This window comes from Cervus elaphus, chromosome 19, assembly GCF_910594005.1.
Source record: "Cervus elaphus chromosome 19, mCerEla1.1, whole genome shotgun sequence".
Lineage (NCBI taxonomy): Eukaryota > Metazoa > Chordata > Mammalia > Artiodactyla > Cervidae > Cervus > Cervus elaphus.
The window spans coordinates 65,744,876-65,853,955 of record NC_057833.1 but is presented as its reverse complement, the minus strand read 5'-3'; the positions used below and the strand labels follow the sequence as shown (position 1 = coordinate 65,853,955).

The following is a 109,080-nucleotide window of genomic DNA, read 5'->3' as shown; positions in this document are numbered from 1 at the left end:
CGTCCCCGGGGTCACAAAGACTCATACACGACTGAGCCACTGCACAACAGAAAGGAGAAGGAAATGGCAGCCCACTCCAGGATTCTTGCCTGGAGAATTCCGTGGACAGAGGAGCCTGGCGGGCTGCTGTCCATGCGGTCACACAGAGTTGGACACGACTGAAGCGACTTTGCATGCATGCATGCATTGGAGAAGGACATGGCAACCCACTCCTGTATTCTTGCCTGGAGAATCCCAGGGACGGCGGAGCCTGGTGGGCTGCTATCCATGGGGTCGCACAGAGTTGGACACGACTGAGCCACTGCACAACAGAAAGAACTGACAAAGGGCAGATGTCTCATGGGCTGGGTGGGTGTCGGACAAAGTAGAGACTGGGCAGGACAGGAAAGTCTTTCCTCGGACTCTGCGGAAGTGCTGAGGGGGCCTGGGGGGCTAGGACTGTGGGTCCAGGGTCAGAGGCCCCTGCCCTCCAGGCTCTTGGAATTTGGCAGGAGGTGGGCCAGAGCCAATGAGGAAGGTACGAGGTGAGATTTGACCCTAGTTCCCAGGGAGGGATTCTGGGGAGACTCTGAGGTCTTTCTGACTTCGGAGGATAAAAATGCCAGTCATCCAACACCTGCTATGCTGGCCCACATGTGATTTCTTGACAGTCTCACCCACAGGAGGGAACGGTCGCTCCCTCTGTGTTACAGATGGAGAAACGAAGGCCAGGGAGGCAGCTGAGGCAACCACGCCAGGGTCACAGAACCAGAACGCAAACCCTGGAGCCTGCATTCTCCACACCTCCAGCCCCAGTGCAGACGCCACCAGGAATGGGGAGGGGGCCCTCCCGGGCACGGGTGGGCATGGACATGGCCCGCTGGGGGCCGGCGGCAGGGCCTCATGGCCAGAGGGGCCTCGGAGGAGAGACAACGGGCCAAGGTGCTGGAGGAAGGCAGGGCCTGGGGGCCTGAGATACAGAAGCCTCTTCTCAGTGTGAAAGATGGGCCCTGGGGGAGGATCCCACCCCACCCATCCACGGGGCACTGCAGTTCCCACCATGAGCCACCAGCAGGGAACAGCAGCCTGGCCTTTCCCTCCTATCTTCGCCCGGCCCAGAATCCCGGCTCTCTCCTCCCGGCACAGCCTCCCCTCCCTTCACGTCCAAGTCCTCCCGGTTCTCCACGTTTCAATGTTCCCTCCTCTGTGAAGACTCCGCCAGGAACTTGCCCAGCATGTTTCTGATCTTCATTCTTGCACGTGGCAGCAATAGCACTGTGGTGTCAAGACCAGTGGTAACTGGTGGGAATCCCAGCTCGGCCATGCACCAGCTGAGGTAACCATTGAGTCCTGCCCCAGGCCACGGAAGCGGAGCCCATAACCAAGGCCACCTCTGAAGCTGACTGAACCCCTCTGTAACCGTTGCCTGAAGCCCCTGATGATCACTAACAAGCTTCCTGACTCCCAGCTAGGCAAACACACCCACTCCAGTAAACACCCTATAGCGCCCCAGCCAACAGTCACTAATGCCAACCTTTGTTTTCTTTGTCTTGAGGCTATAAAAATTGACTACTAACCCATAAAGCTGTCGGTTTTCCCTGGTCTGTCAGGAGGTCAGCCCACTGCACTTGCAGTGCCCACATTATCTCTGCTTTGTGCCTTTAATAAACTCACTCCCTTCTGAAATGCTCTGTGTCTGGAAATTCTTTTCCAACTGCTCTCAGAGCGCCTCAACAAAAACTCCCTGCAGTTCCATAGAGATAATGTCCCTTATGGGCTCTAAGGGTGTGTCAGCCGTGAGCCCTGAGGTTCCCTGCACTAGGGACAGCTGACCTCTGGACTCACCTCTCCCCACCCTCTATACCTGACCAGGGGGTTGCGTGCAAGTCTCAGCACCCACGTGGGAACCAGGAGCACTTTATTAATTGTGATAAGAAAAAAACAAGACAGATTCTGGTGAAGGCTGAGCTGGGGAATATGGGTCAGACCTGGAAGCCACAGAAGGTTGCTGCTTCCTCCTCAAGGAATTGAGATCACCAGGCCTTCTCCCACCTTCTGCTTACCTCCCCTCCAGAGATAAGGATGAGGCCAGAGGGCTGGAGGCCAGACCTGGTTGGTGAGCCGCCCCTGGGATTCTCAGGAAGCCACAGAGCTGATCTTTAAGGCAGAGTAAGCCCATCCATGAGCTACATGGCCCTGTGAAGGTCCTAGGTTCTGACCCATGAGACTGATAACTCATTTTTTTGAGAGAGCGTGGACATATGGCCTTAGACAGGGCAGCCCAGGGTGTAAGTGTGAGAAGAGGGATCTCCTCTTCCACACTATGGATTCAATGTACTACTTCTAAATGCCTTAGACAAGGCCTTGCCATGCTGTAGGAGGCCATTTAAGCTATTCAAAAAGAAAATGCTTATGTATATGTATGTGTGCTAAGGTAAATGGAACTCTAGTCTGTGCTTTTGATCTTGCGATACAGGTACATGTCTTATTTCTCTGAGTAGATTATTAATTCCTGGAGGACAAGGCTCTTGACTGGCCCATCTCTTTATCCTCCCAAGTGTCAAATATGATACTAGACCTTCATAAGTGTTACATGAATTAATGAATGGATTTCCATGGTTTATGTGAGACAGATAAACCACATGGCAATATACCCAAATCCCTAAGAGTAATTCAACCTGGGTCAAGATTCCCCTTGCAACGTCTCAGAGCAGACTTGACTCTTGCCAAGAGAAACATATGTTTGCAGCTGCAGAGGCCTCAGAGGCCTTAGCTCTAAACAAAATGACACATGGAAGGTACCTTTCACACAGTCTGGCCTATAAATGTGAGGTTCCAGGTTCCCTGTGTAAAGTGGGGGGTTGGTGAGTGCCTTTCCCCCTACCTCCCCCAGGCTCTCTCCACCATGTCTGGACACCTCCCATAATAGGCATGCACCTGGCCTGGAACAAGACAACCAGTTCTGCCCCGCTCTGGCCTCTGTGCCTTAATGCCACGTCAACAACTCCTGAAAAATAGTCTTCAGAGGAAAAGATGCTCACATATCCTCAATTACAGTCTGTGATTCTCCACAAAGTGTCTGGAAAGTGCATTAGTGGAATACATTCATTTGCTAGGGCTGCCATAGCCAAGAGACCACAGATTAGGTGACTTAAACAACAAATGTATTTCCTCACAGTTCTGGAGGCGAGAAGTCCAAAATCAAGGTGTCTGCAGGTTTGGTTTCCTCTGAGGCCTCTCTCCTTGGCTTGCAGGTGGCTGCATTCTAGCTGGGTCCTCACATGGCCTTTCTCTGTGCATGGACATCCCTGAGGTCTGTGTTCAAATTTCCTCTTCTTTTAAGGAGACCAGTCAGATTGCATTCAGTCAGTCATCCATTCAGTCACTCAGTCATGTCTGATTCTTTGCGACCCCATGGACTGCAGACACCAGGCCTCCCTGTCCATTGCCAATTCTTGGAGGTTACTCACTCATGTCCATCGAGTCAGTGATGCCATCCAACAATCTCATCCTCTGTCGTCCCCTTCTCCTCCTGCCTTCAATCTTTCCCAGCATTGGGATCTTTTCAAATGAATCATTTCTTTGCATCAGGTGGCCAAAGTATTGGAGTTTCAGCTTCAGTAGCAGTCCTTCCAATTAATATTCAGGACTGATTTCCTTTAGGATGGATTGGTTTGAACTCCTTGCAGTCCAAGGGACTCTCAAGAGTCTTCTCCAAGTCTTCACCACAGTTCAAAAGCATCAATTCTTCAGTACTCAGCTTTCTTTATAGTCCAACTCTGACATCCATACATGACTTCTGGAAAAACCATAGCTTTGACTAGACGGACCTCTGTCGGCAAAATAACGTCTCTGCTTTTTAATATGCTGTCTAGGTTGGCCATAACTTTTCTTCCAAGGAGCAATCGTCTTTTAATTTCATGGCTGCAGTCACCATCTACAGTGATTTTAGAGCCCCCAAAAATAAAGTCTGTCACTGTTTCCACCATTTCCCCATCTATTTGCCGTGAAGCGATGGGACCGGATGAAATGATCTTAGTTTTCTGAATGTGGAGTTTTAAGCCAAATTTTTCACTCTCCCCTTTCACTTTCATCAAGAGGTTCTTTAGTCCTTCTTCACTTTCTGCCATAAGGGTGGTGTCATCTGCATATCTGAGGTTATTCATATTTCTCCTGGCAATCTTGATTCCAGCTTGTGATTCCTCCAGCCCAGCATTTCTCATGATGTACTCTGCATATAAGTTAAATAAGCAGGGTGACAATATACAGCCTTGACATACTCCTTTTCCTATTTGAAACCAGTCTGTTTGTCCATGTCCAGTTTAACTGTTGCTTCCTGACCTGCATACAGATTTCTCAGCAAGCAGGTCAGGTGGAATGGTATTCCCATCTCTTGAAGAATTTTCCAGTTTGCTGTGATCCACACAGTCAAAGGCTGTGGCATAGTCAATAAAGCAGAAGTAGATGTTTTTCTGGAACTCTCTTGCTTTTTTGATGATGCAATGGATGTTGGCAATTTGATCTCTGGTTCCTCTGCCTTTTCTTAATCCAGCTTGAGCATCTGGGAATTCATGGTTCATGTACTGTTGAAGCCTGGCATTTAGAGTTTTGAGCATTACTTTGCTAGTGTGTGAGATGAGTGCAATTGTGCAGTAATTTGAGCATTCTTTGGCATTGCCTTTCTTTGAGATTGGAATGAAAACTGACCTTTTCCAGTCCTGTGGCCACTGCTGAGTTTTCCAAATTTGCTGGCATATTGAGTGGAGCACTTTCACAGCATCATCTTTCAGGATTTGAAATAGCTCAACTGGAATTCCATCACTTACACTAGTTTTGTTTGTAGTGATGCTTCCTAAGGCCCATTTGACTTCACATTCCAGGATGTCTGGCTCTAGATGAGTGATCACACCATCGTGGTTATCTGGGTCATGAAGATCTTTTTTGTTTCCCCCCTCAGTCAGTCTCTCCCAGTCTTGTTTTTACTGACTGTATAGAGCTTCTCCATCTTTGGCTGTAAAGAATATAATCAATCCGATTTCAGTATTGACCATCCGGTGAAGCTTATGGAAGCTTCCATAAGCCTCTTATACGTCTCCATCAGAGGGCAGACAGAATGAAAACCACAATCACAGAAAAATAACCAATCTGATCAGACGAAGCACAGCCTTGTCTAACTCAATGAAACTATGATCCATGCCGTGTAGGGCCACCCAAGATGGACGGGTCATGGTGGAGAGTTCTGACAAAACATGGTCCACTGGAGAAGGGAATGGCAAACCACATCAGTATTCTTGCCTTGAGAAACCCATGAACAGTATGAAAAGGCAAAATGATAGGATACTGAAAGAGGAACTCCCCAGGTGGGTAGGTACCCAATATGCTCCTGGAGATCAGTGGAGAAATAACTCCAGAAAGAATGAAGGGATAGAGCCAAAGCAAAAACAGCACCCAGTTGTGGTGGTGACTGGTGATGGAAGTAAAGTTTGATGCTGTAAAGAGCAATATTGCATAGGAACCTGGAATGTTAGGTCCATGAATCAAGGTAAATTGGAAGTGGTCAAACAGGAGATGGCAAGAGTGAACATTGACAGTTTAAGAATCAGCAAACTAAAATGGACTAGAATGGGTGAATTTAACTCAGATGACCATTATATCTACTACTGTGGGCAAGAATCCCTTAGAAGAAATGGGGTAGCCATCATAATCAACAAAAGAGTCCAAAACGCAGTACTTTGGTGCAATCTCAAAAACGACAGAATGATCTCTGTTTGTTTCCAAGGCAAACCATTCACTATCACAGTAACCCATGTCTATGCCCTAACCACTAATGCCAAAGAACCTGAAGTTTGAATGGAGGTATGAAGAGCTACAAGACCTTCTAGAATTAATACCCAAAAAAGATGTCCTTTTCATTATAGGGGACTGGAATGCAAAAGTAGGAAGTCAAGAAATACCTGGAATAACAGGCAAGTTTGGCCTTGGAGTACAGAATGAAGCAGGACAAAGTCTAATAGAGTTTTGCCAAAAGAATGCATTGGTCATAGCAAACACCCTCTTCCAACAACACAAGAGAAGGCTCTACACATGAACATCACTGGATAGTCAATATCGAAATCAGATTGATTATATTCTTTGCAGCCAAAGATGGAGAAGCTCTATACAGTCAGTAAAAACAAGACTGGGAGCTGACTGTGGCTCAGATCATGAATTCCTTATTGCCAAATTCTGACTTAAATTGAGGAAAGTAGGGGAATCCACTAGACCATTCAGGTATGACCTAAATCAAATCCTTTATAATTATACAGTGGAAGTGACAAGTAGATTCAAAGGATTTGATCTTATAGACAGAGTGCCTGAAGAACTCGGAAGTTTGTGACTTGTACAGGAGGCAGGGATCAAGACCATCCCTAAGAAAAAGAAATCCAAAAAAGCAAAATATCTGTGTGAGGAGGCCTTACAAATAGCTGTGAAAAGAAGAAAAGCTAAAGGCAAAGGAGAAAAGGAAAGATATATTCATCTGAATGCAGAGTTCCAAAGAATAGCAAAGAGAGATAAGAAAGCCTTCCTCTGTGATCAGTGCAAAGAAATATAGGGAAAAAATAGAATGGGAAAGACTAGAGATCTCTTCAAGAAAATTAGAGATACCAAGGGAACATTTCATGCAAAGATGGTCACAATAAAGGACAGAAATGGTATGGACCTAAGAGAAGCAGAAGATATTAAGAAGACGTGGCAAGAATACACAGAAGAATTATACAAAAAAAAAAAAAAAAAGGATTGTATGAGAGCCCCTCTTTAAAGGCCCTAACTTCAAATAGCTTTACAATTTGAAGTACTGGGGTTAGAGCTTCAGGATACAAATTTGGGAGTGGATACAATTCAGAACTGGATTCACTTCTGTTTCCTGGCTGTGTGGTTTTAGGCAAGTTGCTAAGCCTGTCGGAGCTTCTGCTTCCTCATTTGCAAACTGGGCTCCTGGGTTTTGTGATAACAAAAGGAATTACCATGTGGTGGGGGCCTGGCACACAGTGAGTGCTCAAGGGATGCTGGTTTCCCTCTCAGCCTATATGTGGGAATGCCTAGAGTCTTATATATACAAGATACGTTGCTTATGGGCCTGGTGGGGTGTGAGGAAAGGACTGCTCATGGCTTCTTTTAGCCCTGCCCTACCCCAGGAAGAAAGAGGGCTGCTACAGAGCAGATGCATGAAAGATGTTTCTCTGACCACAGTGTGGTGCAGGACACAGAAAACAGATCAGGTGTCAAGCATATAAAAGATTGAGCTGGACTTTCTAAAGCCTGAAATGAGAGTTGGTTTATAGCTGAAACTGACAGCAAAAGCTATGATTCCTGTTTGAACTATTGTCTGAGATTTGTGAAAAAGCAATGTGATAGAGCTTGTTTAAGAACCTAAAACTTGCAATAAACTGGTTATTAGTACTTATTATTTCTTGTGTCTTTGTTGTCTTATATCCCTTAATACCCCTCAAAGCACTCCAAAATTCAGATCTTTTAATTTTTCCTGCTATACAAGGGTCAATTCAAAGCATTCTCTTAGTTGAGTTTTCCCCTTTGAATAAAATCTTACATCTCACTTGATTTTACCAATTTTCCACAGACAATTTCAAACATTTTACAAAGAACATTTTTTTGAAAAGCATGTTTAAAAAAAAAAAAAGACCATATATGACAAGCCTACAGCTAACATTATATTAAATGGTGAAAAGCTAAAAATTTCACTCTGCTATCTGGAACAAGACAAGCGTTCCCACTCTTATCATTTATATTCAGTATAGTACTAGAAGTCCTAGCCAGAGGAATTAGGCAAGAAAAAGAAAACACATCTAAACTGGAAAAGAAGAAACAAATTTGTCTCTGCAGATGATATGATATTGCAAAGAGAACACCTTGAAGATTCCACAAACAAGCAATTAGAGTTAATAAACACATTCAGTAAAACTGCAAGATATAATATCAAAGAGAAAAATCAGTTGCCTTTTTATATGCTAACAATGAACTATGTAAAAAAGAAATTAAGAAAACAATTCAATTTTCAATAACATGAAATAAAATAAAATGCTTAGGAATAAATTTAACCAAGGAAATGAGAGATTTGTACACTAAAAATTATAAAACATTGATGAAAGAAACTGAAGAAGACATAAAAATGGAAAGAGATTCTGTGTTGATTGATTGGAAGAATTAATATTGTTAAAATTTCCATACAACCCAAGACCATCTAAAGATTCAATGCAATCCCTATCAAGATTCCAATGGCAGTTTTAAGAGGAGAAAAAACAATCCTGAAATTTATATGAAACCACAAAAGACCCCAATAACCAAAGCTATCTTGAGCAAGAAAAACAAAGCTGGAGGTATTTCATTTCTTGATTTCAAAATATATCACAAAGTTATATTAATCAAAATAGTAAGATACTGGTGTAAAAACAGACATATAGACCAATAAAATAGAATAGAGAACCTAGAAATAAGTCCATACACTTATGGTCAATTGATCTTCAACAAAAGCGCTAATAACAACAATGGGAAAAGGATGGTCTCATCAATAAATGTTTTTGGGAAAACTGGATAACCACATGCAGAAAAATAAAACTGAATCCTTATTGCACACTATATACACAACTCAACTCATGAATTAAAGTCTAAAACAGGATCTGAAACCAGAAAAATACTGGAAGGAAACATAAGGGGAAAGCTTCTTGACACTGGTATGTGCAAAGCTTTTTTGGATATGGCTGGAAAAAGCACAGGCAACAGAAACAAAGATAGTTGAACGACACTGTATTACACTAAGAAGCTTCAGTACAGCAAAGGAAATAAGAAACAGTGAAGAAACAACCTATAGAATGTGGAAAATATCTGTCAACCGTACACCTCATAGGGGATTAATATCCAAAATATACAAGAAATTCAAACAATCAAGCAAGAATACAAATGACCTGATTTTAAAAGGGCAAGAGGGACTTCCCTAGTGGTCCAGGGGTTAAGAATCTGCTTTTCAATGCAGGGGACATGGGTTCAACCTCTGGTTGGGGAACTAAGATCCCACATGTTGCAGGACAGTAGCCGGCACACTGCAACTCGGGGGAGAGCCTGCATGCCACAACCCATGCAACTCTGGAGCCCTCACGGCGTAACTAGAGAAGTCCTTGGACCATGACAAGAAAGCTTCGCCCTGCAACAAGATAAACCCACACACCACAACAAAGAATCAGGGCAGACAAAATTTTTTAAAAACTTTAAAAATAAAAATAAAGAGTAAGAACCTGAAAAGACATTCTTCCAAAGACACCCAAATGGTCGACAAGTATGAGGAAAAAGATGTTCAACATCATCATCATCAGAGAAATGAAATCAAATCGCAACGAGATTATCATACCACACCTGTCAGAATGACTGTTATGAAATTAATAAGAGAAACATTGGCAAGAAAAGAGAAACGCTGTGCACTGTTGGTGGGAATATAAATTGGTACAGTCATTATGGAAAAGAAAAACATTCAAATCACATCAGTATAAGAACCTGGAGGACATTATACTAAATGAAATAAAATAAGCCAGACCCAGAAAGACAAATGCTACAGGACCTCACTTACACACAGGATCTAGAAAAGTCAACTGCACAGAGACAGAGGTAGAATGCTGGTTGCCAGGGGCTGGAGGGAAGGGGTGAGGGACGTGGGGAGATGTTGGCCAAAGGGAAGGAAGCTGCAGTTACACAGGATGAGTGCGTTCTGGAGACCGAATGTACAGCATGGTGACTAATATGAAAAATACCATATTTACATCATTTGAAATTTGCTAGGAGAGTAGATATGAAGTGTTCTCACTCCCCTCGTATGGTAACTGTATAAAGAGGTGGATATGTTAGGTAATTTGTAGTTATCACTTCACAGTGTATACATGTATCAAAACGTCATATTGTAGATCTTAAATTCGTATCATTTTTATTTGTCAATTATGCCTCAATAAGGCGAAGGAGGAAAGCATGTTAAAGGCACCACAACGCAAGGGCAGCCCATGCCTTTGTAACACCGGTTTCCCCAGCCTCGGGGTGTGACGTGCTCATAGTGAGTTCGGCGCTTCTGTGGGGAGTTCAGGCGCTCAGTGCCCGCCCAGACTCCCCGTGCAGAAAGTACTATTCAAACAGCCCTAACCTGTTCGTCCACGGGGACTGCCCTCACACGGGGCCCTCCTGCTCTCCACGGCTCTCCCAGCTCCAGGCACAGGCTTTTTCAGTGCCGCGGTCCAGGCAGAGGCCCCGTTGTGTTCACTCATCGGTCTACGCCCACTGCTCCTCCGGCCGCCCCCGTGGGGTGGGCTGTGGGCTAAAGAGGGGGAAGCACACGGGGAGCCCCGTGTTTCAAGATCCTGCTCTCCCGAGGGCCTGGCGGCGAGTGTGCGTGATGGGAGGGGTAGAGGGCGGGAGCCAGGCTTCCCATGCTGGGGAGGAGGGTTGCGGGGGTCTGGTCTCCGCCATCATCCGAAGGTCTGGCTGGGCGAGGAGGCTCTTTGGAGACCTCACTTGCTGGCCGCATAGACTTCTTCACAGGGGTTCGTGTCTTCATGACGCACCAGCAGGCTTCCCCAAGAATGAGCATCCAAGAGTGAGAATACGGATAAGGCCCCAAGCCCTGGGAGCGCCGCACAGCCACTGGAGCCAAGTCGCTGAGTCCAGGCCACACTCCGAAGCTTGCCCTCCTTGAAGGCAGGAGCCCCCGAGAAACTGCGGCCCTTCCCACAGTTTCCGTCGGCTCTTCCTGAGTCCAGCCTGTGGTTTCCAGCCTGCTCTTTCCTCCTCCCAAGGCGTCTTGGTTCCTCACGCATCCTTGCCAGCTCTCCATCCTGAATCTGCAGGGCGCACACAGCCGGTCCTTCTCTTGAACTCAGCACTCTTTCTCCACTGGTGTGACATCATAGCCCAGAAGCAATTCACACCCAACACTGTCTTCCCTCTCCTGACATCCTGTGCTTTGGAAATGAGACACACCTCAACAGGACAGAAATGGGCCCAGTTTTCTCCCTTGGATGCCCAGAACGTGGGGCTTCCCTGGTGGCCCAGTGGTTAAGGCTTTGCCTTCAAAGCAGGGGGTGTGGATTCACTTCCTGGTCTGGGAGATAGATCCCTCATGCCTCAGGACCAAAAAAACAGAAAACAGAAGCAATATAGTAACAACTTCAATAAAGACTCTAAAAAAAACCCAACAAAACACACAAACAAAAACATTTCTTGAATTAGGAACTATACAAACTCAATGCAACTGATAAGTGGTAGCATCCAATATTCAAATGACTTGCTAAAGTAATTTTCCATTTTTATTCCTGCCCTATTTCAGTCAGTCTGGGAGATTCCTGGAAAGAGCATGTGCTAAATGCATTTCCATTTCCATTAGTAGCAGGCTCCATAAATAGCCAATCTGTTTCATTTTTCTATGGATCATTCTCAATTCCATTTACCCAAGCTGAGTCACACTGTCAAAGAAAGCTGAAATGGTTTATATTCAAATAGCTAAAACTTGTTTGTCCTGGTATGCAATTATATACACATTTAGAGAAAGATGAAAGAAAGCAATACCAATATATACTATTTTTCTGTCAGTGACCTCTCTCTCTCCAGTCTCTAAGTCTCTCCAGGCTTAAAATGGAGCCTGGTGTTTAAAAATTAATGAGTGTGAAGTGTTTATTACATAATGATTTATAGGCTGCGTCAATATATATTTAAAGACCTGAAAAGTAAAAGTGAGTAAAAGTCACTCAGTCCTTCCGACTCTTTGTGATCCCATGGACTGTAGCCTGTCAGGCTCCTCTGTCCATGGGATTCTCAAGGCAAGAATACTAGAGTGGGTTGCCTTTCCCTTCTCCAGGGGATCTTCCCAAACCAGGGATCGAACCTGGATCTCCTGCATTGCAGGTGGATTCTTTACCATCTGAGCGACCAGGGAAGCCCATTTAGAGACCTACTGGGAAGCTGTTTTCCAAGGTAAGAGCCCAAAGCCAAGGTCTCTGGAGAGCCTGAGCTCTCCTATGTCTGAGGTCTTATGGACACCTCTCGCGTTCTGGCGTGTGTCTGCAGACAGGAGCATGAGGAGCAGCCTCAGGTGCTGACACTCAGATACACTGCCGGTGTGGTTATTGCTGAGGAGCTGGCTCTAGGCTCACGTGGCTGTCTCTCAGGGCCCGGAACCTTTACATCCTTACGCCCCCTCCCTCCTGCTCCCTTTTAGCCCCTTCGCTCTCTGTCTCACGAGTCAAACCTCAGCCCAAAGTCTGGCAGCCCCATCAGCTGGTCCAGGGCACGGGGCGTGTCATGCGTCTTAGAAGAGGAATCCAGAGGCTCATGTCTTCCACACACAGGGTCCGCAAAGTGAGCAGTGGGGATTTGATAAATGTCAAATTAAATAGGAACTATGTGATCTATTTCTTTTTTACTTAATCATGATTATTCTCCATACTTTGCCATTGACATTCTTTAGGAATCCTGAGGTTCCCCCCTACACAATTTTTTTTGGATAATTAATTTTGCAGTATTTTGCAAAATTTTTTTGCAGGATATTTTGCAGGATAATTTTGAAAAAAAGTCTTCATTTAAAATCACAGACCCATTTGTTCTCTTTCAACTCTTTTTTTTTTTTTCTTTTAAAATGGTCCCTTCAGGTTGGATGCATGAGACAATTGCTCGGGGCTGGTGCACTAGGATGACCCAGAGGGATGGGATGGGGAGGGAGGTGGGAGGGGGGTTCAGGATGGGGAACACATGTAAATCCATGGCTGATTCATGTCAATGTATGGCAAAAACCACTACAATATTGTAAAGTAATTAGCCTCCAACTAATAAAAATAAATGAAAAAAAAAGAGGGGAAAAAATTAAATAAAATGGTCCCTTCAAGATAAAACCATTCAATATGTGACCTTGAAAAAGTCCCTTGATTTCCCTGAGCCTGCTTCCTCATCTGTAATATGGGGATTACAGATAATCTGTAATATGGGAATAATGATAACGCCTTTTGAAAGATTGCTGTGAAGATGAAATAAATTATGTGTATGAAAGTTCTTGAGTTGTGTAAACTTGATTATCATTACCTCAAATTCAGACCAAAACGACACAGATAATCAACATTAATAGCTGCCTGGTACTTCCCTGGTGGTCTAGTTGTTAGGACTCTTATGCTTCCACTGCAGGGGCCCAGTTCCTCGTTGGGGAACTACGATCCTGTAAGCTTCAAGATCCAGCCAAAAAATAAAATAAATAAATAAAAAGACATTAATAGCTGTCTAAAACAGAACATTCATATGAATGTGAGAGTTGGACTCTAAGGAAAGCTAAGCACCGAAGAATTGATGCTTTTGAACTGTGATGTTGGAGAAGACTCTGGAGAGCCCCTTGGACTGCAAGGAGATCAAACCAGTCCATCCTAAAAGAAATCAGTCCTGAATATTCACTGGAAGGACTGATGCTGAAGCTGAAACTCCAATATTTTGGCCACCTGATGTGAAGAGCTGAATCATTGAAAAAGATCCTGATGCTGGGAAAGATTGAAGGCAGGAGGAGAAGGGGAGGACAGAGGATGAGATGGTTGGATGGCATCACCGACTCGATGGATATGAGTTTGAGTAACTCCGGGAAATGGTGTTGGACAGGGAGGCCTGGCGTGCTGCAGTCCCTGTGGTCGCAAAGAGTCGGACATGACTGAGCGACTGAACTTGAACTTAAAAACAGAACAGCCATCACTACTGGAGATTTCCTAGAAAAGTTTTACTAAATATTTAGATTTTAACTATCTGCTCTTCCACATCTTTTTCTCGTCTTCCCAAAGCCCCCCATTCCTTCCATCAGTGGCATGCACTACCTCAGAGGATGGGAAGGTTTACCAGGTTTGGGGAGTCCCCAGCACAAGAGGCCTGAAACCCCCCTCCCCCCAGAGTGTGGACCCCAGCGAGAAGCCACAACCAGCGTGGCACCTGGTGGTAGCAGCTGGGCCTGAGAGAAGCCTGGGCATCTTAGCACAGTGTGGGCAACGTGGCCAGATACTCCCCGTGTCCCCAGAGGAAAGCGGAAGGGACTGAGCAGATGATGGCACGCCAGAATGGCTGTGGCTGTTAGCAGAGGGGATGCTATCTGCAGGTTAGCAGGGCCTGAGGTTGAAACCTAAGGCAGATGAAGCCTAAGGAGGGGAATGCCGCGAGGAGAGAGAGGACAGTGGTGGTGGCTGGCCTCCAGAGATGCCCCCGAGAACCACAGCTCCTGACGGTCTCCCGCCTCTGCCATCCGCTCCCACGCTGAATCTGGGTTGGCCTGCAGTTCACAGAAGGCCAGAGAAATAACATGGTAACTGCCCCACGCCCACGTCTTCGGAAAGACTAGCAGCTTTCAGTCTCTGTGGGAGTCAGCCCCCGGGTGAGGAGCCCAGGTCCCCTGTTGGAGGGGCCCATGAGGGTCAGACACCCCTGGTGGACAGAGACCACCTGCAGGATGCCAGGGTGCTCTCCACCTGTCAGCTTATGACTGTCAGGGATGTTGCAGAGAAGGACCACACCCCAGGGGAACCGTGTGGGGGCATCACCAAACAAGAGCAGAGTAGTTAGCAAAAGGTTTGGGGGAAGGATTGGGGCTGGTGGAATACATATGAAGCTGAGTTTTTTGTTTGCTTTTAACTGAGAAACAAGTTTATTCAATTGAGGTCATCAAAGAAACTCAGTGTAGAGTGACGCTGTTGTTGTTTAGATGCTAAGTTGTGGACTACTCTTGGCGATCTCAGGCTCCTCCGTCCATGGGATTCTCCAGGCAGGAATACTGGAGTGGGTTGCCATTTCCTTCTCCAGGGGATCTTCCCGACTCAGGGATCGAACCCCACATCTCCTGCATCGCCAGGTGGGATTCTTTACCACTGACCCACCAGGGAAGCCAAAGTGACATTGTGTGCATGCTAAGTCGCTTCAGTTGTGTCCAACTCTTTGCAATCCTATGGAGTATAGCCCGCCAGGCTCCTCTATCCATGGGATTCTCCAGGCAAGAATACTGGAGTGGGTTGCCGTGCCCTCCTCCAGGGGATCTTCCTGATCCAGTTATTGAACACTTATCTCTTATGTCTCCTGCATTGGCAGGAGGGTTCTTTACCACTGGTGCCACCTGGGAAGCCCCAAAGTGATGTTAAGAGTCAACAGTTTTCTGTGCCAACTACTTGTCTATCGTTGTTTAAAACTAGATGTCATATTTCACAGGCCGTAAATTCACATACCGTAAAATTCACCACATTAGAGTGTACAATTCAGTGATCAGAGTATTTTTAGAAAACTTTGTATTTGGTATTGGGGTACAGCCGAGTAACAACGTAACAATGGTGTGATACTTTCAGGTGAAAAGCAAGGGACTCAGCCATAATATACACGTATCCTTTCTCCTCCAAATGCCCCTCTCATCCCAGTGCTTATAGTACTGAATCAAAGTTTTGGTAGGCTCAGAGCAAAGCGGGCTCTGTGTAGATTCCACAACAGTTCATGACCGAAATGGCTCCCAAGGTTGTGTTTCCTCAGACACTACAGGGTTATGGCAGACGGAAAATGTCATGTCCAGAAACTTGGCACCTGGGGAGTTGCGTCTGAGATTTGCCCAGCAGTAAACTAAGGCTGTTTCTCTGCGTCCAGGTGATTTAGCTCCTCTGGGCAAAATCACAGCGTGTCATTCTTACTGATGAAACTTTCTGATAGTCTATGATTTTAGAAAACAAAGCTACTCAGGAATTTTTTTAAAAGACTGTTTTTAGGCATTTTCACTTGCAGTGAGTCCTTGATTGGACTATTTCCTTCTGTCCCATTTTGCATATTGTTTGATCCATTCTTGTACTCCAGCCTGAAAAAAGAATGAGCAGATGTTGACATTCTTCAGTTCAGTTCAGTTCAGTCGCCCAGTCGTATCCGACTCTTTGAGACCCCATGAACCGCAGCACGCCAGGCCTCCCTATCTATCACCAACTCCTGGAGTTTATGTCAAACTCATGTCCATTGAGTCGGTGATGCCATCCAACCATCTCATCCTCTGTCGTCCCCTTCTCTTCCCTCCTTCAATCTTTCCCAGCATCAGGGTCTTATCCAATGAGTCAATTCTTCCCATCAGGTGGCCAAAGTACTGGAGCTTCAGCTTCAGCATCAGTCCTTCCAATAAATATTCATGGTTGATTTCCTTTCAATTGACTGGTTGGATCTCCTTGCAGTCCAAGGGACTCTCAAAATTCTTCTCCAGCATCACAGTTCAAAAGCATCAATTCTTCAGTGATCAGCCTTCTTTATGGTCCAACTCTCACATCCATACACGACTACTGGAAAAACCATAGCTTTGACTAGATGGACCTTTGTCAGCAAAGTGATGTTTCTGTTTTAATAAGCTGTCTAGGTTTGTCATAGCTTTTCTTCCAAGGAGCAAGTGTCTTTTAATTTCACGGTTGCAGTCACTGTCCATAGTGATTTTGGAAACCAAGAAAATAAAGTCTGTCACTGTTTCCACTTTTCCCCATCTATTTGCCATGAACTGATGGGACTGGATGCCATGATCTTAGTTTTTTGAATGTTGAGTTTGAAGCCAGATTTTACATTCTCCTCTTTTACCTTCATCAAGAAGCTCTTTAGTTCCTCTTCACTTTCTGCCAAAAGGGTGGTGTCATCTGTGTATCTGAGATTATTGATATTTCTCTCAGAAATCTTGATTGCAGCTTGTGCTTCCTCCAGCCCAGCATTTCTCATGATATACTCTGCATATAAGTTAAATAAGCAGGGTTACAATATACAATCTTGATGAACTCCTCTCCCAATTGTGAACCAGACTGTTGTTCCATGTTTGGTACTAGCTGTTGCTCCTTGTCCTGCATACAGGTTTCTCAGGAGGTAGGTAAGATGGTCTGGTATTCCCATCTCTTGAAGAATTTTCCACAGTTTGTTGTGATCCACTCAGTCATTGTAGCACTATTTACAACATCCAAGACATGGAAGCAACTTAAATGTCCATTGACAAATGGAAGGATAAAGATGGAATACCTATACTATAGAATACTATTCAGTCATAAAAAGGAATGAAATAATTCCATTTGTAGCAACATGGACGGACCTAAGTGAAGGAAGTCAGAAAGAGAAAGACAAATATCTTATGATATCACTTTTATATGGAGTCTAAAATATGACACAAATAAACTTATTTATGAGACAGAAACAGACCCAAAGACATAGAAAACAAACATACAGATACCAAAGGGGAAAGGGAGTAGGAGTGGGATAAATTAGGGGTTTGGGATTAGCAGATACAAGCTACCATATATTAAAAAACAACAAGGTCCTACTGTATAGCACAGGGAGTTATAGTCAATATCCTGTAATGAACCATAACAAAAAAAAAAAAAGAAAAAAAATCACTTTGCTAAACATCAGAAAGTAACAGAAAGTATGCAAGGACAGGCATAATAAAGGACAGAAACGGTATGGACCTAAGAGAAGCAGAAGATATTAAGAAGAGGTGGCAAGGGCACACAGAAAAAATATACAAAAAAGATCTTAATGACCTGGATAACCATGATGGTGTGATCACTCACTGAGATCCAGACATCATGGAATGTGAAGTCAAGTGGGCCTTAGGAAGCATCACTATGAACAAAGCTAGTGGAGGTAATGGAATTCCACCTGAGCTATTTCAAATCTTAAAAAGATGATGCTGTCAAAGTGCTGCACTCAACATGCCAGCAAATTTGGAAAACTCAGCAGTGGCCACAGGACTGGAAAAGGCCAGTTTTCATTCCAAACCCAAAGAAGTGCAATGCCTAAGAATGTTCAAACTACCACACAATTGCACTCATCTCACACGCTAGCAAGGTCATGCTCAAAATTCTCCAAGCTAGGCTTCAACAGTATGTGAACCAAGAACTTCCAGATGTTCAAGCTGGATTTAGAAAAAGCAGAGGAACCAGAGATCAAATTGCCAACATCCACTGGGTCATTGAAAAACCAAGAGAGTTACAGAAAAACATATACATCTGCTTCGCTGACTGTGCTAAAGCCTTTGACTGTATGGATCACAACAAACTGTGGAACATTCTTAAAGAGCTGGGAATACCAGACCACATTTTTAACTGCCTCCTGAGCAATCTGTATGCAGGTCAAGAAGCAACAGTTAGAACTGGACATGGAACAACAGGCTGGTTCCAAATTGGGGAAAGATTATGTCAAGGCAGTATATTGTCACTCTGCTTATTTAACTTATACGCAGAGTACATCATGAGAAATGCTGGGCTGGATGAAGCACAAGTTGGACACAAGATAGCCAGGAGAAATATCAATAACCTCAGATATGCAGACAACACCGCCCTTATGGCAGAAAGTGAAGAGAAACTAAAGAGCCTCTTGATGAAAGTGGAAAAGGAGAGTGAAAAAGTTGGCTTAAAACTCAACATTCAAAAAACTAAGATCATGGCATCTGGTCCCATCATTTCACGGCAAATAGATGGGGAAACAGTGGCAACAGTGACAGACTTTATTTTCTTGGGCTCCAAAATCACTGTAGATGGTGACTGCAAGCCATGAAATTAAAAGACGCTTGCTCCTTGGAAGAAAAGTTATGACAAACCTGGGGAGCATATTAAAAAGCAGAGACATTATTTTGCCGACAAAGGTCCATATAGTCAAGGCTACGGTTTTTCCAGTAGTCATGTATGGATGTGAGAGTTGGACCATAAAGAAAGCTGAGTGCTGAAGAATTGATGCTTTTGAACTGTGGTGTTGGAGAAGACTCTTGAGAGTCCCTTGGACTGCAAGGAGATCCAACCAGTCAATCTTAAAGGAAATCAATCCTGAATACTCATTGGAGGGACTGATGCTGAGGCTGAAACTGTAATACTTTGGCCACTTGATGAAAAAAGCCGACTCATTGGAAAAGACCCTGATGCTGGGAAAGATTGAAGGCAGGAGGAGAAGGGGACAACAGAGGATGAGATGGTTGGATGGCATCACTGTCTCAATGGACATGAGTTTGAGTAAACTCCAGGAGTTAGTGAAGGCCAGGGAGGCCTGGCGTGCTGCAGTCCATGGGGTCGCAAAGAGTTGGACACGCCTGAGCGACTGAACAACAACAACGACAGGAAAGTAACACAAAGCTGTAAAATACTTCAATTTAAAAAAAGTTAAGAAAAAATAAAAGCTCCCCAGGTGATGGCAGGATGCTGCAAAGGTTGAGAACTAGGGGTCAGTTTCAACCACTTTCCACAAATGCATACATGGAGGTCAGTGCAAACAAACGGCTGCAACATGTGCATGAATTGGCTGCAGTCGATCTTCTCCGAAGCGCTCTCACAGGATGGAGCTGGGGCATGGATAATGAATAATCTAAAAATAATTTCTGTGTGGTTTGGGAAAGCAGCACGTGACTTCCCAGCCGCCGACTGGCCTGGCTAATTCAGTTTGGCTCAAATGAATGCGCCTTTTCCTAGTTTTGCACGGACAGCCCAGGCCTGTGCTGAGGTGTGGAAGGAAGCAGGCGAGTCAAACGCTGGCTGAGGCCCAGCTTCCCAAGGGGGACAGGCAAGCTGTCAGAGGCACACGAGTCACTGCACGGAGTCGGGGACATTTCTTACCGCAGTGGGGGCAGGGCTCCATGTGGGTCTGGGGGCTGGAGGCAAAAGAGGGGGTGAAGGGAGACGGGCTACTTGTGATCAGAGAGCGCCCTTGAGCGCGGCTTCCTGCGAAGCGTTTCTGTAAACACACGTGCTCCAGGCAACTCTGAGTTAGGTGTTCCATTGCCTCCCCCCATTACAGAGATGTGGAAACGGAGGCTCAGAGGGGTGTAACCGGCAACGCAGAGGAGGATGCAAACTCACACTCTACCCAAGAGGACAGTCCCGGTCCAAAGCTGAAAAAAGAGCTGCTGAGAGACCTAGGTCAGATCCTTAGATTTTTAGGTCTTGCTGAACGAAGCACAGAGTCGGACACGACTGAAGCGACTTAGCAGCAGCAGCAGAACGAACTCTGGCCCCCTTATTATTCAGCTCAAACAGCCTGCAGTAGAGAGACCAACAGAGGCGGCCCGTGGTGGCGGCACAGATGGAGAGTCCCTGGAGGCTCCCCGAAACCTGCACGCAGCATCCGCGCTGCTCCCCTCCCGGGTCTGCGCCCGAAGCTTCCTGGCACTGCGCGGCGGCCAGGGTGCTCCCAGCCAGCCTTGCCGCCTCTCTCCTTCCCTGGGGTCTGGTCTGCATTGCATCTGACGGCCTTCCCAGCCTTCCCAGCCCCTCCTGTTTTCTGTCACACAGACGTTTACCGTAATCAGATACTCGCATGCTTAATGCCATCTCGGCATCTCTCCCCACTGGGGCCCCGACCAGGCACACACGGGAGGAAGGAGGCAACCAAGGAGGTCGCCTCCTGCTGACTCACCTGGGGCCTTTGGCCTGAGATTCTGAAGGCACAGATGACAGAGGCAGGACGTTGCCTGCATCCCTGGCCCTGGTGCCGTGAAGGAGGGAAGTCGAGGTAGCGAGTAACTGACCAGCACTCCCACGAGTCTAAGTCGATTGCCAAGAGGTCAGTTTTTCTCTCCGGCGACCACAAGCACAAAAAAACTGGGATTCTTTCCCCATCTTGTGATGTCCTTTGGGGAAAATATTCGAGCCCTCCAGCCTCAGTAACACCTGGCAGGGAGATTTCTTGCCATCTTTTGTTCCTCCTGAAGGAAGAAAAGAAGAAAGGACATCCTAATTCTAAACATCTAGGAGGAAAGCGGTCTGTGCCAACAGTCACCAGGATCATTTAGCATTGCTCTGGAAGTACTAGCCAGTGCCACCAGATGACAGAAAGGAAGAAGGGGTTTGAGGGAATTCACTAAGGTGTGGAAATGATACGCAAAATTTGCAAACAGCAGCCAAGTATAAATAGAGTGGAAGATAAGAACTTATTTACAATAGTGACAAAACAGATTAACGTCTGTATTCTTAGTCACTCAGTCCTGTCTGACTCTTTGCGACCCCATAGACTATAGCCTGCCAGGCTTCTCCATCCATGGGAATTTCCCAGGCAAGAATACTGGAGTGGGCTGCCATTTCCTTCTCCAGGAAATCTTCCTGACCCAGGAATCAAACCTGGGTCTCCTGCACTGCACACAGACTCTTTACCGATTGAGCTACGAGGACGTCTAGGAACCAGTTTAACAAATGTTGCGTGGTGCCAATACTATGAGAACTTTAAACTCCACTGAGGGACAGAAAAAATAATAAATTCAAAGATACCTCATTCTTGAACAGAAATAATATTTTAAGATTCACTAATCCAAACATTCATTTCAGATTTAATATTTAAAAGAATATTTAATAAGTATCCATGTACTGCCACTCTGTATTGACTTCATTGGCTTATTTTCTGTAATTCTGATGCTTTGACATATGGGTCTTGCTGGCCCCAGCAAGAGGGGCCTGGGAGTCCCTGGGAGGGACTGCCCCTGCCAGGTTAATGAGTTCCCGGGAGCAAACAACTCTTTTACATGCAAATCCATCCTGAGCCCGTCATCCCCACCTCGCTCTATCGCACTCTGCATTGGGCCTCACATTCCAGGCTTCCATCCCCATCCCTACGGGATGGGAATGGGAATCCCAGATGCCCGGGGCACCCTGGAGCCCATGGATATTGTTCAAACTGGCCAAGCCTAACCCTGCTTACTCTGCCTCACCTCTTTCTTCCCAAGGAAGGGACAGGAAAGGCCTCCACCTTGCGCCCCCTCTTTCTCGGAGACCACCCTCACTGCCTCCCCGCCGCCTCTCCAGAACTGTGAGCAAGAACCCAGCTTTACCTGTTGGCCTTGCTGCCATCGGCATTTCTTCTATTAATGCACTGAATTTTAAAATGGACCCCAGTGGAAATACGAGCCTTTTGTGCTACTAGACTTAACACAGAATAATTAAATAGAGGAAAGCCTGTGAACTCCGAAGAAGAATGATGTGGGCAGGGCGGAGGGGAGAGAGGACGCAGCTGGAGTTGGGGGGGTGGGTGTGGCGGCAGGCAAGGGGCTGAGCTGTGCGAGGGAGTCGGAAGTGGGGCAATGGATCAGCCCACAGGACTCACGTGTGAAAGAGGTATGTATTTCCAGGAACTCTACTTTACTTTTGACCTCCATTTTGCCAAGGTAGGAATCTGGCCCAGTTCTGTCCGGGTTCTTGTGGCCCATCCCCACCCCTACACGGCTCTAAGGATGGTTCAGCTCAGTTCAGTTGCTCAGTCGCGTCTGACTCTTTGCAACCCCATGAACTGCAGCTCGCCAGGCCTCCCTATCCATCACCAACTTCTGGAGTTTACTCAAACTCATGTCCATTGAGTTGGTGATGCCATCCAACCATCTCAGCCTCTGTCATCCCCTTCTCCTCCCGCCTTCAATCTTTCCCAGCATCAGGGTCTTTTCCAATGAGTCAGCTCTTATCAGGTGGCCAAAGTACTGGAGTTCAGTTTCAACATCAGTCCTTCCAATGAACACCCAGGACTGGTCTCCTTTACAATGGACAAGTTGGATCTCCTTGCAGTCCAAGGGACTCTCAAGAGTCTTCTCCCACACCACAGTTCAAAAGCATCAATTCTTCAGCACTCAGCTTTCTTTATAGCCCAACTCTCACATCCATACATGACTAGAAAAAACCATAGCTTGGACTAGATGGACCTTTGTCGGCAAAGTAATGTCTCTGCTTTTTAATATGCTGTCTAGGTTGGCCATAACTTTTCTTCCAAGGAGTAAGCGTCTTTTAATTTCATGGCTGCAGTCACCATCTGCAGTGATTTTGGAGCCCCCAAAATAAAGTCTGTTACTGTTTCCACTGTTTCTCCATCTATTTTGCCATGAAGTGATGGGACTGGATGCCATGATCTTAGTTTTTTGAATGTTGAGTTTTAAGCCAACTTTTTCACTCTCCTTTTTCACTTTCATCGAGAGGCTCTTTAGTTCTTCACTTTCTGCCATAAGGGTGGTGTCATCTGCATATCTGAGGTTATTCATATTTCTCTTGGCAATCTTGATTGCAGCTTGTGCTTCTTCCAGCCCAGCATTTCTCATTAGTTACTCTGCATATAAGTTAAATAAGCAGGGTGACAATATACAGCCTTGATGGACTCCTTTCCCTATTTGGAACCAGTCTGTTGTTCCATATCCAATTCTAACTGTTGCTTCCTGACCTGCATACAGGTTTCTCAAGAGGCAGGTCAGGTGGTCTGGTATTCCCATCTCTTTCAGAATTTTCCACAGTTTATTGTGATCCACACAGTCAAAGGCTCTGTATAGTCAATAAAGCAGAAATAGATGTTTTTCTGGAACTCTCTTGCTTTTTTGATGATTCAATGGATGTTCATCTCTGGTTCCTCTGCCTTTCCTAAAACCAGCTTGAACATCTGGAAGTTCACGGTTCATGTACTATTGAAGCCTGGCTTTTAGAATTTTGAGCATTACTTTGCTAGTGTGTGAGATGAGTGCAATTGTGCAATAGTTTGAGCATTCTTTGGCACTGCCTTTCTTTGGGATTGGAATGAAAACTGACCTTTTTCAGTCCTGTGGCCACTGCTGAGTTTTCCCAATTTGCTGGCATATTGAGTGGAGCATTTTCACAGCATCATCTTTCAGGATTTGAAATAGTTCAACTGGAACTCCATCACCTCCACTAGCTTTGTTCGTAGTGATGCTTTCTAACGCCCATTTGACTTCACATTCCAGGATGTCTGGCTCTAGTTGAGTGACCACACCATCGTGATTAACTGGGTCGTGAAGATCTTTTTTGTACAGTTCTTCTGTGTATTCTTGCCACCTCTTCTTAATATCTTCTGCTTCTGTCAGGTCCATACCATTTCTGTCCTTTATTGAGCTCATCTTTGATGAAATATTCCCTTGGTATCTCTAATTTTCTTGAAGAGATGTCTAAGATGGGAAAGAGTCTTTCCCATTCTGTTGTTTTCCTCTATTTCTCTGCACTAATCGCTGAGGAAGGCTTTCTTTTCCTTCCTTGCTAAGGGTGGTGGGGCTTGTCTAACCCAGGCCCCAGGGCTGACCTTTGATCTCCGATGGCTCACCCTATCCACATTGCACCCTCAGAGTTGTCTGCTGCAGCTGTTGTGACATAAACCCCTCCTGGGGCTCCACCCGTGCCAGAAAACACCTGAGCCGTCCGTTATGTATATATCGCTACATGACGCGTGGGACTAGATTCTTCATGGGGCAGCCCTCAGAGGAGCTTGCCAAAGACAGCAAGCGGATGCAGGCCCTGAGAGAGGAGGGTGGGTGGCATCTGGGTGCACAGGGACTCAGTCGAGGTGGGAAGGGAAATGGGGATTCACTTCACCACGAATAACGTGAGCAGCGGAGGTGCTGTAGGAGGGCTGGGAGAGCGGATGGCTTCATAGAAGCGGTGACACCACGTGGCACATGGGGCAGCACACGGAGCCCTGGAGTGGAAATGGCACGGCAGAGCTCAGGCTGCGGCGACGCCGGGTCTGATTTCCTCAGCTCTCCCTGAGCCGTGAAGCATACGCTGGGACCAGAGAGTCAGGCTCAGGACAAACCCGCTAGCTATAGAGTAACCGCAGAGCCAGCTCCAGTGACACCTGGGAAGGAGACGGTGGATGATGCCGTCTCTGGGTATTTCCAGGCCTGAGTCAAAATTTAAAGTGTTCCCTTCAAACTTTGAAACTGGAGATCCAAGTGTTTCTAGCTGGGCCTTTTTTCTCTGCTCCCTAACTGCAGGGGTAACCACACAACTGGTCCACCCCGGGTTCACTGGCCAGCTAGCCAGCCTCGATCGCGAGAGTGCATGTGTGTGTACTCAGCCACTCAGCCTTGTCTGACTCTTGGAGACTCCATGGACAGTAGCCTGAGAGGCTCCTCTGTCCATGGAACTTTTCAGTCAAGAATACTGGAGTGGGTTGCCATCTCCTGCTATGAGGGATCTTTCCCACCCAGGGATCAAACCTGCATCTCTTGCGTCTCCTGCACTGGCAGGCAGATGCCTCACTGAGCAATCTGGGTTGACCCCATTATTCAGATTAGCAGCCAACAAATGCAACTGGGAAACACCAGATGATTCAAACTGCATCTGTATACATTTCACTTTCCACAGCAGTCCACACACTCTGTTTTATTAGGCTTTCTCCGTCATAATTCCCACCTGGAATTTAACTGGGTTCCAACTTTCTTAATACATTCTAGGAAACTTCATCACAGTCCCTCTTAAATCTACGTTTAGCTATGTACCACCTCTTCATGGCAATGCAGTACTTCCCCGTTGCCTAGAGAAATGTCTTAAAAACAGTATAGGAAATTGGCGCAGCCACTATGGAAAACAATATGGAGGTTCCGCAAAAACACTAAAAATGGACTACAATACAATCCAGCAATTCCACTTCTGGGTATTTAGCCAAAGAAAATAAAAGCATTAATTCAAAAAGATACATGCACCCGTATGGTCACCACAGCATTATTTACAATAGCCAAGATACAGAAACAACCGCCATGTCCATTCATAGATGACTGGATAAAGAAGATGTGGTATTAATATAATGCTATTCACCCATTTAAAGAACGAGGTCTTGCCATTTGCAGCAACAAGGACTGACCTGGAGGATGGCATGCTAAGTGAAATAAGCCAAACAGAGAAAGACAAGAACATGATTTCACTTACATATGGAATCTAAAAACCAAAAAACAAATGAACAAACAGACCGGGAAGACCCAGAGGAATCGGGTGGAGAGGGAGGTAGGAGGGGGGATCGGGATGGGGAATACATGTAACTCCATGGCTGATTCATGTCAGTGTATGACAAAACCCACTGCAATGTTGTGAAGTAATTAGCCTCCAACTAATAAAAATAATTGAAAAAAAAATAAAATATTTTTATTCATAGTTAAAAAAAAAAACAACAACAAATGAACAAACAGAATACAACAGATTCACAGGTACAGAGAACCAACTGGTGGTTGCCAGAAGAAAGTGAGGTGAAGGACAGATAAAAGAGGGGACAAAATTTAAATGGTAAAAACTTCCAGCTGTTGGAGAGGGTGTGGAGAAAAGGGAACCCTCTTACACTGTTGGTGGGAATGCAAACTAGTACAGCCACTATGGAGAACAGTGTGGAGATTCCTTAAAAAACTGGAAACAGAACTGCCATACGACTCAGCAATCCCACTGCTGGGCATACACACCGACGAAACCAGAATTGAAAGAGACACGTGTACCCCAGTGTTCATAGCAGCACTGTTTACAATAGCCAGGACATGGAAGCAACCTAGATGTCCATCGGCAGACGAATGGATAAGAAAGTTGTGGTATATATACACAATGGAATATTACTCAGACATTAAAAAGAATGCATGAGCATATAACATACACACAGGCAACATAATATTGGAACAGCTTTGCATGGTGAACGATAGTAATTGATGTTACCATGGTGACCATTTCATCACGTATAAAAATACTGAATCACTATATTATACATTTGAAACTAATACAATATTGTATGGTACTTATAATTAGAGGTAATAAAAGAGCAAATATGTGTCTGGAAGCAATATTATTTTTATTTTCCTTTGAGGTTCAAAGTTCTATTATTTCTTTGTAATAGATTTGAGACTCTTTTCTCTACGGAAAATACACTCCAGTCACATAATAAGCTGAGCTACTCCAAAGGTGCACACGTGAAATAACCATAGAAAATATCCACTGTTTCCAAACATGATGAATTCTCAGTCAACTATCATCCAGTGAGTAGGTGGCTGTTTAAGGAAGTAAAAACACACAGCCCTGTTTTCCAGAAAATGATCCATCTGTTTGGGAAATAAGACCACTTATTTGCAAAGTGAAACCATGCTGCTAAATAGGACACAATTCCAGCCAGTGTTCACCCGTTGTCTAAAGGGGCATCTTCCTAAAACACAATGGCATTTATTGAGAGTCTTCTATATGCCAGGCACTGGGCTTCTGGCTGATTCTTTGAATCCCTAGACAACCCCATGAAACATGAAAGGCTTGGGAAAGAATACTATCAATAGCAAAAGAGTCAGACATGACTTACTGACTGAAACAACAAAATTAGTAGAGGAACCAATCTGATAAGTCATTTCTGAGCCTGAATTCTGAGCTTTCCTAAATCAAGGAAACAACCATGATCTTTCAAAGTTCAGTTTTTATGAGGCACTGGGGTATTCAACATGCTAAGGTCGCCTAAGAATGTTCCTTATGAAACTAGGGGATATGAAAATGTTTTACCAAGTAAACTTGGACTATCGATCAACAGATTCATTTCAGAGGGGCTTGATGAGTAACGCATCCTTCTAAGGAACGATCCCAATGAGGAAACCAATTTCAAGGTCCCATTTATAAAACAGGCAGTCAGTGGACAGTGCTCCTGGACTAATCTGGTCTTTATATGTTCAGACGGACCTCCGCTGATCAGCCTATTAACCTGCCAACTTTTTTCTCTCTTGAGATAATGACTAGAAAACGCACCCCTAAATGACATTGAGTATCGCAATTTATATGGTTCAGCTCACAAATATTCTTCAAGCCCTGCACCTTTTAGGGAAACCTTGTATTGCTCGTGGCCTCCAGAGGCCAGCATCCACGGGGAGCAGGGGACACCTGGTGAGATGAACGGGGCCACCCACTTTCTGCCTGCTTTCTGCAGCCCAGGCTCTGCAGTGTGCATCACAGAACTCCATAAGAGGACATGCCGGGGCGGCGGGGGGTGGGGGGCGCTAATCTTGGGGGCTTGTCAGGTGAAACCACATCTCCCTGCAAGCGTCTCCTCAGCTCATACCTCCAAGCTGGAGGCCACCGCTTGGCGGAGGTCACTTAGGCCCCTAACAAGCCAACAGATGGATACAAGTCCGATGTGCATGACACAGTCAAACTAGCTGAACTGAGATATAAAGTCCTATACCCCAATTCATATATGACTGCAGATAATAAACAAGGACGACTCTGAAAATAAGTGATACTTCCCATTTCTAGTATTTTCTTAAAACAGTATCTGTTTCTGAGAATACAATTATATAATTATTTTCATTTTAAAATCTTATACAAGTAGGAAAAAAAATACGAAAAATAAAAGTTACTTAAATACCATCACCAAGATATACTAAAATTTTGGTTTACTTCATACCCTTTTTTCTCTATGTAGATTATCTGTGAATGAGTAAAGATGTATATATCCTGACCTGAACCCATCCATTTTTGTAGCTGTGATTGTGCTCAGTCACATCTGACTCTTTGGGACCCCATGGACCCCCAACAGGCTCCTCTGTCCATGGGATTTTCCAGGCAAGAATACTGGAGTGGGTTGCCATTTATTTCTCCATTAATAAACATTCTCTTCAACACAATTTTTATTTTATGATGTTGAAAAATCATAACTTATGTAACTGATGTCTTATTATTAAACCTTGGGGTTGTTCCTAAACAAAACCATGCTGAATGGGTTTACAAATAAATATTTGACCAAATATTTTATTATTTCTTTAAAATACATTCTTGAAATATGCCCACTGGGTCAAAAGGTATGGGGTATGAACATTTTATGATTGTGAATACAAACACTGCTGGAATTCCTCAGTGAAATTTGTACCAATTTCGGCACAGCACTCCCCTCTTCCCTTCACCCTCACCAAATGCTGAAAACTATAATTTAAAAAGTACTTTGCCAAGGAGCTGGGGTATCAAAGAGGTTTTTAAGTTTAACTTACATACTCATTTGTATTCATACTCATACTCTGATTGATCATTTGCTTTTTTCTATTAATTATACATTCATGCCCTTTGGCCATTTTTTGACTAGTACATTAACAGTTTTCTTATCTACAAGAGTTCTTTATATATTAAGGCTGTTGATTGTTGCTCTCAATGTGGTACACATACACTAAGGTTGATAATCCAAATATACCCTGAAATTATTAGTTTGGGTGTGATGTGACTTCTCCTTTGGTTTAAGTTCTTTACAGAAAAATAAAACACACACTCAACTTATAGTGTAGAACAAGGCCCATCAAACCCTGGGCAGACTAAGGTACAAAGTGCTCAGTGGACAAACCACAAGGCAGAACTAGTCCAGGTACTCCAACTCACTGAACATGCCTCTTGGTATACAGTTCTTGAAGCTTTTTTTGTCTGAAGAGTTTCTAAAAGATATGTGACACTAAGAATGGATTTATTTAAAAGAATATTTATGTGTAATTCAACAGTTAGGCAGTCACAATACAGTGTAATTAACCCCTTCTTCCATCTGTAAATGGTTATTTCTGTGGTAGGATATACTGCTAACTTTTTATATTTTTAATCAATTCTTACACTATAAAATGTCATTTAGAAATGTTTTATTTAATTTTTACATGACAATTTTAACATTATAGTAATTTTGTTGTGAAAAATAAAGTTCCATCTTATAGGAAAGAGTGACTCTTCAAGTCACTCATTGGCATCTTTATTTACAGATTAGACCGGGTCAGCCAGTGAAAATCCTAGAAAAAGAAAAGACAACAAATATTCAGTCAAAAGAAATAACTATGTCAAACTATATCCTACTTTGCTTGCTCTAAAATCTCAAAGTCCCATTATAACGACACTAGCCACAGTGGGGGTAAATGAAGTTTTATCTCTGATCTAGAGCTTTCCCTAAAAAGGAGCTAACAATCCATTAGTGAATCTTCTGTCTCATCCTACAAAACAACTTAATATCATTTTCTGAATCTTGCCCCATTAATAATAATCAGGGTACACACAAAAAAACTATAGAATATGAAAGAAGCAGAAATACAGGCAAAAGAAGAGAGAAATTTACAAAACAGAAATATGTAGAAAACAAACTTAGGGTTTGTCGTTGTTCAGTTGCTCAGTTGTGTCCAACTTTTCGACCCCATGAACTGCAGCACACCAGGCTTCCCTGTCCATCACCATCTCCCGGAGCTTGCTCACACTCACATCCATCAAGTCAGTGATGCCATCCAACCATCTCATCCTCTGTCGTCCCCTTCTCCTCCCGCCTTCAATCTTTCCCAGCATCAGGGTCTTTTCCAGTGAATGAGCTCTTTGCATCAGGTGGCCAAAGTACTGGAGCTTCAGAATCAGCATCAGTCTTTCCAATGAATATTCAGGGTTGATTTCCTTTAGCATGGACTGGTGTGATCTCCTTGCTGTCCAAGGGACTCTCAAGAGTCTTCTCTAGCACCACAGTTTGAAAGCATCAATTCTTTGGTTCTCAGCTTTCTTTAAGGTCCAACTCTCACATCTGCACATGACTACTGGAAAAACCATAGCTTTGACTAGATGGACCTTTGTCAACAAAGTTAATGTCTCTACTTTTTAATATGCTTTTTCATAGATTTTGTTCCAAGGAGCAAGTCTTTTAACTTAATAGCTGCAATAACTGTCCACAGTGATTTTGGAACCCAAGAAAATAAAGTCTGTCACCGTTTCCATTGTTTCCCATCTATTTGCCATGAAGTGATGGGACTGGATGCCATGATCTTAGTTTTTTGAATGCTGAATTTTAAGCCAGCTTTTTCACTCTCCTCTTCCAACTTCATCAAGAGGCTCTTTAGTTCCTGTTCCCTTTCTGTCATGAGGGTGGTGTCATCTGCATATCTGAGGTTATTGATATTTCTCCCAGCAATCTTGATTCCAGCGTGGTTCATCCAGCCCAGCATTTCGCATGATGTACTCTGCATATAAGTTGAGTAAGCAGGGTGACAGTATACAGCCTCGATGTACTCCTTTCCCAATTTGGAACCAGTATTCTGTTCTTCCATGTCCAATTCTAACTGTTGCTCCTTGACCTGCATACAGGTTTCTCAAGAGGCAGGTAAGCGCGTCTGGTATTCTCATCTCTTTAAGGATGTTTCACAGTTTGTTGTGATCCTATTGCTATGAACTTCTTAGACCTGCTTTTGCTGCACCCCATAAATTTTGATATATTGTATTTCCATTTTCATTTGTCTCAGACATTAAAAAAAATTTTCTTTTTATTTCTTCTTCGACCCCTTTGCTGCTCAGTAGCATGTTGTTTCAGCTCCACATTTTCTAGTTTTCTTTTGTAATTGATTTCAAGTTTTACACTATGGTGGCTGAAAAAGATATTTTGTATGACTTTATTCTTAAATTTATGAAGATTTGTTTTGTATCCTAACATATGCTCTATCCTGGAGAATCTTTCATGTGCACTTGAAAACAATGTATATACTGCTGTTTTTGAAAGGAATGTTCTGAATATATATGTTATTGACTGGGGAGTTTTTGCAGAAACTAACGCCTGTGGCCAATGATTTTTCATGGAAGTGTATACTGAAATGTTTTCAGACAGTAAGTTAAGTCCATGTGTTTGAATGCGTCATTTAAGGTTGATGTTTCCTAACTGATTTTGTGTTTGGATAAGCTATCACTGATGTAAGTGGATGTTAAAGTTCCCGAATATTATTATATTGATGTCTCTTTCTCTTTAGGTCTGTAAATATTTGCTTTATATCCATGTTTATGTGTGTAGTTTCCTATGTTGTATGCATATTTACAAATGTTATGTCTTTTTGTTGGATTGACTCCTTTATCATTAAATAATGCCCTTCTTTTTCTCTTATTACAGTCTTTGTTTTGAAGTCTATTTTATCTGATGTAAGTACAGCTACTCTAGCTTTCATCTGGTTTCTATCTGCATGAATTATTTTTTTCCATCTCTTTATTTTCAGTTTGTGTGTATTCTTATAACTGAGAGTCTCTTATAGGCAGCATATAGATGTGTCTTTTAGCCATTCAGCCACTCTATTTATTTTTACTCAAGAACTTAATACATTAATATTTAAAGCAATTACTGATAGGTATGTACTTATTGCCATTTTGTTCTTTTCTGGCTGTTTTACAGTTCCCCTTTATTCCTTTTACAAAAGTCCTTCATATCAGTTTTATAAAAACAGAATTTCAGTACAATTCTGTATGTTTCATAGACTCCAAATAGTTAATTCACATTTCATTTACTACCAGGTACCCACTTTGCCCATTTGTCCACTGCCTTGTTCAAAACAGAGAAAAATCTAAGAGCAGATTTATAAAGAACCAAGACAAAAACTACTTGAAAAAATATACAAAATATTGAAAACAACAGCTGATATGCAAGGTGTAAGCTTGAAGGCCAGGTATATAAGAGAAAGCAAAAGCAGCTGGACCAGGATCAAAATACAAAGCTAAGTATGACAAGCAACTTATTCTGGAATGGAACAGGAACATACTATAAACTTCATCATTTATTTTACTGCTATAGTCTATACTGCAGTTTTGCTTTAGAGGCCAAAGTAACTAACTTTGAATATAGTTGCCCAAATTACCCTATGATATAATCTCATGTCCTATTGAGCCTATCTCCACTCTCTGCCTTCCAGCCACTGTAGCCTCCTTTCAGCTCCCTGGACTTGCCACGCCCTGTCCTGCTAAAGAGCCTGCACACAGCGTTCTTCTCACTTCTCTGCTGAGCATGTCCTACTTCCCTGCTTATCCTTCAGCTCTCAATTTAAGCATCACTTCTGAGAAGACTTCCTCATGACTCCAGTATAAACTGAATTCCTTTGTGGGTTTTTTTTTGTTTGTTTTCAAATTTATTTTATTGAAATATACTTAGTTGATTTACAGTGCTGTGTTAATTTTTGCTGAATAGCAGAGTGATTCCATTATACCTGTATACAGATAACCTTTTTCATATTCTTTTCCATTATGGCTTATAACAGAGTTTTGAACATAGGTCCCTGTGTTATACAGTAGGACTCTGTTGCCTACCCATTTTATATATAACAGTTTGCACCTGCTGATCCTAAACTCCCAATCCATCCCTTCCCTCTCGCCTTTCCCCGTGGCAACCACAAATCTGCTCTCTGTATCAGTCCGCTTCTGTTTCACAGGTAAGTTCATTTGTGACAAATTTTAGATCCCACCTACAGATGATCCCATACAGCATTTGTCTTTCCCTTTCTGACTGACTTCACTTCATATGATCATCTCTAGGTCCTCCCATGATGCTGCAAATGCATAACTTTGTTCCTTTTCACAGCTGAGTAATATTTCATTGTATACAGGTACTACATTTTTATCTATTCATCTCTTGATGGACATTTAGGTTGCTTCCATGTCTTCATTATTCCAAATAATGCTGCAGTGAACACTGGGGTGCATGTATCTTTTCAAATTATGGTTTTCATCAGATATACGTCCAGGAGCAGGATTGCTGGATCATATGGCAACTCTATTTCTATGTTTCTGAGGAACTTCCATACTGTTTTCCACAGCGGCTGCACCACTTTACACCTCCATCAATAGTGTAGGAAGGTTCCCTTGCCTCCACAACTTCTTGGATTCCTTTGTTTTATGTTTATTCAGAACTGGGTTTCTTTCCTTCAGAGGAATTGCCTCACTCTACTGTGATACATTCTAGTTGAGAGGTGACGGACTGTACTTTCTGACTGGACAATAAACTCCACGAGGTTGAGAACCAAGCCTAGCTTTGCTCACTAAGCTATTCTTAGCACCTGACATACCACATCTAATACCTATCTTAACAAATACTCATTGAACAAACAGATGACAGTAACAAACTCAGAAATGGTTTACACAGAACTCTGTAAATAAGAGGGTGTTCTATTTGGTAAATACTTTTGGGGGTGGGCTGAGAGATTCATTTCTGCTTTCTGCTTAGCAACTGCGTTTACCTGGGCTTTCCGAGTGGCTTGTGGCTCAATCATGATGTTGATGAGGGAGGGATTAGTTGTGTCTGCCAGGCTCTGCCTCAGGGATTTCTGGAGTTCTTCTGGTGTTTGTACAAAATACCCTTTGCCTCCAAATGCAGTCATGACAAGCTCATAATGTGAGTGGGGCAGAAGACACATTGGAGGGGCCCTGAAAAAGAAGGTCATAGTCAACAGAAAAGATTGTCTGAAATAATTTGTGGGAAAATTTCAGCTAAACTGAAAGGCATACTTTTCTGTAAACTGAGATGCCTGTACATTAAACTTTCCATACATTTTTTATTGTCTATGTGACAATGTCTAATGAACTTTCCATGATGATGGAAATTTTTTTATCTGTTCTGTCCAATATAGTAGCTACTAGTGACCTGCTGCTCTGAGCACTTTAAATGTGACTAGTTAAAAAGAGGAACTGAATTTTTAATTTAAACTTAAACAGCCCGTATGTGGCTAGTAGCTACCTTGCTGGACAATGTAAGCTATACCATCAACTATTATGAATCCCTCTTCTCATAAAAAAGAAGAAAAAAGGAATGATTACTACAAAACAGCAAATAACAACATAACAACAAAGTCAGCAAGGCTTAAGACACATACCCATGCCCTGATCCCAGATTCACACCTCTCATATCCCACGGCCAGCCACAGTACTGTCTCAGTGTGACTCTGGCATCAGATGACCAAGATTTAGCTAAGTGGTAAAAGGAAGGAAGACCTCTGTAGCATAAACAACATGTAAACGTCTATATTCCTATATTGTATAGTAGGAATAGTAGGACTAGGAGCATTTTGCAATAAGCTTTTTTGTTAACAAGGCTTAGACATCAAACTCAGTCACCTGAGACTTCAGTGGCTCCCTGACCATAAACTATTCATTGAAGTGCCAATCAAGGATGATTGTGCAAAAAGGAACCATGCAGACAGCTTCTGCCCTGTAGAGCAGCTGACTGTGAAAAGCAGCAATATTTACACCATGCAAGCACATTCCAGTACAGTACACTTTTTAAACAGAGATTAAACTAGATGAGAAAAGTAAATATATGCTGTTCTGGGTTACTTACACTGTAGTAGCATCTCCAAATTTTAACATTTCCTTCCAACTATCTGTATCAAAACCTTGATAAATTCCATTATTATTCACCACCAAAAGTACAATTGGCAAGTTGTACCTAAAATTGAAAGCAAAATATAAAGGAAATCATTTTCCACTCTAATGCAATTTCTTTTCATTGGATTAAAATTTTAACTTGAAAATGGGTAGTTTTCCATAAGTTTTTTTGTAGTATGAGGGTAAGACTAAAAATTAAGCATTTGTTATCCTAGTGAAAGTGCAAGTTGCTCAGTTGTGTCTGACTCTTTGCGACCCCATGGACTGTAGCCTGCCGGGCTCCTCTGTCCATGGGATTCTCCAGGCAAGAATACTGGAGTGGGCTGCCATACCCTTCTCCAGGGATCTTTCCAACCCGGGGATGGAACCCCAGTCTCCTGCACTGCAGGCAGACTCTTTACCCTCTGAGCTATCAGGGAAACCTTAATAAAGATTATCAAATTATTAACAGAAATATCATGTAGCAGTAGAAAGAATGAAAGGTTAGTGGTTGGCAGACTGGTCCTACCACTATGCAGCTGTGAACCTCAGGCAAATCACCGAGTTTTTCTGAACCTTGGTTTTCACAGATTTAGGGGCTAACAAGAATGACACCTTCCATATTTAATCCCCGCTGAAGCACCTAGATTACTTCAACTGTTCCTCACAACTAACTGTCCATTAAGGTAGGAACTAGTATGATTCCTCTTCCTGTTTTAGAGGAGACTGAAGTTTGGTTAAGAGACTTATTTTGGGTCTTGGCGGTACAGCCAGCATTTAAATAATCCAGGCCATCTGACCCAGAGGCTGTGGTCTTAACCACCAAGCTCTGCTATCTCCCCAAAGAAATCAAGATTTTCTCAGACCAGAACTTCCTTTCAGTGACCTAAAAACTACTCCCCTGTTTTGCATTAGGCAAGTGGGTCTTGGGTATAATTTTTCATATTTCAGAGAAAGAAATGCCCGGATTCAGGATGCTTTTTTACCTGCAGATGGTTTCTACTTCCATGCCAGAAAATCCAAATGCACTGTCTCCTTCCACACAGATGACCCGCTGCCCTGGGTTTCTATCTTTAGCCACTATAGCAGCTGCAATGGCAAATCCCAAACCGACTCCTATTGTTCCAAAAGTACCAGCATCAAGTCTGTTGGGGAACAGAGCTAAAATGAAACTCTCTGGGCATATCACAGATGGTGTGGTTGGCACAAATCTAGTCATATCCACATGGCTCATGGAACAATAAAGAACAATAAAAACATTCTCCTTAGTATTAAGACTGTGAGAAACTAATTTGTTACGGATAAGCAGAATGAACAGGAAAAATCACCTATGACTGCTTGGAAGACTACGAATATATCCTCAGAACACAGAGTACACAAATTATCACATGACCTCAGGACACACCAAGCATTGCTGTTCAGTCGCTAAGTCGTGTTTGACCCCATGGACTGCAGAATGCCAGGTTCCTCTGTTCTCTGCTATTTTCTGGAGTTTGCTCAAATTCATGTCCATCGAGTCAGTGATGCCATCCAACCATCTTATTCTCTGCCAGTCCCTTCTCCTTTTGCCTTCAATCTTTCCCAGCAGCAATGTCTTTTCCAGTGAGTTGGTTCTTCACATCAGGGGGCCAAAGTATTGGAGCTTCAGCTTCAGCATCAGTCCTTCCAATGAATATGCAGGGTTGAATTCCCCAAAGATTGACTGGTTTGATCTCCTTGCAGTCCAAGGGACTCTCGGAGTTTTCTCCAGCACCACAATTTGAAAGCATCAATTTTTTAGCACTCAGCCTTCTTTATGGTCCAACTCTCACATCCACACATAACTACTGGAAAATTCATAGCTTTGACCATACACATCTTTGTTGACAAAGTGATGTCTCTGCTTTTAATATGCTATAGGTTTGTCACAGCTTTACTTCTAAGAAGCAAATGTTTTCTAAGTTGCCTCTTTAGTGCAACAGGCAGCTCGTCAGTCTCATGTGCTTGCTCTGATCCAAGCACAGAAATGCTCCAAAATCTCACCTAAAAATACATTTATTAAGTATGTCCTTATGGGCACACAGAATTCTCAAATGTTTTTATTAATTTGTTTTTTGTCGTTTCTAATTTAACACATTATATAATTCATTATAATTCCTTTTTTGGAAGCCTTACCTGTGGCGAGGAAGGTAGTTATGAAGCACAGTGCGTCCAATATCCATAGTATTTGCTCCGTCACTCACCACAAAACAGTCTCTGGGTAGTTGTTCTTGAACATGGTGGAATACTGTGTAATAGTTCATAGGCAGAGATGTTTTGGAAGCTAATTCCTAAAATATTAGAGGGAAATATAATCAAATTAGATTAGGACACAATGAGAAAAAAAAACATCAATAAGCTACTTTTGAACTGATTTACAACAACTATTTAGGTTGGTGCAAAAGTAACTGTGGTTTTTGTACTGCTGAACTTTGCTGTTTGATATTGGAATACATTCTTAAATAAATGTGGTTATGTTATACATCATTTTCATGTGCATTTCGCACTTGATGTGTTTTTGCTTATGACATTACTTGCTGTTTATTTTATATTTATTTTAGACTAGGCAAATGATGTTAAGACAAAAAGCAAATCCAAGTGATTTTCTTATTCGAGTTCAAAATGGGTCATAAAGCAGCAGAGACAACTCACAACATCAACACTTTTGGCCCAGGAGCTGCTAACAAATGTACACTGTGGTGGTGGTGCAGGAAGTTTTGCAAAGGAGACAAGAGCGTCGAAGATGAGAAGTACAGTAGCCAGCCATCAGAAGTTGACAGTGACGAACGGAGAGCAATCATCGAAGCTGACTGTAAGCTGATCTCTTACACGAGAAGTTCAACAGCTCAATGTCGACCACGCTACAGTCGTTCGGCATTTGAAGCAAATTGGAAAGGCGAAAAACCTCAGTAAGTGGTATCTCTTGAGATGACCAAAAACCAAAAAAACTGTCACTTTGAAGTGTTGTCCTTTCTTATTCTATGCAACAACGAACCATTTTTTGATTGGACTGTGATGTGAGACAAAAAGTAGATTTTACATGACAACCGGTGATGACCAGCTCAGTGGTTGGGCCCAGAAGAAGCTCCAAAACTCTTCCCAAAGCCAAACTTGCACCAAAAAAAGGTCATGGTCACTGTCTGGTGGTCTGCTGACCATCTGATCCACTACAGCTCTCTGAATCCCAGTGAAACCATTACATCTGAGAAGTCGGCTCAGCAAACCGATGAGATGCACTGAGAACTGCAGCACCTGCACCTGGTACTGATCAACAGAATGGGCCTAATTCTCCTCCATGACAACGCCCGACACATGTCACATAGCCCGTGTGTCCAAAGGTGAACAAATTGGGCTAGGAAGTGTTGCTTCACCCACCATGTTCACCTGACTTCCTGCCAACCGACTACCACATCTTCAAGCATCTTGACAACTTTTTGCAGGGAAAATGCTTCCATAACCAGCAGAAGGTAGAAAATGCTTCCCAAGAGTTCACTGAATCCCAAAGCATGGAGTTTTATGCTACAGGCAAAAACAAACTTATTTCTTGTTGGCAAAAATGTATTAATTGTAACAGGTCCTATTTTGATTAATAAAGATGTATTCGAGCCTAGTTATAATGATTTAAAATTTATGGTCCGAAACCACAATTACTTTTTCACCAACCTAATGTAAGCTATGAAATTCCCAAATGGTCATCAGATGACCACTCTGAGAAGCTATCTTACTTGTATACAGTCCTAGGGAACAGGCCAAGCAAAACAGGTCCCAGTCCCAATTTGGAACACAATCAAAGAAGCCAGGAAATATCCCTCTTCCTGAAGATCCACTATGCACAGTAGCGTATTAAGGACCAAGACGTGCCATAGTAAAGACAGCTAAAAACACTGGGTTAAGCAAAACTAAACAGTCTTATTTGAGCACTTTCAGGAAAAGACTGCCTTAGAAAAAGTGAAAATTTTATTCTAGAAGATTTTCATCTAAAATATGGCCTTATATTAAAAATAAAAAATGAAGTTGGGGTTTTAGAAAATCTGAAAATCTAGTCCTTCCCTACACACAGCACTGGGAAGGAGCTATGCTTCACCCACTACTCTGGAGGGACTCTAAATGGAGAAGAAGACAGCAAGGTCAAGGTCCTTGTCTGGCCAAATGCCTTTAAGAGTATCAGCAGCAGAGCCCCATCTCGTCCCAGCACTGCTTCTTCACCTGGACCACTTTCATTTGCTGGAGATTGTACCCAAGATGGATGAGGGACCCTCCTATACTCCTGCACCAGAGAAGACAGGCAAGATCCTTCCATCTTAAACCAAGGTGATTCCTATAGAAAAGAAGGAATTAATCACAATCTCATTCAGGAAAAAGAAGTGTGACTGGCTCTTGATAGGAGAAACAGACACTGATTAAAATTCCAAAGAAAGAAAGAATCATGTATAATCAACTCTACTTGTTTGGAAAATGCAAATTTATTCCAAGACAATCGATATATTAGGGAACAATATGGGTATAGCTGGAATTTCATATTTGCTTATGCATGATTCTATCAGTTAGAAACAGTACACAGACAGAAAACTGCACTCAGCTGAACCAAGATGCAGAGGAATACATAGAACAGTGGGGGGAAAAAAATCAGGAACCACCCTTCTCACAATCAAAGAGAGAACGCTGTCCATAAGTAAAGACTTTAAACAGAAACTGAAGAATCCTGCAGAAGTGGTACATTTTGGGGCTAACTTTGGATGGTTTGGTAATTTCATACGTTACTACAATTTCCAAAGCGTTTAGCTACCAGGTAAAGCCATGAGCAAAGATGAGGAAGTTGAGAAAGAATTTCCACCAGTGATACAAAAGTTTCAGTTGGAAAAGAAGGCTACAAATGGTCTCACTGACAGAAAAGAATAGATCACAGCAGCATAACATACCGTAAGGTAACATAAAAGTGAGGGGATGATGTGTTAATTAACTAGATAGGGAGAATTCTTTCACAGTGTGTATGTATACCAAAGTACCATGATATACTTTACTTTATAATTTTATACCTTAATAAAATTGAAATTAAAAAAAAGAAAAAGGTGGCTATACATTAGATCAAATTTTCAATTTTGATGAAACACTTATTTAAATGAATGCCTTAAAGAACTTACACCTTAAAGGCAGAAAAACATGCCCCAACATGCCCCAGGATTTAAGGTTCCAAAAGATCTCCTGTGATTTGGTACCAAGGTCAAACTGAGGATTAGGAGCCACAGCCATCCACATTGACTCTTACCGCTCTGTCCAGTGTCAGATCCCCGCTTTCCACCACTTCGCAGTAACTCACAAGATGTAACCCTTTCAGTGCTCACTTTCACAAGAAACTCAGGTGCTGTATTTATTGTAATACATATACAAATGTGTGTGTATGTATATCTTATGCATGGTGATTTTAGAAATGCATATGTGTGCATGCTATGACAGAACTAACAACCATGGACCTGCAGCATTCTTGAATATCAGTGGGTCCCATATTACCTTGGATAAAGCTTCATTGCTCTTCATTTTTTCTCTCAGAACTTTCCACCACTTGCTCTCAGGAGGATACTGCCATGGTGTTTTATCAAATTCTTCTAAAAGCTAAAAAAAGAAACTTTTTCTTTCCTTTTTGAAAATAAGCTTAAATCATATTAGCATAAAAGTCTCTTCTAAAGAAGACAATACAGCTACACTATCCTACATTTCACATCACTCATATTCTGTTTTTCCTCTTGGCAGTAAACAACTGATAAAAGATAAACAGGTACCACAGAAAAGCCTCTGCTTAGTTCAGTGACAACCTCTGCCAGAAGCTGGGATTCCATAAGACAAAACAGAAGTGATGCCCCAAGCACATATCACAGGCAGGGACGTTCATAAGTCCTCCTCTGCGTTTGACACCAGAAGCAAAATCAAAGAACCTGGGCAAGAAGGTTCAGAGCCCTAATACCTAGGGATTCCCATGACAGAGATCAAATGTTCCAGAGTGTTTCAATATGTGGTTGGGGGTCACAGCCTAATTTTGTGTAATGATGACTATGATACTAATTTAAATCCAAAGCTAAGTGATAAATGTGCTATATTTTATCTCCTATCACAGTGGAATGTATAAATTATATACAAATAAAAGAATCTGGATAAGTCACTGATAACAGCTTGAAGAGTAAAAATATCTTTATTGCCAAAAGAAGCACTAAGCTAGAATTTTTTCCAGTAGGTAAAGCCATTTCTTGGCTCTAAGTTCAGTTCCTCTGGAAGCTGTATTATAATCTTTCATATAGCTGGATCAGTTTGCCAACCAAATGCCTTTAAATTTTCACTCATTTCAAAAATGCTTAACTTACTCACATGATCTATATATAAGGAGTTGGATTTACCAAGTCCTATAGTTATATTTAAGAATAGCTTTCTATCATAAATTTTATTTTAGATATTAAAAGACCTGTTACCAAGTGAAACATTTTCAAGAACTGACTTGTGTTAAGACCAAGCCACATAAACTAGAACCTGGGCAAAAGCTCTCACCTGTTTAGTGACAGCATTTATGTCTCCAAGCAAAGTCACAGCAGGCCTTACATTATTCCCCAATTCTTCTGCACAGATATCAACCTAAAAAAGAGACAAGGCTAAAGAATAAGCCATGTTTATTCTTAAAAATCATTCAAGAATCAAGACTGAATAAATGGACTGTGCATGTTACACATATGCATATGATTTAGATTCGATATTCAAGAAGTTCCTTAACAAAAGTAAAAATCCATAGAACTATATGAGTATTACGGCTAGTATAGAAACCTCACTAACTTCCCTCATTTTAAAATCTACTCTGCAGAACTTCAGTATTATTCCATTATACTCACAGGAATACATTTGAGTTGATCAATTATAGTGTTGAATAATAAGGTTATACTTAATTACACTAGAATTCATATTCAGAGCAGGAGCTCTCAAGTTTGAACACGTATCAGAACAACCTGGCAGGCTTGTTAAACCAGATCTGAAAGAGACACGTGCACCCCAATGTTAATCGCAGCACTGTTTATAATTGCCAGGACATGGAAGCAACCTAGATGTCCATCAGCAGACGAATGGATAAGGAAGCTATGGTACATATACACTATGGAATATTACTCAGCCATTAAAAAGAATTCATTTGAATCAGTTCTAATGAGATGGATGAAACGGGAGCCCATTATACAGGGTAAAGTAAGCCAGAAAGATAAAGAACACTACAGCATACTAACACATATATATGGAATTTAGAAAGATGGTAATGATAACCCTATATGCAGAACAGAAAAAAAGACACAGATGTACAGAGCAGACTTTTGGACTCTGTGGGAGAAGGCGAGGGTTGGATGTATCAAGAGAACAGCATCCAAACATGTATATTATCTATAGTGAAACAGATCACCAGCCCAGGTTGGATGCATGAGACAAGTGCTCGGGCCTGGTGCACTGGGAAGACTCAGAGGGATTGGTAGAGAGGGAGGTGGGAGGGGGGACTGGTATGGGGAATACATGTAAATCCATGGCTGATTCATGTCAATGCATGACAAAACCCGCTACAATATTGTAAAGTAATTAGCCTCCAATAAATGAAAAAAAAAAAAAGAATAGCATTGCAACAAATATACTATCAAAGGTGAAACAGATCACCAGCCCAGGTTGGATGCATGAGACAAGTGCTCAGGGCTGGTGCACTGCGAAGACTCAGAGGGATGGGATGAAGAAGGAGGCAGGAGGTGGGGATCAGGATGGGGAACACATGTAAATCCATGGCTGATTCATGTCAATGTATGCAAAAACCACTACAATACTGTAAAGTAATTAGCCTCCAACTAATAAAAATAAATGAAAAAAATAAATAAATAAAAATAAATCAGAGACTGCAAGAATCCACTTCAGAGTTTCTTCTCTCAAGAGGTCGAGGGTGGGGCCCCAAAATGTGCATTTCTAACAGACTTCCCAGTGGTGCTGAGACTGCTGGTCCGGGAACCACAGTTTGAGAGCCGCTCATTGGGAAAGGCTGGGAGAGACTGAGGGCAGGAGGAGAAGGGGGTGACAGAGGACGAGATGGTTGGGTGGCATCACCGACTCAATGCATATGAGTTTGAGCAGATTCCAGGAGATAGTGAAGGACAGGGAAGCCTGGCGTGCTGCAGTCCAATGGAGTCACAAAGAGTCAGACATGACTGAGCGGCTGAACAACAATCCAGGAAAAGCATGATTGTGCCCTATTTACTCAGAATTCTGCTCCATTTCTGGATGGCCATGGGTCAGTGAAGACAGCTTCCTGAGGAGTAGGAACTCACGATGGACTCTATTCTGTAATAAAGAGGTGGCAGCATCTTCCAGTACAACCCAGGTCTTGTTTGTCTGTGGCTTTAGTTTTCAACGGTCCCCAAGTTGACTTAGGAAGTAAAAGGTAAACAGGGAGAAGACAGCATTGTAGCAAGGTCTTTACTTTACACAATCTATATAGGGCAAATAGGTTTGTACACACACTAGTACTGGTTTTTCTACCAGTAGGGAAACCGGTTTATAAAGAAGGTCATAAAGATACAAAAGCTTATTCCAAACATTGTTTAATGACATAGCTGCACCATTGTTTAGAGGTTTCTAACCAAAGGGTGTTTGATAGTTTGGGAATCTAAAGAAACAACTCAATTCCTAATAGAGCTGAATGTTTTATTCTAATCTACCTCCTACTTGAAACTCTTTTTTGTCTACCTTGAAATATATCGGGACTCTGAAGAAGAGGTAAATTGTGCTTTTCAAACTATTTAAAACTTGATTTTGAAAGGTTTTCTGGTTAGAAGCAAAGTGAAACATTATGTTTCACAGGCTTGAAAAGGCACTTTGAAAGTGCCACTTGAAAAGGTACTTTGGTACCTGCAATTATGGTAGACAATTTAAAAAATTCTACCTAAGTAAAAAGAGAAACAGTTCTTTATAAAAGTCAAGAAGAAAGCAGAGCTGGTAATGCTGAGAGAACAATAAAGGACACATAGCTTTGACTTTACCTGGATAAACTTCACATCTGGCTGATACCTTGGAGGCAGTCCAAAATGCAAAATCCAATTTAATCTGGCACCAAGTAACACAATTACATCAGCAAATTGCAAAGCCCTATTAAAAAGAAAAATCTGATATAACAAAAAGTATATCTACATTCTTATTTGAATTATTCTAAAATTAATTTCAAAATTATTTGGAAAAGTCTAAATAATTTGGAGTTTACCCTGCTCTTCAGAATGGGCTTAAATGGTAAATTTGATCTTTCAAACTGAAATAATTTATGAAGTCATCCTATTTAAATGGTAATCTAAAAGTTGACATAAGCAGAAAATACTACCATACTCTATAGCATTTATTACTTTTTCATCATTAGAAAAATTATACAAGTCTACTGTAGATAATCAAGAAAAAATAGGAAAGTATAAGGAAAAAGTCAAAATTACCCAATATTACTATCAACTTATAAACTATTATTAAGATCCTGGCATATTTTCATTAGTCTTTAATCTGTCTACAATGCGAGAGACCTGGGTTGGGAAGATCCCCTGGAGAAGGGAAAGGCTTCCTACTCCAATGTTCTGGCCTGGAGAATCCCATGGATTGTATAGTCCATGGGGTCACAAAGAGTCGGACATGACTGAGCTACTTTTACTTTCACTTTTTTTTCTACGCATGTATATTTTTATACAGCTGAGCTTATATACTAAATACTGTCTCATGCACTTTTGCTTACATATGCTTTCCTTTCCTATTAAGTTATTCTTAAATACAAATTTTAAAAGCTACACATTTTGTTGGATACAAATTGATTTCTCCTCTTCTCAACTGCTGAACATTTTCTTTGTTATTAATAGTCTGGGTTGCGTATCTTTATTTGACCACTTCGTATTGATTCCTAGAAGCAGGTATTTTTACGATGATTGATTCACTTTCCCAAACTGCTTTCAAAAAATATTACACCAAGTGTATTTGTAATACTTTTATATATTAATATCTTAATATTTTTGTCAATTTATTTTTGCTTTGATAGCCACTCTGATAGTAAACATAGCTATCAATTCTTGCTTTCCTTTTGTTTACCTCATACATCTTTGCTTGTTTTTACATTGTATCATTTTTAGATCTGTCTCTAATGATACATATAACCATCATTATTATTGATCCAATTGAAAGGTCTCTGCCTTTTTGCAGGATAATTTTTATTATCATAATTGCCGTAGGTTTTGTTCTTTCTACTTCTTGACTGTTTCCCTTTTTTCTTATTTCTTTTGCCCAAAGAGGATCTTTTGCTTTTGTCTTCTGTAGTGGTTTATGCCATTTTTCACAGAAATTCAGCAATTATTTTAACTATATGGTCAAAAAAAAACTATTCTTATATACTGCTTTGGTCCTGTGGTCCAATTTAACAAACACATAAAAACTGGAAATGGAGCGATAGATTTGCTTATAGATACTCCAAAACCCTTAAAATTGTTGATACATTTATAGCCCCTTACAATCTTTTTTACATTATTAATGTCATTAATATTACCTTCTTAAAATTCAACAAGAATGAAGATAAACTTCAGTTCAACCCAAGTTAAAGTGTATTTTAAGAAAACAGCGTAAAAAAAAAAAAACAGTGTAATAACTAATTTGGCTACTGTTCAATGTATGAGAGTTAGTCACTCAGTCATGTTGGACTCTTTGTGACCCCATGGACCCACCAGGCTCTGCTATGCATGGAATTTTCCAGGCAAGAATACTGAAATGGATTGCCATTTCCTTCTCTAGGGGATCTTCCCACCCCAGGGATCAAACCCGGGTCTCCTGCATTACAGGCAGATTCTTTACCATCTGAGAGACCAGGGAAGCCCATACAATGTATACTATTATGAAAAAAAAGAAAAGTTACAAGCCTATTAAAATAGCATTAAATGAGTAACATTAAAGGCTGAACAGCAAACATTACATTTTAAAAATCCTCAAAGCTAACTGAGTGTGTGCATGACCACATGAAAATTACCAAGTGTAGCACAACGGTGAATTGTGGAGAGGGAAAAAGAAATGGATGGGATCAGGTAAGACACACAGGGACTACAAACAAATCTGTCATTTTTTGTTTCTCAGAAATAACCTTAAGCAACAACATAATATTAGATGAAGTGGAGTGGTGGTTACATAGTGTTCACTAAATTACTCTCTCAATTGTATATTTATAGTATTTCAAAATAAAGAAATTAAAAGAAAAAAAAAAGAACATGGTTTATCAGAAAGTGTGTTTTGGCCATAAAATCAGGAAAAGGGACCCAGAATGCCTGAAAGCATGGAGGAAAAGCTCTGTGGTCTTCTTTTTCTCTGTGTCTCTCCCCCAGCTGTGCTCTGAGGGCAGCACAGTAGCACTGCAGTAAGTCTCTCTGTTTCCTTTCTTCAGCCACACTGCACAACATGTGTAATCTTCCCTTATCAGGGGTTGAACCCGTGCCTCCTGCTTGGAAGTACAGTCTTAACCACTGGACCACAGTCCTAAGCAGCTAAATTCCCAAGAGAAACTTCGTTTTTCAGGCCAGAGGAACTGGGAAAAGAGGCCCCTGTGCTGTGGAAAGTATGGGGGCATGCCCCTTTTTTTACATCTTTTTTTTTCTGCCACTTTGCCTCAAAGGCAGCACCTGTTGTATGGTACTATAAGGTATCAGCAAGGGGAAGGAACAGTGATTCTGGGAAATGGGAGTAGGGTTTGGGCTGTGTCCTAATAGAGAAAGGAAATCCCTCGTTCTGGATAGGAACCAGCGCGTTCACATCCAGAACAGGGGCTGTGGCTCAGCCCTGGGCTGGGCACGAATGGGCAGAGTCAAAGGAGCACAGTAGAGGCCCTGGAGATTAACTGACCCTGGGACATGCCCACAGTGAGTGAGACAGGACCTGCAGTCTGGACCCAACCGAGCAAACTGCCTGTTAAACACACAAACAAAATCAACCTTCTACAGAGGATTTCTATACGATCTAGAATCTCACAACATAATATTCAAAATTCTAGGGTACAACAAAAAACTACTCAACATGCACACACAAAAGATAACCAATTTCAGAAGAAAATATAAGGAATAGATACCAATTGTACTGATGACACAGATGTTAGAATTAGTAAACGTACTTTGAATCAGCTATTATGACTATGTTCCATAAGGTAAACAAGAATACTTTTCAAATAAGTGGGAAGATAAAAATTCTCTGCAGGGAGGACTTTCCTGGCAGTCCCATGGTTAAGAACCCACCTGCCAATGCAGGAGACACAGGGTCACTCCCTGGTCTGGGAGGATTTCACAGGCCATGGAACTAAGCCGTGCCCCACAGCTAGTGAGCCCAAACACCTCACCTCCTGAAGCCTGCAAGCCACACTGCCTGTGTGCGGGGAGCGGCTTGAAAGAGCTGACTCTGGGAGCTGCCTTGATTGATTGTCGAGGGTCTGTTCGCAGACATAGCTCTCTGTCCCGCCACCCCTCTGAAATTTACTATCCAAGTTAACTCCTAACAGACCATTAGTGAGCCTTGAATGCACACAAGGTGCAGATAGATGGCTTTGCACGACTGCCCTTAAGATAAGTAGGATGCCTTTGGCGCCAGGAGAGAGCTCTGGTGATTGTTATCTTAAAGATGATGTACATGGGGAAGAATTTTCTTTGGGATGCCTCTCTTCTTGGTTTAGTATATATGTAACCCTGAGAAATAAAGAATCATCGTTGACTGCAGCGATCCTCTCGACCCCATCTGTTCTGTCTCCTTTTTTCTTAGCCTAAAGGAACGCGTCGTGTTGCTCGCTGAAATCTTCCGGCTGGCCCGGCAAGTGGCGCCCAACAGCGTGGGGCTCGACGAAAGTTCCTTGCGGCCGCTGCCCGTTGAAACTATTAAGGTAAGTAAGAGTGTGTGTATTTGTATATTGAGGGGCAGGAAGGAATATTGTCGAGAGTATAAACCATGGGACAAGATAATAGTCGTCAGTTGTTTGTGCATATGTTACAGATAATGTTGAAGGATCGGGGAATGCAGGTTACTAAAATGAAATTGCAGACTTTTCTTAGTTTTGTTGAGGAAGTATGTCCCTGGTTTCCACAGGAAGGGACTATGAGTTTAGAGATATGGAAAAAGATAGGGAAACAGATTCAAACATATTATACTCTCCACGGACCTAATAAGGTTCCTGTGGAAACATTTTCATTATGGTCTTTAATAAGAGACTGCCTTGATTTTGAACATGAGGAAGGGAGTAAATTAAAACACATGCTCCCACCCAAAGAACCAATTTATGCTACTCCTAAAGTTTATGCTACTCCTAAAGGGAAAGGACCCACAACCTTTGAATTAGAATCTGCAAAACCTTTGAAGGAAAATGAGGGAACGCTGACTCCAGAGGATGAGGAAAGTTTAGAGAAACAGGCAGCTGCTTATCATAAGGATGATCATTGGGAATTACTTGTAACTGACAATTCGAATGTGCAGGCAGCAGCTGCCCCTCCGACAAAGGGTCTGGAGGCACTCATGCAGAAATTATTAATAACAATAAAGGAAGAAATAAAAAGGGAAGGTAGGGATGAAGGCGCTGGTGCAATCTCTACTGCGCCTCCTGCTTATGCACCCTCAACTATTGCTGGATTAGATCCTCCACCTATTTCCAAACCTGAAAATTTGTTGAATATAACTCGTGAATCACACAGTTTGTCCCCCTTGCAAAAGGCTATGCAACAGGCCCAAAGAGCTAGAAAAACTGTTCAGGGATTCTCCGCTACTTTCCCGGTATTCGAGCATGAAAACCAAAGGTATTATGAAGCTTTACCTTTCAAACAACTAAAGAAATTGAAAATTGCCTGTGCTCAATATGGACCTACGGCTCCTTTTACCCAGACCATGATAGAGAGTCTAGGAGGTCAAAATTTGCCACCTAGTGATTGGAAACAAATTGCAAGAGCTTGCTTATCAGGAGGGGACTATTTATTATGGAAATCAGAATTTACAGAACAATGTGGCCATATAGCTGAACTAAACCAGCGACAAGGGATCAATACTACATATGAAATGTTGGTAGGGGAAGGGGCCTACCAGAATACCAATGCTCAATTGAACTATTTGCCTGGAGCATATGCTCAAATTTCTAATGCTGCTCGGCAGGCTTGGAAAAAGCTCCCTTGCTTTAGTAATAAGACTGAGGATCTTTCAAAAATTCGTCAGGGGCCTGATGAACCATATCAAGATTTTGTGGCTCGTCTTCTTGAAGCAGTAGGTAAGATTATAGCTGATGAGCAGGCTGGAATAGTGCTTACTAAACAATTAGCCTATAAAAATGCAAATTCTGCCTGTCAGGCTGCACTTAGACCGTACAGAAAAAAGGGAGGTCTATCAGATTACATTCGTATATGTGCTGATATCGGACCTTCCTATATGCAGGGTATTACCCTGGCTGCAGCTTTACAAGGTAAAAGTATAAAAGAAGTATTATATCAACAGCAAATGAAAAATAAACGAGGATTACCTAGTAGAGGAAATGCTGGCTGTTTTGTTTGTGGCCAGCCTGGACATCGTGCTGCCTTTTGCCCCCAACGAGCCAATTCAGGGAATATTAAAACTCCTAATTTATGCCCTAGGTGTAAAAAAGGAAGACATTGGGCAAAAGATTGTAAATCTAAAATTGATGTCCAGGGCCACCCACTTCCCTCGCAGTCGGGAAACTGGGTGAGGGGCCAGCCCCTGGCCCCGAAACAATGTTATGGGGCAATGCAGGGAAATCAGATGGTAGAAGGCGAGTTACAGACTTGTTCAGAGCCACCTCAGGGAGCGCAGGCTTGGACCTCTGTTCCTCCTCCTACACAGTACTGACTCCCGAAATGGGAATGCAGGCTCTGCCCACTGGGGTATACGGCCCTTTGCCTGATGGAACCGTTGGACTTTTGCTTGGACGTAGCAGCTCCACCATAAAAGGACTGCTCATAGCTCCTGGAGTAATTGATGCTGATTATACAGGAGAAATCAAAATTATGGACCATTCCCCACAATGCATTACCACCATAGCTAGTGGACAGCGTATAGCTCAATTGATATTGGTCCCTGCAGTGCAAACAGGAAAAGCATTGGCTTCCAGGAGAGGGGAAGGTGCCTTTGGATCCTCTGACGCCTACTGGGTCCAGGCAATAACTAATAATCGTCCTGAGTTCACATTAAGAATAAATGGAAAGTTCTTTACAGGCATTCTGGACACAGGAGCTGATGTTTCTGTTATTGCTGAGAGACACTGGCCCCGAGAGTGGCCTAAACAGATAGCTATATCAACATTGCAAGGAATTGGTCAAACTAATAACCCTGAACAAAGTACAGAGCTGTTACATTGGACTGACCATGAGGGTCACAAAGGAGACATTAGACCTTATGTCCTCCCAAACCTCCCTGTAAATTTGTGGGGACGAGATGTTATGACTCATATGGGAATATATTTATACAGCCCCAGTGATCAGGTTAGCAATCAGCTTTTAGATCAAGGGCTTCTTCCCACCTCGGGACTTAGAAGAAATAATCAGGGAACTGTTGCGCCTGTTCAGACAAAAAGGTTACCAAAAAGAAGTGGACTTGGGTATTTTTAGAAGGGACCTCTGATCCTCCTGTAATTCACGCAGATCCTATTACTTGGAAGTCTGAGGAGCCTGTGTGGGTTGATCAGTGGCCCCTTTCCAAAGAGAAAATTGACGCTGCCCAACAACTGGTGCAGGAACAGTTAGAATTGGGACATATTGAACAGTCTAATTCACCTTGGAATTCGCCCATTTTTGTTATTAAGAAAAAATCTGGGAAATGGAGGCTTTTGCAGGATCTGCGAAAGGTTAATGAAACTATGGAAGTCATGGGAGCATTACAACCAGGATTGCCTTCTCCCATGGCTATTCCTAGGAATGCCCACATAATAATCCTAGATTTAAAAGACTGCTTTTATACTATTCCTCTAGCACCTCAAGATTGCCCTCGATTTGCTTTTAGTGTTCCATCTGTTAATTTTTCCCAGCCAATGCGCAGGTATCATTGGAAAGTTTTGCCACAGGGTATGGCCAATAGCCCCACCTTGTGCCAGAAGTTTGTTGCAGCAGCATTACAGGAAACTCGGGCAAAATACCCCGATGCTTATATTCTGCATTACATGGATGATATACTGCTAGCGCATATTGATAAAGAGTATTTATTAGCAGTTTATGCCTTCATGGAACCTGCCTTAAAAGCAGTAGGGCTAATAATATCCAAAGAAAAGGTGCAAACCTTTCCTCCTTATTCCTATCTTGGCTTTCGTTTAGAAAGAGAAACATTTGGAGTTCAGCCCATTGCATTACGAAGGGATAATCTGAAAACACTTAATGATTTTCAAAAGTTGCTCGGGGACATTAATTGGATTAGACCCTACCTACATCTTGCTACATACGAATTGAAGCCTCTTTTTGATATCTTAAAGGGGGATAAGAATCCTACCTCCCCACGCAGCCTCACAGAAGCTGGAGAGCGAGCTCTTCAGAAAGTAGAAACTGCCTTATCACAGCAGCACTCCAGTTACTGTGACTATGAAAGGCCTTGGGGACTTTATATTCTTGCCTCAGAACATTCACCTACCGGTGTGTTGTTTCAAGATAATCCTCTAAGGTGGATTTATTTATCAGTCTCTCCCCTACGGGTGTTAAGTCCTTACCATGTTCTTGTAGCCAAAGTAATAGCAAAAGGAAGACAGGAATCTGTGACCTATTTGGGAAGAGATCCCCACTTTATCTGTATTCCTTTTTCAACTGAACAGCAACTATGGCTCTCTCAATTTTCTGATGATTGGGCAATTGCGCTTGCACAGTATGCAGGGGAGATTAAACAACATTACCCTGCTAATAAATTGTTACAATTTGCACAGCTGCATCAGTTTATTTTTCCAAAAGTCGTGCAGCGATGCCCTTTGAAAAAGGGGACAACTGTCTTTACTGATGGATCTTCCAATGGCATAGCCAGTTTGGTAATCGAAAATGAATCTTATTATTGTCAAACCTCATATTCATCAGCTCAGGAAGTAGAGCTTTTTGCAGTACTCCAGGCTCTGCAACGTGTTCCTCAAAGTTTTAATTTATACTCTGACAGTCATTATGTTGTCAGAGCTCTCTCAGTCATTGAAACAGTACCCCTCATTGGAGCTGCAAAGGCCTCTATTCAAACCTTGTTTTTGAAAATTCAGAATCTCATTCGAGCCCGAACTCATCCTTGCTTTTTTGGGCACATACGTGCTCACACTGCCCTTCCTGGGCCTTTAGCGGCTGGGAATGCTCTGGCTGATGAAGTCACCCGTATGGTATGTTATTCTTCCTTAACCCTTACCTCTGCAGCACAGGCCTCTCATGCAATACACCATCAGAATAGCAATTCATTACGGCTGCAATTTGGAATTTCTCGGGAAGCCGCTCGTCAAATTGTAAAAGCTTGTCCTACTTGTCCACAATTTTTTGTGCTCCCAACATATGGAGTCAATCCTCGGGGTTTACTCCCCAATGATTTGTGGCAAATGGATGTTACACATATTTCTGATTTTGGAAAATTGAAATATGTGCATGTTACTATTGATACTTTCTCTGGGTTTATCATGGCCACACTTCAATCTGGAGAGGCTAGTAAACATTGTATTCAGCATTGCTTACGGAGTTTTTCTGCTATGGGCCTACCTAAATGCATCAAAACAGACAATGGCCCTGGATATGTTGGCCGCAATTTTCAAACCTTTTGTGCCCAGCTGCGCATCGTACACAAGACTGGAATCCCATATAACCCACAGGGCCAAAGAATTGTTGAGCGGGCACATCAAACCCTTCAGCACCAACTGAAAAAATTAAAAAGGGGGAGTTTGTATGCTATTACGCCTAACAATCTTCTTAGTCATGCTTTGTTTGTTTTAAATTTTCTGAGCCTTGATAAAAATGGAAAATCAGCAGCTCAACGTTTTTGGCACTATGATAATAAAAAGGCACGGCCATTAGTCAGGTGGAAAGACCCGCTAGAAGGCAGATGGCATGGGCCGGATCCAGTTCTAATATGGGGGAGAGGTCATGTTTGTGTTTTCCCGCAGAATGCCGAAGCGCCGCGCTGGCTCCCGGAAAGGTTGGTACGCACGGCAGAGGAGAGCACTGGAGGAGCGAATGAGACAGCTCACAATCCAGGAGACGGTCCCGCTGCCGACAGCTCAGCAGATACAGGCGCTGTTACAGATGGCGTGTGAGAATGCTTCCAACCCTTCCCCTGCCTCTCCTACTAGTATATTAATTTCATTATTACTTCTTTTAAACCAGATAAGTTCCATGGAAGCCAGTATCTTCTGGGCGTATGTTCCTGATCCCCCTCTTTTACAGCCCGTTGGATGGGAAATGAGTTCTGTTCCTGTGTATGTGAATGACACAATACTTTTGGGGGGGTTTTCTGATAAGCATATTTTTCCACAGAATGCCAGTATTTCTTATACAGGGTTTTCTTCACAATTACCAATGTGCTTTTTCCGAAATCATAATGTTTCAGGATGTCTTACTGTTACAGATGCAGAATACTTTGGTTATGATTATGACCATGACCGCCGTAATTGGATAGTGGATATTCCTAGCATTACGAAATCCACAGGATATGCACGACGAGTCAATGGAACCGGACCTAAAGACATTCCATTTTGTGGCCTGGGGGTAAAAGGACGATATATAGCTGTGCCATGGAAACTTTGTAGAGATGAGACTGCTACTGTATATTCTATTACTAATGACACACATTCCCTTTGGGACTGGTCGCCAGACTCCAACAGGAACCCCGGAAAGGAAGGCGGCAGACAACTTGCAGCTAGAATTTGGAATCTTGGTGGCACCACGGTATATCAGACTGAGATATGGAAGCTGTTGGCTGCTTTCGGAACAGATGGGTCCCTTTTACAGACTGGAGGAAAGACCAAAGGAGTACTATCCTAGAGAGCGTATTGGTGGAATGAGACTTGGAGATATCCTCGGGCCTGCGTACCCTATCCCTTTATGATCCTTGTTGGCTCTGTGACTCTTTCTAAAAATGCTAGCCTATATCATGTTCATTGTTTTAATTGTACCCTGACTAATTGTATAAGAGGAATAAGAAATAATTCTGGAGTCTTGATAGTTAAACAACCACCTTTTGTTATGTTGCCTGTAAATCTTACTGAGCCTTGGTATGAAGAGTCAGGGCTTGAGCTGTGGAATAAGGTGCGTACAGCCCTTGCTAGGCCACGAAGGGGGATAGGATTGATAATTCTAGGAGTAGTAACACTTATAACTTTAATTGCTTCTGCTGTTACTGCTTCTGTATCTTTAGCTCAATCTGTGCATACTGCTGGCATTGTAGACGATTTGGCAAAAAACACTTCAAAGGCTTTAGGGATTCAAGAAGATATAGATAGAAAATTAGAGGATAGACTAAATGCGCTTTATGATGCAGTAAGATTTTTGGGAGAAGAAGTGCAAGGGTTAAAGCTAAGAACAAAAATTAGATGTCATGCTAACTATCGTTGGATTTGTGTTACACCAAAAATTTATAATGATACTGAAACTCCTTGGGACAGAGTGAAATCACATTTAGATGGTATTTGGCATAATGAAAACATTTCCTTAGATCTATTACAACTTCATCAGGAAATTCTTGATATAGAAAATGCTCCTCGGGCTAGTATGGATTTGGCAGAAAATGCTGAAGAGTTTGTTAACAGTTTGTTTTCCAATTTTCCTTCGATAACCTCACTTTGGCATCTTTTTTCAGGGGTCGTGGCCATGCTTCTGGTATTAGCGCTTTTTGTGTGCATTACTCCTTGTATCATAAAGAAATTTGTCAAAGAGCTGTGGGACATCAAGGCTGTCCTACACAGTAATTATTTACGCCAAAAGAATCAGGCGTGCCATTTTATTAAATAAAAGAGGGGGAGCTGCGGGGAGCGGCTTGAAAGAGCTGACTCTGGGAGCTGCCTTGATTGATTGTCGAGGGTCTGTTCGCAGACATAGCTCTCTGTCCCGCCACCCCTCTGAAATTTACTATCCAAGTTAACTCCTAACAGACCATTAGTGAGCCTTGAATGCACACAAGGTGCAGATAGATGGCTTTGCACGACTGCCCTTAAGATAAGTAGGATGCCTTTGGCGCCAGGAGAGAGCTCTGGTGATTGTTATCTTAAAGATGATGTACATGGGGAAGAATTTTCTTTGGGATGCCTCTCTTCTTGGTTTAGTATATATGTAACCCTGAGAAATAAAGAATCATCGTTGACTGCAGCGATCCTCTCGACCCCATCTGTTCTGTCTCCTTTTTTCTTAGCCTAAAGGAACGCGTCGTGTTGCTCGCTGAAATCTTCCGGCTGGCCCGGCACCTGTGCTCCACAAGAGAAGCCCACACACCACAACCAGACAGCCCTGGCTGGTTGCAGCTAGAGAAAGCCTGTGTGCAGCAACAAAGACCCAGAACAGCCAAAAACAAATCAGTCAATGAATAAATAATTTTTTAAAGTTCTCAGCAGACAAAAAGGAAATATAAAAAAGAGAAAAGGATTAAAATGAAACAGTTATTCAGGGACCTCTGGGACAATATCAACAATATTTGTGTTACTCTGGAAAAAAAGATGGGTGCAGAAAAACATATTTGAAGAAATAATGGTCAAAACTTTTCAAATTTGGTGAAGACATCAATGTATAGACTTAAGAAGATTAGAAAATCTCAAACAAGATAAATTAAAAAAAAAAAAAACATATCCAAACACATCATAATTAAATTGCTGAGAACCAAAGATGATAAAATATTCTGAACACAGCCACAGAAAAACAAGATAATGTTACATATAGGGGATCAGAGATTCAAATGACTACAAATTTCTCATCTGAAATCATGAGGCTCAGAAGATAGAGAACAGTGTTAAAAGTGCTGAAAAGTCTAAAAAGAAATGGGTATGCTTAAAAATACATGATTCTTTCAGAACTTCTATTAGATTCATTCAAGTCACAAGCTAATTTAAATGAGTCTGAAATCTGCCAAGCTATTGTATTTAAAATCTGGAGTTGTCCCATACCTGGATCTGGCAGCAGCTACACAGTTTGGATGGTTGTCACGGATCACACCCTTTCCCATGGGGGTGGGCAGAAACGGCAACTTACACTGCTCCACCAACTTCCTGATGCTCTCCTCTGCATGGGCATAAGCGGCACCTACAACAAATCCAAATGTATTGGACAAGGCAGTTAAACTCCAGATACTTACAAGAGTTCATGTGAGACTGCTTTTAGAACTTCTCAAAGATTCTTCTGCTCAGGGCTTAAGCTCAAAACAAATGGCGACTTGTGGATTTTTATCTTTGGTATTTTAAAATGTTAAAGAAGGCAATAGTTCTAATTCCTCCCTCCCCCCAGCCAAATAATAGTATCAATTATTCTGAAGTATGTCCACCCACAAACAAAAGTTGCACCTTGCACTCTTGCTGTTCTTAATTGTCGATTCTATGCTATGTTCCTCCTGAATTACTACCACTAACAATTACCTGAACACACACAGACTGGGAGGTACAGGTGGGAAAGCAAAGACTTTGCTCTGACAGGTAAAAGCAACCTCACACATTGCTCCCCACCACCAGCCAACCAGGACTGCACATCGTCTAGTCTACGTATGGCAATTCTAACAAGGGGCCTAAGTTTCTAAAGCTCTGTAGGTCACTTTGTAAGTTCCATAATCCAGTGACTGCAATAGGACCAAACTCGAGGCAGTCACACCCTTTGTTTATTTACAGTTATGTGCCTGCAGGAATAACCATGTCTTATACCCTCAATAGCACTGGAAACAACTCACTGTTTGAATACAGAAATGATTTTGTTTCTCATGTTACCAAGGCCGTCATTTTAGCTATTTAACTTTATGCTCTTTCTCAGAGTTAGTAAATATCACTCCACATTCAGAATTTATAATTCTCTGCTGAATCCAAGCAAATAGTGTAGTACATTCAGATTCAATGTAATATTCACCCCTATAAAAAAAACCTTACAATCTTTTCTCACCCATGCAGGATGAAAAATATTTCCTTTTTATTTTTCAAAACACTTTCTTGTATTCTCCTTCTTGCCTCAATATCTTGGTCCATTCGGTTCCCTTTTCCTGCACTGCCTGGGCTCTCTGTGTTCACTCTGTGACCAGTTACCCATGTCTTTTTTCCACTGAGCAGTTACAGCATCATCTCTTCTGAATTGTTTTTCCACATCACCACACAAGAACGTTGTTGCTACTTCCCCTGAGAACCCACCTCAGTTCTCTACACACACCACACATACTGATGATCAGGTCTGTCTACCAGCTGTTGTTGCTGAGTTGTGTCCGACTCTTGTGACCCCATGGACTGTAACCCACTAGGCTCCTCTGTCATGGGATTCTCCAGGCAAGAATACTGGAGTGGGTTGCCATTTCCTTCTCCAGGGGACCTTCCCAACCCAGGGATCGAACCTGCATTGCAGGCAGATTCTTTACTGTCTGAGACGTCAGGGAAGCAAATGATGGCGACAAGCTCTAAACAGAATCGACATTCTTTTGAAAGCCTAGCAAGATTTAGAGTTCCATTCAGTGCTACCTTTCCCAATGATGACAAGGGGCTGCTTGGCATCCCTAATAACAGATGCTGCCGTGGATACAGCAGAGGTTTCTGCCATGCTAATAGGAGGTGGCATACAGCACTCCACATACCTGGAAATAAAGAGCTCTGTTAATTAAAGCAGGCCAATTTTTAAACTTTTTTATTGTGAAAATATCAAATACAAAAAAAGGTAGGAAAAAAACAGTATAATAAACCGCATACACCCACCCTGTAGATGCCACTACTAATATTTTACCTTTTCTTCATGTGTACACACATAAACACACATACACATTTCTTCCTAAGCCATTTTAAAGTAGATTATATCACCAAGACTTAAGAACTAAAAGATAAAGACTTTTTCCTATATAACCATTATATCTATAAAATCTGGCAAATCAACATTCATTCCCTAAGATGAGCTAATAGCCAAATAAGCAATTCATTTACAGGAAAACAGAGCTAATGACTTTACAATGAAGTAGTAGTTATTGTGGTTGAAATAATTAAAAAATATACTAATTTAATATTTAATACTATGTGCCATGTATTTTCATTTAATTTTCAAAATAATAAGATTAGGTATTATCGTTACATCCACTTCACTACTGTGGGGGGAAAAAACAACTCCTCAGAAAGTAGGTAACTTGCCCAGGGTCCCTGGATGGCATGGGGCAACTAGGCTGAAGTAGGTTGTTCTGCCTCCAAAGTCCATGCTTCCACTTTCCTTACTATATTACTACTCACTAAGTCCACATTTTAGTACCACAATACGCATTAGTAAAAGAAATATTAAAATGGTCATAGTTATTTCTAGACACCAAATCCTCAGTGTTTTATTTCATTTACCCTAATCAATAAACATCATACTGTACAAAACTTGGGCATATAATACCAAAAAAGGGCATTCAAGTCTTTACAAAATTTGTAAACCCAATAATCTTATTTTGATCTTCATGTTCAGGAATTACAAGAAACTGACACCCTTTCTGTCTGACCGTCCCAATGGAAACCAGTACTTGGTATCCTGAGTGAACAGAAATGCCCGCTGTCTCTCAGGAGTCACTGGAGGATCACCTAGTCCCTAACAGCAGAAATGTGCTAAATGGTACTCAGGGTGATGCATTAACCCAAGTACCCAACCTTACCAGGGGCGACTTATTTACCAGTTTGTTGTACTTACTGTTCACTCAGCGTTTATTTACGGAATAAGGGGACTTGGCAAATCATAGTAATATCCGGTGTTGAAATATTTTTATATCACAGAGACAGATTAAAATTTTTTATGCTGAATTATAGTGATTTTTCAATAGTCACTCCATCTCTTGATTTACACCAACCATGAAGACTCTAAATAACCATACTACATGAGGATTAAATTTTTATAGTTACTGGAAGAATAATTTCAAACGAGGAGTTTGGGAAGCTCCAAGTATTTGACTTAGTAATTAAACCCCAAGATAATTCTTAAATAATACAATTTTAAATAAGAGAATTAATCCCTTTGGCCAGGATTCAGTTTAATCACCAAATCTGCAAAAGTTAAGACAAGTGAAAATTGTAACTTATAAGCTGCTAGGCAAATTCTTTTCAAAAGGTAAGCCTTATGGTAACACAATTGAGAAAGAACTCCAATTAACTATTACTCACTTTATAGAATTCACATTCACCTGGAGGTTCACGAAATCTGCAGGTATGTCGACATAGCAAGCACCTGGACGACCATAAAGACTGCTTCTCACTGCCTAAGTTCCATTACAAACGGAAGAAAATATTTTAAAAATCTCAATCCAGTGCTCGCTACGGCAGCACATATACTAAAAATCTCAATCCTCATTATCACATCCTACTCAAAGATAATTTAAAATTGTGAAATAAATACTATTTAAAATTTTCTCGACATCCTTAGTTGATGCGACATCCTTAGAAATAAGCAATTTTAATTAAAATTGAAGTGTACCCTATTGATTGTATATTTTTGTTTCAAAGGAGAGAGATAAGAAAGCACTCACTTAGGGCTTTAAAATTCATTTTTCACTACACTTTAGTCCTAGAAATTGTCTACTAGGTTCTGACTGCCAAGGTTTTGTAACATGTACTTTAACCTGCTTTCTAATCTTAATGATTTGCCAAAGATTTCAGAAATTGTGATGCTGTAACATGTGTCAAATGGTTTCTATAACACATGGCTTTTGAAACAGCTTAAATGTAACACCACACAGTTTATTAATACACTGCTTAATCAACTAAGAGATGGTCTTACATGCATTAGTACTAATTTTCAAAAATAACCTTACAGACGTACAAGAGAAAGGGCAATCAGGGTTTCATTATATCCTTCTTTTTACTTTTCCATAATTAAAAAAATTAAAAACTAAAGTATAGGAAAAAATTCTTCTAAAAAATTTATTTTATCTAGTTCTTTAATTAAGTTAAGGACAGTGAATATTAAAATGTACATAGCTATTTATCAACATCATTGTTAACTGCCTGATATATTCCAAATGTTTACTCTCTCTATTGAGAATAAAAGTAACACAGGTATAAGCAACTGAGAAAAACCAGTGGACCTGGAGAGCTTGTAATTAACTACTGTACCTTTTCGATAATAGACGGAATAGCTTCTATGCTACTTGGCCGGGCAGAGAACTTGCTATATAATCTACAAGCTTCAACCTATAGGTGAAAAGAAAATCACTTAAAACTCAGCGCATGTATCATATTACTCTTCTGAAAGAAGAAGAAATGTTAAGTCACTATTTTCTATTATGTTTAGAGGCAAGATGGAGAAAAATGCATTATCTGGATTGTTTCTTAAAAGCCTATGCAAAGTACAACCAACATCTGCCTTGGTACAATTCAGGAAGAAAATCAAAACAAGGCACCACTTTCATTTCTCAGACTCTGGCAAAGGTGAAAAAGTTAGGGAGTAACTGTCATAAGCTGAGGTTTATGAGAATGTAAATGGGGAGGGAAGTTGACAATGTCTCCTAAAAATGTAAGAAAGAATATCCTTGGACCCAGAAATTCTACATCCAGGGATACACAACTTTATCTGTTATATCTCATTATAATAATAATCTATTTTTACATTTCTGCCAGTTTTCCAGTTATATGTTTTGGTGCCATGCTGTTTCACATAAATTCAGTATTGCTAATTTTTCATTGTTTGGTGTACTTTGAAGCATTATATAGAAACTGTTTCTCTTAATACTTTTTGATATAAAATCTATGGAACAGTTGGTAGTTTTAGCCCTGCAGGTGTGAGCAGGATTTTTCCTTTCAACTTTTCTCTTCCTCAAAGTCTGACAATCCCAAATCATTTTTATTCCTGCATTTTCTTGATTCTTTAAAGAACTTATTTTCAGAGTTTAAATTTCTGTCAAAAGGTTATCTTTCTTGGAAGCTTGCTAAGTAGATTCTAAGCTTTCTTAACACTCACATTGAGAGCTTCCTGTAGTTGAGGAAAATTACCTTTAAGCTATCTCAGGTATTTCTGTGTTTACTTTGCAGATAGTTTTAATTTCTTCTCCATAAATCTTAATAGAGTATAATTATACTACAGAGGGAAGATCTTAGCGATGGGTACCTGAGGAAATTCCTGGAAGGCTCCCATTGTTTCCTGACTTCTTTCAGAGGAACCACCAATCACAATCAAGGGCCTGAAATTTTTTAAAAGAATTACAAGTGCCCAGTGAATAAAAAGCACTCAGTGAATGTTAAAAAAAGAAAAAGAATTACATTTTCTCTTAAAAACTGTCAATTTAAAAAGATTTAGGAAACACCTTGGTCTGAGAAAACACTTCCTCGATTTCAGAAAAATCTGAAATTTATAGTAAATATTTTTCCTCCATACTCCTCTCTCCCTTGCCTCTTCTGGATACTGATGCTAAACTAAACCTCTGGGTGTGATGATGTAAAATGAATTGTATTGCTGTTTCTATTATTCTTGAGATTAAGAGAAGGAAAAAATTTTTTTCACACTTTCCTAACTAAGGCTATTTGGAAATGGTAGAATGATGAGAAAAATTCCTCAGCAATAAAATTCTCAGGGAGAATAAAAGATAGCAAAGCTAAAGTTACTTAAAAACTACCAGACACTGAAGTTGATAAGAAAGTGTAGGAAGAAAGAAAAGAAGGACCTGTAAGAAACACATGGCAAGAAAGAAAATAACTTCCTTAGGAAGGGAATTTAAACAGTGTATCAACTGAACAGAATATAGCCCCCTTGGGCTTCCCTGGTGGCTCAGTGGTAAAGAATCCTCCTGCCAAGGCAGGAGACACAGGTTTGATCCCTGATCTAGGAAGATCCTACATGTCACGGAGCAGCTAAGCCTGTGTGCCACAACCACTGAGCCTGTGCTCTAGAGTCCGGGAGCCCCAACTATTGAGCAGATGTGCTGCAACTACTGAATCTGCGTGCCCTGGAGCTTGTACTCTCCAACAAGAGAAGCCAACACAATAAGAAGCCCACCTGTTACTACTAGAGAGTAGCCCCTGGTCACCACAACTAGAGAGAAGCCCACATAGCAACAAAGACCCAACACAGCCAAAAATAAATAAATATAAATTAAATTATTAGAAAACAAAAAGACACAGCCCCCTTTAACATGATTGTACTGGTAAAGAATCAGAGGTTAAGAACCAGGCTTAAGGGCAAGAACAACTAATCTGTTTATAAAACCAACTCAATAAATATGATTTCAACTGTCCTGCTGGTTATGCAAGACAAGGTGAAAAATTAAATACATTCTTGCATATTGAGCTGGAATCTTTAATAAACAATTCTTCACTTAAAAAGACTTATACATACATTCACACACATATATAGATATGGAATATCCCCATATATTAAGTGTTTTTCTCTAGGTAAAAGAATTATCAATGTTTTTTTATTTTCTTCCTAACACTCTTCTTAATTTTTCACTAAGTCATTTCCTCAAGCACATGACCCCCCATCTTCCCACCACAGATCAGTGGTTCTCCACTGGATAAAATCATGTGTTGTTATTTTCAAGAAAATGTTTTCAGTAATAATAAACTAATTACCAACAGTTCATGTTTGCATTTGCCATACCGCCCAAACCATGGATGAGACCTGGGCCAGAAACAACAAGGCAAACTCCTGGCCTAAAAGCAAAACAGAATTAATTATATTAAAAGCAGGTCAAATGCACTACTTGATTCATACCACTTTAGGGTGAAATGTAATCTTCTTGGACTTCAAAGGAAGGATACATAGGTCTTTACTACAGCTATAAAACAATTATTAGATTATTTTTGAATTAGTTTTTTTAAAAAAGGATCATATCAGTCTTCCTGCAAGACATAAGGTATTTACCATCCTCACACTGTATTTCACTAAACTTTTCATATTTTGCTCCTACTAAATTTGGGCTAAATCAAGGTGATTGCATACAAAAGCAAATTTTTGACTACTGAACATACTGTTGTATGGAAAAAAAGTGTTTTTTTTTTAATTTCTTAACTAATAAATATATAACGTAAATTGGTCTTTGACAGAAAGTAATTCTAAAATGCAGAGTTCTGCCCCAATTTTTTAAGTTGAACTTGAATGCTTTACCCTAGATGACCGTCTAACCTTAAAGCACTGAAGAAAATGATATCTCCATATAATTCAGCTTACCATTTTCAATTCATAAAGTAACTTCTTAGGAACCTCTATTTAAAACAGCCTTTAAATTGGTGCAGCTGCTATGAAAAACAATGTGGAGGCTCCTCAAAAAACTAAAAATAGAACTATCATACAATCCAGCAATTCCACCCTGGGTATTTATCAAAAGAAAACAAAAACACTAATTCCAAAAGATACATGTACCTAGGTTAATGCAGCACTATTTATAATAGTCAATATACAGAAGCAACATCACTGTCCATCCATGGATGAATGGATAAAGAAGATGTGGTGTGTATATATATATATACACACACACACACACACACACACACACACAATGAAATATTAGCAATAAAAAAGAATGAAATCTTTGTGGCAACATGGATAAACTTGGAGGATATTATGCTTAGTGAAATAAGTCAGAGAAAATCAAATACTATTATGATTTCACTTATATGCGGACTCTCAAAAACAAAACAATGAACAAACAAAACAGAAACAGACTCATAGACACAGAGAACAAACTGGTGGCTGCTAGGGGGAAAACGGGTAGAGAAATGGATAAAATAGGTCAAAGGGATTAAGAGGTACAAACTGCCAGCTATAAAATAAGTAAGTCATTGGGATGAAATATACAGCATAGGGAACACAGACAATAACATACATTGTATGTAACAACTTTGTATGCTAACAGATGGGAACTGGTTTTACTGTGGTGACCATTTCATAATGTATAAAAATATAAAACCACTACGTTGGACACCTAAAACTAATTTAATACTATGTGTTAATTACAACTCAAGTTTAAAAAAGAAGCTGAAATAAAACAGACTTGAGCTTACCTGCCTGTCAGATATCCAACTGCAGAGGCAGCATAGCAAGCCTGCAAAGAAAAAAAACTGGGACTTAAGCATTTTGGAACTTTTATAGTATTAAATCATATTAAGTAATAAGTATTATACATGTATAAAGTATGTATGTAATAATTTACTCTCAATAAGGGGAAAATGGAATATTTTTCATTTTAACAAGTAATCTTCTATCTGTACATTTCAGATAATCACTTAATCACTGATATTTAGTTTTTCAAGGAATTTGTCTGTATCACCTAGTTTATTCATAATATCATCTTATAATTGCTTAAACATCTGCAGGATCAATAGGAATACCCTCTTTTTTATTCCTAACACTGATAATTTGTGCTTTTTATGTTTTATTCTTCATCAGTCTTGCTAGAGATTTACCAAATTTATTGATCTTTTCAAAGACACAATTTTTGGATTTGTGGCTTTTTCTCTACTGTTTGTTTTCTCCTCCATTGATTTCCACTCTTGTGTTTATCATTTTACTACTTTCAGTTTGGATTTACTTTGGCTTCCTTTTTCTAGCTTCTTAAAATGCATGCTCGGAGCACTGATTTTTTTATCTTCTTTACTAAGAGATTCATTTAAAACTATTTCCTCTAAGAACTGCTTAGCTGTAGCTCACATGTTTGAGATCTCATTTTCTCATCATTATTCAATTCAAAATTTTTTCCATTTTATATTGGGATTTCTTCTTCACCCCACTGGTTAGTTAGGGTCCATGGTGACATCTCCATTTTCATCCCTGATACTGGTAATTTGTATTTTTTTCTCTTTTATTCTTAATCAATCTGCTGTGAAGTTTATTGATTTTAATTAATCTTTCCAAATATTTACAATGTATTGAATTTTCAAATGTTTGGGGATTTTCCATCTTCCTGTTATTAAATTCCAGTTTATTTCCACAAGGTCCAGTCACACATACTGTATATTTTCAATCCTTGCTTGGAGATTGATTGAAATTTCCTTTATGGCCTTCATATGGTTAGTTTTTATTTTTAAACTGCGCTTCAGCTCATTACAGAAAGAAGGGGAAGGTGCTAAACACAAGATAACCTGGGAAAATGCTAAATGCCCTTTATGAAGAAATGAGACAGGGTTGACAAAATCCTAACTTCCTTTCTTGGACTTCCAAATAAGCCTCTAAGAAGAGTGGCAATGTGAGGAGGTGGAATGAGCACTGGCCTGGGTCTTGGGACACCTCTGGAGTTCAATCACGGCTTTATCATTTGTGAGGCCTGTCACCTTGCAGAGCCACCTACTACACAACCTGAGATGTGACCTTTCCCCATTCATGTTGCAGGTACTATCATGGGCAGGCCCCACGGATAAACTGGGGATACAGATGTGCGAATAAGAAATATGTATTTGTGACCCCCTGGAACTCACAGACTAATAGGGAAGTCAGACGAGGCAAATAATACACAGAAACAGACACATAACAATAGCTAGTTATAGGAATGAAGCACAGGTAAGTATCAGACCAAGTAAGTGTCCCTTCCAATTCTGACATTCTAAAGACTTGGCAGAGTTCCATACTGTGTAGGACTCCAGAGCCAGAGCACCTGGGTTCAAAGCGTGACTCCGCCAGCTGTTTCCTTGAGCAAGTTTCTTCACTTCTCTGTGGGGGGCGGGGGCGTCTCTCTTTTATGAATTTTACTTTACATTTATTTATTTTTAACTGGAGCCTCACTGTTCTCATCTGCAGCGACGATTAACAATCGGTCTTGCCTCCCAGGAGCGTTGTGATTGATAAGCGTAAAGTATTAGAGGAGTGAGCGGTAAGCAGCGACTGTCTGCAATGAATTATCTGTCATCACTGATACTCATCCCCGAGAACGCGCTGGGCTCTGAGTCCATACTTACTGCCTGCTCATTCCTCATCCCGATGTATCTGATGCCCACCTCCTGCGCAGCAAGAGCGATTTCGGTAACCGGGATGCCTACGATGCCGAACATGTAATTCACGTCCTGGGGGGCGGCCAAAAGCAGAGGAATGAGGCCGGCACCCCAGCCCGCCCTTCCGAGGCGGTAAAAAAATAAAACCTCCCGCAAACCTCCCTTCTGCCCACCTCCCCACTCCCGCCGCTTTCCCGTTTCCAAGACAACGCGGCGGCCCCGTTGGCCTCCGTAGGGCTCTCTGCAGCGGGCAGGCCTCACACCTGGGTTTTCAGGGCCTGGGCGATGACTCGCGCCCCGGACACCTGCCCCTCGAGTCCGTCACTGCGCGCCGCCAGGTTACTTTCCGACATCTCCCACCGCAGCGGACAGCAGGCTAGCGCGGAGTCACCCTGTCAAGCCAGCCCCTGAGGACACCAACCGTGAGGCCGCACCTCTGAGGGAGGAGGGGAGCCATAGGCACCTTTAAGGAGGGGAGAGGGGCGGGGCTGCAGCCAGCCCGCTGGCGCTGAGGTGACGGGTTAACACGCTCTCTCCTGTCAGGGCCGGCCCTTCTCTCCGGCCCGCCTCTCACGGAACTCGGGGAGCGTCAGGAGGAGGCGGAGGCGTCCGCAGAGCGCGTGAGAGGTGGGCCGGTGGTGGGGTCTGGGGCCTCAGCCCACGACCTAGAGCCCTTTAGGGACACGGGAGGGGCGAGTGGCGCCTGCGCAGAGCCTGGGCGGAAGCGGGGTCAGGAGCATGGCCGCGGCAGAAGCGGGAGTGGCGCGCGCTCGCGGCCCCGCCCCACAGCCTTTTCTGAACCCGGCAGGGCTAGCGGTGCCTGCGCAGAGCTGGGCGGAAGGTGGGCCGCGGCGGGGCCGTCGCAGAAGGGGGCGTGGCTCCGGGGGCTGCGCGCGGGTTTTGCTGGGACGCGAGCGGTGGGATGGCGCCGGATGTTGGTCGAGGCGGGCCTCGTTTTGTGTTGTGTGGTTTTGTTCCCGCGTCCCGTTGTATTCTAGGCTTTGATGTACACGCTTATTTGATGGTTACGTTCGTAACTTTGCAATCCGTGAAGATAAATGCCAACTAATTAAATCCGTAAGCGGATGTGTACTCTTTACTTTAGACGAGGACGCCGTATCTCCTAGGGAGAGCTGAAGTAACTTGCCCAGAGCCATTGGACCAGAAGTCTTGTGCTCCCTTCACCCTTCCGCCCTTTGGCCACAGGGGATAAGGGCCCCTTGAGCCTAGTTACTTCTGACGGTTTTTTTTTTTCTTTTCTGTAATCCTTGCTAATAACCCTTCACCCTGCCTTTACAGTGAAGTCAGGAAATGGTGGGGAGAGTTGTGAGTCTTCAGAGTCAGCCTCTCATCGAAACCATCTCCTGCAGCTGAGAACCTTTTTGTGGGAAAAAAAAAAAAAAAGTATTGAAGTATTTATTGATTTCTAGTGTTAATTCCTGCTGTACAGCGAAGTGATTCGGTTCTGCCTCTACGTACACACTTCTTTTTCATACTCTTTTCTATCAAAGTTTATCACAAGAAGAGAACTTTTTAAAAGACAGTTTTGAGTGAAAATATCCTTACAGTGTGTGGTTCATGATGCCAGGGCCTCAGGAGCATTAGATCACCTGCTTAGTAGCAAACAGAACTTCTCAGATCATAAGGAAGAGTGGAACTTTAGGTTTTTGAGGATTTGAAGTTTTAAAGCAGTAAAACTAGTAATATGTGGGAAGGAAAGAAACCAGAGAAGCTTCCCAGGTGGCACTAGTGGTAAAGAACCACCTGCCCATGCAGGAGACAGAAGAGAGGGGTTTGACCCCTGGGTGGGGAAGATCCCCTGGAGGAGGGCAGGGCAATATACACTCCAGTACTCTTGCCTGGAGAATCCCCATGGACAGAGGAGCCTGAGGGGCTACAGCCCATGGGGTCGCAAAGAGTCGGACACAACTGAGTGACTTAAAACACGCAAAGAAACCGGAAGCGAGGAGAGTGGGTCCTGGTTAGTGAAATGAAAAACTTTGGAAATGAAAGAATTCCTAAACTCATTGAGCCCTTTGAAAAAGGTTTCTCCTCGCATTTCAAGTCCTAACTCCCACTCTAAGCAAAGGAATGAGAATGGCTGCCTCTTTGGGTATGGGGACCTAGCCTAAGATAGCCCATCTAAGAGGAAGATTTCTTTAAAGTTTTAGAGTTCATCTAAAAGATAAATGCAAATCTTGCGTTGTATTCCAGAATCTATCCATATTTTAATATAAAAGTGATCTTTTCAATTGAGGTAAACATACATTTAAATGTACAGATCTTAAATGAGTTTTGACACTTGTAGCCACCAAAATACAAATGATGTTTTAAAATACCCATGAAAGCTGGCATTCCAGAAGGATGCCGACTTTGAACACAAAATATTGTTTGTCTTTGAATAATCCTTGGCACAATGTTCCCTGCCCCTGTTTGAGAAGCATAGACCCTTCATCTCTCTGTCATGTGGGATTGTTTCTGTCAGTACCTATGTGACAGTTTCTACTCCCAAGCATCAGAATCGCTTGGAGAGCCTTTTATTTTTAATTTTATTTTTAAAAAATGCTTATTTATTTTTGGCTGTGTCAGGTCTTAGTTGCGGCATGAAGTCTCCCTGTGGGCGTGTGGGCTTCTCTCTAGTTACAGCAGGAAGGCTCAGCAATTGTGGCTTGAAGGCTTAGTTGCCCAGCAGCATGTGGGATCTTGGGCTTCCCAGGTGGGGCTAGTGGTAAAGAACCTGACTGCCAATGAGGGAATGTAAGAGATCTGGGTTCGATCCCTGGGTCAGGAAGATCCCCTGGAGGAGGGCATGGCAACTCACTCCAGTATTCTTGCCTGGAGAATCCCATGGACAGAGGAGTCTGGTGGGCTATAGTCCACGGGGTCACAAAGAGTGAAGTGACATAGCACACAGTCAAGCATGTGGGATCTTAGTTGCCCAACCAGGAAGTATTCTTAATCACTGGACCACCAGGGAAGTTCCTACAAAGTTTTTTAAATATACAGTTGCTTGGACCTACCCCACATCTTCTGAATCAGCATCTTAGGACAAATTAGGCACCTGTGTTTTTTTTAAAGCTGCTATCTAAATTTGATTTGCAGGCTGACTTGAGAAGCACCAGCTCTGTACTCATGCTGGATGCATGAGTTAATAATTAAATGTGTGCTTGCCTGTTATCAAATACTTAATTTGGATTTAAGGGTTCAAGGCTAGGTTGACATTAATAGCACAGACTGTGTAGGTCGTGGTCAGTCAGTTCATGAGGACTTGGGTTCACTGATGTCCCAAAAGAATCACTGACAGAATCACTCAGTATATAGTGTGAAAACTGAACTATGAATTGGAACAAATCCCCTGAATTCAGATTAATGCATTGTGCAAAAGGATAAATTCTCAACTCACTAGACTCTGCCCTGCAGCAGGGGGAGAAGTCGATGAGACTGTTGCAACTTGGTTCACCTTTACACCTTTGAGTACAGGGTGTAACGTTCCACGGTGAACTTGGTCTGATGATTCAGCAGAAGTACTGAGAGTCTCCCTCCAAGATTTACAGGCCCTTGGAGCAACTGCCTTCAATCCAATGGCAGTGAGCAGATTCCAGGATTCTTTAGTAACTTATCCAAGGCCTGTATGCAGACACTGTAAGCATTAACCATGTTCTTTATTATTTAAATTGGTGGTAGGCATGGAATTTTATTTGTTGGATATTTCATTGAAATTTTGTTTGTTTTGCCTTGTTTATTGGTGGAAGGAGGCCAAAGGAGGAGTAAGTCTAGTTTGTTTGTTTTTTAAAAGAAAAGGCTGGAGTAATGATAACATGCTCTCCAAAGAGCAGGGTCAGTCATCAGAGTTTTCATACTAGTTACTCTATTTGTGAGTTCTAGACCTGAGATCCTACACTGCAGGTGGCTTCTTTACCACTGAGCCACCGGGGAAGCCCAGTAACTTCTTAGGCCCCAGAATTATGATATTGTGTCTTAATTTCAGTAAACTAACAAGGACACTGAAAATCCATGTGATTATTGGAAAGCATAACACTAACTGAACCTGTAAGAAATATTCTTGTAGGCATATTTTGTCAAAATGTGAAGTGTTTGGTTATTGCATGAAGAAATGAATTGGGATTATTTATGATGCATTATAGAATGGCTGAAAATAAAATAAAATTGACTGAAACAGAGGAGAAACTGAAACTGAGTATCTTAAATACAAACAAAAGCAACAACAACCCAAAAGGAAGTCTATGTAGAACACTATTTTTTAAACCAAACTTGAAAACTGTACAGCAAATGGTTCTTTGAAGAAAGCAGGTTAAATTAATTTTGTTTGCTTCTCATTAAGCTTATGAACTGTACCTAATCTCAAAAATAGGTCTGAAGTGAAGCCAGTGAGAAGCAACTTCATTATTGAACCAGCAGGGCCAGATTTAATGGCTGTTACTGGCAGACAGGGACTGGGAGTTTCTCCCAGTTACTGTGTGACCTAGAGAATGGTTGGATCCCTGCCCTTGGTCTGCAGGCTCTTCACCTTTGCTTTGCTTTTTAATGCCAGTAAGACTCAGCAAGACCCAGAACTGGAGTGGAAGCACTCTGGGGCAGAAACTGAAGGAGCTTTGTTTTCATCCGCTGTGTGCTTTTTTTGTCTTATTTTTAAAGCAAATATGGGGTTTGACATCAGCAATTATTAGATCACTGATAAGGTGTCTATTTTGTGGAAAATGCTCCAGAAATGGTGACAACTATAGGTCATGCTGTGAGGACATAAGTGATTTATTTCAAATGGCTTAGAAGTCATCATATAGAATGTCTCCATATGCTAGAACTCCACAGTTGGGCTAGGGGTTCAGCAGCCATCACCTGTGAAACGTGGTTATCAGTGTTTAAATGTTTTCTGTTTTCATTTGTTTCTTGTTTTACCACCAGCCTTCATTTGAGCCCCTTCCTTTCACTTTTTATATTGTATCATATTTTTTAAAACTTTTATTTCATTTGTTTGTTTGGCTATGCCAGGTCTTAGGTGTGCTACATGGGATCGTTGATCTTCCTGCGGCATGTGGGGTCTGGTTCCCTGACCAGGGATTGAACCCAGACACTCTGCATTGGGAGCACAGAGTCTTAGCCCCTGGATCACCAGGGAAGTCCCTGTATGGTTTTGTTTTGCTTCTAATCTAGTCTGTGTCAGCTCCAGGGTAAACTCTGAATGATTCCCAGGGTTTGGAGTTGAACTGAGGTATAAGCCAGGGTGAGGGACATCTTCATGATGAGGAACGCAAGCCCTTGAACTTTTTTCTGCATCATGACCTATGAGTTTCTGTTTGGAGCTTAGCTGTGATGTATTGTTTTATTCACTTTCTTTTTTATACATTCATAATTTATATTTTTTATTTTATATGTTTTATATATTTATATATACTTAATGTCATTTATGACATCTTTCAGACACTTGAATAAGAACAGAGATTAATAGACACCCAGGTACCCAGCCCTAGTTTAAGAAATGCATTATAAATAGAACGAAGCCCCCTGTGTTCCCTCCCCCATCACATCTCCTGCCCTGTGCCATAGAGGTAACTGCTACTTTGACTTCAGTGTTTATCATTCTCACATGTCCATTCTTTAGGTAATGGCATTTGGGTTGTTTTAAGCTTTTTGGTGTCATAAGCATTTTTCTCTGAATGTTCTTGCATGTCTTCTTGTCCATATGAGTGAACTTTTATGCGTATCTATCTAGCGGTGTTATCAGAAAGTAGGTTCTTGTCTCATTGCAGAATGAATTCAGAGATGAGATAGGGAGGTCATGAAAGCAAAATGAGGATTTATTTAAGGGAAAGGATGCCCTCAAGGCAAGAGCAGGCAGTCTCAGGTGAGTAACTGCACTGAGTTTCTTTGGCAGGCTGGTTCGTAGAGTGTAGAAATGAAGGGGTAGAATATTCATTGGGGAGGCAGGGTTTTGGGGATTGTTGTATTCTCTGATTTTCTTCCTAGCTCCGCCTTCCCTGGGGAGGAGACATTTCTGTCCTTCAGTTCTGCTCAGTTCAGTCGCTCAGTCGTGTCCGACTCTTTGCGACCCCATGAACCGCAGCACACCAGGCCTCCCTGTCCATCACCAACTCCTGGAGTTTACTCAAACTCATGTCCATCGAGTCGGCGATGCCATCCAGCCATCTCATCCTCTGTCATCCCCTTCTCCTCCTGCCCACAGTCCTTCTCAGCATCAGGGTCTTTTCCAATGAGTCAACTCTTTGCATGAGGTGGCCAAAGTATTGGAGTTTCAGCTTCAACATCAGTCCTTCCAATGAACACCCAGGACTGATCTCCTTTAGGGTGGACTGGTTGGGTCTCCTTGCAGTCCAAGGGACTCTCAAGAGTCTTCTCCAACACAGTTCAAAAGCATCAATTCTTCAGTGCTCAGCTTTCTTTATGGTCCAACTCTCACATCCGTACATGACCACTGGAAAAACCATAGCCTTGACTAGATGGACCTTTGTTGGCAAAGTAATGTCTCTGCTCTTTAATATGCTATCTAGGTTGTTCATAACTTTCCTTCCAAGGGTCAGTGTACTAGATTTCCTCAGGAGTGGTCAGAGGATCTTCCAGCAATCCCTGGCAGGGTTTTGTCCAGTGGTCCAAGGTTTCTAGGCAAGAGTGAAAGGGGAGAGAGCCGTTGAGGGTAGGCAGGAGGGTGGCTGGGTTAAGAACCTCACAAGGGAATATAGTGAGGCCTGGATTTTCCATTAGCACTGCTTGATAATCTGAGGATTCTTTGATCAGACATCCGTAAATGGCCTCTCCCATTTAGGAGTTGTTTCACTTGGTGGCTGGTAAAAATAGTTAGTTTGGCCCCAAACTAACTTTTAAAGCATCTTCTATCAGGACTGCAATAGCTGCAAGGTTTCGAAGGCAGGGAGAGATTTCTTCCCAATAAGGGAGGAGGACAGTCAGGGACCACTGGAAACCAATGGGAAAATATTTGTCCATTCCAGCAACAAAGTGCTCAGGTGAATTTTTTTCTAATTGTTTTTCCTGTAGCACCCCAAAATGGTACAGGTTTGGGAGAAGGCTCAGAGTAGGAGGTCAGGACAGAGTAGGTAGCCCCTGTGTCAAGCAAGAAATTCTCAGGCCTACCTGCCACATCCAGTTCCAGCCTTGGCTCCAGCCCCATGATGGTTATCTGTGATGGTTGAGCTGGCTGGGGTGGGCCACTTCAGTCCTGTTGAACCATCAACAGGGAAGGCTTGGCACTTGACCTTGAGGCTCTTGGGTCCTAAGGTCAGAGTGCTGCCCAATGTCCCAGTTGATGGCATTTGTAGCAAGCCGTTTTAGGAGACTTGTCACGGTTTGGACACTCTTTGGCCCAATGCCCCGCCTATCTACAGATTAGGCATTTGCCTCGTGTCTTGTCCTTCAAGGACTCGGGGTTTGCCATAGGGCTTCCCTGGAAGGTGGCCAGCATCTGGGCATGCCTCGTCTCTTTCGTTTTCTCCCTCTCCTGGGCCTTGGCCTCCTTCTCCTGTTCTCTGTTATAAAAGGTATTGGTGGCTGTCTAGACCATCTCATCTAAAGAGGCAGCAGGGTCCTGCTGCTATAGCTGTTGTAACTTTATTCTGATATCTGATGCACATTTGGTCAGGAATTTGTCCTTTAAAATCACCTGTCCTTCATAAGAGTCAAAGTCCAGATTGGTAAACTTTTGGAGGGCCTCTTTTAGCCTTTCCAGCAAGGCAATGGGGTTCTTGTTGGGCTCCTGAGTCATTGCTGAGACTGGGCACTGTCCCACAAATAATAGGCTTCCTTCTATTTCCATGGGTGGACTTCCTTAGGGGTGAAGCTTATCCTACCCAGTACTGTTGCAACCTGAGAGCCAGGCATCCCCAGGCTAGGGTGCAGATCCTCAGGCAGGCTGAGGCGTGACATCCTCCTGGAGATTGAATCCCCAGGCAGGTTGAGGCAGGTCGGCCTCCTGAGAATTGGGTCCCTGGGCAGGTCAAGGCGTGACGATCTCCTGGGACCCCTGGACTGGTGGAGCCCTGAGCAGGTTGAAGTGTGACAACCTTTTGAGGACCAGATCCATAAGCAGGTCAAGGCAGGTTGACCTCCTGGGACCCCCAGATTGGAGTTGGGCATCCCCAAGGTCTATAGCATGACCAGTGTGGGTAGGATTAAGGGGTTGTAATTTTGACTTATTGCCAGTTTGTTCACCACAGATGGGAATAGATAACCTGATGTAAAGCAATCCAAGCCTATGCCCTGAGACTGGGAAACAGTGAAACAGTCATAAGTCTTATCCTCTTACTGCTCTAAGGGATTGTAAGTCACTGATTTCTTCCCTAGTCCTCCATAAGAGCAGGTTAGGGTGTCTCCCGTGGTAAACATTTCGTTGTCATAGACCCACTTTAGATAACAACAGAAGTAATGACAAAGGAGTGGGTTATCTGGTCCTGTTAGGAGCATTAAGTGAAGTGAAGTCACGCAGTCGTGTCCGACTCTTTGCGACCCCGTGGCCTGTAGCCCAACAGGCTCCTCTGTCCATGGGATTCTCCAGGCAAGAATACTGGAGTGGGTTGCCATTTCCTTCTCCAGGGGATCTTCCCAACCCAGGGATCGAACCCAGGTCTCCTGCATTGCAGGCAGACGCTTTAACCTCTGAGCCACCAGGGAAGCCCAGGGGCATTAAGAAAATTGTAATAATAGGCGGTGTGGAGCAATGTTGCCTACAAGGGGGTAGGGTCCTGGTTGTAGGAGTTAGTAAGTGGCTTAAGAACACATTGGTAAGAGGCAACAGAACAGATGTCCCATAAAAGCGGAGTGGAGATTTGATCCAGGGGTATGTTTGTAACTTTAGGAGAAGGGTGGTAAGGGTTTGGGCCCAAACGGCCTGCAGGGCTAACTCCCAAAGTGGCAAGCATTATCCCTGGAAGCCCAATTGCCTCTGAAGGGATGCCCGCTGATGGACTTCTAGCAGGCACTGTGTGCCTGTCTCCCACTCTATCAGGGTCACTGAGAGATGCTGGTGTTGCACATGTTGTAGGAAACGTGGAAGATGAAGGCCTGAGTATCTAGAGGGATTGGATATTATACAGTATTTCCCTCCCTAGAGCCTGCTATTTTCTGGTTGTCCCTCCAGAAGATTGTAGAGGCAACACTGTGGGCCCAGATGGGGCTGAGGAAAAGGAGGGAAGGGGGCACGGCACAACTTTTGAAAGAATGACATAGCCCAAGGGCATAACATAAGCCAATTAAAATCAATTGGGTCCAAGATGACAAGTCAAATTCAAGTAAACTTTAATCCCCTCTGGCATCTTCTTGTATGGCTAGTCTGTCCTGGGGGGCGGGGAGCCCAGAGCTGCAACGGCTGGATCGGTCTGTGTACAGAGCAGGGAAATTCAGGAAGACGGTGTGTCCCCTACAGCAAATATTGATCCTGTTGGTCAGCCAAAGATTTTCCTATCCTTTGCTGCTTAAATTTGTGCCTTAATATTGTATATAATAAATGGATTTTTAAAAAAAGTCCCCAATCTGTAAGCTAAATGACACACCCAGAAGTGGCAGGACAGTTCCAAGGCACTGTCAAAAGAGGGATGATCCTCCCACTCATTAGCATATGAATCCACCCCGCTTGCAAAACCTAGCCAGGCCACATTCCATGGTGGAAACATTTGCCCTCTACCTGACACCCTGAAGAGTACTTCTCTCTGAGTCCTAACACATCCACCTCTTACCTATCACTGTGTCTCTTGCTGAATTTTTGCGATGAGACATCAGAGCCTGAGCTTCATTAGGTCCTGAAGCCAGGCATCATGGGTTTTGGATGGGTTCAAGTCCCGGGAGGGAGCTGAAGGACAGGAGGAAAAAGCAGTGGGGAAAACATGCCAAGGAATCCCCTTCATAGCCTGCCGGAAAATCTGCCAAATACCTGACCTGTGCTCACAGTTTTCATTGGCCTGATTCTTGGCACAAAGAAAATTAAGGACAGAGGAACCCCCACCGGCTTGGGTAACAGCTACTGGGGCCCAGCAGATAGTGGAGCCTTTGGGACATACTAAGGAGTAACCTCTCCAGAGTCCCTCAGTTTCGCCCACTGCCGCCCGCCTGTTTGCGGGGGGTTCGAGGAAACAAGAAACAAGAGATTGTAAAGGAATTAAGATTTTGTTAGGCATATGTCCCTCCAGTCATTGGAGCGAGGACCTCCTGCCTTCACCAGAGGTCTTCTGGAATCTGAGACTGAGCTGCGTGAGCCTTCTGCTGAGTTCGTTTTTCACTGTCCTGGTTTCCAGCACGATGGGCCTCTTTGGACTTCCCCTGCACTGGGTTTTCTTTGCGTTCTGTTTCCACCGTGGGAGCTTTCGCCGAGTTGGGCTCCTGCTGTGTTTGGCCTCCTCCTTGCAGGGACCGCGCCCAGGTTGTTTCAGCCAGGTTACATCTGAGTCACGGCACCATAGATGTCAGGGGAGTGTGTGATTTCCTCGGTTCTGTCTCGTCACAACAAAAATTTGAAGTGACGGACATTAAAGCCCTTGGACAGAACGTGTTACAGCTCTCGGACAGATCAGTGTTACAACTCGTTGTTACAGCTCAGCTTTATTTAGAAAATAAAGGAAAATACATCCTCGAGGTGTGAGGGCATGCTGACCCAAAAGACGTGAAGAGAAGAGCGAGCGAGCGAGAGAGACCCCCGGCCCTTTGGCTCCTCTTTTTTATATGTTTTTTTCGTCCCCCTGGACCTGCCCTATGTAAATTGGGCTAGCCAGGAGTGCTGTTTGTTCTACCTGAGGTCCTCACTCCCGTCCTCGGACCTTCCTTTGTTCTATTTTTGAGGGCTTTTCCCTTCCTTGTCTTTTAGCCACCGCCATTCTGGACTCCTTTTTCCTATTCTAACTACCTAACACAGTTATGTATTTGGATTTATCCTTGGGTTTTCTTTTCTGAATTACCTGTTTATATCTTTTGTCCTGTTCTTTATTGTTTATCTTTTTCTTATTTATTTTATAGATTTTTTTAACATATTCTGGATACTTATTCTTTGTCTTTTAACTTTGTTTATAGTTCCTTGTGGATAAGGATATGGCAGCCCATTCCAGTATTCTTGCCTGGAGTCTCCCATGGACAGAGAAAGCAGGCTACATTCCATGGGTTTGCAAAGAGTCAGACAGGACTGAAGCAGCTTAGCACATAGCACACAGTTACTTTTGAGGTACAGAATTCTGTGGTTTTTTGGTGTGTGGTCACAACTGATAATTCTTCTTTTTTCTTTTTTTGTTTTTGGCTGAGGTGCACTGCTTATGGGGTCTTAGTTCCCTAACGAGGGATTGAACCCACGTCCCCTGCAGTGGAAGTGTGACGTCCTAACCACTGGACCACCAGGGAATTCCCACAACTGACAATTCCTTTCCTTTATGTTTTATACTCTTTGTACCTTGCTTGAGAAAAACTTTCCCTAAACTGAAGTTGTAAGGAATGTTTTTCTGAATTTTCATTAAAAAGTTTAGGTTTTATATATATATAAATGTATATATATATATATATATATATATGTTATAAATATTATATATATATATATAATATATATATGTATTTAAGCTTCATGGCCTACCTGAAATTGATATTTATATATAATGACAAGTACCAATTCAGTATTTTTTCCCCAAATGATATATAATATGTCTATATCAATTAAATTTGGCAGTATCAATAACCATTCTAAAACTCAGTGACTTAAAACAACCACCACTTATTTAATTTGTAATCCTGTGAGGCTGGGCTCAGCTGGGCTGTTTCATTATCTGTGGTCAGTTGCTAGTTAGTGAGGTCACTCCACCCCTGGAGGTTGACTGCATATCCCCAGGGGTGGCAGGCTTATCCTCACTGCACATGTGTCTTTCATCATTCAGGAAGCTTCCCTGGGCTGCTTTGTTTGGCAGCAGTTTGCCAAACAGGACAAATCCCACGGTGAAAGCCTTTGCGTACCTATGTTTGCTAACATCCCATTAGCCAAAGTGCATTATAGGTGGAGCTAAGACTCTGAGTGCTATGGCATTAATGTTTCCTGAAAAGGAACATGAACACAGAAGAATTTCTAGCCATTTTGTAGTCAGTTTACTAAAATACCTGTTGTCCAAGCATCTTTGATAGTGTACTTCATTCTTTTCCCAGTGATCCATAAGGGTATTTATCAAGTTGCTATGTATGTGTGGCCTGTCTCTAGACTCTCTGGTCTTTTCCTACCCCAATGCCAGTGCTATCCTATGTTAATTTCTACATTTTTGAAATAAGCCTTTATGTTGGTAGGATAAGTTCTTCTACCTTGTTGTTTTGAAACCATCTCACCTATTGTAATTTGTTTCCTACCACTGCTGTAACAAACTTAATGGCTTAAAACAACATAAATTTATTATTTTAACAGTTCTGTAGTTAAGAGATCTGACGCGGGGTTCACTGGGATAACATCAAGGCGTTGGCAGGACTGCATTCCCTTCTGGAGTCTCTAGGAGAGAATCCATGCCTTTCTCCTTCCAGCCGTGCGAGGCCTCTCACATTCTTGGCTCCATCTTCGAAGTGAGCAGTATCAGGTCAAGCACTACTCACTCTGGTTCTCCTGCTCCTCTGTTCCTAAGGGCTGTGTGACCATGCTGAGTTTACCTGGACAATCCAGGATGATCTCCCTATCTCAGAGTCAGTTTATCAGCAAGCTTAATTCCCCTTTTCCATAACATATTCACAAGTTCTAGGGAATGGGATGTGAACACCTCTGTGGGGCCATTTTCCTGCCACTAGGTTTATTCTTGGCCTTTTTCTCTTTTTTATAAATTATGAAATCAGTTTATCGAGTTCCATGAAATACTCTGAGATTCTAATTGGAATTACATTGTTCATAAATTAACTTGGATAGAACAGTATCTTTATATTGAGTCTGTTTTCTTTTTTGTTGTTGTTGTTCTTATATCTTTTATATTTTGTATTTTTTAACATTCCTAAATTATTTTTAAGTATTTTGGAAAGGTTCTATTCCATTTATAGTTATTATAAAGTATTAGCTATGTTCCCTCTGCTGTACAATAAATCCTTGTAACTTACTTTGTACATAATAGTTTGTACCACTTAATGCCCCCTCCTTCTTCACTCTCTCCACCAGTAACCACTACTTTGTTCTCTATCTCTGTGAGTCTGCTTCTTTTTTGTTACATTTGCTAGTTTTTTATATTTTTTAGATTGCACATATAAGGTATTTCATTCTTTTATATGGCTGAGTAGTATTCCTTTGTGTGTGTCTTCCCTATCCATTCATCTATTGCCTGATACTTACATTGGTTCCAAATCTTAGCCATTGTAAGTAGTGCTGCTGTAAACATTAGGGTGCACGTGTCCTTGCGAATTAGCACTTTATATATATATATATATATATATATATATACACCCAGGAGTGCAATGGCTGGATCACTTGTTAGTTTTATTTTTATTTTTTGAGGAAGCTCCCTACTGTTTTCCTCAGGGGCTGCACCAATTGACATTCCTGCCAACAGTGTGCAAGGGCTCCTTTTCTCCACATTCTCATCAGCATTTGTTACTTGCATTCTTTTTGATGCTAGCCATTCTGATAGGTATGAGGTGATATCTTATTGTGGTTTTGATTTGCATTTTCCTGATGTTTAGTAATGTTGAACATCTTTTCAGGTGCCTGTTGACCACCTGCATTTTTCCTTTGCGAATACTTCTTCTTTTCCTTATCTTATTGCACTGGCTAAGACCTCCAGTACAGTATAGATAAGAAGCACTGATATGTGACATTTTGATTTCCTTTAATGTATTAATGTGGTAAATTGAGTTGATATGCTTTCTCGTGTTAAACGATTCATCATTCTTGTGATAAATCCTACTTGGTCATGATGATTTTCTTCTCAAACATTGCTTAACTAAGTTTGCTATTATTTTTATTTAGGCTTCCTGCATTTATGTTTAAGAATGAGAGTCAACCATTATTTTCCTTTCTTGAACTATCCTTATCTAGCTTGGGTATCAAAGTTATACTGTCCTTTTAAAAGTTTTAGAATAGTTTGTATACAATATGTATGTTTAAATATGTTTGTATAAAAAAGTTACAGTATGTATCTTTAGTTGGATGTTTGGGAGAATTCCACTGAAAAATATACCAGGATTGGTGCTTTTAGAGAGAGTCTTTGATAATTTAATTTTTTCTAGGGAAATTGGTCTGCTTCATTTTCCTATCCTTTTTGAACTTGGTTTTGGCAAGTTTTATTTTCCTAAAAAAATTTCCATTATTATCCAGATATCCTTTTAACATATATTTCTTCCAGAGCATCCAGTAATCAGTTGTAAAATCTTCGTTGTAATCACAAGTACATTCCCTTTTAGTTTTTTCATGTACATGTGTGTATTTGTTACTTTTCTCCTCAATCAATCTTGGTGGAGTCTTGTTTATTTCATTAATCCTTTCAAAGAATCTGTTTTTATACCCAAGACTTCTTGGAGAAATGGCCAGTTCCAGCTCTGAGCCAGGAAATGTACACAATAAGTTTTAGTGTTAAATTACAAAGAAGGTATCAAAAACTATTAGATTGATGTCAAGAGGAATTGAGAGCTGACTCAAAAAGGCTACTGTGAGTCAAGGATGAGTTTCTATAATGATAATAATTGCAATGGAAAAAAACCATGAAATATGTTTAAATCCTTGAATTCATAATATTTTTAAAAAATTGGTCACCTTCAGATAATAAGTTACTTATCTTAAAAACTGATTTTAAAAAGAATGAGCAAGAGAATCTAGCACTTATCCTGTCTTTGCTGTATGAACTGTACCATTAGATAACCAAATAATAGATAAAATGTCTATTTATAAAAGGCACTACAATTAATGAAGGAAAATGAAATGATAGAATACCAGCATTTTGCAATTCTAAATGAATAGAAAAAAGCTTTAAGGATTAATGGTTTGTTCTAAGATCATAAAAAGAGAGTCAGACACAAGTCTCATGTTGAAAGAACATACTACCATGCATAGTCATCCCAAAAGGATAGAACCTGAGTTCAATCCAGTCTCTGGATCCAGCTGTCATATTAAAGGATTATTGTCAGTTTATTTGCCATATTTTTAAAATCACCTCTTGGTTGGCAGTTTATCCTATATGTATTTTTTCAAGAAAGACTGATAAAAATAATATTCCCTGAGTTCTTGCATTGTCCAGTCTGTTATCTCTTATTTCTATACTTCAAACACAGTTTGGCATAGAAGAAAACTCTGGGTTTATATTTTCTTCTTCAAAAGGACTCTATGTAGGGTTTACTAGCATTGATGTTATTGTGGCGAAGTCTGAGGAGCGCCTGATTTTGTGCCCTTATAAATGCCCTTGATCATTTTATTTGGCTTTCCAAGTGATTCCCACTTTGTCTTTGAAGGTCAGGAATCTTACTAGATGATGTACTTTTATTGACATTCTGTCTCTTTCTTTCTTTCCTGAGTTTTGGTGTGTCCTTTCAATATGTAAGTTCAAATCTGCTTTTCCTTCTGGAAAGTTTTCTTCAATTACATCTTTAAATAATGTTCCTCTTCCATTATCTATTATTGTATCATTATGTATTATCTATGTGTAACAAATTACCACACATTTAGTAACTTAAAACACAGCGTATTTATTATCTCACAGTTTCAGTGGTCCAGGCGTCTGAGCAAGCTTAACTGCAGCCTTTGAGCAGGACCTCCCAAGGCTACAGTGAAGGTGTCAGCTGGGTTCATAGCCTCTTCCAAGGCTGAGTCCTCTTCCGAGCCCAACTGGTATTTAGAAGAATAATTCCCTTGCAGTGATAGAACTCCTGGTAGCTTTCTTCTTCAAGGACAGGAGAAGAGAAAGTGTCTGACTTCAGGGAAGACACCAGTTTCTTTTTTAAAATCTTTTACCTGATTAGATCAGGCCCACTCAGGATAATCTCTTAAATAACTCAGAATTAGCTGATTTGAGATTTTAATTACATGTGAAATCCATTCACCTGTGTCACATTCTATTGACTGGAAGCAAAGCATAGTTTCTACCTGCATTCAAGGGCAGGGCATCTCCACCGCACATTATTTCCCTTTTCTTTTATGGATTTCCCAATTATGTGCATGTTGGCTCTCATTCACCAGCCCTCCCTATCTGTCATTTCCTCTAGACTCCTTTTCAATTCTACATTTCCATTCATGTTGTTCAGTTTCTCATTCCTGACCCCTTGTCACTTATATTATTTACAGCATTATCAGATTCTTCTGTGCTGTTCTGTACTTTCTTTTTTTTTTCCAAAAATTTAAGTTCATTTTTAAAATTGAGATGTAATTGACATGTTAAATTATGTTAGTTTCAGGTGTACAACATCACGACTTGATATTTGTGTACATTACTAACGATCACCACAGTAAGTCTAGTTAACCTTGTCACTGCACGGAGTTAAAAATATTTTTTATCATGAGAACTTTTAAGATTTACTTTCTTAGCAACTTTCAGATATACAATACAGTATTATTAACTATAGTCACCATGCTGTACATTACATCCCCAGACTTATTTTGTAACTGGAAGTGTGCCTTAATTTATTTGATGGTTGTTTTTTCCTGCTTCTCTCTTAAGTTCTCCCAAATAACATTTCATTTCCCCACTCTGCATTTTCCTTCTCCGCCTCCTCTCTCTTCTCCTTTCTCTACCCCTCCACCCCCGCCCCATCTCTCTTTTTTCTTCCTTTTAAAAATGATTTTGTGCTTGGTCTTTTTTTATGTTTTTGTCTTATAAACCAATTGTTTGGGGCTTTTTCACTTATGGCAAGATATTTGATCACAATGTTTTTGTGCTTTGTGGCAGCTTTCTAGTGAATAATCTTAGTTTGCTTTTCTTATAGGATCTTTTTTAAAGAACTTAATTACTTTATTTATTTATTTTGGCTGCATTGCATGACTTGTGGAATCTTAATGCCTCCACGAGGGATCAAACCTGGGCCCCTCAGCAGTGAAAGCGCAAAGTCCTAACCACTGGACCACTACAGAGGTCCCAGAGCCGGGGTTTCAGATCAGATATTTTAAAGCACAAAAGCCCACATTCTTTACTTCCATAGTATGCTGTCATTTCAACTGGCTTTTTTCTTATTTAAATAACTTCCTAAGATAAAATCCCGGAAGTATACTGTTTGTGATTTATAATACAAATTGTCAAACTTTTTTCCCAATAAGAAATTACTATTTATTATCACTTTACTAGTTTGTCCAAATTTAGTATTTTAAAATAGTACAAGTTAATGTTTATTTTGTACTTAAGTTCAAAGTCTTTCAGAGTGTTCATTTATGATTTGTTTTCTTCTTTAAATCTGTTCTTGTTCCTTGCCTATTTGTGTTATCTTGATGTTTAATTTTGCATGTAAACTTTAAGTTATTGATCTGTTTCTTTTATTATTTTAACTATTTCAGATTTTAGACAGTTGTTTCGTCAAATCTCTGATAGCCTAATTATAATTTATTTTAGTTTTCCTAACATTAATATTTAACTCCTGACTTTGAGTTTGTTTTTGTATATGGTGTAAGGTGTTTAAACTTATTTCCAAATTGTTATTTAAACTTATTTCCAAATTGTTATTCATCCCAATATCACTTATTCAGTCAAACTTTTCCTCTTGTTATTCTGAGTGTGGTGGTATAAAAAGAATGTAGGCATTTGGACAGAATTAATTTGAATTAAATTCTGGTTCTAGATACTGGTCCCTCTCAAGTTTAGGAGTAGCCTCTTTCCCACAAAGAGCCAGACTGTTTCCCGCTGCCTTGCCCTGAGGAATGCAGCACCAGCGAGCTTGGGGAACTTGGACCTTCATGCTGGGAAACCTGCAGCAGTCAGTCGGATGTCTGCCCTCTGTCGGTCTGGATGGCCCAGGGCAATGGGACTTGCGTTAGTAGCCAGGATGTAGCCATGGCTGAGCTGGGACCCTTGCCAGAGGGAAAAAGGCACACAAAAAATTCCCAGTCTATCCAAAGCAGAGCATGCTCAGCGCCTCCAGGAGAACAAAAGCGGAGATGGGAACCAGCTCCCTGCCACGCCGTGAGACGGTCACACTCACCCTGGACTGTGTGCTGCCCTCTGCCTGGCGCCGGGTCACCTACATCTCGCCACCACGCTTGTGCCGAGAGCATCCTCCACCAGCACTCAGGACTGAGGGCATCTGGACCCACTCACCTGCTTTCCGCTGTTCCTCTCTCGGGGAGCTTAGCTGTGCCTCTGTGCTTCGTGCACCCTCCACAGAAGACGGCCTTTGGCAGGTTTTGCTCTAGCCTTTGTTTTACTTTAGCTTTTATTGTTGTTTCATTTACTCTTCCTACTGTCATTCATTCCCGGTGTTTCCGGATTATCCTATTAGGGATTGTTCTTTTGACTTGGGGACCGTGGTTTCCTGGCTGTATTACGCAGTCCGTTGTTCTCCACTGTCTGCATCCAGGGCATCCTCACCATCCTGTTGGCCCTGTGATGTGGGTGTCTCCCTCCCCAGCACGGGGGTGACAAGCCTTGATGTCCTGATCTTTGGCCTATCTTGCCCTTAGGGATATTGTGTCCACCATACAGTTAATTCACAAAGAACCGTTCCATTGTGCCCACTTCTGAGCACATCTTCCCTGAATGTTTGACCTGTGGTTCTAGAGCATCGTGCTTTCTGTCCGCTGGTTGTGTTTCTCCAGGTCCGGCCTTCAGGGCCTCATTCTCTACAAGCTGCTTCTTCTGACCACTCTGATTGAAAGAAGTCCAACACAGAAATGGAGGGGGAAACGGTTCTCAAGGGCTTTGAAAGACAGTTCTTTGCTAATACCATAGAGACTTATTTCAGAGACCTTGACGATAGTTCCAGAGGGCTGGGAAGGTGAAGCCCAGCCTGAAGTTATAGATGTCCCAGAAGAGCAGGGTCACTACAAGCGCCCCCACTGTTCCGCTGTCCCAAGACCAGTGGAGAGTGAGGATGCACGGCTGCCCTGAGCTCTCCCTGCTCCCTTGGCTGAAGTCTGTGAACCACAGTTTAAGACTTCTCAGCAATTCATTTTTGGTTCCCAAAGATGACAGATAAGTTTTTGAAAAGAAATCTGGTACATTTTTGCAGAATATAGCTGGAAGGTTTTTCAGATTATCTATTTATTTATGAATGTATACTATTTATAGATTTTTTAAATTAAAAATTAAATTTTATTTAAATTTATAAATATATCATTTATTTTATTGTATTTCTACATATTTCTTTATTCATCTTGTGAAATTACCAAATGGAGTATCTATTACCCCTGTTTTATTCCTTTAAAATCAGGACCTTTATGACATGTGAAAATCAGCAACAATCTGGTTCTACTGTGATGTTCCTGTTGAAGCAAAGACAAGCTCTGAATCCTTTAACTGACCTGGATCAGATTGTTTTAGGGACCTCCCCGCCTCCAATTTGATTGTTTACTTTGCTGCTCATTTTCAGTTATATGGTGGAAGCACTCTGAAATCTGCCCACATTCTCTCAGCCCTGTTGGAGAGGCACCTGAGAAATAAAGGTAATGGTTCTGGCTCACATTTTTCTTTGACATGAGCAGAAGACAGAGACAGAATGGACCTGCCTTTACCCTCCAGCCCAGCGGTTCTCCAGGTGACCCAGGCTAGGCGCGTCAGCACCACCATCACCCAGGAACTTGTTAGAAAAATGCATATTTTTGGGCCGTACCCCAGACCTTCTGAGTTAAAACTCCCAGGAACAGGGCCTTGGGAGCTTCATGTTCAGGCCCTGTTGGTGTCCCAGCATCAGGCCCATATTTGAGAACCCCTGCTCTGGTCTGACTACCTAGATGCTCTCGTGGGAGGGTGCTGTGAATTTCTGTCGAATTCTGCTGCAGATGCATTGAAGACACTGCCGTGGCCTTTGAAGTTCTGTTACATTACGTACGCTTGTCTTGAATGTGCGCTGGGAGGCTGGACCGGGAGCCAGGAGAGCTGCTTTCTCTATTGTCACCATTAACTGGTCCTGGAGGACTCCCTCACCAGGAAAGTGGAATTTTACCATCTGCCTTTCTTGCTTTGTGTGACAGGAAGATAAAATGAAACAGTGGATGTTAAAATGGTTTGAAAATGTTAGCATGCAACGTGAAATGTGAGGCGGCGTCCGTATGAAAGAGTGCCTGTAGAGCTTTGCCTCGACCAGATTTCCCTGTGAACAGTCTTGTGCATCTGCAGGGGGCCGTGTTGCTTTGCACACCCACTCACAGCTGTTAGAAATCACAGCTAACTTGGCACCTGTGAATACAGAAGCGGCAAATAGGTCCTAGGAACATGACAGAGTTAAAAAAAAAAAAATAGCTTTCATGAGACCCCAATCTTGGAAAATCAAATGCTTTCTAGTTTTTTCACTGTAAAGGGGGTAAGTGAAATGTTAGAAATGAAAGGGAGAAGGAAAGGAGGGGGAAGAATACCCGTTTACTTCTTAAGAAGGCCCCAGTCTCGTGGGATTCGCGTCGACGGTGGTACCCAGTTTGCCCACAGGGTGGCAGCCGCCTCACGGCTCCTCACAGCTTAGCCTCACGGACCCTCTTCTCCCTCCGCACAACAGAGTGGGGGGAAAAGAGGCTTCTTCCATTTATTCAGTACCCGCGCATTTCAGCAGGTGGTTTTGTCTTCAGTTATAGAGATAATATCCCATTTGAGAAAAAGAAAGGTGACCCTATTTCAGTTAAAGTGATCTGTGATTGCTCATTGGGTGTTCCATGAGAAATGACTGTAGTGGACAGAAAGGGGTCCCAGTCCAAGGCCTGGCCCGTGGGTCCCTCTCTTGTTTGGTGAGAACAGCTGGACTGTTTTTTAGGAGAAATCATGACCTACCAGTTCAGCCTCAAAGTTTCTGGTAGTTTACTCACTGTCCCATGTGCATTCAGCCTTGAACCCCAGCACCACCCTCAGTGGCCCCCTGAGTCATTGGAGTCTTGGTGGTGGAAGTTTGCGGGAAACTGCTTGAGCTACAACGCTGTGGGGCTTTACACAGCTCCAGGGCCCGTCAGGGGCCAGCTCGAGAAGGGGAGGCTTTCCGGGTCACGGAGTTCTCCTTGGGGTTTCTTTAAATTCAGATTATATAAATTAGATGGAGATGGGCATTCTTTCTTTTTTTTTTTCTAATCGAAGGATAATTGCTTTACAGAATTTTGCTGTTTTCTGTCAAACCTCAACATGAACCAGCCATAGGCATTATTTCTTTAAAAAATTCTTTTTCTTTAATTTTCTATTGGAGTATAGCTGATTAGCAATGTTGTGATGGTTTCAGGAGGACAGCAAAGGGCCTGAGCCATACACATACATGTATCCCTTCTCCCCCAAACTCCCCTCCCAGCCAGGCTGCCACATAACATGGAGCAGAGTTCTCTGTGCTGGTCCGCAGGTCCTTGTCGGTTCTCCATTTAAAATACAGCAGCGTGTCCATGTCCATCCCAAACTCCCTAACTGTTCCTTCCCTCCATCCTCCCACCCCCATTTCCCGCAACCATAAGTTCTCATAGTTTGTATGTTTCTGTTTTGTAAATAAATTCATTTATATCATTTCTTTTTAGATTTTGCTTATAAGGGATGTCCTATTTCTCCTCTGTCTGACTTACGAGATGCTCGTACTTACTTATGTAAATGGACTTAGGGAAATCACAAAATTCATGAGAATGGGTTTAAAACTATTTAGAGCTTCACAGTGTTTTTCTTGGAGTCCTGTCGGATACATGTAGAATTGTGTTCCGCTCGTTCCTAATGACTTAGCTGGTCCTGCTTTGTTCCACAGGATGTAACATTTCCTCTGCCAACTCTTCCCGCCTCTTTCCCAATAAGGGGGCTGTTATTCTCCCCGGCAAGTGGAAAGTGACAAGCTCTTTTATTAAAACAATAAGGACACCTATAAATAAAATTTTAAAGGTATATACCCGGCCTCTGAAATTATCTTATTAAGAATACCTTCATAATAATCCTTTCATTTTATTGCAAAAGACACTACTGTAATAGCAAGGCTAGGAAGGAAACACAGCTAATTATCAAAGTGACTCATGTACCAAGGTGGAAAATCCAAGTTCCTTGTGTGAAAAATATCTCGTGATTGACGTGTTCCCAAATTTCCACAAAATCGATTTCCATGTCATGATTTACGGCTTTGATTGCTTTCCCTCGTAGATCGCAGGAACTTTCCAGAGCAGAATGAGCATCCGGGGAGCATGCTTCCTTATGAAATGAGAAGCAGAGGCTTCTGTAGGCAGTGGTCAGATGAGGATGCTGGCGTGAAGGAGTCCGTCCATCCCAGCAGCCGTTTGCTGTCGGGACTGTGAGCGCCCTGGCTCTCCCTGTGGGGCTGCCGGGGGGTCACCGGGGAATTCTGAGCAGAGAAGCTCCTCTGAGCGGCTCACGCTCTACCTGGATCTCCGTGGAGAAGGGGCCGAAGGAGGCGGGACCACTGGGGGCGCTGTCCATCGCCGCCCTCTGACTTCACTTTCTGCCGCCTCCCAGCCCTCTGCTCTCCTGGCTGTTTCTCGAGCCACCCCCGAAGCCCCCACTTGGCGCTTTTAACCAAGCAGCCCTCTGCCTGGAGCCTTCTCCCCCCGGGAGTCCGCAGCCCTCCTCTCGCACCTTCTTCAGATGCCAGGGTCCCGTTGAGCCCTTCCTGGTCTAAAACCTGCCCCCACCCCCACCCCCGGGCCTTCCTGCCCTCTCCCCTGTCTTTATCTTTCCTTCCTATTTATTGCCAACTGCAGCATGAAGTGCAGTCAGCAGGCATTAGCGACGGGATTAATGTCCCGATAAACTCGTCATCAGTTGCAAAGATCTGAGGGTAGAAAGTACATGTAACACGACCAGCTCACCTGGGCCCAGAGCACTCACGTTAGTCTGCAGGAGGACAGAACCCTCTAACCCCAGGCCTAGTTTATCACGAAGGGTGGAACGTCTCCTGGGGTTTCTGGAACACCGGGCTGGAAGGGAGAAACAGGACAGTGTGGGTGCAGACGGTTGTCGGAGCGCAGGTCGTTCAGCCTCGTGATCTTGCGGCCGAGTCTGCCCTGCGCGGGGTGAGAGGGGGGGTTGCCAGGCAGGCCCCCCTTCTGAATCCCCAGCACAGTGTCCGCTGAAAGCATGCGGCTTTTGCGGCATGTAAAGTCACGAGTGAGGGACCCTCTGTGTAGATTGTGGCAGATACATGGCGGGGGGGGGGGGGGTCCACTCGAAAGGGCTGGCACAGGCAGGCGTGAGGCGGACGTTGAAGGGAGTGCCCGCTGGCCGTGCCATCCCCCCGCCGGCTCGCGGGCACCTGACGCCGTCAGTGACGCCGCCACGCCGGGCCCTTCCCGGAGTCTCGTCTCTCGTCAGATGCCTAGGATGGAAGGAGGCTCGTAGCTCGCTCTTAAGACGGAACACAGGCCTCCAGCCACCTCCGTGTTTAGGGTCTTGGCCCTGCCCAGCTCTGCAGGAGGGTCAGCTGCTGGACGGCCAGACACCTCCAGCCTCCCAGGGCCCAGTTATTCCCAGGGAGCCCCCCGCCCCTCAGCCACGGGCATGGCTCCCGAGCCAACTCCGGGCCACCTCGCATCCTGGCCGCACCCCAGCCCTGCCTTTCAGAGCTCCTGCCGCATGAAGAATTCGGTGAAAATGTCCGCGATGGCACCACTCCACAGCAGGGACACACCATGGTGCCTATTTTTACTCGAATGACTCACTCTCTGCCGCCTCCTTAGGCTTCCTTCCTTTGGAGCGTGACTACCTGGCTGAATCTGCCTAACCGCTCATTCCTGACTGACCTCTCTTCACGCAGAAACGATGGCCACTCACAGCCCCTCTGCCAGGCTCCTTTTGTAAAGAATCTCAATTTATTTTCTCAAAATAGAAAGAAAGGTGATACCGTGCCGGCTCCGCCAGTTCCTGGCTTCGCCGGCTCGCCGTCCCTGAGACGTAAGCAGAGGTTCTGCCTCCCCGCAGCAGGGGTGGGCAGCTCTTAGCTGCGAAAGGAGGGGCCTGCAAACAGCACCCTTGCTCCGGGGCCTCCTGACCGGCCCCCACCCGGCCCCATCACGGCCTTGTTTCCCTCCCTCTTAGGGAGAGACCTGGGTTCGATCCCTGGGTCGTGAAGATCCCCTGGAGAAGGGGACGGCTACCCACTCCAGTGTTCTGGCCTGGAGAATTCCATGGACCCTCTAGTCCATTGGGTCACAAAGAGTCGGACACGACTGAGCGACTTTCACTCACTCACTCAGGGAGCCCATGGCCTTACATTGTGAATATGACTTTGAAGATGAAAGTTCCCCCCCCCCCCCCCCCCCCCCCCGCCCCGCCCAAACAACTCTCCATTATCATCATTCTGAAACTACAGCTGGAATGTTAAACAGATTTTTGAGACTTTAAAAATTATTCCTTGCTGGTCTTCAGAAACAAAACTCAAATAAGAACGCTTATCAATTGCACTTCTGTTTCTGCTGAAAAGCTCCTGACCGCCCGCTCAAAGGCCCCTTGTTCTGATCTCCCGGACGCTGCTCACAGGGGCCCAGACGGCGGCGGTGTGCGCGGGGCCTGGCATTCGGGTGGACCCTTTATTTCCTGGGGAAGAAGGGGCAGTTTGCGAGGGGCCGGGACAGGGCAGGGAAGGCGTGCCGCCTGGCTGGAGAAGTCTCTGAGTTCATGGGGGTTCTGACGGAACACCCGGAGGAGCCCAGGGTCCACCGCTGAAAATAGTTACGGTTGCTTTTGTTTTTGGAACTTTTGCAAGAAAAAGAAATGTGCGGCGCCTGGAGAGTCTGGTTTTGGAATGCAAGCACGGGGGCTCTGAGTCAGACCTGGGCGGGACATCATTTTCTCGTTAAGGAGCAGAATATGGTTTCTCGATCCGTTTCTGCCGTCTTGGTGTTTAGCTGGATTCCTGGGTGGTTGGTCAGCCTGGGCACATCTCCACGGAGCACGGGGCCCAGCCTTGGCCCACCCGGCAAATCTGTGTGCCAGGGGAGGGGCTTTGGCTGCCAGGCCAGGTCGATTTTCAAGGCAGAACTGTGTGTAAAAACGCCCAGTGACACATAACTATTAAAAAGTAAAATTCCTGTTCCTGGGGGGGAAAAGGCACACACAGAAGTGTCGTTGTAAGTGATACGATTTACTTCTGATCTCTTACAGCTGGGGCTAGAAAGCTGAGTTTCCTTTCCAGAAAATTCTCGTTTATTTTCTAGAAAGTTGCATTTTATTACTGCGGAAGGATTTTAATTTCCAAATGAGTATGCTTTTCTTTTTTTTTTTTTTAAACCAGGAGTTTTGGAAATCCCAGAGACAGAGGTAGAAAAAGTCACGGTGTATGATGGCAATTCTCAAGTTGCCATCAAGGCAAGACTCCCTCAAGGGGTGGGGGGCGTCATTCTGTGGTGGCAGGCTTCTTTTAGCCCGTCTGCAAACTGACGTTTAAGTAGAAGTGGGCCGTTTCCCTGCACCAAGTTAAAGACTGTTGTGCTGGCTAAGGTGAGGCTTATATATAAGCCTTTATATAAGTATATAAATATCCACTAGTAACCAAAGAAAGGCAGGGAGAGTTATGATGCATCAGGTTTTATGTCTAGGGTAGCCAAGATGTACTTTGAGCACCACGACCATCACAGCCGGTGTGGACGGTTGACCTGCAGTGTGTGTGTGCGTATGGAGGGCAGGCTGTGGGGTGCGGGGTATGTCACAGAATTATGTAAAACCATTAGAATAGTTGTGATTGCCTGAATCTGAAGCGTGCAGCCAGAAGAGTCCTGCTGGGGAAGCAATTGCAGCGAGCACTGGGTCTGTTTTGGAAATGTTCTGAACCAGAGGGTTAACACAGTGAGCTGTTTTATTAAAGGGCCCTCGCTCCGTGTTTGGGGAGAAACACACACCCTTTTATTAAGAGCGTGAAGCAAACCCTTTGAGCTGCAGCGTCCCAGCGGGCATGTCTAGTTGCTGGGAATAATAAATTGCAGCTATGGAAGTCCCGGTCCTGGCAGGACTCTGGACTCAGCTGTCCTCTCCTCGCCCCTTCCCCTTCTAGACTGACCAGCGGCGCCATGTCCAGAGCCGGCCAGCAGCTGGCCCTTCTCCTGTGCGGCTGGTGCGTGGCTGCGGCTGTCCCGGGGGACCCGGCCGAGGAGGGCTGTCCAGCCGAGCCCCGCCAGGCCGCCCGCTACGTGGCCGCCGTGTACGAGCACCGGTCCTTCCTGAGTCCTGACCCGCTGGCCCTCACCAGCCGCAAGCAGGCCTTGGAGCTCATGCATCGGAACCTCGACGTCTACGAGCAGCAAGTGACGACTGCAGCCCGAAAGGCAAGGCGTGCTCAACAGGGCGGGCTGGCCCCGGGTCGGTGGTCCCCCACAGCCCTTCTGGGAAATCAGACCCAGAGCGCTAAGCTGAAGGAATCAAGTGGCTCAGTTCAGTTCAGTTGCTCAGTCGTGTCCGACTCTTTGTGACCCCATAGACTGCAGCACGCCAGGCCTCCCTGTCCATCACCAACTCCCGGAGTCCACCCAAACCCATGTCCATTGAGTGAGTGTTGCCATCCAACCATCTCATCCTCTGTCATCCCCTTCTCCTCCCGCCTTCATTCTTTCCTAGCATCAGGGTCTTTTCCAATGAGTCAGTTCTTCACATCAGGTGGCCAAAGTATTGGAGCTTCAGCTTCAGCATCAGTCCTTCCAGTGAATATTCAGGACTGGGCCGCATCCGGTGGCTAGAGCCCCGTTACTCAGAGGGTGGTCTGCAGACCAGAAGCATCAGCCTGCCCGCCAGAGCCCGTGAGAAATGCAGAACGCGGGGCCGTCCTAGACCTGCAGAGTCAGAATCTATTATTTTGCAAGATCCCCAGGTGATGCTTCCCCTCCAGCCAGGGTGGGAAGTGCCGAGCCAGGCCCCTGGTTCTCACACATGGGGCTGGTAAACCAACTGGGTATCTGGCGGCTCCCATGCCCACAGAGTGGGCCGGGGTGCAGGCGGGGGCCTTGGCTTTTTTTAAGGCGCCCCCGGTAGGAAGACGGTGCAGAAACACCACAAGGTGACCCGCCTGACGGCCACTCCTGCTCTCAGAGGCTTTCAGAGTCTAACTGAAGCAGGGAGCCGCCCTGGAGCAGGTTTGCTGCCTCCCGACGACGCAGGGGGCTTATTGCTGGTCCCCGTGCCAGACCCCTAGCAGCCTGAGGGCCCAGTCCAGACAGAGCCGAGCCCAGCGGACAGAGTGGACCAGTGCCGCCTCTGCCCGGGAAGGAGGGGGTACCAACTGGAGGGAGGGCTGGGAGGGTAGGACCAGCCGGGCTGCTGAAGGACACCCCGCTCCCGGGGACAGGCGGGGAGCCCCTGGGGGTGGAGCCCCGTGCCTGTGAGGTCGGGCAGACCACCTGCCGAAACAGCCCCCCGCCCCTGCACCCTGCCCGGCCAGGCACTGGCCCTCGCTGCGTTCTGACATGCGGCCTGTAGCACAGGTACGTGGAACACACTAATGTTGGAAGGGCGCCTAAAGGCCGCATCCAGCTGCTTCTGATGGGTGACCCTGCTCCTCTGTTCCCAACCCGACGGCCAGCCCTGGACACCACCAGGGGCCCAGGGCTCACCGTCCACTTGAGGACGGTGGGAACTCCTGGCAAAGAGCTTCCTTTCCATAAGCAACTGTCAGCCTCCCTGCCACTGCCGCCCATCGCCCTGTCCTCCAAAGCCCAACAGGACAGACTGAACCCCCTCCCACCCATGCTGCCTTCTCCAGATCGCAGCCTGGCTGTCACAGCCGGGATCTCCCCTCAGGCCCATCGGGATCTGTCCCCAGGCCCATTGGGGATCACTCCCCAGGCCCACTGGGGATTTGTCTCAAGGCCCATCGGGGATCTGTCCCAAGGCCCATCGGGACCTCTCCCCAGGCCGATCGAGATCTCTCCCCAGGCCCATCGGGATCTCCCCCAGGCCCACTGGGGATCTGCTCCCAGGCCCATCCACAGCTCCTGGAGAGAGGCAGTTCCAGCCCTTCCCCCAAGGCTTCCTGGGTTACCTCATACCCTGCGCTGCGCACAGCTCTGTCGAGGGCAGGACGGAGCAGACCTGTCACCATTCTCAGTCTAAGTGTTGTCCCCAGGCAAAAAGCTTTTCACAGTTACATCTCGCTGTGGGCTCGCCAGGCTCTTGCTGTCAGTCACAGCCCCCGAGCCCTTTTCGCACAGACACACACACTGCCATGACCATGCCATCCTTGTAAGGGTAATTGATTTAACCTGATAGCAAAGCCTCCCATTTATGCCATTAAACTTCATCGTTCCAGCCTGTTGGGCTATTTGGGGATCTGTACGGCCATCCTGCGTATCAGTTACCATCACGTCATTCACACCTCCCGGACACACCTTGTTTGCATCTGCCCTGACCCAGGCCATGCCCCAAGGCCCTCTCCTGACACAGATCCATTCTCTGCACGCAGGCATAGGCTTGCACGGTGCTGAAATGTCACCCCTTACCCTACATCCTGTCCACAAAACCACGCTGAGACATTTGGCAGATGCCACACTGAAACCCAGAGTCCGTGACTGAAGTATTCCTGCCTTTTCATCACCTGCCCCCAAACGAAACATGTAAAGTGTTTTGTTAAGTGTATGCTTCCCTCATAGCTCAGTTGGTAAATCATCTGCCTGCAATGCAGGAGACCCGGGTTCGATTCCTGGGTCGGGAAGATCCCCTGGAGAAGGAAATGGCAACCCACTCCAATATTCTTGCCTGGAGAATCCCATGGACGGAGGAGCGTGGTAGGCTACAGTCCATGGGGTCACAAAGAGTCAGACACGAATCACCACCACCACACTGGCTGCAGACATCATTCCAGCTCTACTTGTGGTCCAGGAGCAGAGATGAAGCTGTTGATCTGGTCATTTTTAGGGCTTACAGACATCTTAGTTCCTCTACGTGGTTATATGTGTTAAAGTCACCTCTAAGACAGGTTGATACCAAGCGTGTGTCAACGTTTTGTATCAAAAATGCTATAAGGGCAGTGGTTCCTGCAGGCCAACTGAAAGAGTTCTCTCTTGACAGAGGCATTTACAGTGAAGAAAAGGAGTCATGCTTAAAGATATCAGGCTGGGAGTTCACCTGGGTTGGCACTCAGAATTCCTCAGGAGTTCTTGGGCTCACTGGTCTATCAGAAAACTGGTCAAGCCCTTTGTCAGGCATGCAAAGTGCTTCCTAGAAGGTATCAGACCCCGAGTTCTGCCTCCGCTCCAGTCTGAGTCCTCATTCCTGGCAGACGTGTAGTTAGGGAACGCAATTTAACATTAGTAGGTATACATAACTGTTGCTTTCCACAGGTAACCATTCAGTGCTTTCAAAGCTTTGTTTTTAATAAGGGAAAACATTTGTCCAAGTATAATTTGCAAAAAGTTAGAAACGTGACTCTTACCCATAGAGAAGAATGGACATGTGTCAAAGCTTTTGTTTAACTCATTAATAAACCAAGGAACCAGTAAAGTGGTAAAGCTGGCTCAAAAGAGAATTCGAGGAAGAGATGTGAGTGTATCCATCAGTCAGATGAATGTTGAAATGAATCTGCCAATGGATTCAAAACTGGCTACTGCTGTCTTCCGCAGCACTGTGCAGTCATGTCCGACTCTCTGCAACCCCACGGACTGTAGCCCACAGGCTGCTCTGTCCATGGGGATTCTCCAGGCAAGGATACTGGAGTGGGTTGCCATGCCCTTCTCCAGGGGATCTTCCCGACCCAGGGATTTAGCCCAGGTTTCCCGCATTGCAGGTGGATTCTTTAGTCCTACAGGGCAATAAAACATCATGTTGCGGGTGATGTTCTGTTAAATAGCAAAGGCAAACAATGGTACATTCACTAGATAAATGATCCTTGAATGTGCTTGTCAGCCAGTACGCTGCTGTATCGTGGAAAGATATACAAAGAGTGGAGACTGACATTCTTCATCTTGTTTATTTCCAAGTTTGTGATAATTTTCCTTTCTAACGTGCAGTAAGATGACCAAATGCATATTCTGCTGGAGGGAATGAATTTTGCTGTGATCTTTCTGGAAGGCTATTTGGCAACGTATGTTAAGAATTTAAAATTGTTTCCTATGTTTGATACTCAGTATTTTCACTTATAAAGCTTTAGGATTATAAAGCTTTCTTTATAAAGAAATAAGCAGAGTTCCAATCAAAGATTTGTGTACCGCGCTCATCCAGAAGGTGTTTTGAGTACCCTGTATGCAGATGGCCACCACAGCTGTCTCTTTATTATAAAAAGTTGGGAGCAATTCAAATGTCCAGTAACAGGATAAACTGTGGTGTCTTCTTAAAGATTATCGAGCGTCTAACACAAGTGATGTTTCTGAAGGTGTCTTTGTAGCTTTTTTTTTTTTTAAATAATTTTGTTTATTTATTTCTGGCTGGGCTGACTGTCACTGCCGCACACAGCCTGTCTCTCACTGTGCTGAGCAGGCCCGACTCTTCGTTGCGGGTGCGCGGGCTTCTCCTCGGGGTGGCTCTTCTCGTTGCGGAGCGTGGGCTGTAGGCACTCACGTTTCAGCGAGCACTCGGAGCTTGCAGGCTCCAGAGAGCATGGGCTCAGTCATCAGGGTGCTGGGTCTCAGCTGCTCTGCAGCACGGGGAATCGTCCCAGACCAGGGGATTGAACCCTGCATTGGCAGGCGGATTCTTACCCACTGTACCTCCAGGGAAGTCCTGGCATCTTTGTAGTCTTGATGTTCTGTAGTGAGAGCATCAAGACAGAAAACTGTATGTTTATTATTGTCTCAATTATACACACACACACACACACATAGGCAGAGAGGGGAAAAAATGAAATCAGGATGTTAGCAATTCCTATCTTCATGATACAGGCTTATGAATTCTTCCTTTATAATTTCTGTTCCAAATGTTCTACAAGTAAACTTTCATGGGTTTTATATAGCCAGGAAAAAGTATAAGGGTGTGCAGCGCATTCTGGAAATCAGTGACTCAGATCACCTGTTATTCTCGATGACCCGTGCCTGCCCGGCTGCCCTCTGCCACCGTCCGCTGTGGCTGAGGCTCCAGGCTTGGCACCTTCAGCCCAGTAAACGGAGAGCGCCCCCCGCTAAGGGCCCGGCCCTGTCCGCCGGGCTGTCTCAGGTGCCTGCCGGCCCCCTGCGCCGCCCCACGTGTGAAGAGGTCTGTAAGGGGCCCAGGGCTCTAAGCGGAGTCTGCTAACTCCCAGGGAGAGAAACGCAAGTTAGAGCCAAGTCCTGGTTCCTATGCTGAAATCACCTCGACCCGGACCCCCAGCCCAGGGGGGCCCCACCTCGGCTGCGCGTTAGGGTTACCCGGGGCCCTGTAGACAAACTCTGTCCCTGGACCCCGCTGACAGCCCACAGAAGCAGGCTCTTGGGATGGTCCCCCAGGTCAGCCCCAAACAGCCAGTGTGTTTTCAGAAGCTCCCCTGTCTGACGGAGAAGCGCAGTGAAGGCTGAGAAGCCCTGGACTGTTGGTAGCACGTCTGTTGAGCTAGGCATTCAGGGCCTGTCCTAGTTTCCACTCCAGCCCCCAGGGCACCGCCCCCAGCTCCTAAGCCCGCTCCCTCCAGCCAGGCTCACCAGTCCCCTCCAACCCCGACCAGCCCCAGGCACATCCCTGGTTCCGGGAGGACACTGTCTCGGTTCCCTCAGAGCCAGGCCACATGAGCACCCCCACCAAGGCTCAGGTCCCTGGCCCTCCGGTCCCTGGTTCTGAGCAGCTGCAGGAGGGCTGTCGGAGGATGTGGGCTGCTTCCCGGCACCTGCTAACAAGCTGTCCTCTGATGTTCTGACTTACAGGGTGCACAGATCATAGTGTTTCCAGAAGACGGCATCCACGGATTCAACTTTACAAGGACATCCATTTACCCGTTCTTGGACTTCATGCCGTCTCCCCACTCGGTCAGGTGGAACCCGTGCCTGGAGCCCCACCGCTTCAATGACACAGAGGTAAGTGAGGGGCCTGGTCTCCCTCCTAAGGGGGCAGGAGGCGCATGGAGCTAGGCCAGGCCAGGGGCCAGGAGCCAGGACGTGCGGAGTGAGACCGACCGGAGCCCTTCGGTCCCGAAAACCAAGCCCAAGCTCCGGGTGCCCGCAGTTAGAGTATAGCTGCTGCTGTGAGGCCGCTACTCACCTGTGGCTCATTCTGGTTTCAGTCACCAAGGAATGCGTGAATATGTGCTAGAACACAGATCAAACAGAAGTTAAAAAAACGGGGCTTCCCCGTGGCTCAGTGGTCAAGGATCCAGCTGCCAAGGCAGGAGACGCAGGCTCGATCCCCGGTCTAGGACGACCCCACATGCAGCGGAGTGGCTCCGCCCGTGGGCCTGCGCTCCCGGGCCTGCGCTCTCGGGCTACTGCTTCCGAGCCTGCGCTCCCGAGCCCCGGGAACCGTGGCTACCGAAGGCCAAGCCCCCTCGAGCCCCCGCTTCCCAGCAAGAGAAGCCCTCGCTCACCACGGCCAGAGAGGCCTCGCAGGAACAAAGACCTGGCACAACCAAAAATCAATAAATAAAATTATTGTAAAAACTTAATAAAATGAAAGTCCACTTCAGCACCCCCCACCCCCCATCCTACCCTGCATTCTAGAGAAAACCATAAATGATTGGATGTACCTCCAACTATTAATATACTCTTTTCTATGCATCCAGCAGATACTGACGTCATTTTTATTTTAAAAAAGTTTTTTCCTTGATGTACAGTTGATCTCCAGTGTGTTAGTTTCTGCTGTAGAGCAAAGTGGTTCATTTACACACACATTGTTCTTTATGTTCTTTCTCATTCCCGTTTATCACAGGTCATTGATTATGGTTCCCTGTGCTATATATATAGTAGGACCTCGTTTGTCTATTTTATAGATAGTAGTTTGCATTTGCTAACCTCAAACTCCCAATCCATCTCTCCCATAGCCCACACCCCACCTCCCTAGCAGCCGCAAGTCTGCTCTTTATATCTGTGAGTCTGTTTCTATGTCATAGATAAGTTCATTTGTGTCCTATTTTACATTCCCATGTGGTATTTGTCTCTTTCTGACTTACTTCACTTGGTATGATAATCTCTAGGTCTATCCATGTCACTGCAGATGGCATTATTCATTCTTGTTTATGGCTGAGTAACATTCCATTGTGTATGTGCACCACGTCTTTTTATCCTTTCATCTGTGGATAGACATCTAGGTGGCTTCCGTGTCTTGGCTATTGTGAGTAGTGCTGCTGTGAACAGGGGAGTGTGTATCGTTGTGGATTAGTCTTCTCCAGGTGCACGCCCAGGAGTGGGCTTGCTGGGTCATCTGGCTGGGCTGGGTCTTAGTTGCTGTACGCGGGAGCTTTCCTTGCAGCTCAGAGACTCTCTAGCTGCAGCTCGCGGGCTCACGTGTCATGGCAAACCACTGGGCTCAGTTGCTCCATGGCATGTGGAATCCTAGCTCCCCAGCAGGGATCAAACCCGCATTCCCTGCCTTGCAAGGCGTATTCTTAACCACTGAACCACCAGGGAAATCCCTTTAGTTTTTTTGAGGAAGCTCCATGCTGTTTCCCACAGTGGCCATGCCAGTTTACATTCCCCCCCACAGTGTCGGAGAGTTCTTCTTTCTCCATACCCTCTCCAGCACGTGTTGTTTGCAGACTTTTTAATGATGGACATTCTGACCGGAATGAGGCACTGCTTCATTGTAGTTTTGATTTGCATTTCTCTAATAACTAGCAGTGTTGAACATCTTTTCATGTGCCTGTTGGCCATCTGTTACGTGTCTTCTTTGGAGAAATGTCTATTTAGGTCTTCTGGCCATTTTTCAATTGGGTTTTTGTTGTTGCTGTTCCGTTGTATGAGCTGTTTGTATATTTTGGAAATTGAACCATCGTCTGTCACATCATTTGCACTATTTTCTCCTGGTCCGTAGGTTGACTTTTTGTACTGTGTCCTTGGCCGTAGAAAAGCTGTTTGATTAGGTCCCACTTGTTTGATTTTGCTTTTTTCCCTCAGCTTGAGAGACTGACCTAAGACAGCATGGGTACAATTCAGGTCAGAAAATGTTTTGCCTGCATTCTCTTCTAGGAGTTTTATGGTGTCATGTCTTATATTTAAGTCTTTAAGCCATTTTGAGTTATCTTTGTGTATGGTGTGAAGGTCACTGATTTATTTACATGTGGCTGTCTAACTTTCCCAGTACCACCGCTTCCCGAAGAGACTGTCTTTCCTCTGCCGTATATTTTTGCCTCCCTTATTGAAGATTAATTGACCATAGATATGTGGGTTTATTTCTGGGCTCTCTCTTCTGTTCCACTGATTCATGTTTGTTTTTGTGCTAAGACCACACTGTTTTAATTACTGTAGCTTTGTAGTCTTGTCTAAAGTGTGGGAGGGTTATGCCTCCTGCTTTATTCTTTTTCTTCAGTATTGCTTTGACAATTCTGGGGCTTTTATGGTTCTCTATAAATTTTAGGGTTATTTGTCCAAGTTCTGTGAAAAATGTCATGCATAATTTGATGGGGACGACATTAAATCTGTAGATTGCTTTGGATAGTATGGCCATTTTAACAAAATTAATTCTTCCAATCTAAGAGCATGGAATATCTTTCCATTTCTTTAAATCATCTCCAGTTTTCTTTCATAATGTTTTATAATTCTCAATATATGAGTCTTTCCTGACCTCCTCGGTCAGGTTTGTTCCTAAGTATTTTTATTTTATTGAAACAATTTTAAGAGTTTTTTTTTTACATTCCCTTTTTGATAATTTATTTTCAGTGTAGAGAAATGCAACTTATCTCTGTATGTTAATCTTGTGTCCTGCTACCAGACTGAAGTCATTTATCAGTTCTAGTAGTTTTTGTGTGGATCTTTAGGGGTTTTTTAAATATAGTATTGGGCTTCCCTGGTGGATCGGAGGTAAAAAATCTGCCTGCAGGGCAAGAGACCTAGGTTTAATTCCTGGGTCGGGAAGATCCCTGGGAGAAGAGATGGCTACCCACTCCAGTATACAGTATCATGTCATCTGCATATAATGACAGTTTTACCTCTTACCTTCTAATTATGATGCCTTTTTTTTTTCCTTGTCATTGCTGTGACTAGGACTTTCCAATACTATGTTGAATACAAGTGGTGAGAATGGGCATTCTTGTCTTGTTCCAGATTTTAGCAGGAAGGCTTTCAGCTTTTCACCATTGAGTGTTATATTGGCTGTGGGTTTGTCATGAGTAGCTTCTATTATGTTGAGATATGTTCCCTCTCTCTCTCATCTCTACTTTGGTGAGAGTTTTTTTTTTCATGCATGGATGTTGAATTTTATCAAAAGCTCTTTCTGCATCTGTCAAGATGATCGTGTGGTTTTTGTCTCTGGTTGGTGTGATGTATCACATGTTGATTTGCGTACATTGAACCATCCTTGTGACCCTGGGTTGTGACCCTAGGATGAATAGCCCAGTTGTGGTATATGATCTTTTTTATGTGTTGTTGGATTCAGTTTGCTAATATTTTGTTGAGAATTTTTCCATCTGTATTCATCAAAGATGTTGGCCTGTACTTTTCTTTTTTGGTAGCATCTTTGGTTTTAGTATCAGGGTGACGGTGGCTTCCTAGAATGTCTTTGGGAGTGGCCCCTCCTCTTCAGTCTTTCAGAATAACTTGAGGAGGATCAGTATGTTATTTTTTGTGTGTTTGGTAGAATTCCCCAGTGAAACTATCTGGTCCTGGACTTCTGTTTGTAGGAAGTTTATTTGTTTAAATTATAGATTCTATTTCACTTGTTGTGATTGGTCTGTTCAAATTATCTATTTCTTCTAGCTTCAGTTGTGGTGGGCTGTATGTTTCTAGAAACTTGTCCATTTCATCTACATTGTCTAAATTGTTAGCATGTAATTGTTCATAGTATTTTCTCCCGGTCTTTTATATTTCTGTGGTAGCAGTTGTTATCTCTTCTTTTCCTTCTTTTGTTTATTTGGGGTCCTCTCTCTCTCTTTTTTTTTTTTTCATTGAGCCTGGCTAGAGATAGGCTGATTTTGTTCAGCCTTTCAAAAGACCAGCTCTTGGTTTTATTGATTTTTTTTCTATTGTTGTTTTAAGCCTTATTTATTTCCTCTCTCATCTTTATTGTTTCCTTCCTTCTAAATGACTCTAGGGCATATATAAAATTTTATTTATTATTTTTGGCAGTGCTGGGTCCCGTTGCTGTGGGTTTTCTCTAGCTGTCGTGAACAGGGGCGCCTCTCCGATTGCAGTGCACAGGCTTCTCACTGCAGTGACTTCTCTTACTGGGAGCCTGGGCTCTAGGGTGCTCAGCCTTTAGCAGCTGTGGCACGTGGCTCAGTAGCTGCCGTTCCTGGGCTCTGGAGTGCGGCTTGAAAGTTGTGGCCCGCAGGTCCAGTTGCCGCACGGATGTGGGATCCTCTCTGAACCGGGGGTGGAACCGTGTCTCCTGCCCTGGCAGGTGAGCTCCCCGTCGCTGAGCCCCCAGGGAGCCTCTGACTTTAGGTGTGGCTTGTTCTTTTTCTCATTCTTTTAGGTGATGGGTTAGATTGTTTATTTGAGCTTTTTCTTGTTTTTTGAGGAAGGCCTGTATCACTATGAACTTCCCTCTAAGGACTGCTTTTGCTGCATCCCATAGGTTTTGTATGGTTGTGTTTTCATTGTCATTTGCTTCAAGGTATTTTTAAAATTCTTCTTTGATTTCATAATTGACTGACCCTTTGGTTTTTGATAGCATGTTGTTTAGTCTCCATGTAACCATTTTTTTTTTTTTTTTTCCATGTAACCATTTTTTTTTTCTCATTTCTTTTTCTGTAGTTCAGTTCTAATTTCATGCCATTGTGGTCAGAAAAGATGCTTGAAATGATTTATGGCTTCTTACATTTCTTGAGGCTTACTTTGTGCCCTAGTGATGTAGTCAATTCTAGAGAATGTTCAATGTGCACTTGAAAAGAATGTGTTTTTTGTTTTTTTTTTTTAATGTAAGGACCTGAAAATATCAATTAAGTTTAACTGTTCTATTGTATCATTTAGGATCTCTGTGCCTTATTGATTTTCTGCCTGGAAGATCTGTCATTGATGTGAGTGAGGTGTTAGTATCCTACTACTGTTGTATTCCTGTCAATTTCTCGCTTTATGTCTGCACTTGTTTCATGTATTAAACATTTGGGTGATTCTATATTGGGTGCATACATATAGACAAGTGTAATAGCCTCTTCTTGTACTGATTGTTTTATCACTATATAGTGTCCTTCTTTATCTTTCTTTATGGTCCTTGTTTTAAAATCTATTTTGTCTGCTGTGAATATTGTGACCCTCATATTCTTGTCATTTCCATATGCATAAAATATATTTTTCCATCCCCTCAGTTTTTTTTTTTTTAACTTATCTTTATTTGGCTGTGCTGGGTCTTAGTTACAGCATGCAGGATATAGTTCCCTGACCAGGGATCGAACCTGGGGCCCCTGCATTGGGAGCGAGGAGTCTTAGCCACTGGACCACCAGGCAAGTCCCCACCTCCCCCACTTTCAGTCTGTATATGTCCTTCGTCCTAAAGTGAGTCTCTAGTAGGCAGCATATTATAAGCATTTTTTTTTTAAACCCAATCTGCCACTCTTTCTTTTGATTGGAGCATTTAGTCCATTGACATTTAAGATAATTACTGATAGATATGTATTCATTGCCATTGTAGACTTTGTTTTCTAGTTGACTTTTTAATTTCTTTTTTGTTCCTTTTTCTTCTTCTTTTTGTAATTTGATGATTTTCTTTTTGTATTATACTTATGTTCTCTTTTTGTTTTTCTGTGAATCTGTTGTATGTTTTTGATTTGTGGTCACCCTGTTTTTCAAGTATGTTAACCCCTTCCTACATCTACTTGCATTAGACTTATAGTCACATAGGCTGAAACACATTCAGAGGAAAAAAATCTACTTTTTCTTACTCTCTTCCTCAACATTTTATGATTTTCATGTTCTCTTTTACATCTTCATGTTTATTCTTTTGCTGTTCATTGCCTTCACAAAATTTTTGATTTTTTAAAAAAATCTGTATAATAGTTTACTGAAGTGATTTACTTTCCAGTTGTGATTTGCTCTTTTCCATAGATTCTTGCTTCTTTTCTATCTAGAGAAGACCTTTCAATATTTCCTTTAGGGTAGGTTTAGTATTGCTGTATTCTCTTAGTTTTTTGCTTGTCTGAGAAATTCTTTATCTCTCCTTCTATTCTAAATGATAATCCTCCTGGGTAGGCTATCCTGTGAAAAGTGAAAGTGAAAGTCGCTCAGTCATGTCTGACTCTTTGCGACCCCATGGACTGTAGCCCACCAGGCTTCTCCATCCATCGGATTTTCCAGGCCAGAATACTGGAGTGGGTAGCCTGTCCCTTGTCCAGGAGATCTTCCCAACCCAGGGATCGAACCCCGGTGTCCTGCATTGCAGGCAGACGCTTTACCCTCTGAGCCACCAGGGAAGCCCATTTCTGTAGAGAAATCAGCTGATAGCCTTAGGGTGTTCCCTTGTAATTAATTCTGTTTTTCTCTTGCTGCCTTAAGAATCCTCTGTCTAACTTTTGTCATTTTAATTATAGAATGTCTTGGTGTAGGTCTGTTTCAGTTCACCTTGTTTGGGACTCTCTCTGCTTCCTATATCTGGATATTTGTTTCTTTCTTTCGTTTTGGGAAGTTTTCAGCCATAATTTCTTCAAAGAAATCTTTGACCCATTTTGTCTTTCTTCCCCTTCTGGAATCTCTATTATGTTTAGATTGGCACCCTTTATCCTATCCTATGTGCACATGTGTGCTAAGTCGCTTCAGGCGTGTCTGACTCTTTGCAATTCTGTGGGCTCTGGCTCTCCAGGCTCCTCTGTCCATAGGATTCTCCAGGCAGGAGTACTGGAGTGGGTTGCCATGCCCTTCTCCATGGAATCTTCTCAACCAGGGATCAAACCCATGGTTCTTGTGTCTCCTGCATTGCCCTTGACCACTAATGCCGCCTGGGAAGCCCATACTATCCCATAGTCTCTAACATTGCTTTCATTTTTTTTTCTTTTTATTTGACTTTCTGTCTGCCCTTCTGATTGAGTGACTTCCATTATTCTATCTTCCAGGTATTTATTCATTCTTCTGCATTATTTAATCTGCTATTCATTGCCTTTAGCTCAGCTTTTGTCTGGGCAAGTGAGTTTTCTAATTTTTCTTGGCTTCTCTTTGTAGTTTCTAGTTCCTTTTAATGGTAATCTGCATTTTTATCAATGGTTCTTCTTAATTCCTTCAGTATTTTCATTATCTCCTTCTTGAATCCAGTGTATATTTGACTGATGAGGTCTGTTTCATCGTTTGTTCTTTCAGGGGAGTTCTCTTGATCTTTGAATTGGGAGTGGTTCCTCTGCTGTGTTTCACTTATATTTCTCTTACTCTGTGAGTTTAGGAGAAACAGTGGTCTACTGTGGTCTTGGAGGTCTAGTCTAGCTTTATGTGCTGGCATTCCTGGGTACCCTGTGTGGGTTTAGTATTTTGGTGTGAAGGCTGTCTTTAGTATAGATGTCTGCTGCTCTTTCCTCGGTCTATATTGGTCATTATCCCCTGGATAGGAGGTGTCGTGGTGACCAGAGCCTGCGCTGGATGTGGAGCAGGGCCTCCTCTTTGCTCAGTGGTTGTCACTGCCCACTGGGGCCCAGATCTGCTCCCGCACTGTTGGAGCAGAAGCCCCCAGACCCGTTTCTGAGCTGGGGTGCGAGGGAGCCGGGGAGCTGAGGTGGGGTTGGAGCACCCCTGCTGGGAGAGGAGCCACTAAGTGTTCCTCCGCCAGCGCCGTGCTGCCCCGAGCTTGCTGTCAGACAAGCGTACAGAGCCTTTGGGTCTGGGCACTGCTCTCGGTCGCTTCTCAACCACGGGAACACGGGCAGCCTGCCCTGGTTCCCTCGGGGGGCGTTCTCACAAGGCCAGCGCAGCTTCGCTGAAGTTGGGCATCCCGAGCACAGTAGTCGCACCCCTGGATCTGCGGTGGTCCCCATGTGCACGTCCCCACAGCACACAGCTAACCCTAACCCTAACCCTAAGGCCGGACCTGTCCCAGGCCCGGGAGCTGCCCCCTGGGATGTCCCAGGGCACGGAGCTTACAGAGTGGGCAGTGGTGGGGTGACCCCGCACAGTGGCGGGGAGGGCTCGATTCCTGCCTCTGCACGGGGGCAGCCCACGGGTGCTCCCCCAGAGCTCGCAGAGGTAGTGCTGTCATCAGCACCCATGGAGAAAGAGGCCGCTGTGGTGGACCCACCCCTCTGTTCAGGCCGTGTGTGTTAACAGTGGGGTTTTGATGGCGGTGCAAGCCCGCCATGAGCGTGCCAAGACTGAGGCTCCCACAGCAGGCCCACTGTCGCCTTGCACGCTAGCTAACAAAGGCTCCTCACTTCTGTGGCGGGCCCGGGCTTCTTCCGCATACACCCCTGCCCGCTCACCGTGCTCCAGCCCCTCAGGCTGTCTGCGTGCAGCCCACCGCAGCCCTGCCCCTCGGGCTGTCCCCGGAAGCCTGAGTTTCAGCACCCAGCACCACTGCAGCCCTCGGTGGACGCGTGTCTCTGGCCCAGGGTGGCAGTTCGGACTGTCCCTGCAGGCCTCTCTGCCCTGTCTGCCGCGGGCTGGTGGCTGGACTCCCCTCTGAGCCCCTGCAGCTCCCTTCTGTCTTGGACTGAGCTCCCCGCCGGTGAAGGGGCTTCCCAGGGCGTGGGAACCTTTCCTCTTTCTCAGCTACTTCTCAGGGGTGCAAGTCCCATTCCAATTCCCACCCCCACTTTTTTTTTCCTTTCGTCCTACCCAGTGTGTGGCGATTTCTCTTACGATTTTGGGTGTTTGAGATGGTCTGCCAGCATGCAGCGGGTATTCTGTGAGAATTATTGCAGATGGGGGTGTGTTCTGACATGTATGGGGGAGGAGGTGAGTTGCACATCCGCCTGTTCTGCCACATTGATTGGAGCCCCACCCCCCTCCCCGGGATAAACACTTTTAAAATAATTTCTTAAAGAGCACTGTGTTTTTCCTTTAAAGGATTTTATTGCAACTTTGCATCCCCAGTAATAGCACATGAGTGCCTGTTTGCCCATCCTTTGGTCAGTGAGAGATAGAATAGTCTTTTTAATTTTTGCCAGTCTTATGGAGGTGAGAAATGAGACCTCATTATCATATTAATTTGTATGTCCTTACTGCTAAAGAGACTGAGCATCTCCTCAGGTGTTTGTTGGCCATTTGTATTTGTTCATCTGTAACCCACCTGTTCATATTCTCTGCGTGCTTTCGGTGGTGGTTACTTTTTTTCTTATTGATTTATGATAGCTGTTTATATATTATGGACATAATACAGGTACTATTCTAAAATTATAAGAAGAAGGCATGGTTTAAAACTGCCTTTATTTACACTTTTATTTCCCCCTGTAGGTCCTCGAGCGCCTGAGTTGCATGGCTATGAAGGGAGAGATGTTCCTGGTGGCCAATCTTGGGACAAAGCAGCCTTGTCATAGCAGTGACCCAGGGTGCCCGAGTGACGGTAGATACCAGTTTAACACGAACGTTGTGTTCAGCAGTAATGGAACCCTGGTTGACCGCTACCGCAAACATAACCTCTATTTTGAGGCAGCGTTTGATACCCCTCTAGAGGTGGATCACATAATCTTCGACACCCCCTTCGCTGGCAAGGTCGGCGTCTTCACTTGCTTTGACATACTGTTCTTTGACCCTGCTGTCAGGCTCCTCAGAGACTCAGACGTGAAGCACGTTGTGTATCCGACTGCCTGGATGAACCAGCTCCCACTCTTGGCAGCCATCCAGATTCAGAGAGGTTTCGCCATTGCCTTTGGCATCAACTTTCTGGCTGCGAACATCCACCACCCATCTCTGGGGATGACAGGAAGTGGCATACACACCGCTCTGAAGTCCTTTTGGCACCACAACATGGAAAGCCCTGAAGGTCACCTCATAATCGCTGAGGTAGCCAGAAATCCACTGGGTCTCGTCAGTACGGGGAACGCCACAGAGAAAACAGACCCATCCCATAGGAAGTTCTTGGAACTCTTGGCAGGGGATCCCTACTCTGAGAAGGATGCCCAGGACGTCCATTGTGATGGAGCCCACAAATCAACTACCAGCGCCTCTCCCACGTTTAACTCTGAGATGATGTATGACAACTTCACCCTGGTTCCCGTGTGGGGACGGGAAGGCCACCTCCGCGTCTGTGCAAACGGCCTGTGCTGCCATTTGCTTTACCAGAGGCCCACCGTGTCCCAGGAGCTGTACGCCCTGGGGGTCTTCGATGGTCTTCACACGGTGCATGGCACCTACTATGTCCAAGTTTGTGCGCTGGTCAAGTGTGGGGGTCTTGGCTTTGACACGTGTGGGCAGGAGATCACAGAGGCCACGGGGATGTTTGAGTTTCACCTGTGGGGCAACTTCAGTACTTCTTATATCTTTCCAATGCTTCTGACCTCAGGGATGACCCTGGAAACCCCTGACCAGCTGGGCTGGGAGAGTGATCATTATTTCCTGAAGAAGAGGGGACTGTCCTCTGGGCTGGTGACGGCAGCTCTCTATGGGCGGTTGTATGAGAAGGACTAGGGGGTGTGGAAACTGCCCCCCACACACACACACTGGCACAGGCTGAAGCTCACAGCACTGGGACCACCTCTTTGCCCCAGAGCCCATCTGGGAGGAGGTAGGGAGATGGTGCACTAGGGTCTTTCCCTCTTAGGTGGAAATTAGTGAGATATTTTCTGGTATTTTATACTCTTGTTTCTATTTTTCAAGCCATTTCTTCCTCCAGCAGATCTTTCATCACACAATTGTTTTTAAGAGCTCAAACAAAAATAAACGTCAGTTTAAATTTTACATGTCCAGAAGACGGTTACTTTTGTGTGTTGTGTGTGTTTCTTCTTGTTGTTGATCAAGTGACACCCAGGATATACGGGTATTTCACAAGCCTCAAACATTATCAAGGGTAAGAACACTCAAAGCAAAAGCCATCTTAGAATGGCTGCGGTGGGGACTTTTCCCTGCCTGTGGCCAGAATTCGGACCGATCACGCCAGAGCCACCAGCGGCCTCAGCAATGTGGAGCCTGAGGCAGCTTTTATTTTTTTTTTTTTTCCCTTTCTTTTTTTTTTTTTATTAGTTGGAGGCTAATGACTTCACACTGAGGCAGCTTTTAAAAGCAGGGGGAAGCTTTTCTCAAATCTGCCT

General features: G+C 43.5%; 2 protein-coding genes across 6 annotated transcripts; one reads left to right on the top strand and one right to left on the bottom strand.

The window, feature by feature from the left end:
• Positions 1–29,336: 29,336 nt before the first annotated feature.
• On the bottom strand, positions 29,337–66,501 carry HACL1 (2-hydroxyacyl-CoA lyase 1). Of its 2 annotated transcripts, none has more exons than XM_043874335.1 (17): positions 66,377–66,501; positions 65,881–65,985; positions 63,994–64,034; positions 62,563–62,643; positions 61,103–61,175; positions 60,112–60,189; positions 59,164–59,258; positions 57,511–57,623; positions 55,972–56,107; positions 43,895–44,000; positions 41,394–41,477; positions 40,368–40,469; positions 36,996–37,150; positions 35,828–35,986; positions 34,816–34,923; positions 33,719–33,905; positions 29,337–29,497 (listed from the first exon to the last, which is right to left on the bottom strand). In XM_043874335.1, exons 2-17 carry the CDS (start codon positions 65,971–65,973, stop codon positions 29,465–29,467), a joined length of 1,644 nt encoding a protein of 547 aa, XP_043730270.1. In that variant the 5' UTR covers positions 65,974–65,985; positions 66,377–66,501; the 3' UTR covers positions 29,337–29,464. The 2 variants fall into 2 exon arrangements, with proteins under 2 accessions (XP_043730270.1, XP_043730269.1); XM_043874334.1 differs by lacking the exon at positions 66,377–66,501 and adding an exon at positions 66,177–66,318.
• BTD (biotinidase) lies at positions 66,205–108,730 on the top strand. 4 transcript variants are annotated; one of them, XM_043874338.1, is made up of 4 exons: positions 66,205–66,335; positions 91,945–92,215; positions 97,703–97,852; positions 107,288–108,730. In XM_043874338.1, exons 2-4 carry the CDS (start codon positions 91,961–91,963, stop codon positions 108,458–108,460), a joined length of 1,578 nt encoding a protein of 525 aa, XP_043730273.1. In that variant the 5' UTR covers positions 66,205–66,335; positions 91,945–91,960; the 3' UTR covers positions 108,461–108,730. The 4 variants fall into 4 exon arrangements, with proteins under 4 accessions (XP_043730273.1, XP_043730272.1, XP_043730274.1 ...); XM_043874337.1 differs by lacking the exon at positions 66,205–66,335 and adding an exon at positions 66,408–66,540; XM_043874339.1 differs by lacking the exon at positions 66,205–66,335 and adding an exon at positions 66,652–66,754.
• The last annotated feature ends 350 nt before the right edge of the window (positions 108,731–109,080 follow it).

What these genes read in the sequence shown, in the direction of transcription:
- HACL1 (XM_043874334.1), bottom strand. Translation starts at nt 66,266, where the DNA reads ATGTCGGAAAGTAACCTGGCGGCGCGCAGTGACGGACTCGAGGGGCAG. An exon ending in AATGCAAACATGAACTGTTG is followed by an intron (nt 61,176 to 62,562) that starts GTAATTAGTTTA and finishes AAAAAATTTCAG; the next exon opens with GCCCTTGATTGTGATTGGTG. An exon ending in GTAGCTGCTGCCAGATCCAG is followed by an intron (nt 44,001 to 55,971) that starts GTATGGGACAAC and finishes TCTTTTTAATAG; the next exon opens with GGCTTTGCAATTTGCTGATG.
- BTD (XM_043874336.1), top strand. An exon ending in TGACGACTGCAGCCCGAAAG is followed by an intron (nt 92,216 to 97,702) that starts GCAAGGCGTGCT and finishes TCTGACTTACAG; the next exon opens with GGTGCACAGATCATAGTGTT. An exon ending in ACCGCTTCAATGACACAGAG is followed by an intron (nt 97,853 to 107,287) that starts GTAAGTGAGGGG and finishes TTCCCCCTGTAG; the next exon opens with GTCCTCGAGCGCCTGAGTTG.